The following is a 144,179-nucleotide window of genomic DNA, read 5'->3' as shown; positions in this document are numbered from 1 at the left end:
ATGGTGACAGCACACTTTAGACTAATGGCTGTTAGGCGATAATAATTTTTAATATGATTTTTATTTCACTTAATTTCATCTCCTCTATGCTAAGGTCCCATGTCAGAGGATTCAGTATGGGGGAGATATGTTGATGTGTTTTAGATTAGCTCACCTGCTGTCGAAGAGACGAACATGAGATACACTGACGTTGATTTTCCATTCAGCTTGTTACTCTCTTCACAATATATCAGATTATTCGGAATCTCATTTTGGGTCCATATTGTGGAATATTTCCTCTCAACTTGTCTATTAGTGTGATAGTGTATTTTTTCACAATGCACTGCAGTATTGGTCCCAGTTAATGTCAGTGTTGTCGACTGAAGGGTTGGGGATAGTTCACCAAAAAAAAAAGAAATGTGTACCTGTATGGCTTTCTTTATTCTGTAGAGCACAAAAGAAGATTTTGTGAATAATGTGCTGACTGGTCTTTTCCATGCAATTACAAAAAATGGATTTCAAGCTTCGTAAAAAGACAAAAATACACCATAAAAGTATCATACAAATAGTTCCATATGATGTAAAGGCTATATTACCTTATTATCCTATATCATGCACAATATGTAACATTTTTGGATTAAATTTGAATGTGTACTTAGATTATCCCAAATGTTTCCAAGAATGTATAAATCCAGAGAAATAAGCAATTTTAACTAGGACACGGACTGTGTCCGTGCGTCACCTATCTATGACATCATACCCGCGTTACCCTCAACTTCCTGTTTCATTTTGTAGAAACCATGGAAACACCAAAGACGCTTTAATATATTATGTGTTTTATTAGACATGTGAGCCACTGATGGATAAATTCATAGACAGAAAACGAATCATTGTCATACAGCTCAACACAGTTAGTCTTATTGTTTAAATCTCGTTTTCATGATTTACCGCAAGTACCATGTTTTACCATGCCTAATATCGATCTAGCTTAATGCAGTGTACAACAAGTGCTCATAGTGCTGAGCGAACGCACAGAGTAGCATTATAACATAACTTTCAACACACTCAAATGTATCTAATATGATAAAACAGAGCTGCGTTACCCCACATACGCATGACTGGAACAAGCGGAAGCGGCCGTCTGCGGCATAATAAAAACTCCACTGCACTCGAGCCGTGTGTCACGCTCGTCTCTCATTAGCAATCGCTCCAACGGCTTTCAGTCCCACTCTGCTTCATACGTCCGTTAATAAATCTTTAAAGGGGTGGTCTAATGCTATTTCATGCATTCTTACTTACTTACACTGTTATATAGTTGGATTCTCATGCTAAACATGGCCAAATTTTAAAAAAACGAGTTTGATGTATAAGTGTGACAAATACAATCCTTCAGAAGTTTTCGGAAAGTATGGCCCTGTATGACTTTATAAAGGGCGGAATTGCTTGTATGGGCACTTCCCCCGGATGAGCGCGTTGACCAGAGCCAGAGCCAGAGCAAGAGCACATGCATTAACAAGCTTTGTTCGGGTTATGGAAGCCGTTGTTTTGTTTTTAGACCACGAAATCAACAATGTCACTAAAGTGTGTTTTTGATTGTGAGAAAAAGATAGCCTTGCTCAGTTTCCCAAATAAACAAGTGTTAAGGGAACAGTGGATGCAGTTTGTTTTCCAGAGCAGCAACGGAGTTCTGCAAATGTGTTTGTTTGTTCCCTGTCATGAGTCGAAACCACAGGCGGTGAGTGAAACTGCATCAATTGTCTGTGTTTTGTTGGTAATCGGCGCGTAAGTGCATATAATGTAAACGACACAAACTTATAGTGAATCGAAAGTTATCCAGGGATAATGCGATGATGTATTGTGTGTGTGTGTGTGTGTTTTTGTGTCCGCGCGCGCTCATGACACTTTAGGATTATATGTTTGTTCAGAGAATTTGACTGCAAATTGTATTGTAAAGCCACAGCTGTGTTGGATCTGACAGGAGCTACATTGCAAATCGTAAGTAAACAATTTCATAATGCTTTGTCTGTAAATGACAGATTTTCATAGCAGTGGTTGTTTTCTGACAAGCCTTATTGGAGCAGCCCCTTACAAATGGATAATTTCAGGCAGATGGTCAGGATGAAGGTTGAAAATAATAGTTTTTCCACATAGGGCCTACAGATAATTATTATTATTATTTTGTATTTTTTTTGTGCCAAAAACGTTATTAACATTATAAGTGAACCTCAAGGAACGTATTAAAATAATAAAAATATGCAATGACCCCTTTAAAGTTTTTTGTATAAAATGCATGCGTAGCCCAAAAAGTATAGTATACATTTATGTTCCTGAAGGGTTTTGGAGTACGAGACCCATAAAGCCTCACCTCAGACCATTAGCGCACCAGGGAAGTCAACATTATCTGAGCATCCTCATCTGTTGTGCAGACATTCAGCTTCGTACGAGCTCTCATCTGTGAACAACCATCTCACAGCAACCTCTCCACAAAATATCCCTTAGTAATAGTACATGATCATTCCTTTTGTGCTCTGATGATCATTTCTCTTTTTTTTGGTACAGAAAATGAGAATTATCATGAAAACGTAATGTAGCTTTTTTTAATGGAGCTTTCTAGTTTCATTCCCCCTGCATCAGTAAATAGATGATGGATACGATTAATCAGATATTTCCCACTGCCAGGAATATATTGAACGCTGTTTTCAGTTCAAAGGGGATTCATTTTGATTACAATGAAATGCGATTTTGTAATAGTTTAAATGTAACCGTGGCTGTAATTATTCAGAGTTTGATGCAGTTCTGGTACCAAACTAATTTTACACTTGCCTTCAGAAATTTCCCCCTCTCCACTCTCACAGCCCGTATCTCCAGAAACAATCTATCGCCCAGCAGAAATTGCCTGAAACATAAAGAAACAAGTGGAACGGAAATTCATTTCGCACAACAGGATTATCGGCCCCTGTGCCTCTTATCTCCTCCTGCCTGTTTATAGGAAGAAAAAAGCAAAGAAAGATAATTTCACAATTAATGGCAAAAGATCCTGGACTCTCGCTCAGCAGCCATTAGACGAAACGTTTTGGAGAAATACTTCTCCATATTTCTTGACTTTAGGTTTCAATTGTCTTGACCCTGGCTGTATTAATGGATAGGCTAATAGCCAGCGAGAATACTTAATTTATGCCAGGGTGAATTAAGAAGAGGTAATGGATTTTGCTGCTTAAAAAGGGCTAGAGCGAGGCTTTTTCCATGGTGCTTATCAAGGAAATCAAATTATCATATTATCTCTCTGAGTGGCTCTTTTGAAGCCATTTTTCACATTATCTTTGGAGAATAGTTTTGACACTCCTAACACGAGACTGGCTTTATTGTGGCTTGCTAGAACATTCAGTAACAAAAGACGGTAATGATTTTCTAACTTTGAATGAGCGGATTGGCATTTACTATCACGCCGGGGACCATGAAGGCAAATAACCTGGATGACAAAGATCCTATTAGAAGTCTTAGATGAGAATCGTGTAATAAGAAGTCTAAAGTTTTGTGCAGAGAAATTAAATATTCTATTCAAAAGCTTCTTATGTATCCCTCAAATAATACAGAAAATGAAGCCAGTGGGACTCTTAACACAAGCACACACACACACACACACACACACAGAGAGAGAGAGAGAGAGAGAGAGAGAGAGAGAGAGAGAGAGAGAGAGAGAGAGAGAGAGAGAGAGAGAGAGACACTGCTGTACTTTCAACGGGACTTGTTTGCTCCAAAGTTTATTACACCATACATTTTCAGGTGAGTAGATGATAATGGCAAAAGGCAGCCGTTATTGCAAAGGATGTAGGGAGAAAAGATGGCAATAATATACAATAATCCATTCCAATTTAACAGCTTCCTTTCTCATATCCAGCAGTCTTTTTTTCTGGACCAGGTAGCTGCACAAGCTTGGCGGGTGACAGTGTAATGAGAAATATGATAATTTCCAAGTGCATTAATTTCATGTCCTGTGGGTTTTGCAAGATCACTTGTTATTCTCAACAAATTAAATCACCATTTTCCCTAGTATCATCCAGTGTACACCTATATACTCTGGCGTTAAATTAATTGTGTATATACCCCTGTACTACATGTTTCAGTATGTTCAGTGGGGTCCCAAAGTCTTAGACCAGATTAAAAAATTGGATTTTTTTTTTCTTTTAAGACCGTAAATGAACACGTTTTAGGATTTTGAAAAATGTTATGACATCAAATAAATACGAAATATTTCAAATGCTATATGATCAAAAGAATAGGCTACATTTATGATGTTACAAAATAGCTGTTTCAAATTAATATTCTGAAGGAAAAAAATGGTTTCCACAAATAATATTAAGCTGAACATCTGTTTTCAGTGTTCTTAATAATGGGAAAAGTTTCTTGAGCACCAAATGAGCATATTATTTTGTTTTCTGAAGGATCATGTGACACTGAGTATGATGCTGAATTTGCAGCTTTAAAATCACAGGAAGAAATCAACAATTTTATTTTAAATTGTGATACTATTGTGATACTTCTCAATATTACTATTTTTGATCCAATATATGCAACCTTGGTGCACTGTAAACCCTAATGCTCAAAATTATTAATGAGTTTGAGTAGGGTAGACTTAAATTAGACAAATTAGTTAAATCAAATGAACTTTTATGAGTATTTGGAAATGTTTTTTTCTTTTGAGTTCACAAAACGGACACATTTTAAGTTATCTGAATTGTTTCATTGTTTTTTTTACTTGTTTCTTTTAATTTAGACAAACTTAAATTGAACTGAAACTGGGCTGGAATATCTATTTCCCAGCATGTTTTGCCATGGCACTCGAAAGGGAGAGTGAATGCAAAAATAAAGTGTTGTGTAATGATTGTTCTGCTAGATTAATTTTAATTGGGAGATTTAGTAGTGTTTAATGGTATTTTATGATAATTTAGAAGAGTTTCTGTTATGTGGTGTTTTGAGTGATGAGTGGAGCATGAGCTAGGTTTGAGAACAGATATATGTTAAACATCCTTCCATACTCATTCAGCAATTGTTATGCTATGCTAATGCTATCAAAATATTGTCTTACCAATAGCAAGTTAGCATTTATTGAATCAACTACTTAAAGCTAGCCAAATTTCCACTGCTAAAAATATTTAAGTTGAGATTACACGATAATTTTAAGTTAAATGTATGAATTAGCTTTCTCAAATATTATAAGTTAAAAGTTAAGAGCAATTAAAATGTATAAGTACAAAATAAAAAATCTGCCAGTTCTTCTAATTTAAACTTTGTATTTCTTAACTTAAAAATTTTGATGTAACTGATTACCTAAAAAAAATTGTTTGAGTAAACTTATTCAGGTTTACAGTGTGAGCAAAAGAGACCATTAAAAAAAATCGACCCCAAACGTTTAAATGAAGTATACAGATGGTTGAAAGTTCTTCCACTGATGCACAAGATGCTCTTTGGATCCTCTCAAATTATAGCCTACCAGAGAACACAAACATCATCAGGTTTCACACACATTTGTGATACTCATGTACCTTGAGTGCAACCGTGATTTAAAGCAAAAATGGTCATAGTAAATACTACAACATTCATTAATTTTTCAATTCAGCGATTCACTCAAATTACGCCAACAATTTGTAAAGACAAATGTTGTATTAAACTATAAAGTGACTTTTGCACCTTGATGTATCATAACAGTATGTGTTTAGTAATAAGATTTTGCATTATTTGAAATATATTCCATATTGATAGAGTTGCTGTAAGCCATTCTTCCTATGCATTAGTCCACATTTGCAACCTTGTCTTTACATCATCCCTTGGTCTCCTCTTCTTGATGAAGACACATTCCCTCACTACGTTTTTTATTATTATTATTCCTAGCAGAGGAAACAGATTCGCCCGTCACCCGATGTTGCTACACACCCGGGGGATTGGCAATCGGTGTCAGGAGTGAACTTGAGGCCCCCCTTCTGTCAAACAGCAGTGTAAGGTTGGCAGTTATTTGGGCTTTGTTTGTAATCTTTCTCGGCGCTTTGTCGGGGGGGTGCGTGCTGATATTAGAGCGAGTGCACAAAAGCCCCTCGAGTGGTGTCACGCACAATTAATGTCCCCAGGTAGCGACTCCATTAGCCGTATGAACTCCGGCCGCGCCAGGGAATACTAATGGCTGAGGTGCCGGGGGGCATTAGAGGAGAAAGTGCCCCCCCTCACCCAATATGCCAGTCCCCCATCACCCACCCAATTCACTTCACCCTTCAACCTGACTAGGACATGTTCCTCCATCTCACTTTAGATCCCAGCCCCCGTCACCCAGTGCCACACACTGAAGCACTTTGCTTCACCACCCTTGTAGATCACTGCTAAGGGATATATAACGTTTGGACAGTTCAAAGAAGACATGTCTTTGGCCTTCGCCACATCTTCAAACAATCTTGATGTTGATGGCATAAGTTCTAGGATATGTTTGGGGGTTGGAGGCACTTTGAAGGTTTTTTTGCTGTTGTTGTGACAAATTCAACGCTAACTCACGACCAAATCGTACTTATTTTACGAGGTGGCTAAATCGTACGAATTTGTACGACCTCACTCGTACAAATTTGTACGATTTGTCTAAACCCCAGTGACGGGTAGGGGCGGGGTTAGAGAGAGGTAATTTGTACGAATTCATATGAATTGGGCAAATCGTCAAATACGGATGATTTAGCACAAATCGTACCAACTCGTACAAGTGAGGTCATACAAATTCGTACGAATTAACCACCTCGTAAAATATGTACGAATTGCCGTGAGATCCGGTTGGATGAATCCTAAATGGCAATCAATCAATCAATCAATCAATCAATCAATCAATCAATCAATCAATCAATCAATCAATCAATCAATCAATCAATCAATCAATCAATCAATCAATCAATCAATCAATCAATCAATCAATCAATCAATCAATCAATCAATCAATCAATCAATCACTGTAAACATACATTGTAATTTTAATAAATATTTAATATATATTACAGTATATAAAATATTTTGATATATAGTAAAATACATACTTATGTAAATATAAAATTTTTTTTTTTTTAATTCTCCATATTGTGTGTATTTTGAAATATATATATTTTTTTTCAAATGTTTTATATGAATGTATCTGAAAAAAAATATATATATATAGCCTATATATATATATATATATATATATTTTTTTTTTTGCTTTATGCAAGGCACTGTATAAATTTAGTCATATTGCATGTGTCAAAAATGTACAAAAGCAGCATCATTATGGGATCCTTGCCTGTAGCTTGATCTTAATGACATTGTAGTTTTCACCTCACACAAAAAGCCATGCGACGAATGATTCCACAATCCATTTATCCATCTGTTGATTTCTCCCTCTGTGAAAAGAGGGCCACCTTCAGCATGATCAATGTCAGTTTTCTTTCCACTACCTCTCTTCAAATCCCACATGGTCACATGACCTTGGACACTGATAATCGCCATGCCGACCTTGCCTGTGTTGCCATGTCCACCGGTTGAGCTGAACTAACAGGCTGCCTGCTGAACTTACCCCCGGGGCTAACACACACACACACACACACACACGCACACACTCTTACCCCACATTCTAACACAACCCCTGCTGCAGCATGACTGAATTGTTAGCCTGGAAGCTACCATGTCTTATAGCTCGGCTCAATAAAATACAACTGCCTATAGACTTACAGTACATGTTGATTTGTGGTCTTAATGTAAGGAAAAATGGAGGTGATGGAAGATAAAAAGCAATACATATATATGGAACATTCTCTAACAGTCAGAATTAAGTAAGGAATAATTGACTCCGGGCATTTGAATTATTCGAAAATAATGCACACACAAGATGGTAATGCAGTCATGAGGAGAAGCAGAGTTACAACTTGGGTGTGCATTATTTTCTAATAATTCAATGGCCCGGAGTCAATTATTCTGCTTATACTGTGGTTACCACACCTCAAGACATTGTTCAGATGTTTATTTCAAGACATTTTTGTGTGAAGAACTAATTTCTTAACCGTCTCATCCCAAACCTTCATTGCTAATTCCAAAACATCTATTTAGAGCTAGTAACGGAGGCTTAAATGGTTAGTTCAACCAAAGATAAAAATGATGTCATTAAATGCTCACCCTCATGTAAGTCTTTCATTCATCTTCTGAAGACAAATGAAGATATTTTAATAAAAGCTGTCCCTCCATCGAGAGCCTACGCAACTACCACTGTCAAGCCCCAGAAAGGTACACATCCTCAAGTTGTTCCAAACCTGTATGAATTTCTTTCCTCTGCTGAACACAAACGGATATATATTTTGAAGAATGTCGGTAACCAAACAGTTGACGGGCCCCATTGACTTTTTTTTTCTCTTCATACTATGGAAGTCTATGGAAGTGGGGTCCATCCAATCAAGTATGTCAAATTGTATTATTTATTATTTACCATTTCGGTAACACTTTACATTAAGGTTCCCTTTGTAAATGGTTTATAAAGGTGTTTGTTAATGACTAATAACTCATTTACAAATGCATTATAAATCATCGATAAGCAGTTATAACTGCATGAATAAAAAGAGTGACTTTAACGCAATGCCTGCCAAATAGTGAGCCATTTTTAACTCACATGTTATAAATGCTTAATAAATGTATTTATTCACACTTGTTTAACTCAATACCAGATTCCTGATTTATTTCATGATGCAGCAAAAATAGACTATCATAGTGCGACAGTGAAGGGTGTGTATTTGTGATTTTCTCATTAATGTCTCATGACTGCAACTTTTCTTAAAATGTTCCTTACCAGAGGTTACTGTCTTACCCATTATATCCCATAAAAAGCTAATGGTGCCTATCCACAGCAGTGTATAAAACTGATTTTTTGTTTTATCAAGATGAAAATAAAAAAACTTTATTTTGAAGAAGAAAAAAAAACACAAGAGCACAATGATAACTTGATGAGATGTTAATAATGAATATTTTAATTCCAATATTAGTTAATTGTGAACCTTAATGTAGGGTGGACACTTGCGAACCATTTATTAATGGATTACAAACATTTATAACCTGTGAAAGTGAACCTTAATGTAAAGTGGAAACCTGTGAACCTGTAAACCTGTTCACTTCAGGAATCAGGAATCTGGTTTTGAGTTAAATAAGTGTGAATAAATACATTTCGTCCCCTTGGAATTATAAGGTTCTATCTGCGTTCTGAGCAGTTTTGAGATATTGAGCTTCAAAGTTTTTGCATTACATATAGGAAAATTTATATGGGGAACAAGTTTCTTTCAAACATGAAAATAACAGGGACCCTAAATGTATTCTAAATATACAATATCAAAATCCTCTCAAAATTGTAAATGGGGATTTTTGGAATGGGTCAAATGCAGATAGAACCTTCTAATTCTAAAAAAACACTTTTCGCTTAGAATTATAAGGTTCTATCTGCCAAAACATTATTTGAACATTAAATATAAAAATAATGTTGTAACAATGTCTCAACATGTGTTGGAAAGTAAAATGTTATCCTTTCAATGACATTTATTTCATATTTTTAGTACTTCCATGTATTTAGGACATTTCAAATTAAGCAAGGCAGGTCTAAATATTTTGTCCAGTGCAGATGTTAATTTTTAGTACCAATATGGTGGGTAATTAAAAAAATGTATTAAAAAAATTAATTAACAGAAATTGTTCATCTTTCTTTTGTTTAGACAGAAAGCAGCTACTGTAATACATCTGAGCAGGACTTTATTCCACCTAAAGTGGGCCAGGTAAAATGGCTTTCTCTCTAGACATCAGTATGGCTGAAATAACATGCTAACATTTATTGTTGTAATTAAGACCCCATCAATTAAACTGTTGACTATTTGACCTTTTATGGCTTAATATTGTAAAAATTAAGACCTTTTAAGACTTTTAAAACGGCAAGAAAACAGACATGCTTCAGCAAATTAATTCATAAAGTTTAATAATAATTGAAAAATGATTCACTGACTATATGATGCCTGGAATTCGGGCTGCTGTCCTTGACAAGATCGTCAATAAAATTGTCGATCTTGAGGTTTCTTAAAAACTTTGCATTGTGTGCCATAATTCTCACAGATATTGTGTGTCTGCGATCTTTCCTGTCGAGTAAAAAGCCGGCGACACGACCTATAAAGTTGATCCTGATTGGTCCTCTTCTGTGCATTCGAAGTGCTGATTGGCTCACGCAGATAGAACCTTATAGAGCCAAGTCAGAGTTCGACTTTGTAGATAGAACCTTTTTGTTTTTCAATAAAAAGTCCCAAAATGTACACAACTTTAAAAAAAAACATCCCATAATGTAAATAAGTTGTCACAGAATAAGAATATGTGAATAACTCAATTGTGACAAAAACGTCAGATAGAACCTTATAATTCCAAGGGGACGATTTATTAAGTGTGAGTTAAAAATGGCTCACTATTTGGCAGGTATTGTGTTAAAGTCACCCTTTTTATTCATGCAGTTATAACTGCTTATTAACGATTTACAATGTATTTGTAAATGAGTTATTAGTCATTAACAAACACCTTTATAAATCCTTTACAAAGGAAACCTTAATGTAAAGTGTTACCATTATGGGCATGCAAATATTTAGTGTTCTTTCAAGTATGTCAAGTTTCTTTGTCAGAATCTAGAAACAAATAGCCACAAGTGTAACCTTGTTCTTTTTCATATTTCAGGAAATTAACATTTCATATTTTTGCCAAAGCATTTTTGGCTTTTCTGGCATGTGTCCTAATGTGACATTTCTTTTCTTTGTTGGTCAAAGCAGCTCGAGAGCACTCTCTGACTGTGAGTATGAATGGACCACACATGATAATACATGCTCATCGTATCATTATCATTCAGGTCTACTTTCCAGTAAATTATGCCATTCTGATAAGTAAACATAAAAGAAACCACCCCCCAATTTTTGTTAATTTCTAATGGATATTGAACCCTTTTTTATTTTTTATTAGAGGTTGACTGAATGAAATCACTCCCATTCTCATGAATAAAGCTGTTGACAATGGGAGTTTTCTAATTGGCGTCAGATTTATAGGTATAGTAGAATCTCTACTAGTTGACACATTTATGCTGTCACTTGGTCTATATCGTCATGCCACCGAGCCTTAGAGCCAGGACCTGCCGTATGGACTCAGTAAGCCATGAACGCTTAGTGAATAATGCTCTTCTCAGTCAGAATGCATGAGTGCAGACCTAAGGTAGCCTGTACTCAAACCCAGCCTTTATCACATTACCAATTACGCATTATAAATAGAGCAAGGCTCGCTTTGTTTCCAAGGCTTACTCCATCACGCCATGCAGTCATCACTCAATCTGAAGCCCACACGGCGTCAACCTGCCCTACTAGCACGCAGTCACTCAGTGTTTCCCCCCTCCTGAAAAGACGCATGCTTCATTATGCTTGGCAGTAATGGCACCAACATTTGACACTCTTTGTTTGGGCTTAAGAATCTTCGGCTGGCCAGAGAGAAAGCTGTTCACAAAAGCGATCAGAGCTGATTTCTGCCAAGTCATGCTGTAAATACCTGCTGTTTAGCTGTGTAGAGGAAAGGGCCTCGTTTTGGCAATACAGCAAGGCCTTCAGTAATTTGACATCATGATTTTGGCACTTGGAGGGTTGGCAAATCAACATAAAAAACAAACAAACAAACAAAAAAACAACGGATGATGGAATCACTTTCTCACAAATTGTATGTTTATTTTTTAGACCCCATGAAATTAAAATTACCGTTAAGTTAATGTGTGTTAGTTTGGAGGAAACTGTATGTGCCCTAAGCCGAATACTTTGTTCGAAAGGAAATGACAACTTCTACAGAGCCCCTAAAGGAATATTGTGAAGGGGAAAAAAAATAGATGGGAGGAAAAACATACTGTATATATAAATGCTTTTGCATTGTCTCGCAATTATCTAGTTGGGTAATTATATTGTATATAATTTGCAGGCATCAGGGAGCCTCTATGAATATGCAGGGTATTGAAATCGCTTTTGAATGCGAGCTTGCGATTTACTTTCACTTTCCAATTAGCGATCACATGTACTCCTTGTATAGGGATCGCCAGTACATTTTACAAGATCACATTTTTGTCAATGACGCTCAGAATCTGCTAGGCACCAAATCCTCCAACATTGTCCTATCTTCCCGCAGTTAAAAAGTGGGCAGGACAGGGGTGGGGTAATACAATGATATGTACAATAACATTACAATGTCCAAATCAATACATTAGTACATTGAGTTTAATTTATCGACACAGAAGTCATGTTTAATATGATAATTTCATCCTTACACCTTGTTAGTCCCGAGATTCTTTGCATCTGTGAATAAATACATAGATTCTAATGTAATGTTTGTGTGCCATTATGGTCTAGTGGTCGAACTTTTGTTAACCGTGTCAGCTCTGGTTCTAATCCGCCCTCGAATAGTTTTTTTTTCTTTTTTCAATTAAAACCAAAGATGGTTATCAGTGATTGTATATCAAGAGCAGGGACATGTTTGTGTGAATTTTTTGCTGTTGTTGTAATTTCATTGGAATGAATAGAGAGTCTCTGCAACAGAGTTAAGCGATAGATTGAAGTGCTCAGCTGGGTGAAGACCGCGCAGTGTGCATAAGCGCCAAGAGAACTGATAACAGCGGCAACGAGCACTCCACATGATTTCAAAAACAACACATTGCAGGGCCAGATCGCCTCTTATTTAACACAAACAAATTAATTGATAATCAAATGGAGATTTTTCTTTCTATTAGGTATCCGTGCCACGAGATGTTTCAAAAAGTTGTGGGGACAAGTCCCACCCGTCCTACCCGTCCCACCCGCAAATTACTCCTATATCTTCATGTGATAAGTGAAATCTGTAATATAACCCACTTTGGCAGCAAGCCTAACCATGCCCCTTTAGGGGCTCCGTAGAATGCGTTATTCATTTTCTGTGCCTTTCCGAATTCGGAATTGCTCCCAAACAATGACAAAATTCTGCTGATAAACACATTTCTTTTTTTGCACTACATACATTTTTTGACCAATCAAATGCTTTCCAGAATGAGAATGCCCCTCTCCTTAATACCACCTGACTCAAGAAGTGAATCATGCTGTGACACACTACCATTCAAAAGTTTGTGGTCTGTAATTTTTTTTTTGGTCTATTTGATATATATATATATATAAACTGTAAAAAGTAATTATTGTGGAATATTAATAGAATTAAAATAAAACTGCTTGATATTTTTTATATATTTGGAATATAATACATTCCTATGACGGCAAAGCTGAATTTTCATCTACCATCTTTTCAGTCTGCAGTGTCACATGATGCTAGAAATTATTTCTAAAATGCTGATTTGGTGCTCAAGAAACATTTATTGACTTATGAACAATGGCGAAAACAGCTGCACTGCTTAACATTTTTTGTTAAAAAAAGAACAGCATTCGAAATGTTTTGTAACATTAAAAATGACTTTACTGTCACTTTTGATCAATTTAATGCATCCTTGCTAAATAAAAGTTTTAATAGCTTAAAAAAACCCTGACCCATAACTTTTCAACATTAGTGTTAATACAGCCTATTGATCCTTTGAAATGACCCACCCAAAAGTATCGCTTCTTTGTGAAATATGTTAAAATGTAAAATGATGAAGTTAATGATGACAGAATTTAAAATTTTCAAGTTCATGGGTTTTTTTTTCAATAAGATTAATACACACAAATATTGATACCATAAAACCAGCCTGAATGTAAACAGATCAAACCAGGTATGTTCATTGATTTCACGTATGGGTCCGCGATTCAGTTCCACCTTTTGCTGTTTCCTCATCAGTGAAGCTCTGAGTCCTTCACATATTTTCACCTCATGTGAGAGGAGATTACACTGATATAACTGTGGAAGAGCTGGGGAGGTTGAAGAGCAGCAGTAGTTTTCAGGAGAGTTATAGCTGTTGGTGAAACTAGACGTGCTTAGAGCCCTCCGGGCTGCTGGGAATTAAAGACTGCTTTAAATGGAGGGTGGATTCATATCCCTAACTCACCCTCTGTAAATAAATCTTTGCGAATTTTGCGTATACACTTTGTTTCCGTTGTCTTTGTGCTCTGTCTAGTAGTATATCTTGTGGAAGGCATGTTGTCATGTTGCCCTTCTTTCTTAACTGTTTTTCAGGCTGAATTATTTCAAGGGCTGCTTTTGAATATATTTTTAATAATAAATTATCACAGCGAATCATGCTGATGCTACCAAATGCATTTAAAGCACTTTTTGGCCTATAGTGAAAGTTGGAGCAGAGGCTCCAACAACTAAAAAGGTTGGTTGTATTATACAGCTTGGATTATCACTATTTACCCACAATCTTTAGCAAATGTGGCAGCCGTTAAAAAGCCTGAATCGTGTGTCCCTGGTTCAATACAGGGCTGTCAGATGAAAAATAAGATACTACGTGGTATCTCAAAATCGCTCTCTCTCACCGTGTCCATCCACCAGACAATTTAAACATAACATTTAAGTGCATATCGGGGGAAATTATGCTTGAATCTCAAGCAAGATGCCCACTTTTTTTGGCCTGGGCTCAGTCGCTGCACAGATGGCACCTGGGCAAACAGTATTGTTTGTTGTATTTGATGAGTTGGACAGCTTCAATTTGATCCGGAGATGTGAACTTAATGGGTCCGGTTTGCCAAAAGAGAGGCTTCATTTAAAAACAACTACACTGGGAAATAACCCTGCTTGGAAAGGCCCTGTCAGATGCTTTCATTGGAGATGGCCAGAAGATATGGCATCTCTTTACACTATTGCGTTACACATCTGCTCTGGCTCTCTGCTGAGCGTATAGCATTTCACTCCTGAGATGTTTGATTTTATTACTGTCTTAAGAATGAGCCAAACAAGTGTTCCTATTGATTTGCACATTAAATATATTAGTAATAAAACAACATCCTGCAGCTAAGTGATAGTAAAATCAATAGTAATTGGTGGCAAAATATTATGAGTGCTTGATCTGCATTCTCATTGTCTCTCTATATAACTGACCACTAAAAACAGGAGGTGTTTGCACAATAAATGTGATAACTATTGATGTCGGATACATAAATGAAATTAATTGAGCGAGCTGCAAACTTTGGACTCTCAGTTCAACTTTGAAGAGTGTTAAAATGTTCAGGACACTTTAATAACCAAGATGAGGGGACAGAAGATATGCTGCAATATGGGACACCTGGGAGTATTACACATGGTTACATTGTGTAAACATTTTAATTCAAAATAAAATGTATAATAATAATAATAATAATCTGTGTCTGTGTCACATCATGTCTAATAGTTTCATTGTCATGTTATGTCCTGTTTAGTTATGTTTTCTTTTGTCACTGTTTCACGGGTTCTAGTTTGTTACTATGTTTTCTGATTTACACACCTGTTCCTTGTTTTGTTGATCCTTTCCCTGTTTATAATGGCTAAGCCCTCAGTTTTTTCAGCTTCTCTTTGTCTTTTTTTTTGTTATGACAACTTTGAGTTAATTTACGTTCAACCAACAAGCTACACTGAGTTAGAGGAACTGAATAATTTGTAACAAACACAATTTTTTTTTTAATGTAGTTGCTCCAACTACCAGAGTTGTAGCCCTGGAACAAATTAATATTATCGATTTCAGGGGGGTATTCTAGAAAGCAAGGTTAACTTACCGTCACATATACCTTGAACTCTCGGTTGATTAACCCAAACCTTGCTTACTCGAGGTAAGCTGGTTCCAAAAACGAGTCTGGGAGTAAGTTCAGCCAATTCAGAGTATGTTCCCGGTTAACACACACAGCATTCTCAACAGAGCGACGAATCAATGATTCACCATGGAAACAGACGCTAAGAAAAAGCGTGCCATTCTACTTCCTATTCTTCTTTTGTTTAATGGCGATTTACATAACCTACTCAATGCAGAACAACCACCTATTTGGTGGTTGTTCAATCCTCTTTTCGTTTAATAAGTAATCTTTAAAAAATGAAATTGTTTGATTGATGCTAATTAATTGAATGCAGATCCATGTGTGAGATGACAATGAAATAAATAATACATATATTTTAATTGAATTAACATTTTAACAGATTTTTTCTAATTATTTAGAATTAATAAATAATATTGTATATTATATAACAAAAACAAATTTGGTTATATTAATAACTATATTAATTATATAAAACACATCTGAATACCTCTGGAGCAGGTTATGTTCAGAGAGTGAGTTCCTATGGCTACTAACATACCCTGAAAGTTACCTCCGTTTTTGGAACCGAAAGTTGAGGTTATCCGCTAACTTACTCTTAAACATACCCGGGTATGTCACATAACCTGCTTTCTGGAATACACCCCAGTTCACATCAACAGCTATCATAGCACATGTTAACGAAACGTATTTAACATGTATATTTCATGAATACGTAAGATATTATTATTTGTCACTGGCATTAGCACAGCCATTGCTTATAGAGTCAATGTGTTTACCGTCATGCATCTCTTCAGCACAACCACAAAAACCTCAACACTACAGAAACTCTTTTAAATTTCAAACATAACACCATTAAACACTAACGGGTCTTTCCCTTCACTAATAACAAATTAACAAATAAATTAACACTTAATTTCAACATTTATTCACCTTATCCAGTCCTATGCAAAGCATGCTGGGAACTAGAAATCCACTGCCTAATTTCCAAAGTTATCAAGACAATTTAATTAAGTTAATACAAAAAAAAAAAAATCAGAAATGTGACTAAGTTACAGACAATATTAAGTTGATGTAATGATCAACATTATTTTGTCAACAGAACTCTAGAAAATAATGTTTGCAACTTAAAAGGTTTAATCAAAACAATACATCATGTATAGGTATGAAACCGCTTCACAGTGTTTTCAAATCAGTCAACCACACACAGTATCATTCTTTCTGTGTTACAAATATTCATATTATCACAGAAGAATTGTGATAATAGTTTACAGTTCGGATATAAAGACTGATGTTTACAGAAGCGATCAAAATTGCTAAATCGCAAATCAACTTTTGAAAGTACTTTTTGAAAGTATAACGATTGTATGTTTGTATCGATTACATTGTTACACCACTAGTGGCGACAAGTGACTGTTAAGGTCCTTTAACATTGGACGCGATTTTGACGCGCGAGTAATTCGCGCAATGGTTTTATTTTTTTTTCAGCTGTTTGTGTAATAAGTGCTTCCACACCGAACGCAAATGTGCTGTGGCGAAAAAACGATGTTTATTTTTTTCGTTTCGATGTCGATTTTTTTAACACTCGCAGCGACAGAAAAGGCTTAAACCAATCACATACAAGGAAACAAAGGTCCCGAAATGTCCAGTTGATGTCATTAGCTATTCAATCAACATTAACCTTTGCCAGGTATCGCATTTCTCATGAGATTACAGCTGTACAGGTGTACAAATGCAGATGTGTTTGCCCACTGTAGGCAACAGACAACGATAACATAACCTTTTGAGTTAAAACTGGTTGATTTTTTTCTAACCTAATTGTGTCCTTGACTATGGAAAGTGAATGTGTTTCCATCAGTACGACTGTGGCACTTAAATGTTTACATTGTGACTCAACTGGAAACGCAACTGGAAACAGCTGCTTTTAGCTCCTGTAGAAGATTAGCATGATACTCCCCTTCAGACTCTCTGTTCTTTAAGACTGGTTGCACCCAAAACCTTCTTCTCTGTCTTTTAAATAAAATGAAAAAGCTCATCTTCACTGGATGATGAAGTGTCCGTGTTTTCTCAGCTGTCGCCGCGAATGTTTTGGAATGTTGGAGCTCTGAAACGTCACAGACATCGCAAACTCGCGTCGCGGCTGATGTGAATGGTTTTGACGCAAACTATTAGAACACGAAATATTCGTTTTTCCGCTTCGCTTTTCCGTTACGCGTCCGGTGTGAAAGGGCCTTTAAAAAAAAAACAAGATTAAATCATTAATTCCATAGATCTGTTCACCCAGTAATGACACAAGGGAAGTAGCCTATTTATGAGTGAGTCATTGAATCATTCATTACAATTTTTTTTTTTTTATGTATTTATTTAGATTCATTAAACATTTTAAATAGACTTCAGCAATTAACATTAGAGTCTCTAGTAAATTACATGTTATTTTGTTTAGTTGTCTGTTCAGAATCGTGATCTGTGTTTGAATCAAAACAAATAAAAATAATTTGATTCTCAATTTATCCAGAATCGTGCAGCTCTACTGTGTGTTGTAACCAACTGATGACATAGATGTTCAATTTTACAGTAGTCCAATTTTATTGCCAATAAAACTGTTTTAATTCCAAACTGAATATAACATTACTAATAATTATAGTGGTAAAGAAGTAGAGTTTAATGATTATTGCCATTAAAAGTAGGCTAGTATTATTTCTTCACTCAACCTAACTAACTCTCCTTCAACTCTCCTTTGTGCGTTTGGCTGTTTTTCTTTGAATCTGAGGAAAGAATATGCTTATCCCTGTAGTTTACAGCTTGGATAATGAAAACGCATCGCATCCCAAACAGTTATGATCGGGCAGTTGAGGATAATTGCATGGTTAGCCTCTCCATCTGTTCTTTCCTACAGCTTTTTAGTGCTGGGAGGAGATCAGGGCCAGTCAAGCTTCACACACACTCAATATTTCTGAATACAATACATCAGGGTCCTGTTCACTCATAATCACGAATCACTAATCAGCATAACACATTACCTATAGCCCCAGCATATCACGCTGCAGATCATTTCAAAGGTTATTATTTAGTTTATGATTCCATAATGACCTCAGCTGTTCAGCACCATCAGCAATGCGGGATTCTGCATAAGCAAAGTGAATGGCTTATTGCATCACATGTTGCGCGCTGTATGCTAACAAGACATCTTAAGATATCCGAAATTCCATCTCTCCGGGTGCCCAGGGGGCAATGGAGGAGTGAGCACTCTGCCATCCTGGAGGCCAACAGTGCTTTATAACCCTTCTCACAGAGGACCAGTCGCTATACACCCTACTCATTAGGCATCAGGGCCCGATCCGCAAGCATTGCCAGGGAGAGGGGCCTCACCCGGGGCCCAGCCGCTGCCACACCTGCTGCCCCACTCACGGAGCTCATACAGAAATCACAGGCATGAACGATGAGCCACTCGCCTTCAAACTCCAGGGACAAAAGATCCACTCTCAGCCAGCGTGTCATTTAAATAATGCAGAGCTGGAAGGAAAAGGCACGAAGAAGCAAGTTTTGGAGCCAAAATGGATATACCTCAGGGTGAAAGCTTTGCAAACATATCTGTTGTTGTTCAGCCAGCATTGAATCAGCTCAGTGGGTTGGTTTTAATCATGATTTAATCACAAATTAGGGGATTGGAGTTGTGGCTTAACAGCTAGTGCACATGAGCCATGGTGCTTGTGATTCATGCACGTTTGCAAATTTTACTTCCATATGTGTTGGTCATTGACGTATAAAACACTGTTTTTTAAAATAATAAAATCTTAAAAGTAAACTCTTTCAATTTCTTTCATTCTTGTATTCATGTTGGTGTCACATGGTTCTGAAAACTTTCAAGAAAAGGTTTTGGTAACGCTTTAATTTGAAGGTCCACTTTAGACATTTTACTAACTATAAGTAACTTTGCAACTACATGTCTGCTTATTCTATTAATCTATTATTATTCTACTAATACTCTTATGAGAGTTATTTGGCATGTAGTTGCAATGTTACTTATAATTAGTAGATTGACTTGTAGATTGTATAAGTAGTAGATTACTGAAATAAAGTGTAACCGAGTTTTTGTTAGTTTTTTTTATGGTTATGAAGTAAAAGCAATGACATTTTTTCTTTACACCTTTAAAATGTGAGTGTAAAGTAATCATGATGTTCAATATACATATGAAAAGTTGAAATATCGTTAAAACTTTTTATAAATATTATGTTTTTCATAAATATAATATTTCTGCAAACCAACAATGATTTTACGGACAAAGTTTTCTCAAATATTAAAAAGCAGGGAAGCAATGTATTTATTTAATTAATTTATATTTATTATTATTTTTTGGGCACTAAATGATTTATGACACAAGGACAGTATGAATCACCCTGACGTTTTTGACAATATCAAAATGAATCTTAATGCTTCTTTCATAGAAAGATGTATTCAAGTCACTGTGTGTATGAATAGCTTTTTTTCTGTATTTTCTGATAAATTAATAAATGTATCCATTTATTAAGAAAGTAAATGGGGTAATTTTGATTAAACTTTAACCAAAGGCCATAGATCTGACCCCAAAAATGCACAGTGTTATTCCGACTGACATGGTTTTCAAACATCTCCTTCAACTAAACGGCTTTCATGGATATGAAGTTTCTCTGACAGGTTGACATCATCGTCCGGACTATACAAGCTTTCATGTTCAGCTTATCTGTATCATTCAAAGACAAGATCTGTCCACGTGTACTTCTCCAAACCGGCGAAGGACAGGGGAGCTCCCCCTCTCTGGACTGACAGCACAGGCTATGAGAAACAACATTTACTCAGCTCCTTCCAAGCCCCTTTCAGAAACAAACATCCCTCGTGCTATTTGCACCCATGCGCTGGTGTTGATCGAGACAGATACATCAGCGGCTAGAGCAGGCTAAATTTTGATGGATGTCATGGTGTAGCTGCCGGATCCGCCAATGAGACGGGATGGGTGACATTTACTTACAGAAGGCGATCTCCGCCAAGGCTTCAGTGTTATGTAAATAGCACACCTGTCTGCCCATGGACATGGCTGGCTTATGGAAAAATCTGCCTTTCATTTGAAATATCGGCATGCCGCTTTGTACCATCTGTGGTATTATTTGTTCAGCCGACTGAGAAGAAAAGGACTTCGCATATGAATATGTTGAGTGACAATTTTCCACGGATTTTCACGTTCGATATGAAATCCAGATATCGTCCTGTCACTGTTTATTTATTCACTCGATGTTTTATCATACATATCCGCTTAAGGGCAGGAAGCACTAAACACAGAGGACTAACCGCTAACCGTAGCCGTGATGGTTATACATAAAACTCATATTTATTTATTAGCATTTTGTGTCTTCTTGACATGCCCTCTGCCTGTGTAAAAGCTTGAGATGGGATACAAAATTGCTATTAGGCCTTGTGCAGTTGTGCAGATGGTTCATTTTCAGTGTATTGCTCTTATTTCTCTGCATACTTATTATACAAAATATTAACTATAAAAGATTATACAGTACTTTAGAGAAGGAGTTAACAGGGGTTACTTTCTTTCTTCTGCAGAACATAAAAAAATATTTTGTGAATGATATTTCACCTGTTGATACAGTGAAAGTCAGTGGGGTCCAAAACATTGGACCACATTGGCTTTCATTGCATTGCATAGACTATAGTATACTGTGAAATGTGAATAATTTTAACTAAATAAGAAAGATAATACAAAATGCAAGTTATTTTGTATTTAGTACTGTCCTGAATAAGATATTTTACATTAAAAAAATGTTTACATAGAGTCCACAAGACAAAAAAATAGCTGAATTTATTAAAATGACCCGTTCAAAAGTTTATGAACCATTGACTCTCAATACTGGATGATCCATGGCTGTTTTTTTGTTTTGTGATGGTTGTTCATGAGTTCCTTGTTTTTCCTGAGCAGTTAAACTGCCCAACGTTCTTCAGAAAAAATCCTCCAGGTCCTGCACATTCTTCAGTTTTTCAGCATCTTTTGCATATTTGAACCCTCTCCAGCAGTGACTGTATGATTTTGAGATCCATCTTTTCACACTGAGGACAATTGAGGGACTCAAACACAACCATTAAAAAAGGTTCAAACATTCACTGATGCTCCAGAAGGAAACACGATGCATTATGGGCTGGGGGATGAGAATCAATGGCTGCGTTCGAAACCGCATACTTCCCTACTATATAGTATGTAAAAAGCAGTAGGCGAGCGAAAAGTATGTACGAATCCACAGGATTTATAAAAGAGTAGGCGAGAACTACCGGGGTTTTGGACTATTTCTCGCGAGATTCAGACGTGCGTATACTACTGTTGCGCTCGAATATGCCTACTTACCTACTATATAGTAGGCGAAAACAGTACGTGAAAGGAGTAGTATGTTCGAAACCTCAGTAATCATAAAAGAGTATGCGAGAAATCCCCGGATGGCTTACTGATTCCGCCCAGATTGTGAAGTACCCATCGTCGGATACTTTTCTATCCCTGCCTTCCCATGAGGCCACAGGAAAGGAGACGTCAGGCGGAGAAAAGCGAATCAAATGTGAGTATTACTAACTAAAATCACGGTTCCTTAAAATCGCACGGTTCCTTAAAATCGCATTTGTTGAACTACTGTAGAGTAAACTGTTAAATTGTTGAAGGTGTAAAGACGACAGACAGTACAGTTGTGATTGGGCTGTTAAAACACGTTTTATTATGTATGAGCTCCAGTAACACACACACGTCTCCAAAGTGGATTTACATAAACGATATACTTAAAGATAAAGATGTTTGCTAAATGTTTATTTAACATCTGACAGGAACATTTTCGATAAGTATTGCAGATGACATCATAGCATGAAATAGACATCTGATCAGAGTGATGTGTGTGCTATAATGTAGTTATGTTGTCAACACTGTTCACTTTACATGAACGTCAGTAATGTTAATAAATCTACATAAAGTAACTAAACATAAGTTATGTTTTTTATTTGTCCATTAGTACTGTTGATGAATTGAGGAACATTAACACATCAGCAACTACCTCAACATTTAAATGTAGTATTGAGCACATAAACTTTTGTGCTTTTATCAAGGTGTTGTTTAAGATAGAGGTAACGTGAATGTTGTCTGATGTTACAGGGCCAGAAGAGCACGTGTGTGTTTATCTGGTGGAGACTGGAGAGAGGGTGATGAAGGAAGGCTGTCATCAAAGGCTTTGAGTATACTACAGAAATGAATAAAACATCAATTTAAATATTAAGTTGTATTTTATTTTAATTTCAAACAGAGTTATTTCAGCACTTTTCTGATTCTTGAAGTCTGTGCATTTGCTGCAGAGCTCCAGTGCATGAGTCTTGCTCAAGGACAAACTGGTGGTGACGGCTGCGGAGATCTAAGCAGAAACCTTCTGCTTATCAGTTCAGTGCTTTAGCCCACTACACCACAAAAGTCATAAAGCTACAATACAAATAGCATGTAATTGTAAAAATATTAAATCAAATATGGCAAGAAATGGGATGCTGACAACATGAATTGTAAAATGTTTTAAGTAGTCATGCTGATGGAGAGCAGGCAGACGGATGTTTGGAGCAGACACATCAGCAGTCAGATTGTCCCGCACATGTTCTCCCACTCTTGCTCCAAGGTTGTGGGGTACAGGAGGGACGGCTGGGACAGGTGAAGGTGTTCACGGTGGTCAACTGCTTCATCAACATAAAGCCACAGAATTGGCACAGCTGTGTTGAGATGGCAGCAGATGTGGGGCTCACCGCCTGTAAATGCGTGATGGTTTGTTAGAACAATACGTTTGAATAAAGCTTTGTTTCATGTGTTGGTGACTTATTCATTTGTGATGTTTACTTTTATTCACTCTTTTACTCATTAATTCATGTTTCCTATTGTTGTCAGTAAATAAAATATTTTATTAACTCATGCATTTATGCATTGCTTGACTGAAAATTGGTATTCACATCGGCTGCATTTGTCTAGTGTGTATTCATGCATCGCTATGTCATATGACAACAAGTTGCATTTTGCTTGTTTTACTAAAACAATATAATTTTCAGTAAAAAAGAAAACGTATATATAATTAAGTATTGGTCAGCATTTGTTATTATTATGGTAAGCGTTTTAGTGGGCTGGCAATGCAATTCATTCTGGGGTAATCTTAATTTTGAATAGTGATACTTACATTTTTCGAGTATAAAATCAACAGTTTTCTCCAAAGGTGAGATCTTCGAGCAGCTGAAAGACGTCTCTGTGCAAACATTGAGGGAAACCGCACAGGTCGGGCTGTGGAGTTACTGATGCTTCGAGCTGTCACTGCACCTGTCACTAATATCTTTTATTTTATAATTACATGGTTGTATCTTAAACAATCATAATGATAAAACAAATATCATGGGTTTGCATATATACAAAGAAAAAACAATAACAAAGTTAGATATCTTTGAATAATTCATCATAATGCAATAAAAATGTTTTTTTCATAAGCTTGAGGGATGAAACAGGAGTTAAATTTAACAAGAAAAAGGAAAATATAAAGGAGATTTAGGCCAATTTTGCTTGTGGATGAATTGTTTGGCATATAAAATAAAGAAATTACAAAATATTAAAGAGATCACGATTTTGGGTTTTGGTAAGGATAAAACTGGGTCAGATTAGTAGGGTTAATATCACAAAATAAATGGGCAGCTGTTTCTTCAACAAGAACACAAAATTAGCAAGTTTAGTCAATATTAAGATATTTAGAGATCGATTAATTAAACCTGTCACTCGTTTTTCAAGTCGTTGCGCTTGATATAACGTCGTAGGTCACATGATAACGTCAACATGGCGCATAAAGTGCGGATCGCATTCATACTTAACGAGATCAGGCAATATAGTACCTACTCTTTTAGAGCTCGTTAAGTAAGTACTTATTGAAAATGAGTACCTACTCAATGAGTATGCGGTTTCGAACGCAGCCAATGGTTCATAAACTTTTGAACGGGTCATTTTAATCAATTCAGCTATTTTTTTGTCTTGTGGACATATGTAAAATATCTTATTCAGGACAGCACTAAATAAAAAATAACACATTTTGTATGATCTCTTTAATTTTGTTAAAGATATATAAATTGGAAAGGCATGAGTGTGAAATAAATGATAGTAAATAAACAGTTTAAAGTTTTTTTTTTAAAGTCTTTAAGTTAGATTCAAACAACCTTAAAGTATAACTAGGTATATCATAGTCACTCAAACATTTTACATAAATAAAAAAAACAAAAAAACAATTACACTACCGTTTAAAAGTTTGGCAACAGTGAAATTTGTTTATGTTTTTGAAAAAAGTCTGTTATGCTCACAAAGGATGCATTTACAAAAATACAGTAAAACAGAATGTGAAATATTGTAACAATTTAAAATAACTGTTTTGTATTTTAATATTTTTTTTAAAAAAGCCATTACCAATCACATGCTCCTTCAAAAATAATTCAAATATGCTGATTTGGTGCTCAAGAAAGATATATTTTTTATTAATAATAATGTTGGAAACAGTTGTGCTGCTTAATATTTTTGTGGAAACCAGAAAATTCTTGAAAGTTTAAAGGAACATTTATAAATGTATTTACTGTTACTTTAAATACATTTATTGTATCCTAGCTAAATAAAAGTACTAATATCCTTAAAATAAACTTTTGTTAGTGTACAAATTTACATGTATATGATGGTAAATAAGTTCAAATGACAAATCAAGATTTGACATTTTTAATGTATGCATCTTAAATACATTTTTAAAAAGGTAGTAGATGACATGCTTAAAATGTGACACTCACTTTTATACAAGAATCAATTTTAAGGGTCCCTATTTCTATCTTTTATCCACCAAAAAGTTTGAAAGCCTCTGGCCTGAGGTTGTCATCCATTTCTTGCCTCTAGCTTTCACTAACCTCTAGCCAGACAGTCCAGTCACATTGGGCAGTCATTTCAAGTGCAATCCTCTGTTAGGCGTATTTTTTCTCTCTCTCTCTTTACTTTAGTCTCTTCTCCACCACTCCTATTTTTTTTCCTAAAGGAATGGTGAAAAATGAAAAAGGACAGGGTTGGAAAAAACGAGGTGATGGATGGTTGGGCCATCCATTTCTGAAAGCATGGTCTTCTCAGGCAAGCCAGGCAGTGAAATTTACATTATTAATCTTGTGTAATAATCTACGGCAGAGAGGGAGGAAGAGACAGCGGTGTGTGAGAGAGAGAGGCACAGGGAGAGAAGTGAGTGTGTGTTTATGTAAATGTGTTTGTTACTGTTGCCATCCATCCCATATAATATGGAATCATCCCACATTTAAATGTGCATAGAATTGTGTTTCATATGAAATTCACATGGGACAAAGTTTATCCTGTATGTAATAGCTAAACAGGTGAAGTGAAGTGAAGTGAAGTGAAGTGAAGTGAAGAGAAGTGAGCACTTTGAACATTTTCAAGTGTCATTATTAAATGATTAATACATATATTTTTTTTATATAAATATAATAAATAAAATAAAAAAAGTTCATCGAAAAATTAAAAATCTATCATGTAGGTAATATATGTATGTAGGCGATCATACACTCTAAAAAAATGGTGCTATATAGCACTAAAAGTGGTTCTTGGCTCGAAATCATAGGGAAACCATTCTTGGTGCTATAAAGCAAAATGTCTTTAAAGGTGCTCTACAGCATCTTTGTCAAATGGTGCTATGTAGAACCCATAAGAGGTGTCATATCGCATTTTATTTCTTCAACAAAAATGGTGCTAAACAGCACCAGCAGTGGTTCTTTGGATCATAAAGAACCTTTAAAGGGGCTTAACAGGTTCTTTGTATGGCAGTGGTGCTATATAGCAACTTAACCACCCCAAAGAACCACTGAAGAACCACTGAAGAACCACTGAAACACCAAGATTTGGTTAAAGTGGTTCCCTTATGATTATGAGCCAAAGAACCACATGTAGCACCATTTTTTAGAGTGTATGTTTTTTACGACCACTGACATGATCACAAAAAAAAAGATCTTTGTGTTTCACTGGGTTTGGGTTTGGAAAGACATGAGGGGGAGTAACACACACACACACACACACACACACATTCAGTACGTCATACGGTATTGGAACAACATGAAATGGCATTTGGTAGTGAACTATCCCTTTAAAAAAATAATTAAGTCTGATCAATCTTGAAATATTCTTGACATAAAAATATAAATGAATATGTCACTAAAAACTGACATTAAAATGAATGTATTTATATATGACAAATGCAATGACATTGTATGCCAAAATCAAAGTGATTGTATTTCTTTTAATTCTGTCAAGAAGTGTCTCTTTTTATACACAGTTCATAGCTGTAGAAATGTTTTTTTTCCTGTTTCCAATGTGGTTTATTGTCACCTGCCATCAATGTTTTACATAAATCTCAAGTGACATACAGATATAGTGTCCTTTTCTTCAGCTATAATTGGCAATCCAAATTGTTTGTTTCCAAATGTGTGTACATTCAGTTTGAGCATGTATGTTTTTGAGTGCAGCATACAGGTGAATGGTGCAGGTCAACATAAATATGACTCGTTAATTACCCTTAGGTAAATACGGCCCACTTATATCTCTCTAATTAGTTTTGTGTCATAATTTTTTTTTTTGGGGGTGGGGGGGGGGGGGGGGGGGGCGGCAGAAAACAGAATCCACCGTGCTCCAACAACAATGAAATATTCATATTGTTTTTTCCCCCTCTTGCTGCCACTCCTGTCCTTCCTTAGTATCTCTTTCTATTCCTCTCATCTTCCTGCACTGCTTCCCTCACTCTTTCTTATTCTGTGATATATTTAAATGTTAATAACCATTCATTCTTGACACCCTATCTGCTGAGCCCCGAGTTTAACAGGAAATCTATTTAATCTGAAGAATCTCATTACATGATCATGGCAGCAGCCGAAGGCATGAAGGTGCTTGAGAGAGAGAGAGAGAGAGAGAGAGAGAGAGAGAGAGAGAGAGAGAGAGAGAGAGAGAGAGAGAGAGGGGGGGATGGAAAAATGAGTGCAATTCTTTAATTTAATCCATAGCTGTGCATGGAGCAACAGAGAGATAGCAAGGAAGCCCCTTCTTCTCTAGCTCCATTTGACTAGATAATGATTAAATGTTTTCTATTGTGCCACAGCTGGTAGGTTTTATCATTCCGAGAGAGGGTGAGAGAATGAGTGAATTGATAAAAGAAAAAAGGAGAGAGAGAGAGAGAGAGAGAGAGAGAGAGAGAGAGAGAGAGAGAGAGAGAGAGAGAGAGAGAGAGAAATACACCCCCAATGCTTTTGACTGTCTTCCAAATATGAACTCCTTTTAAGGCCATTAAAAGATTATCACTGATTTAGCAAAATGTCGTCTGGAAACATTAGCAACAGCCTGTTCTTTGCGAACAAACCGCCGAATCCCACCCTCCCCTCCCGCCCCTATTATCTCATTCACCCAGCACTATTTAATTTCATTTCCATGAATATGCAATGAATTTAATTTTGAGCACTATTTTCATCTGCTCCTGTAATCACAAAAAATGCCAGTGTAATTGGTTTCTAATTACTTGCTTTAATTGTTGTAGTAATCATTTTAATTACCCAAATGCACAGACATTATATGCTAAAAAGGAAATGATCCGCATGCACCTCCTACCTTGTCCCTCTTTCTTCTCGAGTTTGATATCTCGATTTTGACGTGGGCCAAACGTGTATTGAAATACAGAGCGAACGAGAGCTTGTGTTTGTGGACGTCAGATAAAGCACAAGAGAATAGAGAAAGAGAGAAAACAAAACAACACCGGCGAGGTAAGCTGGCCCGCTGTACGCCGTAGCATCCCAGCAATCTGCCGAGCGGAAATTTGCATGCCCCGGAAAAGCTATTAAGTTAAAATATACAGTTATTGTACCTTTCTGGGCCTAGCGCCATACAATTGCTTATTGCATGTGCTTATAGCTGGGCCCTAGCAGATGGTAAATCATGAAATTTTATGAAATTATTACACTGGCGAGGTGTTTTGAAAAGGAACAGCTGTGAGAGAGATGGGACATTATAAACACTCACAGGTGTTCCGTCTCTAGCCTCCGCCAGCCCTGACATCAAAAAATTAAATTATAAACAAACCAGCAAATGTTGTAATCTCCTTTGCAGACACACTACTTACAGGGGGAAATTGCTTAAACTAAGCAAAGAATTAAATTTTCATTTGCATAAAATATTTACGGAGGCGAAGAAATTTCATCGTGGGGCTCTCCTCAGTGCTCGGCTGCCAAGTTTTGGGGGGAAAATTGCGGGCACGCTAGTCGCAGCAGGCTAATGCTAACATGGAGGGAGCTCCATTAGGGACAGCGCTAATGGGTACTTCACCCAAGCACATATGGGCGAAAACACCTAATAAGAGCTGGCTGGCCGCTGCCAGACTCTGCTGCGAGCTTGTGTTTCTCATTAAGATTTTATTCCTACCTTAGTATTTAATTAGCCACTTCTGCACAGGGACTGCAGGAGATGGCCTGGGAGTGCTAGCCTGCTAGCGTTTTGGAAATTCAGACCTAGACGCTCTTGTAGCACCCCTCTTTGGGTTCTGGCACACTTTGTGTGACCTGGCTGGACTTCTCGGTGAGAGGGCTTGACAACTGTGGCGAGAACTTTGGCATCTTTACAGACTGGTGTTATTGTGATAATACTCATGATGTAGGAATTGCCATGGTGATCCCATATGGCAATACTGTACAGAGTATGCAGCTCCATGGGCTGTTTGAAGCACAGTGAAAAGGTGTAAATTATGTCATATGATAGTGTAGGCCTATATATGAAGCTTTTTTTCCTTCTCCGTATCCTGAGCTCCCATTATTAATCGACTCATTATTGGCAATTATAGACAGGGGAATAGCTATGGTGGCCATGAGTGGCACCGGCCCCCACTGAAATCTGTTTGGCCACCCCAGTTTATCTTGCGGATTCTATTGACTATAAGTAACGTTGCACCCACATAACTCTCATTAGAGTGTTAGTAGAGTAGTAAAGGGGGGTGAAACACTCAGTTTCAGTCAATCTCATGTCAATCTTGAGTGCCTATAGAGTGGTACTGCATCCTTCATATCTCCGAAAAGTCTTTAGTTCTATTATATTTATAAAAGAAAGATAAGCTGTACCGAGTCTTTCCGGAAAAAAAACGAGCGGCTGGAGGCTTATAGTGTGGGCGGAGCTAGAGTGTCACGAGCGCGCAGCGATTGCGTTGAGAGCTGAGAAAGCTGTGACATCCTTAAACGTGGAAAAACGTTATCCTAAATAAACCATGGAGATCAATTGGATTTAGCCATACATATATGATCCAGAATCAGATCTAGAGGCTTAAATTGAACAGGAGAAGCAGCAACGACGACTACAGCAGGATGTCTCTATGGTATGTACTGTAAAACGTATAACTTACAATGGTACCTGCTTATAGTGGCTTGTCATGCGCGAGTTTTGCAACATTTGTGTGTCTACTCATGGTTTATGAGGACATAATTTGATTTATGGACTGTATGCGATTTCATGTTAGCAGTAACAAGCGGAACGGTTTCGCATGTCAGACTAGTACATGTTTACATAGAAAAACAATGGAATAGTCATGCATTTGAATGGAGTCAATAGCTAACAACACAAAGACATTTGGGGCCCTATTTTAACGATCTGAAACGCAAGTGTGAAAGCGCGAAGCGCAAGTAACTTTGTGGGCGGGTCTCGGCGCTGTTGCTATTTTCCCGGCGGGATAAATGGCTCTTGCGCCCGACGCAAATCTAAAATGGGTTGGTCTGAAGTAGCTTCATTATTCATAGGTGTGGTTTGGGCGTAACGTGAATAAACCAATCAGAGCGTCATCCAACATTCCCTGTAAAAGCAGGTGCGCAAGTTCCATTATGGATTGCTATCATTATGGCGTATTTACCAGGCGCACGCCAGGAGCGGTTCACAGCCGAGGAGACTGATGTTCTTGTAAGAGCAGTGAAAGACAGAGAAGTTGTGTTGTATGGGGATGGGAGAAACCCACCCAAAATAGCGTCGGTTAAACAGGCGTGGGAGGAAATAGCCACAATTGATTCATCAGCTGGCATCCCCAGGACGTCTCACCAGTGCCGCAAGCGCTACAATGACATCAGAAGACAGGGAAAGTCCAAGCTTGCCAGCATCAATCGGGCACGCCGTGTAACGGGAGGTGGATCTGCCTCTACTCAGGACCTGACGCCAGCAGAGGACATCGCTGCGTCCACCCTCACCGATTTTTTTTCCTGGTTCTTGACGGACAAACCAATTTGTTAGATGTCCTTATATACATATATGTCTTGCCAGAAGTTGCCACTATTGGGCAAACAGGTCTCCTTAATTATTAGACTACAATTAGCCTGAATAATTTGTAAGCTAGATTTATGCCTATTTTTTCACATCTTCGTGGCACACCACAATGATTTCCGTCATCTCATGTGTTAATATTTTTTAGTGTAACAATTTATGATTTGCAAAAATAACTGTTGCATCTGTGTAGATTACATGAGCAAAGTGTATGCGCGTTGTGCACGCTATACATTATGGTCAAGCATGCGCCCTTAAAATAGCATAATGAACAACGCGCAAAGCGCCACTGACTTTAGACTAGGTTTTTTCTGGTCAGTGGCGCAATTGTTTAATGGAACAGCAAAATAGCACCAGGGATTGTTTGCGCCGGAACATGCCTCCTTTTTTGCGCTGAACCGCCCAGGTAGCGCAAGTTCATTCACTAGTTTAGCGACGTGCTTCTGTGGAGGGAAAAGCACGCTTTGCGCGGGTGCAAAATAGGAATGACACATGCGTCGTTGTACAAAGTCAATTGCGCTGGGTGCAAGATAGGGCCCTTGAACCTTTACTCACCGCCTGCTTCCAACCTTAATCGCTGGAACCGCTCCATCTTTCAGCGTTAGACGAGCTACAAATCGGGAGTTGAACTGGGCCTTGTTTATAAAACGATCGTCGCCGAAATGCAGGGATCCCATTAACGCTGGGTTCTTTGGGAAGCTGTACAGGGTTGTCTTGGGTTTTCCGGACAACCAAAAACACACATCATGACATCCTATGACTGCTGTGCAGCCGGCTTTCCTAAAGCCGAGCACAGCGCTATAATGGCCGTGAATTTGCTCTCTCGCTCTAGTAGCGCGCGTGCCCTACCGGGAGAAGAGCCCGTACATTCCGCCCCATCTGACAACACATATATCCATACTCGAAAAAAAACTTTCCGAAACTATTACATTCAAATTTTTGGCACAGAAATACTCCATCAAACGTCCAACTTTTTTTTTTGAAACTTTGGCCATGTTTAGCATGGGAATCCAAGTCTTTAACAGTGTAAAAAGCTCACTATGCATGAAACAGCATTTCAATAGCCTTTATCACAGAATACTATAAAATTATATATGTTCTGCCTCATTCTGCGTCACATTGGATCACAGAAGGTTATTTCAAAAACTCGACTGACATTATAAAGTGAGTTTGGAGCTTAAATATGGTTTTAATAAAATAAATGGTCATGTTTTGATGCTGTGCTAAGCTAACATACTAGCTAGTTTACACCAACATAATAAACTAGAGGTTAGATCAAGCAATAGCATTTTAAAGTAACATTTGGAGCCTAACACTTTTTGTAGTGTACCATAGATTTACATATGCTAATTTTTGTCCCAGCATTTTTTAAAAGCATTATAAAATTATAGGGCTGGGAAAAGACATGCATGTTTGAGTCCGTAAATAAGAATGAATACTTAGGATACTGACATTGTCTCAACAGTATTGATGTTCTGGTACATATTCCCATACCGATCTCACGGCAATTCGTACATATTTTACGAGGTGGCTAATTCGTACAAATTCATACGATATTTGCTATTTAGTACACATTTTACGAGTTGCCCAGTTCGTATGAATTCATACAAATGACCTCCCCCTAACCCTGCCCCTAAACTTACCCATCACTGGGGTTTAGACAAATCATACTAAATTGAACGAGTGAGGTCGTACGAATTTGTAGGAATTTGTATGAACTAGCCAACTCATAAAATACATACAAATTGGTTGTGAGATAGCATTATTTGGACTTTTAAGTTGCATACTGCCCTGTTCTTTTCCTGTTTCCCGTGCCACATTTTGTAGTCCTTCATAGCTTTCCTGATTATTAGATCCCATTCAGTCAGTCACTCTCGACGCCACGTCGGAGTACCGACGAATAGGAATCTCGCTCACGAGAGCCAATCTACTTCGAGTGTAACTTAACGAGCCAATGCACATTGGCATGCAATGATTGCACCAGGTGCTCATGCCACGGCGTGCGGGTATAAATGAGACACAGGTGATTGCATCAAATCAACCTTTTGTTTCGGAGCCGGGTGGTAGATGGTAACGCCAGATATCACTCACTACTTCGCAGTCCTGACTGAAGATGGAAGCCGTCTTTCGGAAGCGATCTATTCAGTCGGTGTTGGTGTGACGGCACAGCAGCAGCTTCTTCGGCGACGCGGTCCAGAACTTCGCCCAGCAGTTCTCGGCCGCACAGAAGCAGACTGAGGCCATCAGTCACATCCTGCCACGGCGGTCAGCTGCTGTCTCCACCCTGCCGCCGGCAGCACCTCAGTCTGCTCGTCGCCGAGGGCGGCCGCCTGCGTCTGCCTCCGCTCCCGCATCGCAGCAGCAGCCTCCACCCAAGCGACGTCGTGGAGCCGGGCGCAAGCAGGCCGCCCCGCCCGTCCAGGCTCCTGCCAAGAGAGGTGGCAAAGGCAGGGGCAAGGGCAAGCGGCCCTGAGACGGGCGACCCGGAGATGGGGAGGACTGCTCTTCTGGAGATGGTGACCGCACCGCTCCATCCCCCAGAGGAGGGCCGGGAGGAGAATCTTGTGTTCCGTTTTGTTTCTGTTCCGCCGCTGGGCTCAGCCCCAAATTTTCAATAAAAGAGCAGTTTCCTCCATCTGGACCACACTCATCCTCCCCCATCGCCAGCGGGCAGCAGTGGACGACCTCCTCACGTTCCTCCTGCCCACCTGTGGAATCAGGTAAGTGTTGCACAGCACACTCTCACCTCGCTGTGGGCCGCCTCCACGAGACAGCCGCCCCAGCCCGGTACCTGCATTCCACCTCGCTGCCCCACGGTGGGTACGCCGGTGGTCCCTATGGTCCCGCTTGCACGGTCTCTGCGAGCCTGGCTAGAGCTCCCCAGTCCGTCTCGCTGGCTCATTCGGACCATCAGGCTCGGCTATGCGATTCAATTCGCTCGGCGCCCCCCCTGGTTCAAGGGCGTCCGCTTCACCTCGGTGAATGCTGCAGATGCCCATGTCCTGCGTGCGGAGATCGCTGTCCTACTGGCGAAGGACACGATAGAGCCGGTCCCTCCAGCCGATATGAAGACCGGCTTCTACAGACCGTACTTCATTGTTCCCAAGAAAACCGGTGGGTTACGGCCAATCTTGGACCTGTGAGTCCTGAATCGGAGCCTCCACAAGCTACCGTTCAAGATGCTCACGCAGAAACGCATTTTCGAATGCATCCGTCCCCAAGATTGGTTTGCAGCGATCGACCTGAAGGATGCGTACTTTCATGTCTCGATTCTTCCTCGACACAGGCCGTTTCTGCGCTTTGCGTTCGAGGGTCGAGCAAATCAGTACAGAGTCCTGCCCTTCGGGCTGTCCCTGTCCCCCCGTGTCTTCACGAAAGTCACGGAGGGGGCCCTTGTGCCCATGAGAGAACAGGGCGTTCGCATCCTCAACTATCTCGACGACTGGCTCATTCTAGCACAGTCCAAGGATCAGTTGTGCGACCACAGGGACCTGGTGATCAGACACCTCAGCCAGTTGGGTCTCCGGGTCAACTGGGAAAAGAGCAAACTCGCCCCCGTGCAGAGGATCTCTTTTCTCGGTATGGAGTTGGATTCGGTCGAACAGACAGCGCGCCTCACGGAGGAGCGTGTCCAGTCGATGCTGAGCTGCCTGAACACATTTCAAGGCAGGATGGCGGTTCCACTGAAACAGTTTCAGAGGCTTCTGGGGCATATGGCGGCCGCTGCGGCAGTAACACCACTCGGCCTGCTTCATATGAGACTGCTTCAGCATTGGCTACATGGCCGAGTCCCGAGATGGGCGTGGCAACGCGGCACTCACCGGGTGAGCATCACACCGGCCTGCCGCCAGTCCTTCAGTCCATGGTCAGACCCCTCGTTCCTTCGGGGCGGAGTGCCCCTGGAATAGGTGTCCAGGCACGCTGTGGTTTTCACGGATACCACTGCCATGGGCTGGGGAGCCACGTACAATGGGCATGAAGTGTCAGGGGTTTGGACGGGCCCGCACCTGTATTGGCATATCAATTGCCTCGATTTGCTAGCAGTGCATCTTGCTCTGAGCCGCCTCAAAGTGTGGTTACGGGGCAAAGATGTACTGGTCCGCACGGACAACACTGCGACCGTTGCGTATATCAATCGACAAGGTGGTCTGCGCTCCCGTCGCAGGTCGCAACTCGCCCGCCATCTCCTCCTCTGGAGTCAGAAGTGTCTGAGGTCGCTTCGGGCCATTCATGTCCCTGGTGTGCACAACCGTGTGGCCGACGAGCTTTCACGAGCTGTGCTCCCAGGCGAGTGGCGACTCCACCCCCAGGTGGTTCAGCTGATTTGGAGACAGTTCGGGGTGGCACAGGTCGACCTGTTTGCCTCCCCAGAAACGTCCCACTGCCAGTGGTTCTATTCACTGACCGAGGGTACACTCGGCACGGATGCCCTGGCGCACAGCTGGCCCCAGGGGCTGCGCAAATATGCGTTTCCCCCAGTGAGCCTCTGTGCAAGGTCAGGGAGGACGAGGAGCAGGTCCTGCTGGTGGCGCCGTACTGGCCCAACCGGACCTGGTTTCCAGAACTTATGCTCCTCGCGACAGCCCCTCCTTGGCCGATTCCTCTGAGGAAGGACCTTATGACTCAGAGACAGGGCACCCTTTGGCACCCGCGTCCAGACCTGTGGAAGCTTCATGTCTGGCCCCTGGACGGGACGCGGAGGTTCTAGGTGACTGACCCCAAGAGGTAGTTAACACCATCACTTCGGCACGAACGCCGTCTACAAGACAGGCTTACGCCTTGAAGTGGAACCTGTTCGTCGAGTGGTGTTCTTCTCGCCGAGAAGACCCCCGAAGATGTTCGATCGCGTCTGTGCTTTCCTTCCTGCAACAGGGGTTGGAGCGTAGGCTGTCGCCCTCCACCCTCAAAGTTAATGTTGCTGCAATATCCGCCTATCACGACCATGTAGAAGGTAAGACGGTTGGGAAGCACGACCTGGTCGTCAGGCTCCTTAGGGGGGCGAGAAGGTTAAATCCTCCTCGCCCTCCCGCCATACCCTCTTGGGATCTTGCTCTGGTGCTCCGAGCACTTCAGAATGCCCCATTTGAGCCTTTGCAGTCAGCAGAGCTAAAGATTCTGTCTATGAAGACTTTGCTGTTGGCTGCATTGGCCTCCATCAAGAGGGTAGGGGACCTGCAGGCATTTTCGGTTGACGAATCGTGCCTAGAGTTCGGGCCGGTTGAAACCCACGTGGTGTTGAGACCCCGGCCTGGCTATGTGCCCAAGGTTCCTACCACTCCCTTCAGGGACCAGGTGGTGAACCTGCAAGCGCTGCCCCCGGAGGAGGCAGATCCAGCCCTAGCTTTGCTCTGTCCCGTCCGCGCTCTGCGGGTTTACGCGGATAGAACTCAAAGCTTCAGAACCTCAGATCAGCTCTTTGTCTGTCACGGAGGCCAGCAGAAGGGAAAGGCTGTCTCCAAGCAGAGGATGGCCCACTGGATAGTGGATGCCATCACCTTGGCTTACCAAGCACAAGGTGTGCCCTGTCCGCTCAGGGTGCGAGCACACTCTACTAGAAGTGTTGCATCCTCCTGGGCGCTGGCACGTGGCGCCTCGCTGTCAGACATATGTAGAGCTGCGGGCTGGGCGACACCCAACACGTTCGCTAGATTCTATAGCCTACGTGTAGAGCCGGTTTCCTCCTGTGTTCTCACCTCAAACGGGTAGAAGCACTGAGAGGCCCCGGCTCTTGTCGGCTTGCTGCGCTACGGCGCTTATATTCTCCAGAAGCAAACTCTGTGAGTCCTCCACCGCCCTCGGTGCCGGACGTGGCGGAACGTCTGGCATCAGGCCCCTTGCTGCTGAATCCTTGAGAACCGGTATTGGGCTTGGGCCATATGAGTGACCCTGCGGGGATCCCATATTTTCTTCCACGGTCGCTCCTACGGGAAGCCCGTGTCTTTCCCTTGGGAGAGCCTTCCCTGCAGTGGGACTGAGCCCCCTTCTCCTTGCGGGCTACGGCTCAGCATTGTACTCCACATAACTCCTTCGGGGTACGATGTGGGCTCCGCAGCGTTCCCTTCTCTAGGGCACGCTTTCCCAGTGTTATCCAATAATCAGAAGCCATGGCGCTTTGGTAGGGATTCCTATTCGTCGGTACTCCGACGTGGCGTTGAGAGTGACCGACTGAATGGGAACGTCTCGGTTACGTATGTAACCCTCGTTCCCTGAAGGAGGGAACGGAGACGCCACGTCCCGTCGCCATGTCCTCTGTACCCTGCTGGGGTGCCTGTCTACCTACCCGGCTCCTCAGCAAAAGGCTGATTTGATGCAATCACCTGTGTCTCATTTATACCCGCACGGTGTGGCATGAGCACCTGGTGCAATCATTGCATGCCAATGTGCATTGGCTCGTTTAGTTACACTCGAAGTAGATTGGCTCTCACGAGTGAGATTCCTATTCGTCGGTACTCCGACGTGGCATCTCCGTTCCCTCCTTCAGGGAACGAGGGTTACATACGTAACCGAGACGTTCCCTGCTTGTGTCCAGGTATGTCTTTTAGTCTGTTATTACCCTGTGTGTATTTAAACCCCAGTGTTTCCTGTGTTCATTGTCAGTTCTTTTCCTTCAATGGCTGTAATGTTGGTGCTCAGTTCAGTTTCCCTCTTGTTTTCCAGTTTTTAGTTATTTGTATTTTTGTAATGTTTCATTTTAATAAACCACCTAGACTTGGATTCAGCTCACACTTGTGTGACTTTTGAGTCGTTACATGCTCACATAAAAAAAAATATTGATCCCAAATGTTTTAACTAGTCATATTCTAAAACTGTTTTTAAATGAATGTGCATATTAATAGAGGCAACAGTATTGGTATCAATAATATTGGCCTTAGTTCATGTTAATATTGGTAATATTAGTTAATGTAGATATTTATGGAAGTTCATGTTATTGATTGATTGACAGCCCTATAAAATAATCAACACCTGATAATTGAAGAAAACTGCATAAATCCTCAAAATGTGAATGGACATAACAGTGTGTTGATTGGGTTTTGCTCAAATATTTCCCTGAAAAATGAACATTCACATTGTGAGCTTATTAGGCATAAACTATGTTAAGATTGTGCATTAACACTCTGGAAAAGCACACATTTAGATAATCATCTTAGTTATTGCTGGTCACTCGTTTGGTTTTGAAAAGCTGAAGACATGTTAGAGAGCAGGGACAGAATGAACTGCGCTATTCTGATGATATTTCAATGTTGCCAAATGCCAAAAGACATTTGCTGATCTGAAAGTAATAGCTAATGCACTGCCATGGGCTAAGATTGACTTTGTGCTCAACCCTGTGTTGACCAGTTTCACACGATTCGTTCTCTCATTGATATGATCCAGAATCCACTTAGCAAAGGGTTGAAAATAACCCTGACATCAAACCAAGCTACAGATTTTCATCTTAACACATTCACGTCTCATCTAGCAAGTATTTGCAAGTACAGTAGAGGTGGTAAACACCGACTGTTATGTGTAGCCAAATGTCAAATATAATGTATGCATTCCGATAAGTTCGTTTTTTACATCCTGCTGTTTTCCAAATTATAATGTCTTTTCATGGCTAAGTATTTATCGTCTATGACAGGATATGCTGGTAAAGTATTCAAATGAGATGCTTGTTTTTCCATAGTTTTGTGAGTGGGCCAATGCGCACTATGCACAGAGGCTGCGCTGCAAGGGATTCTGGGAGAGTCATGCATATTCAAATCCACTGCTGGACACGGTCGCCCTAAATAGGCGAGAAGCGTGCAGTACTTAGGGCGTGATTTGTGTATGTGCGCGTGTGGGTTTGTGTATGAGCGTTTGCGAGTCTGTGTTTTGCTTGTAATATCTTGTACCCCTGGCACGCATTGTACTCTTCCCCTCGCAGGCACAATTTTCACATAAGCTCCGGGCTGCTTTCACCCCTGTCTTGCCATAAGCAAGACAGATGCAGTGAAAGTGAAGCAGTGCATGAAATCAAAGAGTCTCTGATTAAACACCATGGGCCTGGAGACAGTCTGGAGAGGCTGCCCTCCAACCAGCACTACCTGAGATGTTAAAAATAAGGGGCGTAGGAAGAGGGAGGACACAACCAATGAAGTAAGCAAAATTACCCTTTCAGTAACAGGACTACATTGATGATTTGTTGTACTTTATGGTGGCTGATTTTCACTTATACTGTATGGTATGTAAACAAAATAAAGAGTGTATTCATTTTAAGTAGTCTTATGTGAACTAATATGAATCTTTCCCTCACAGCAACCGTTGCAACTTTAGCAAATACGTGGTGGATACTTTCTATTAAAGTACAAAAAAATCTAATGTTATGCATTTATTTATATTATTTGCATTAGTGTCATCCATATTCTGAGCACTAATTTCACTGTTTTAGATATTTTCATAAATTAATTGGGCTTGCAATTCCATGTCTAATGTTTTTTTTATTTTTATTTTTTTTTTTTATATATATTCCATGGATTAGACTTTTTTCTTTTTTTTAAACAGTAGCTAGTTTGTTCTGTGATACACATTTATTATTATTATTATTATTTATCAAATTTAATTATTTTTGTTATTATTGTCATCATCATCATCATCTTTAACTAAAATATTATTATAAATTATTATTATTATTATTATTATTTGTAAAGAAAATGCTTTCTTTGCCCAACAGCCAACACATTAAGATTATTACTAATTAATGATTATTACATTACTATTTTTAAATGTGGTTCTGACATCATGTTGGTTCATTAGCAATTGTGATCATGTACACATTTTAAGCCAAACGTCCAAATCAATACCACATTAGAACTGTACGCTCCCCTCACTTGAACAGACGTGAGTGGTTTATTGGCAAACTAATCACAGAGGTCGTTAATACCAGCCAATTCTACATATCAGCAGCCAGCATGACCTGTATCTAAATGTAACCGATTTTTTTTTTCTTATAAATGTTCCAAAGCAATCGTACATACAAAAACAAAACAATTTGAGTGACTTTATTCTTTATGATGACAGAAACATAGCAATCATATTAGTAGTTAAAGGTGTTCTCTTTCTGATTGTTGGTCTCCATAGACCTCCTCATGTCTCATGTTGATGATATTGAGGTTGTGTTACTTGATCTTGAGCATTATCTAAAGGTCATATCAATGAGTCACTGACACTGCAGCTAGCTGCGTATTAGCAGCGCTAAACAAAGCTAAGCAGCTATGTCAATGTCTGTTTGCATGCTTTGTGTTGTTCATAGAGAGTTTAAGGTGAATTATTTCATATTAAAACATTTTACGCAAAACAATGGTGTAAAATTGCATAAAAATAATGATTCCAAGTTAGAGAATCAGTGATTTAGCATTTGTTTTGAAGAATCTAGCTTCTGTTGTTTTGAATGCATTCTGTATGGATTTCTTTAGCATTTTTGGCATCAAAGAATGTATTGTAGGCCTATGCAACTATTTGTACAGTACAGACTTCAATCACATAACCCATAAATGCCTCAGAAACTCAGAAAGAGATTTTGGGGTGTTTGAAACTACTAACATTAGGGTGACCAAACGTCCTGTTTTCAAGTTATGTCCTGGCCCTAATATAACAATTTTCTATCCATACAGAGGGGGCATACTTTAAATGTATTGAAATTGATAAGGAATCTTCGAGTATCATTTGAGTATCTCATTGCCGGGCCGAGTGTCCTGGTTTTCGGTAATCAAAATATGGTCACCCTAGCTAACATGCTACTACCACCTGACTGTCAGGATTCAGGAAGAAGCAGGCATTTAGGCAAAATGCTAATGCTAAAACATACCTAAATTGATTTGACCTCTATGTATAACTCATGATGGGCTGAGAGGATGTGATCTTCCTCCTTGCCAGAGACAAATGATGAATGCAATAAAGCATTACATATGGTTAATCCACATTGAAAGGGCTGTGCTGCTTGTTTATGGTGCTCTAAAGCTAAACTGTAGCTTCTTACCTCAACAATGTTTATAGGAGAATATCAGTATAACTTCTAATGACAAATTCAGCCTTTCCAATTAAGCCCTTCTGGTTGCATGCTATCTTAGTGAAGAAGTGGCGGTTATAGACCTACTATAAACTATAGGAGCAGCTATACTCAATGAAGGTATAAGTGATAAAATGTGCAGTGGGAGTAAATTACAGTTAATACACTACATGCAGCCAGAGATTTCCTAAATTACATGGCCCATGGTCTCGACAATGATGCATAAGACGGAATTGATTGTGGTAGAGAATCTTTTTTTTTTTTTTTGGTGTCTGAGTAATTAAAGTTGATTTTTGACCATGCAGGCTGTCTCATAAAGGTATTTTAAATGGACAGAAAGGCAAAAGTGTCTGATAGGGCTCTCAACAGGAGAGGACGCTGAATATAGTAATTAAATGTGCCGGCAAATAGCACCAAACTCATCAACGAGAGCGTTTTTAATGAAATAACACTCTAAATGAACACTGGGAGAAAATAAAAAGTGAGCAATGGCTTTTCGTTGTACTCTGAAATTTTAATTGCCTGTCTGGAGAATATTAGATAAAGCTTGATTAGAAATAAATTGGAAATCTCCGCTGAATGCATCTGCTGATGGGAGTATTATTAAAGCAGACTGCTGTAGAGGACCGGCCCAAAATAAATAAATAAATGAAAAGTGAATCTGGAACTGATTGATTGAACATCAGCCCGTTTTTCCTGGTAGAGATTAAAAAACTTTGATAGACAAGAAGGGACTTTTTTTCCTCTGTATTTTTAATGATGAATCTTGCCTTTGTTTAATTAGTAGTTTGTCTGTTTGTTTTGGTTATGGGTAACCAGTTTGGTAACTGTCAGACTTGGCCCTGCAAAGCAACAGGCGATAAAAGCGGTCTTTTAGCTGTATATCTGACAGAAATGCTAAACATAGAATGCTAGTGTGCTATTTTAAATTCAGTCCAAGTTTCTGGCTCAACCTGCAATGGTGATAAGCAACACTACATTTTATCGGTTGCATGGATACTATTTCTGAAAAGATAGGCCCCGGAGGAACTTTTTTATACTTCCTAGAACTATTGGCAGAAGTCCCCGGATTTTGGCATGTTCGCAACGCCGGAACTAGGAACGATTTTAGTTTTAGGAACGCCTTTAGGGGAACTAAATTAGCTCCTACTTCAGAATATAGGGTCTAACCCAGCACAATAGGAACTACCAGTGACGTAAGTGTATGCTGATTGGCCGAATATCAGCACCCACCATTTTTGAAAAAGCCATGTACACACACAGACTAAAGCTTATATACAGGTATTTACTCCAGAAACTAACTCCAAGAACATGGAAACCATTGATAGATGGACATCAACCAGACAGTAAATGCTGATAGTTTTTCTTATACTGTCTACTTTCTTTGTATAACAGTTCTATCTAATAACGTATTAGACAGGACTGTTAAACAGATCGTAAAATAATGAAGACAGAGAATGAGAGAGTTGTGTGCTAGTAGGGTTGCCACTAACAACTATTTTTATATATGGGTTAATATACATTTTATATCTATCGACTAATTTATCACAATAATTTTCAACAATTTTACTTAAAAACATTTCATTTAACTTGCAACGTTGGCATTCAGTAGTGTACTATAAAAAAAAAGTATAAATGTAAACAAGCCCTTGACAAAATGTAAAACTAAAAGAGTAAAAAGTAAAAAAGTACAAATTTGTAAACCAACATAACAAAAAAAAGAATATCAGCAAATACTTTTTATATAGAATAGTGTTGTCACAATACCAAAATTATGACTTTGATACCAAATACCTCAATACCGATACTGAATCGATACCATGGCAAAAAAACAGTAAAAGTAATTGAATAATATGACAAAACTTACTATTCATTGTTTTCATTGTTTAAAAAATCCTAAAAACTCACTTGGCCGGCATGTTCCTGTCCTGCTTCACACAGAATATTAGGTCCGGCCCTTTAAGAGCTGCACGGACCAAATTCATTGTAACACCAGATTTCTCATTCAACCCTGTATAGGTTCACTAAAGACATATTCGACTGCGTTTACCCGAATACTTGCCAGGACGTGCATTTTTACATATTTTTTACCATTCAAACCCAATAATCCGCGAAACTGGCGTCGTGATCTGTCTGAGTGAAAGCCGGCTGCGCGCACTTCATGTCAGAGTCCGGCAGCATGAGCACGTCCCGGCCGCGCCGCACTTCTCCACTTTTCTGTTGCGTCACAACAACAAGCGAGGCTTATGTCACTTCAGAATTCCTCCTGGCAGTGTGAATGCAACCAGGAAAAAGGCCCTAGGGGAATTTTTAGTTCTCAGGGAACCACCCTGATTGTTAGATCCAATAACTAAGGCCGCATCCACACGAAGCCAGAGCTTTCCCTTTTCATTTTTTTTTTCCCTCGTCTCAAGAAATAATTGCAAACACGAAACCATTGAAACCAACTCAAAACGATGTAGTATACATGCCAGACCAGTATGTGGCGCTGTAATTCTGCCACAGAAATACACTAAAAACGGAGAAGAAGAGTTGTGGCTAGAAGAGGTACAGCAGCGGTCGGAAGTGAGGCAAAAGCTCACAATAAAATAACAAAAAAATGTATTTGCTACTTACCAGATTGTGTTTTATTAACGCCGACACCTACCCCAAACCTAAACCTACCCTTACAATAATGCAAATACAGTAATTAAATGATGCAATATTGATATGCGCATGCCCAGTGGCCGTAGCTGTATACTTTCTAGTCTTTACCGTGCGGGATGTGGTGTGATGACATCACCGTTTGACGAAATATATGGATTGGCTCTACACACGAAAACGCAAGGGTGTCGGTTTCAGATTTATTCACTCTGGGACCCGGTTTCAAAAAATACCGGTTTCAAGCTCCCTGAAGAAGCATCACAGAAGCCATGAAAATACAAGGTATATGTTTTATTTTTTCTATTTTATGCCATTTTGAAGTAGAAGAAGTGGCTAAGTGTGCTAAAGCTAGCCGCAACATATCAGGTGCATTTGAAAAATAATTTCCTTCAAATGGACAACAACAACAAATGCTGCCATGTAGTAAAAATGCTTAATGTTTCATTTGAGAAGTCACTATTGTTTCAAAATAACGTACAATGTAACTGCACAGCGTATGCATAATTTGAGACTATGATCTTCAGCTGTGCAATGCGAGGTGACCAAGCCCGCCCACACACAGTTCTGATTGGCTGAGATTTTTGCTTTAAGTGTCGTAGGTTACGTTGTGCCTGGTTAGGATGCGATGTACAGGACAAGTCTGTATTTACATAACGCTAAATGGGTCTGTACGTCCATGATGAGGTCAAACTGACAAAGAGGTCAAGCAATTAAAAGACATAGACCTTAAAAAAGTATCTGTGAACAACGTGAAGAGCCTCGTTCTCTCTTCCTCCTCATTACATATGTCTTCCTCATGTATAAGTGCGACCTCTGACTTTCCCCCCTGATTTATTTTCCGTGTCTGTCGTCATCATTGGTTCCTAGCTGCTGTTAGCACCCAATTAAACTTAAAGGTCTGTGAGAAGAATCCGACTGAAAAATTATTTGAGCCCCCTAATTATATAATTTCCACCTCTGCCTCACATAAATTCCAGCTACGCTTTTAATGGCCTTTAGTACTTGTTCAGCAACTTATAAATTTCAGTGATCCTTGGAAAAAGGAGCGAGGAGATGTGCTTTGTAGACGAATCCCGCCGTTGCGGAGACTCTGTAATGCTTCCTGCTGACCTTTGGGCGGTAAAGCAGATTTATTAGGCAGTCAACAGCATTTTCCACTGCAAGAGGATGGCGGGCACGTACAGCCACTCTTGCCAAGATGTCATCACTGTATGTGAAATCATTTCAGTACTTTTTTCAAAGGAATGCATGTTCAGAATAGAATATATAATGTAAAAATAATTATAAATTAATTGTATGCATTATAAATCCATTGGTGCAATTGTCCAGATCTCATTAGAATTCAAAAGTGTATGAAATGATTGCATTTGTGCTTTGTAGTTTTGGATATAATACAATATGGACAAGAATAAACCCCTCACTTCTGTTCAAGTGAGGGGAGCGTGCAAGTTGACAACATCTAGAACATACAAGTGTTTTTAGATGCACAGCTTTATAAAAATCATTTATATTTTACTATTGTCACGGGGTGTGTGGCTTTAACAAAACGCACGACGGTGGAGAGATCACAACAGTCCCTTTTATTAAACAAAAGGATAATAAACTGAACTGAAACAGGTATGTGGAACGTATTAACAACCATAGGCAGGCAAAACATAGATAGAACACATTGAAAACTAAACCAAAACTTTACATACACATTACAACAATTAGCACTCAACCCCTATCTCTATCCTGAACCTTACCATTGCTCAAAAATGTTCAAATAATTAATAGGCAGATAAATACACAGTGATAATTTTAGGTACAATTTTATAGTTTTGAATTGAGTTGATGTGATGTGATGGCATTGAACATATTTAATTATTCTCATTATTCGGTGTCAATTTGTAAGACGGATTTGATAGATCAAAACAACACCCCCGCACCCAACAAACCCACAGACACAAACAAACTCACCTTTCTAAAAATGACTGGTCTGTTTATGCCTGTAATTGGCTTGGCTTGATGTTTTCAATACAAGGAGGAACAAAAGGCCGTTTTGGTGAAATAAGTAGCCCAGGATAACAGTAGCCATCAGGGTGACAGGCAGGGCAGGAGGTCAGCAGACTGCAGAGCATGTTCAGTGGGGCGCTGGGTAATAGAGGACACTGGGGACACTCCAGCCCAGTCGGCCATGAGAGAGAGAAAGAGAGTCTGTGTTTTAATAAGACAGACACACACTGAGGTATCATGTGATGAGAGAAAAAAAACAAGAAAGTTACTTTTTTACTAATACCAGCCATGTATTTAATATAGCTACTGTATAAGTACGGTTACATGATTGTGTCTAGACAGGAGTTAAGGGGTCAGTAATGTGACACTCTCTTTTTTTCCCCTCCAACAGATGTATTAAAAAAAATGCAATTCATACAATTAATTGAAAACACATTATTTTTTAGGCATATAGTAAAAAAAAAAAAATCTTATATCGTAATGATTTTTTTTTTTTTACATATAATATGGCCTAATATAATATAATATAGATTCCGCAAGGCCATCTGGGAGTCACTATCCAATTCCAAAATTATTCTTGATCTACTGTTTTTTTCTATTTAAGATAATTACAAATTGAAAAAATGTAATTAAAACAATTGTATGTTATGAATTTTAAGATTATCTGAACGTTTTCCATTCAATAACTGTGATTTTTCTTTCCCATCTTAACAGTTTGATTATTATGATGTCATCATAGACAGCAGGAGATCTAAGCTGCACGCACAGATCTCTTTTGAAATATAAGATATGGTTTGTCCAGTCCGTTTAATCCCTTAACACAGAACTGACTGCGTTTACAATAATTTCACATTAAACCACGGAGTCACACACAGCCGCATGCGCACTCTTCACAAACAATGTGTGCGTCAGCATTTGAAATTGAAAGCAGCCTTCTGCCAGTGAGTTTCATATTTTTAATATATAGGTCCACTGCATTCCAAAAGACATAAATGATGACTTCGTAGAGCATTTGCAACGAAAATACCGATGGACGAAATCGCCCACTGTAACATCAAACAGAGCTTGTCTCTCACAGCGCATATCCTGCAATGAAGCCCGCGAATGCCCCTTTAAAGGTCCTGTTCTTCGTGATCCCATTTTTCAAACTTTAGTTAGTGTGTAATGTTGCTGTTAGAGCATATATAATACCTGTAAAATTATAAAGCTCAAAGTTCAATGCCAAGCGAGATATTTTATTTAACTGAAGTTCCCTTTCAAAGCCTACAGCGAACGGCCGGTTTGGACTACATCCCTGTACATCCTGCTTTAATGACGTCAGTAGAACAGTTTGATGACTAACCTCCGCCCACAAGAATACTCAAAAAAGGGGGCGTGGTCTTGTTGCTCTCCCTTGTGGAGAAGAGGAAGTGTTGCGTTCGGTTGCGTTTGTCGCCATGTCGTCCAGACGCTGTTATTTTCATCCCGGAGTCAAATCACATTTGTTTGGCCTTCAGGGGCTGTAGTTTGAGCGCGTTCATCTCCCTGTTATGGTAAGAGGCGTGACCTTTCCGGGCAACGTGCGCTAAGCTGCTGTCGAATCACAACACGGGAACCGCTGGCACAATCAGAACTCGTTACGTGTTTCTGAAGGAGAGACTTCATAGAACAGGGAAATCTTTCAAGCCGTTTTGAGGACAGTGAAAACAGCGGTATACAGATAAGTAAATTGTAAGTAAATTGTGTGAAAAATACTGTGTTTTTTTACACTTAAAACATGAACACATGTTATATTGCACACTGTAAACACAATCAAAGCTTCAAAAAAACAGGAAAAACGGGACCTTTAAATTCGCTTCAACCCTTCCGAAAGATTATTTTATGGAAGGTTCGAGTAGTGTATGTGTGTGTGGAATTTGAAGCAAGCAGAATACAGGTGTTTCTAAAGCACACTCACCGTCATTGCGCATCTGGTTAAAAACTAAGCTCATTCTCAGAATCGATCCAGAATTGCTGGAGAGAGAATCGCGATGCGTCGACAGATCGATTTTTTTTTTTCTCCCACCCAATAATATAATATCATAGAAAAGATATTGTCCAACTAAATGAAGGCGGTGCAACCATTATACAGAAATGTGAACAAAGAAAGAAAGAAAGAAAGAAAGAAAGAAAGAAAGAAAGAAAGAAAGAAAGAAAGAAAGAAAGAAAGAAAGAAAGAAAGAAAGAAAGAAAGAAAGAAAGAAAGAAAGAAAGAAAGAAAGAAATATCATTAAAATAAAGATTTAGGCTATCCCATTAAAAAATCTTGGAACAAAATGCTTTTAACTCGACTACTTGACTAACTATAACTGCCCTATAACTATGACATCTAATTGGGTCAAAATATAATTTTATAAAGTTACAAAACAAGACAGCAAGAGAGAATCATCATCGCCTTCTCACATGCCTTTTTTTCACAAGTATAACTCACAGTCTGTATCTGGTTAATGTGATTCTCTTGTTGGTGTGAGAGTGAGATATAGTTATTGTGTGTCTCAATGTTTTTCCTTTTCCCTTTTCCTCCATTTTGATAACATTGATTAGACAAGGGGAAAAAGGAGAGATAGAGAAGGAGAGAGAGGTGAAGATGCCCGACATTCTATCACGGCAGACACATATTGACTGGCAGTCTGAAACTAGTCACTCACTCATCAGGGCTGGCTGGCCTGATTGAGTTGCCAGGAGCGCGTAAATGAGGCCTCCATCCACTGCGCTTTGAAATGAACTGCAATCTTTTTCGGGCCTTGTTGTTTGGGCAGCTGAGAGAAAGAAAACGACAGAGAGGGAAAGAAAGAGAGGGGGATGGAGATAGATTTAAAACCCTAGAGGATGGAGGAGAATAAGTTTATTGAAAGAAAAAAGAAGGGTGAGAGAAGAAAAAAGGTGCACAATAATGAGTTAAGCTGAAATGGTGGAGCTGTTGTGTTTTGGGTTGTTGATGTGCATGGATCTGACCGGAGTACTGGGACAAAGGCTACTAACAGGACAAATGTACAAGGAATTATTCTGGATGAGTCTGAAATATTTGCTTATCTCTGGGTACCTATCTCTTCCATTGTCTCATAAAATCTGTGTTTTTCCTTGCCTGTCTCTTAGTACTGTCCGATAAATGATGTGTCAAAAATATATTATAAAATTGACATACTATTACTTCAAAAGAATAAATGAACTGAGACTACAGGATGGCTATCAGCTCCATCTATTCATTTGTCGCAACAGTCAGACATTAGAAAATCTCATGATTAAATAATATTTTGCATATCACACATATATTAAATGCAAGTGCCATTTTGTTGAATTAACCTCTTCCTTTAGTAAAGACATAGTAATCATAGTAATTTTTAAGATAAATTATCTTAAGATTAATACATTTGGTCACACTTTGGTTTGGGAACACATATTCACTATTAACTATGAGTCTACAACTTTTGCCTCAATAAACTCCTAATTTACTGATTATTAATAGTTAGTAAGGTAGTTGTTACACCTGTGCTATTATGAACATTCATTAATTACATTTATTATCTACTTCGACATGGATATAACATAACTTGGACACCTATTGTTTTCATAATGCTAGATCACTATTACATCAAACAGTGTATGCAGCCCTTAGAAAGAAAGAAACAGATATATTTTATGTGTATTTCTCAACCTCAATTCTCTTTTCCTCTTTCATGGCCGTTAGGAGTCACCATAATCTGCTTTCTCACAGGTCCTGGACTGAGCCCTCACATTTTACCTTTCACAACCTCACTAACACTTACCCAGACCTCAGTTAGTGCTGCTAAAAGGGGTGGACAAAGGTTAGTGTTCACAGTGTTTCCTGAAAGCGTATATGTCTCCCACTCTTCCTCTGTATTTTCAATTTAGTGCACTTTATTAGTTGGACAAAAAAATAGACATTTGCTTTGCCACAAGGTTTGCCAATACAAAAGTTTGGGGTTGGTAATAGGGCTGTATCAAAATAGAGTAAAACAACACTGTTATTACAATTTAAAATAACTGTTTTGTTATAAATATAATTTATTCCTGTGATGGCAAAGCTGAATTTTCAGCATCATTACTCCAGTCTTCAGTGTCACGTTTTCTTTCAGAATTCATTCTAAAATCTCAAGAAACAGTTCTTCTTATTATGAATGATGAAAACAATTATGCTACTTTTTATGATATATTTTTCATGAATAGAAAGTTCAAAAGAACATTTATTTTAAAAAGATTTTGTGTACAAATTAAAACGTCTTAAATGCGTCTTCAAATTGTTAATTTTGTTTATTAAAGTCCCCCTAGTCAATAGTTTTATCCCTTAAAACGTCTCGGTTACGTATGTAACCCTCGTTCCCTGAGGAGGGAACGGAGACGTACGTTAGTGACTAACGAATGGGGGTTTCGCTTAGAAGCCAATCATCTTCGAGAATTCAACAGCGCCCAATGGCAGTGCCAATGCCATGGGCATGCGGAATTTGCATGCGTAACTCCGCCCCACCTCGTGGGTATATAAGGAAGTACGCTGGCAACATCGCATTATGTTACTGCTGCAGGAGCCAAGACTGAACTCCACGTTCCAGGCAGCACAGCTGATGTGGCAAAGGAAACGTACGTCTCCGTTCCCTCCTCAGGGAACGAGGGTTACATACGTAACTGAGACGTTCCCTTTCGTTCAGTCACTACGACGTACGTTAGTGACTAACGAATGGGGGTTCCAATACAACAACGCCACTCAGCTGTCATCCAGTGCCCTGCGTAAGTGTGAGTACCCTGTCGTAAGACTAGTACGGACGAAGGACTCCCACTTATCACAGGATTACCAAGGTACACTGGGAAGCATATCCCAGTGAGGGAATGCCAAGATGCCTACCCGTAGGGAGGGCTTAAGAACACACATATGACCCGCTAAGGGCTGCATATGGAAGATCTCTAGGGTACCAGCCGAAGGTGGATTTTTAACCCTAGGGGCGGCAGGGACTTGCCAAGGGAAAGACACCTGCTCGCTGAGGAGGCTTACGGTGGAAATACTCGTGTGGGGGTCGCCGGAGGGGAACCATGCACACGGAGCACCTGGCCGGACATGAGGGTCTGGGCTCGAAAGGGCAGACTGAACTGATGTCGGCGTGAGCAGTGCTGGAGGAGCTCAGGGCTCTCGGGGAGCTCACCTGAGGGAAAATATCGCACGTATCCAGTCTTTGGAGTGGAATGGCGAGCAAGCGAAGACACCTGAGCCTGGCCCATTACCGGCCACCCGTAGGGGCGAGTACATAGTCGGACACTGGCTCCACTCGGAGATTGTAGAATCTGGCGAATGTGTTGGGTGTCCCCCGGCCTGCAGCTCTGCAGATGTCTGTTAGCGAGGCGCCATGCGCTAGAGCCCAAGAGGAGGCCACACTCCGGGTGGAGTGTGCCCTCACACCAAGGGGACATGGTCGACCTTGCTGCTGGTAAGCCAAAACAATGGTGTCCACTATCCAGTGAGACAACCTCTGCTTTGAGAGAGCACTTCCCTTCCGCTCTCCACCATAACAGACAAAGAGCTGGTCTGAGGTCCTGAAACATCGCGTACTGTCTACATAGGCGCGGAGAGCGCGTACTGGACAGAGCAATGCCAAGGCTGGGTCTGCCTCCTCCAAAGGCAGCGCTTGCAGGTTCACCACCTGATCTCGGAACGGAGTGGTGGGAATCTTGGGCACATATCCGGGCCGGGGTCTCAGGATCACGTGAGAGTTAGCCGGCCCGAACTCAAGGCACGCTTCGTCAACCGAAAATGCTTGCAGGTCCCCGACCCTCTTAAGCGAGGCCAATGCGGTCAGCAGAGCCGTCTTCATAGACAAGAACTTAATCTCAGCCGACTGCAAAGGCTCAAAGGGAGGCCTCTGCAGAGCACTTAAGACTACTGAGAGGTCCCAAGAGGGAACGAGAGGAGAGCGAGGAGGATTCAGACTCCTCGCCCCCCTCAGGAACCTGATGATCAGGTCGTGCTGACTTACCTTTTTGTCTCCCAGGAGATCGTGGTAGGCAGATATTGCGGCCACATACACTTTAAGGGTGGAATGAGACAGCCTTCGCTCCACCCCCTCCTGGAGAAACGATAGCACGGACCCGATCGGGCATTTCCAGGGGTCTTCTTGGCGAGAAGAACACCATGTGACGAAGAGGTTCCACTTCAACGCATAGAGACGTCGCGTAGACTCAGCTCTAGCGGAAGTGATGGTAGCGACCACCGCAGGTGGAAGACTACTCAAACCTGCCGCGTCCCGTCCAGAAGCCACACGTGGAGCTTCCAGAACGCTGGACGCGGGTGCCAAAAGGTGCCCCGTCTCTGAGTGAGGAGGTCCGGTCTCAGAGGAATAGGCCAGGGAGGGGCTGTCGCAAGGAGTATAAGTTCTGGGAACCAGGTCTGGCCGTGCGAATACGGGGCGACCAACATGACCTGCTCCTTGTCCTCCCTGATCTTGCACAGTACCCGTGCAAGAAGGCTCACTGGGGGAAACACATACTTGCGTAGCCCTGGCGGCCAGCTGTGCGCCAGTGCATCCGTGCCAAGGGTGCCCTTGGTCAGGGAATAATACAGGGAGCAATGGGAAGAGTCCTGGGAGGCAAACAGATCTACCTGTGCGTCGCCGAACCGTTCCCATATCAGCTGGACCGTCTGGGGGTGGAGTCTCCACTCTCCGGGGAGAGGCTGAATCCGTGAGAGCTCGTCGGCTGCACAGTTCAGGTCTCCGGGGATGTGGACAGCACGAAGGGACCTCAGGTGCTTCTGACTCCACAAAACGAGATGGCGGGCGAGTTGAGACATACGGCGGGAGCGTAGACCGCCCTGGTGGTTGATGTACGCTACTACGGCCGTGTTGTCTGTCCTGACTAGTACATGTTGACCCCTCAGCAACGCTCGGAAGCGGTGCAGGGCGAACCGTACTGCCAGTAACTCGAGGCAATTGACATGCAGAAGGCGCTGCTTGTCCATTGCACATGGCACCCCAGCCCGTGGATGATGCATCTGTTGATACAACAACATGCCTGGAAACTCGTTCTAAGGACACTCCGGTCCGTAGAAAACTGAGGTTCGACCATGGGGTGAGAGTCTGTAAGCAGCCCCGAGTCACTTGTACCCGGAGCGTGCCAGACCGCCATGCCCATCTCGGGACTCGATCGCGTAGCCAGTGCTGAAGCAGTCTCATATGAAGCAATCCGAGCGGCGTCACCGCGGCTGCAGATGCCATATGCCCCAGGAGCCTCTGAAATAGTTTCAGTGGAACCGCACTCTTGCCCTCAATTTGACGAAGGGAAGTCAGCAGAGACTGCGCGCGCTCGCTCGAAAGCTGCGTGCACATGGCGACCGAGTCGATATCCATACCGAGAAAAGAGATCCTCTGCGCGGGGCAAAGTTTGCTCTTCTCCCAGTTGACCCGAAGGCCCAGACGGGCTAGGTGATGGAGCACCAAATCTCTGTGTCCGCAAACCTGCTCTCGAGAGTGACCCAGTATGAGCCAGTCGTCGAGGTAGTTCAGGATGCGAACCCCGTGCTGCCGAAGGGGCGCAAGGGCTGCCTCGGCAATCTTCGTAAAGACGCGAGGGGACAGAGATAGCCCGAATGGTAGAACTGCGTACTGATATGCCCGCCCCTCGAAAGCAAACCGTAGGAACGGTCTGTGTCGAGGTAGAATGGAGACATGGAAGTAGGTGTCCTTCAGGTCGATCACTGCAAACCAATCGTCTGGACGAACGCATTCGAAAAGGCGTTTCGCTGTCAACATCTTGAACGGAAACCGGTGAAGGTAACGGTTCAAGACGCGCAGGTCCAGGATCGGTCGTAACCCACCGGTCTTTTTGGGTACAATGAAGTACGGGCTGTAAAACCCGGAATTCATCTCGGCTGGAGGGACAGGTTCGATCGCACCCTTCGCCAGTAGGGTGGCAATCTCCACTCGCATGACGGGGGCATTGGCCCCGATCATGGTGGAACGGACTCCCCGGAAGCAGGGAGGAACCTGCGCGAACTGAATCGCGTAGCCGCGCCTGATGGTCCGCTCGACCCAGCGGGACAGCCCTGGAAGCTGAAGCCAGACTCCCAGAAACTGTGCCAACGGGGTCATACGGAGTACAGACGTACCCGGTGTGGGTTTGCAGCGATGCAGCGTCACCGGCCCGGACATGGGAGGCTGAGGGGCATCCCGGTGCGGGGGCACGGTTGACTGCTGCGTCCTGACAGAGGAGACCAGGGAAGGACGCACGTTCCACTGGGGTCTGCTCTGCCAGGAGGCTGGCGACAGAGTGGGATGCGAGTGGCGGGACCCGTGGGTGGCGCACACCGTCATCACCGGACTCTGTGGGCTCAGGGATGGGAGAGTTAATTCTTTCTTTGACCAAAATAGGGTGCTGCTGACCCGGGGGCCAGCAGCTGAACAAAGGATTCTCCCCCGGCCCTCCACCGGGGGAAGGAGTGGTCCTGCTACCATCTCCTCAAAAGAATTTCCCATCCCTGAGCCGTCCGTCTCAGGAGCGCCGCTTGGCCTGGCGTTTAGCGGGGCGGCCTGAGGGGACTTGGACGCCTTCCTACGGCTTCCTCCGCGACCCGGCCCGGGTGAAGGCTGCTGCTTGGACCGGGTGGGAGGGGCGGGAGCCTTAGGAGGGCGTCCTCGGCGTGAAGCAGACTGAGGCGACTGTGCCGGCGGCTGGGTGGAGGCAGCAGCTGGCCGCCGGGGCAGTACGTGTTTTATAGCCTCAGTCTGCTTCTGGGCGATTGAGAACTGTTGGGCAAAGTCCTCAACCGCCCCGCCGAAGAGGCCGGCCTGGGATATGGGGGCATCGAGGAACCGGGTCCGCTCGGTGTCCCGCATATCGGCCAGGGTCAGCCACAGGTGACGCTCCTGGACCACATTTGTGGACATCACTTGACCCAGGGAGCGTGCGGTCACCTTCGTCGCCCGGAGAGCGAGGTCGGTGGCGGCACGCAGCTCATTTAAGAGCCCCGGATCAACTCCACCCTCGTGCATGTCCTTGAGGATCCTGGCCTGGTAGACCTGAAGGATCGCCATGGCATGCAACGAAACGGCAGCCTGCCCCACGGCTCTGTGCGATTTCGCCACCAAGGTTGATGTGAATCGACAGGCTTTGGAGGGGTGCTTAGGATCACCGCGCCAGGTTGAAGCGCTCTGAGGACACAGTTGCATCGCAACAGAACGTTCAACAGCTGCCGCCCCATCGAGGACGGAGAAGGCGGAGGAAGTCGCCGAACGGTCACGGGAAGACAACGGGGACTTCCAGGACCGCGCGAGTTCCTCATGAAGCTCGGGAAAGAAAGGTATTGGGGGCGGGGACTGACGGTTGTCAGCGCGCGCTCCCAAAAACCAATCATCGAGTCTAGAGCGTTCGGGACAGGGCGGAGGGTTCCACTCTATCCCTAAGCTGGCGGCTGCCCGAGACAACATGGCTGTCAGCTCTGGGTCCGACTCGGGCAATGCTGGCGCGCCCGAAGGCGGCAGCACAGCCGAGTCATCATCCTCAGAGGACTCGAGCCCACCTTGTGATGCGGTGACCGACATTGCATCTTCCTCCGGAGCGCCAAACGAGATGCGCGAGGGGGCAGGAGCCGGCCCCGCGATCTGCGTCAAGACGGGGGTGTGGCCCGAGGCATGAGCGTCGGGGCTTTGTTCCACACCGTAACCGTCAGGTCACCCTGACCACCAGCCGAAGTACTGGGCCTCTGGGACTCAGTAGATCGGGGTGTGGTAGAGGGGACTCTCACTTCATTACGAAGGTCATGGAGTCTTGACCGCAACACCGCGATGGTCATGTTCCCGCAGTGGGAACATGACTCATCCACAAACGCTGTCTGAGCATGCTGAAAGCCCAAACATATCAGACAGTGTTTGTGCCCATCAGAGGGAGATAACAACCGGCCACACCCAGAAGTACACGGACGAGACATCCTGAAAAGGACGCGTCACGTGTAAGCTCTTTTAGGAGAGGAAGCTTCGCAGAGAACGCCGAAGCGCCCAGGGACCACACACCAGCTGTCTAGCGGACCACTGCGCAGATCAGCAGGCAGGCAGTATGATGATCACTGGAACGCGCCGCAACACCAACGCCTCTGGAAAGCTGCTCGTCTCGAAAAGCTGTCGAAGACTCAGATCAGGCTTGAAGGAGTGAAGAGATCCTCTTTGCTCCAAAGCAGAAACATAATGCGATGTTGCCAGCGTACTTCCTTATATACCCACGAGGTGGGGCGGAGTTACGCATGCAAATTCCGCATGCCCATGGCATTGGCACTGCCATTGGGCGCTGTTCAATTCTCGAAGATGATTGGCTTCTAAGCGAAACCCCCATTCGTTAGTCACTAACGTACGTCGTAGTGACTGAACGAAAGGGAACTCATCTTTGATCAGCAAAATATTTAAACGTTTTTTCATGAGAAAAAAAAAATTATCCATGCCTTAAAATAGCTTGAATGTAACTACACCCTTGCTTCATTGCGGATTCATGAAAATGCAAATTAGCCCCGCCTCCACTCACTCCCACCAGCTCAGAGATTCAGGGTGCTTTCACACTTGGTTCGATTGTCTGGTCCGAACCCGAGTTCAATTGCAATCGCAATGTACTGCAAATGCTCTAAAGAACACTGAAGGTGATATTAGATTTAATTAGCTCTCTTCTTGCAGTACATCACGCTCGAAAGTGAGTGAAACACACACAAACACAATTTTTTTATCAAATCATACGTGATTAATAGTGGTTCACTTCCACAATTTAGTATGATTGCGTTCATATCAGCAGTGAACCGTACCGGAGTTCACATGAACCGTACCCCAGACCACCCTTTTTAAGCGGACTCGGGTACGGTTTGTGGGTGCACACCCGAGTTCGGAAGACCGTACTAAAAGGGCTAGTGTGAAAGCACCCTCACTCTCTCAATTTTACTCAAGTTACTGTAATACATTGCACAAAGGTATCGCTCTTTACAACATCGGACATATAACGTAATTAATATGATTAGCCTTTTGTTTGACTATCTTAACAGGTAATAATGTGTTGCTAATGTTACACAAACCATGTTCCCGTTCGCCATCTCAGTCTTCCTTTGAACATCATATACGTCATTGGAGAAAGGCATATTTGAGAAAGTTAAGAAGGTTTATGTAAGCAGAACTGGCAGATTTAAAGTTTTGTACTCATACATTTTAATTGCTGTTAACTTAAAAAAAATTGAGTAAGTCAATTCATAGATTTAACTTAAAATTATCATGTAATCTCAATTAAAATATTTTAGTGGAAATTTAACTAGCTAATTCAAAAAATGCTAATTGGTAACACAATGCTTTGATAACATTTGCATAGCATGCTGAAATAGTACGGCAATATAGAACATTTAACATATGCCTTTTCTCATATATATTAACATATATCTGTTCTCATATATCATTTAACAAATCCCCCCCACCCCCCAACACACACAGTTAGGGCCCTATCATACACCCGGTGCAATACGACGCCAGACGTGACGCAAGTGTTTTTTTGCTAGTTATCATTTAGTCATATAGTTATCATTTTCACGTCCAGTGCCACGTTGTATAGCAAATGCACTCGCACACATCTGTTCGCCCATGGGCATGCTGGTCTGAATATGAGGTGTGTTCAGGTGCATTGTTGGCGCATGCAATTTTGAGGCAACTGAAATCGACTGCGCCATTGACCAACAAAAAGTATTTTTTGTGTTATTTAAAATGCGCGTTAGTAATATGTAAATATAGGCGGGTGCACAGCGCTTACACTCTGCTTATTACACACAGGGATGCGCAGAAGCACACAAACATGCCAAATATTAAAAATAAAACGATTCTTCTCTTGAGAAACACTCAGTCTTTCCTCTCGCAAATTCCGCCATGTAAATAGCGAATCCGCCATGGTGCAAGCGCAATTGGCTTTTAAAGGGAATGGGAGATGAGACTCTGATTGGTTTATTGCAGGTAATGCCTAAAACACACCAATGATTCATTAAAGGGTTACTTCAGCGATTTAGCATTAAGCTATCAGTAGAAACCCAGTAGTATATACGAATTATCATGCTTCGCCCCCTCATATCCCCCTGAGATGAAAGATTTATGTACAACCCCAAATCAGAAAAAGTTGGGACAGTATGGAAAACGCAAATAAAAAAAAGATAAGTGATTTCTAAATTTACTTTTACTTGTATTTCATTGCAGACAATATGAACACAAAATATTTCATGTTTTGTCTGGTCAACTTCATGTCATTTGTAAATATGCATCCTTTCCTGTTATTCAGACCTGCAACACATTTCAAAAAAAGTTTGGACAGGAGCAATTTAAGGCTAGTAATGAGGTAAAATGGTTAAATAATGATGTGATTTGAAACAGGTGATTTCAACAGTTGATTGTTATTATGATTTGGTACAAAAGCAGCATCCAAGAAAGGTCTAATCCTTTAGGAGCAAAGATGGGCCGAGGATCGCCAGTTTGCCAACGAATACGTGAGAAAATTATTGAAATGTTTAAAAACAATGTTCCTCAAAGAAAGATAGGAAGAGATTTGGATATTTCACATTCAACAGTGCATAACATAATTAAAAGATTCAAGGAATCTGGAGGAATTTCAGTGCGTAAAGGACAAGGGCGCAAGCCTAAGCTGAACAACCGTGATCTCCGATCCCTCAGGTGGCACTGCATCAAGAATCGTCATTCATCTATAAGCGATATCACCACATGGGCTCAGGACTACTTTGGCAAACCTTTGTCAAGTACCACAATACGTAGTTACATCCACAAATGCCAGTTAAAACTGTACTGTGCCAAAAGGAAGCCCTATGTTTACAGTGTCCAGAAGCGACGTCGACTTCTCTGGGCTCGGAGGCATCTGGGATGGACCATCACACAGTGGAAACGTGTACTGTGGTCAGATGAATCAGTATTTGAGGTATTTTTTGGGAGGAATTGACGCCGTGTGCTCTGGTCCAAAGAAGAAAAGGATCATCCAGACTGTTACCAGCAACAAGTCCAAAAGCCAGGGTCTGTCATGGTATGGGGTTGTGTCTGTGCCCTTGGCAAAGGTAACTTGCACTTCTGTGAAGGCACCATTAATGCTGAAAAGTACATAGAGATTTTGGAGCATAATATGCTGCCTTCAGGAAGACATCTTTTCCAGGGACGTCCATGCATATTTCAACAAGACAATGCAAAACCACATTCTGCACACATTACAAAGTCCTGGCTGCGGAGGAAGAGGGTATGGGTACTTGACTGGCCTGCCTGCAGTCCCGACCTGTCTCCAATAGAGAATGTGTGGCGCATTTTGAAGTGCAAAATGAGACAACGAAGACCCCGTACTGTTGCCCTGCACCTTAAGACTTGTTTGCAGGAAGAATGGGACAAAATTACACCTGAAACACTTCATCACTTGGTGTCTTCAGTCCCTAAACGTATTTTAAGTGTTGTGAAAAGGAATGGCAACATTACAAAGTGGTAAATGCTTTACTGTCCTAACTTTTTTTTTAAATGTGTTGCAGGTCTGAATGACAGGAAAGGATGCATATTTACAAATGACATGAAGTTGACCAGACAAAACATGAAATATTTTTGGTTCATATTGTCTGCAATGAAATACAAGTCAAAGTAAATTCAGAAATCACTTCTTTTTTTTTTTTTGCGTTTTCCATACTGTCCCAACTTTTTCTGATTTGGGGTTGTATTTTATATCTGAAAAAAGCCTCCGATGATGCAAATATCGTAATTTTGCGTCATCTGAGGCTTTTTTAGCCAGAGGCTAGAGACTACAGCTAATAGAAGGAGCTAGCTCTGCATGTTTTCAACCCACCCTTAGGGGTGGGATCTCACTCACAGAATGTAAGACACAGAAGGCCGCACGGACATTCATAATGGACTGGTGCGGAATAAAGCGAGTGTTCTCAACGAATTCCTATGAACGTTAAGCTTCCATAGGCATGAACTGAAAACGCGCCAGACTGGACACGCATCGTGAATGACTGTGAGGCTGTGAATGAATGACAATGTGCCGGTCGGCCGGGTTCATGAAAACACAACAACAAAACAGTACAATGACAATTTCACTTAAATAGGCGCATTTCGCTTTAAAACCAAATCGTCCGCGATCATCTGGTCTGTCAGCTCCTCCTCCTTTGATTAATTAAATCTGACTCCTGCTGCGTTTGTACTGCGACTCGGCTCGTGCTGTATTGAGCAGACACGTTCAGTTTTTAATTGCTGTGTCTGTTCTCTAACTGAACTAAATTATTCTATTACTATAAAAATCAAAACGACGGTGGGGTGGTGCCGCGGTGGGCAAGAGATGTAACCGGTAGGCGTGGCTTGGGAGTGGCCTCGTAGGGCAGCGAAGCAAGTGCATTCTGGGAGTTGTTGTCTTTCATCCATTTAAGCCAAAAATACATTTTCTGGCTTTTCTCAGTCTAAAAGGCACCTACTTCTACAATAATTTCACATTTCTTCTATATAAATGACCCAATTTAAATACACATTCATCTTTCCAGCAGTGAAGTACCCCTTTAAGAGAGCAGATCCGACCCTTTTGGACCAAGCGCCTGGCGCCCCGACCATTTTTTCTGTCATTAAACTAGCAAAAGGGGATTCGGACATACTCTAAGTGCACCTGTGCCATGTGCTTCAGACCGTGCGCTCAGACCGTTAAAATAGGGCCCTTAATTTTAGCATTTACTCTCCCTTTTGAGTGCCATGGATTCCAGATTTCTTAAAATGTTTCCGTTTCGTGAAAAAAAAAAAAAGAAAGTTCTAAATACTCAGAAATGTTCATTTGATTTAACTAATTTGTTTAATTTGAGTTTGCCCTACCCAAACCAATTAATTATTTTGAGCGTTAGGGCTTACAGTGCAGAACAGTGCAGTGCAGAAAATACACCAGGATAACCTGGCATCTCTTGAGACTACCCTGCTTTGCAGCATAGTAACGATGATGTGTTAAAGCCTGTCCGTACGTTAACATCATTGGTTACAAGGTAGTTTGTGACGTAAGAAACACCATTGGTTTCAAACCAAGTTTTTGAGACTGTGTATGTTTCACTGGACTTTTAAGGAGAAAAACCATTTGCACATGGTTTGTCTTAAAATATATTAAAAACACATGAACAACATTAAAAACCAGATTTTCACCACAGGAAGTCTTTAACCCATTAAATGTGTGTATCTGTTTAATTAAGTGGTAAAAAGTTCCCCATGTATCAGTGTATTTCGTGCATTCTCTCAGAAAGTCCAGGTCCGTCTCGATTTACCGGTACCTTGATCGCAGTGTGGACACAATCTCTCTTCCTGTGGCTGCCATGTTTTCCTGTGTCTGCCCATTTCTATATTGAGGTTGTGTCCACTGAGACTCTCTCTCTGTCTCACTATCTCAGCTCATGCTTACTGGGGATGCACAGACTGTGTGCAGTTAATTATAGTTAATGAAAGCTTGTTGGTGTATGAGATAGAAGAGCGGAGAAGAAGAAGAGTTCACGCTGAGGGTATATGTCAACTGTCTTGAACCGGAGGGTATCGCACAATTTGTTTAAACCCGGAGAAACTCTCTCTGCATGATAATTTTCCTTTGGGGTCCGTTTCCTATTTTTTTTGTCATCTTAAAAATATTGTTAATTGACTTAAGAGCTCATCAGTGTGCTTTGTCTTCATTAGGTTAATGAAAGGGCTCCTGTGTTTATCTTTTTAACAGATAATCTAATCGCTTACTTCCTGTCTCTAAAGATCATTTGGACACGAGTCGCTCACAGCGAAATGTTTTTTAATTTGCAGGGCGTGCGGTGAAGTATGCAAGGTGTGTGTTAAGACACTTTGCATGTGTATGTTGTAGCAATCTGTGACTGATAGCAACACCTCCTGTGTTCTCTGTAGGCACGCAGGGGGTAAAGGATTAGGATAAACACATTGACTCCAGGGCATTGGAGTGTGTTTTCCAAACGGGCGGTCTATAGGGCAAACTAACTGTGCTGTAATGTGAACAGTAGGGTGTTGATGGTGGGGCCGCGAAAGGAGTGAGGTGAAGCTCGGAGGGGGCCGTAAACCCTGAAAGGAGGGGGAAAACATGGATTTGTCGGGCCATGTTTTAAAAAGCCAGTGACTGCACTATAAATCAGCTGCGCTTGTGAAATGTCCGTGACATTGGCCTTCACCCCTGGGCCCTATAGAAATCAGAGCAGCAGTAAAACTAAAGTACCTACACACTGTCCGTCGAAACCCCACTGCAAACGCACACACATACATTGTTTCAACACTGAATGGACCTAAACATCACACATAACACAGTAACTTATTTTCAAAGGGATAACAAACTCAAAAAAATTTACATTCTGTCATTATTTATTCATCCTCATGTCATTCCAAACCTGACTGATATGACTTTTTCTTGTTTGTTTATCTTCATATAGAACGTTTTCTGTAACACTTCAAAGAAAGCACTGAAAAACACAACCCAATCTCACGGCAATTCGTACATATTTTACGAGGTGGCTAATTCGTACGAATTTGTACGATCTCACTCGTACGAATGTGTACGATTTTTGCAAAATTGTACGTATTTGACGAGTTGCCAAGAGTCGACAAATTCGTATGAATTCGTACGAATTACCTACCTCAAACCCCACCCTTAAACCTACTCGTCACTGGGGTTTAGACAAAACGTACAAATTTGTACGAATTAGCCACCTCGTAAAATACGTACAAATTGGTTGTGAGATAGCGTTGGGAAAACACCACACAAGAGCTGATAATCTTTGACTCCAGTAAGCTGCTGCAACTGAATCACTGAATCATTGACTAGTCAGTGCAAACTGAATGATGTGCAAACTGTGCAAACTGAATGAAGTTTGAATCATTCAGTCCAAATTTGTGAGATGATCAGATGATTAATTGAAAAGAACTGACTCAGAAATCACCAGAATATATATATATATATATATATATATATATATATATATATATATAAAATATATATATAATATATATAAATATTTTAGTTTTTATAGCAGTGAAGCTTCTTCACACTCTCATTTGGTGTTCCACTAATAAAAAAATAAAATAAAAATAATAATAAAATAAAGTAGTTTAGAATGAGTGCAATTGAGTAAATAATGTCAACATTTTTATTTCTGAATGAACTATCTCTTTAAGACTAACTACAGTGCACTCTTGATCAACAGCCCAGATGAGCTCAGCCTTTGACTTGGGAAACTAACTGTCACACATCCTCATGTTTCTGTTTTGATGTGTGCACATTTGTGACGGCTTGTACCGGTGTATTTGAGCTGTTGGACATTTGCAACTTCAGCTTCCATTAACAACTGAATTAACATGTGAGAGACAAAGCAAATCTGACATTGCGGACTTGATTAAGAAGTTAGGGGAAAATTGGCACATGCCCAGAACATTCTGACTCTTGTCACTTGACTCCCAGGCATTCGGATGGGATGGGTTATAGAAATTAGACAACATCCACCCACCCACCTACCCAACCATCCGTCTGCCTGCCCGCCCGCCCTTACTGAAAATGACCCCATCATGTTTCAGTATGGAGTTGAGAAAATGCTACCTGCGCTCCCCTGACAACATTTGGCAGCGAGAGCCAAACACTTTTAGCTGATGTCCCTATAGAGGCCTGTAACATGTGAAATTTTACGGAGCAGCCTGTAAAAGTGTGACTTGGCTTTATAGTAAATCAACTTCCATTTCCACTCTACCCTCTCTCTCCATCTCTCCTTCAGATACACATGCCAGACTAATTCTTTCCTCATAGGAGTACTTCTGAGGTCAGTTAAGCTTGGCCACTGTTTGATTCCCCTCCTTTCTATTTCCTCCCTCAGATGCTGTCCATCCACCCCAAATCTGTCCTCCAAGTAGCCCGAGACAAATGGACACATCCAATAAATCACTTGACTGAAACTTTTCTTTTTGTCCAGATCTCAACTCCAAACTAAACACAAACACACGCACACATACACACACTCTCTCTCCTTTCACCCCATGCTTCTTTCCTGTTGAAGTCACTTAAATAGAAGGATCGCAGTGGGAGACATAATGTGCAGGAGTAATAAGGTGATCCCGGGTGGGGTCACGGCTCAAGCGCTCTCCGTGCTCGGCTGCTCGGGCTCTGGGCTCTATGCGAGTTAATGGCCTGTGGTCAGTGAGCCAGAGGGCCCATAAAGACCCCTGCACTTCGAGCTCGCACCCCTCTGCCGTCGTAGACACCGCTGATCCCATCCAGATAACTACACTAACTGCACACAGTCTCCGCTGTGGATTTCTCACAGTGAGCACCAGTAAATCAAGCAGCACTTATCAGCTCATTTCACATGCCCTTCAAGTTTGATCACGATCTGCACACCTGTGCGTCAAAAGGCATGCACGCACATTAGCGCATTATGACACTCAGTGTATTATTAACTCTGCTGAATGCAGGCAGTGTAATGCTTTAAACATTCTAAGACATTAAAATAAGTAAGAAATAATGAAACTAAAAAAGCCTTTCGGAAATTATCTTTAGTCTAGGGCTCTTCTGATACAGTCATATACTGTGTATATCAATATGGTTTTCTCACAATATTGCATACATTCTTCAGTACCTTGAGCAAATTTGAGCCTGCCTATTTATTTATTTATTTATTTATTACCATTTCTCCTTATTTTTATATTACTTTCTACTATTTTCTTCTTTTTCTTCTTCTTCTTAAATTATTAAAAAACGTATTACTAATAATGGGATAATACTGACATTACTACTACTATATAATAATATAATATAATTATTATTATTAGTTGTTGTAGTAGTAGCAGTAGTTGTAGTATATCATCCCATAATTAATAACAGTTAATAGTAAATAAGAAGAAGGTGATGAAGGATTATTTTTTATTATTAATAATATTTATTTGCAGAAAGCTAGCTAATTATGGAGAATTTATCTCAATGTAGTGTATTTGGAGAGTGGAAGAGGGAGGAGTGTCCTTTAATGGCTGTGTGTGAGGGGGGGTAATGAGGCCATGCAGGGGAGGTGTGAGAGTGGCACGGCGGTGAAACAGTGGGGTGTAGCTAACACTTCAGCATTTACAGTGATTACATGTGAACCCCTGTCACACAACATGAGTGCCCTTGGGGTACCGAATTAAACTCCACTGTTTTTGCTTCACATTTCTTGCCATTTCCTAGCCGTCCCTTGCATTAAATGTGCTTTCGTTTTCTTTATTACTTCTCGTCTTTTGGTCAACACTGGCATATTTAGTTTGCTTCATTTGGTTTTCCTGTCAGCCGTCATCAGCGGTGCATTAACAACTTAACTCAAATTAGCATGCTGTGCTCACAAACATGCCAGGGAGTCCATTATTCATACACAGAGTTAATTTAAAAAAAAAAGAAACACTGAAGCACAAAACAGACAAACAGGGTGTATATACTGTATATATGAAGTTTTAAAAGTAAAATTTAAAAAGTAGCTATATATAACATAATGTATAAGGTGAATTTAACATAAATTATTCTATGAAGTATTCACATTTTTTGTAAATAATATACATTTATATTTATTAAAATTATTTAGCAGTTTTGTCCTTGTTTCTAACCAGCCGTGCAGGAGAATTTGTCACTTGCAGCTTCAGCCTAATTTTATCTGGACAAAAACATGATGCATCTTGACTTTGTCCCTCATATTATCACTTTTGGTGGCTTAATGCGACGGAATATTCCACACATGAAGTTCTGGAGGAAAAACCCTCTGGGCATCCTAGATAAACCTCAGATGATACAATTTCCACTGTGGTAAAAGTTAATAAAGTTACCGGCCAACTGGCCAGTTTTATTTACTCGCCAAAGTCAATTGTTACTCACATTCAGCACTTGGCGAGTATTAATTTTGGATCCTGCTGAAGAAAAAACAAAGTACCCAAGATCTCAGCAATCGCTCTTTCCCGGTTTATTTATTTTGTTTGTTTTCACCAAGAAACAAAAATCTACCTCCAACCCGAAAGCCTCCCGACTAAACGCACACACAAACACTTAAAAACCCTGACAAAGGCATCAGGTACAACATGTAGTGCCTTGGGTATCACGACACTACTAAAATAAACCATAGCAACAGCGGCTTAGAGAGTAGACAGGTGAATTTAGCCCCATAAAACCTTTACTAATAGAGTTTGCTCTCATTTACAGGCCCAAAACAATTCAATTGTCAGCAGGGCTCGACAAATTCCACAGTCAGAGCTGAATGAGGAGCAACAGTAATGCTTCTAATGCAGACTGGTCCAGTTCACTCCCTCCTGAGGGCCACTTCTATAATAACAGACCTGATATTGCATTCAGGCTCTAGTGACACAAGCCATTTAGATTACTCATACAGAACTCCTCTCTGGGTCTCTGCTTTAAATGAAAGAGGATATGAATGGAGAGTTGAGGTGCTACAGTCAACCGTTTGAATAAATCTTATGGACAGTCAAAACAAGGGACGATGAGGGCTGTGAAAAATACATATACTGTGTATGTATGTTTAGTGGATTCATTTCAAGCTTTCATGCCCTTGGCACTGGACGTTTCGGTGAAAACGCCATTAAACCGGGCTGGATTTGCTGGTAATTGTATCATTGCTATTGTATCAGTATAACCAAACTAAATTACTAAGGCCTCTAAATTCGAAAAGGCAGAATGCCTTAAATATATATTTTTGTATAAGCATGCCAGAGTGCTCTCTCTGAGGTGTCTGAATGAATATATGTTTGAATATATACCTCTATATGTCTTGATTTATGGCTGATTCTCATGTATTGAGTTACCCACAGCCAGCCATTACATTTTAGCAAGCTGTCTCACAATATACCCAGGTTCCTAAATGAGCCAATGGAGAGTACATTTGCAAGATTACCAGCCAAGAATATTTCTTAATGGCCATGAAACAGTATTTTGCAATTTGTTTAATTAAGTGTCACATGATCCTTCAGAAATCAATCTAATGTATATGCTGATTAAGTGAGCAAGAAAGATGTCTTCTTTTTAGGATTCTTTGATGAATGGGAAGTAAAAACAAAACATAATGTATTTGAAATAAAAAAATATATATTGTGTAACCATGTCAACCAAGCCTTTACTGTCACTTCTGATCAATTTGATGTATACTTGCTAAATAAAAGTATGACGCTCCGTCCCAATTCGTCTACTTATACTATGACCTTAAAGTATGTACTCTTTTTGAGAAGAAAAATTACATACTTTTGAGTATGTAGCAAAAGAGTATGCAAGCTTTGGGACATACTATTTTGTCATCTTTAACGTAGCTTAGTTACGTGTTGCCCGTCACCGATTAAACTGTCTTGTCAATCATCGTCACAGTTAAAATCCTCCACATTCAATTTAATTTCCTACCGTATCGGAGAGAAATGTAGCAGCACGTTGATCTGCCATTCGTGGGTCTTTAATGCAGAGACTCTCCTCATGTGTTTGCAGTTTAAACATAATGATGCATTTAAAAGTTAATGGCCAAACGTATCATTACAAAAGTTCACTGCAGATGAAATATAATGTGGATAACATTGAATAAATATATTTTCGTCAGGTTAAACACTGATAATTGATCACTAAAGCCCCTTAATCTAAACCTCTCTACTTAACCGTCGGACTCGCACATCCGTCATGTTTGTAGTTTTTTAACACTTTTTATCCGTGTTTGTTGTTCTAATCGAATCCTCGTCCAACTCGGAATGGGTTGTGGGTAATATCAGCCGTTGAGTGTGCGTCGATCCGCACTTCGAATTCTGACTGGAAATAGTAGACTAGGGAGGTCACAAGTACCGGTACTTCGGTACCAAGTCGGTACTGAAATTATAAAAATGTGACGATACCAGCATTTCTGTAGTACTGGTTGGACCGACTATAGTATATTTGTAACCCACAGTTGCGTTCAGTCGCTTCTGTGTCAATCTAAGCGCAGGGCTCCAGACTGTAGCCCAATATATACTAGTGTTTGTGAATATTAAACTGCAACATACTATTTAAATATCATTCCTGCATGTTCTGCCTCTCTGTGTGAATGACGTGCGGTTCGGCGATGCGCGGGCGGGATCGCACACACACGCGTGACACTCGCTCGCTGTCTTTGTAGTCTCTGCCGTGTGTCACTATATGAGGACACGAACGCATAAGCCGTCACTTCATGAGAATTTACCGTTTCATTTGAGAAAACTGTCATATAATGAACACAGACACTCAAAGGTGTTCATGGCAACCCGTCAAAATAAAAGTTTGGTTTAAAAAATGTTTTATTGGCAATATATTAGGCCACTGTTGTAGCCCACAGTAGATTTAGCTACGTCTCTATCTAATAATAATACGTCTCTACTAATAATAATAATTATGCCTAGATGGTTGATTATTTTTCACTTTATCTTTTTTTATAAACAATGTTTACTTTTAAACAGCATACAGCCTTTAAATGTTTATGTATTATTTACTTATGATTCTTATCATAAATAATAAACTCAATACATTGAAATAATAAAAAATAAAAAAACATTTAGCTGTGGTACCGAAATTGGTACCGAGTACCGTAAAATTTTGATGGTATTGGTACCGACTACTGGAATTTTGGGACCGTGACATCCCTATAGTAGACCATCCGGGTATCTTTGGAATACTCTTTTCGACATACTACGATTTGGGACATACTAATTCTATTTTCGAATACTATTTAGGACGGATAGTATGCGAATTGGGACGCAGCATGACTTTCCTTTAAAGGTGCAGTGTGTAGTATTTATGAGGATCTATTGACAGAAATGCAATATAAAATACATAGCTATGTTTTCAGTGGTGTATAAAGACCTTACATAATGTACCGTTATGTTTTTATTACCTTAGAATGAGCCATTACTATATACATACACCGCAAGTCCCCTTACAGTGAAGTCGCCATTTGGCGCTGCCATGTTTCTACAGTAGCCCTAAACGGACAAACTGTTCTACAGAGCTCAAGCTACTATCTGCTGTCTCCGACGACGACACTTTTGTCCTGTGTCGGCCACCGTAGCTTCTCTATGTGCTTCAAAAGGGAGGGGTGAGCGGTGGGTGATTGCAATTCACAACCTCACTGCTATAGATGCCGCTAAAATTTAAAAACTTTTTAAAATTTAAAAACGTACTAATCCCTATTTTTTTAACGGTAGTTAAGAGTAAAACAAGGGTAGAATGACAGGTTAAACAATATTTTACTCATAATAATTTACTCATATTACTTGGTGAGTTAGGGCTAGTGTGCACCTTGAATATGCCCAATTTTAATCCTTGTGTTTCCAGGCCTAAAATGAAGCATCAGAAATCTTAGTTTCTAAATTATTTAAAACTATTGTGTCCGGTCAGCTTATACTGTATGTACTACCAAGCATTTTGTATGCTTTCATAGTCTTCATAATTCATTTTTTTGGGGATCAGCAGCAAACTATCACTTTGATTGATCTTGCCTTTCATCATGGGGACCGTAATTGTTGATCTTCATTGAACATGATCAGCGTACATCGACATGTCATCTCTGGATTAAGTGATGCTGTCAGCTTGTGGCAAAAAGAAAACAATACATCCATGCAGACATGATTCCATCGACCTGCACATTTCTCTGTCTTGCTGTCTTTCACTCACTTGTTCAAGCTCCTTACACATGTGGTCCTTATACATCACTGTAAATCTGCAATTGATATAAATCTGCAATTGATAAAATGGTGAGTAAAATTTTAACTTCTTACCTATATTTTTTTTTAACCTGTCATTCTATGACTTGTTCCACTCTCCATATTCAGCAGTTTTCATTATGGTAAACCTGTCAAAAAAGCTAATGTACTCAAGTGTAACAGGTCGGCTCAAAAAATGCAGAGAGAAAATGTGCATACATCCGTGGACTGATCAGGAACATGAAACACACGGGCAAACAAGACACACCTGGAATCAATGACAGGGTAATCAACAGAAAAACTACAACTAGAAACACATGAAACAGGAACTGAATAGACTGGAACTGAATAGACTTCAAAATAAAAATAGAATGTCCAAAACCACATAAAACGGACCAAAATCATTACAAAAAGAGTAAAAACAAATATGTTTTGTATTCTGTTTTATGTGGTTTTGGACAGTCTTTATTTATTTTTTTTAAATCTATTTAGTTCCTGTTTCTTGTATATGTGTACATACATATATATATATATATATATATATATATATATATATATATATATATTTAAATATACATTAGGGTTGTAACGGTTCTCTGTAAAAAAATGTACTGCACTGTTCGGCACGCACTTGCACCGCGGTTAATCTTAAATCTAAGTGACAACGCATCTATAATATGGTTCCCTTTCGTTCAGTCACTACGACGTACGTTAGTGACTAACGAATGGGGGTTTCGCTTAGAAGCCAATCATCTCCGAGAATTCAACAGCGCCCAATGGCAGTGCCAATGCCATGGGCATGCGGAATTTGCATGCGTAACTCCGCCCCACCTCGTGGGTATATAAGGAAGTACGCTGGCAACATCGCATTATGTTTCTGCTTTGGAGCCAAGAGTATCTCTTCACTCCTTCAAGCCTGCTGACTGAGTCTTTGTCAGCCTTCGAGACGAACAAGCTTTCCAGAGGCGTTGGATCTACGGCGCGTTCCAGCGATCTCATGCTACCTGCCTGCTGATCTGTGCAGTGATCTGCAACAGCTGTGTGTGTATTTCCCTGGGCGCTTCGGCACTTCTACAGAGCTTTCCTCTCACAAAAAGAGCTTGCGCGTGGCACGTCTTTTTCAAGACGGTTCGCTCGTGCACTTCCGGGTGCGATCGATCTCCGTTGCTATGGGCACATTCACTGCTCGATGTGTTTGGGCTTCAGCACGTTCGGGCAGTGTTTGTGGATGTGTCATGTTCCCACTGCGGGAACGTGACCATCGCGATGTCGCGGTCGAGACTCAGTGATCTCCGTGAGGAGAGAGAGTCCCCTCTGCCACACCCCAATCTACCGTCTCCGAGAGAGGTGGTACTTTGGCTGGTGGCCAGGGTGACCTGAGGGCGGTGCCGTGGTATTAAGAACCCCGACGATCATTCCTCGGGCCACGCCCCCTCTCGCACATTGCTTAAACCCGCGAGTGTTGGACTGAAACAGCGGCCCGTCTCTGACGCCTCGTTCATTTCGTTCACGCTCCAGATAGCAGTGAGATGTCGATCGCCGCATCCCAAGGTGGGCTGGAGTCCTTTGGGGATGACGATGGTCCTGCAGAGCTACGGGCAGGCCGCCGCCCCTTTGCACATGCACAAGGGTGGAGCCGACCCAGGGCTCTTCAATGAGCTGCGTGCCGCAACTGATCCCGCCCCCGGGCGGTGAAGGTGGCCACAAGCTCCCTGGGTCGGGCGATGTCCACAGCTGTGGTCCGGGAGAACACCTGGCCTTACCTGGTGATGTGGAGGACGTTGAGCGGGGCCGCCTCCTCAACTCACCCATATCCCAGGCTGGCCTCTTCGGTGGCGCGGCTGAGAACTGCGCCCAACGGTTCTTGGCCGCCCCAGAGCAGACTGAGGCTGTAACACGTACTGCCCCGGCGGCCAGCTGCTGCACCCAGCCGCCGGCTCAGTCGCCTCGGTCTGCTCGCCGCCGAGGGCGCCCTCCCTCCTCCCGCCCGGCCCCAGCAGCAGCCTTCACCTGGGCCGCGCCGTGGAGGTGGTTGAGGATGACGCCCAGTCCGCTCCCCAGCCTGGTTAAACGCCAGGCTGGAGGTGGACAACTCAGAGATGGGTTCCAGTTCTTCCCAGGGGATGGTAGCAGGGCCTCTCCTTCCCCCGGTGGAGGGCCGGGGGAACAATCATTCCGCTGCTGGCCCCCGGGCTAGCAGCGCTTGGGAAGAACTCATGTCCCTGTCTCTGAGGACCCAGAGACCGGTGATGACAGTGCGCGCCACCCACGGGTCCCGCCACTCGCATCCCTCTCTGTCGCCAGCCTCCTGGCAGAGCAGACCCCAGTGGAACGCGCGTCCTTCCCTGGTCTCCTCTGTCAGGACGCAGCCGTTAACCGCACCCCCACACCGGGACGCCCAACAGCCTCCCTTGTCCGGGTCGGTAACGCTGCATCGCTGCCCCACTCCGGGTACGTCTGTAGTCCGAATGACCCCGCTGGTGCAGTTCCTGGGAGCCTGGCTTCAGATTCCAGGGCTGTCCCGCTGGGTCGCGAAGACAATCAGGCGCGGCTACGCGATTCAGTTCGCGCAGGCTCCTCCCTGCTTCCGGGGAGTCCGCTTACTATGGTCGGGGCTAATGCCCCTGTCATGCGAGCGGAGGTTGCCACCCTACTGGCGAAGGGTGCGATCGAGACCAGCCGAGATGAAGTCCGGGTTCTACTGCCCCTACTTCATTGTACCCAAAAAGACCGGTGGGCTACGACCGATCCTGGACCTGCGCGTCTTTAACCGTTACCTTCACCGGTTTCCGTTCAAGATGTTGACAGCGAAACGCCTTTTCGAATGCGTTCGTCCAGACGATTGGTTTGCAGCGATCGACCTGAAGGACGCCTACTTCCATGTCTCCATTCTACCTCGACACAGACCGTTCCTACGGTTTGCTTTCGAGGGGCGGGCATATCAGTACGCAGTTCTACCATTCGGTCTATCTCTGTCCCCTCGCGTCTTTACGAAGATTGCCGAGGCAGCCCTTGCGCCCCTTCGGCAGCACGGGGTTCGCATCCTGAACTACCTCGACGACTGGCTCATACTGGGTCACTCTCGAGAGCAGGTTTGCGGACACAGATATTTGGTGCTCCATCACCTAGCCCGTCTGGGCCTTCGGGTCAACTGGGAGAAGAGCAAACTTTGCCCCGCGCAGAGGATCTCTTTTCTCGGTATGGATATCGACTCGGTTGCCATGTGCGCGCAGCTTTCGAGCGAGCGCGCGCAGTCTCTGCTGACTTCCCTTCGTCAAATCGAGGGCAAGAGTGCGGTTCCACTGAAACTATTTCAGAGGCTCCTGGGGCATATGGCATCTGCAGCCGCGGTGACGCCGCTCGGATTGCTTCATATGAGACCGCTTCAGCACTGGCTACGCGATCGAGTCCCGAGATGGGCATGGCGGTCTGGCACGCTCCGGGTACAAGTGACTCGGGCCTGCTTACAGACTCTCACCCGTGGTCGAACCTCAGCTTTCTATGGACCGGAGTGTCCTTAGAACGAGTTTCCAGGCATGTTGTTGTATCAACAGATGCATCATCCACGGGCTGGGGTGCCATGTGCAATGGACAAGCAGCCACGGGCTCCTGGATAGGACCCCAGCGCCTTCTGCATGTCAATTGCCTCGAGTTACTGGCAGTATGGTTCGCCCTGCACCGCTTCCGAGCGTTGCTGAGGGGTCAACATGTACTAGTCAGGACAGACAACACGGCCGTAGTAGCGTACATCAACCACCAGGGCGGTCTACGCTCCCACCGTATGTCTCAACTCACCCGCCATCTCGTTTTGTGGAGTCAGAAGCGCCTGAGGTCCCTTCGTGCTGTCCACATCCCGGGAGACCTGAACCGTGCAGCCGACGAGCTCTCACGGATTCAGCCTCTCCCCGGAGAGTGGAGACTCCACCCCCAGACGGTCCAGCTGATATGGGAACGGTTCGGCGACGCACAGGAAGATCTGTTTGCCTCCCAGGACTCTTCCCATTGCTCCCTGTATTATTCCCTGACCAAGGGCACCCTTGGCACGGATGCACTGGCGCACAGCTGGCCGTCAGGGCTACGCAAGTATGCGTTTCCCCCAGTGAGCCTCCTTGCACGGGTACTGTGCAAGATCAGGGAGGACAAGGAGCAGGTCATGTTGGTCGCCCCATATTGGCACGGCCAGACCTGGTTCCCAGAACTTCTACTCCTTGCGACAGCCCCTCCCTGGCCTATTCCTCTGAGACCGGACCTCCTCACTCAGAGACGGGGCACCTTTTGGCACCCGCGTCCAGCATTCTGGAAGCTCCACGTGTGGCTTCTGGACGGGACGCGGCAGGTTTGAGTAGTCTTCCACCTGCGGTGGTCGCTACCATCACTTCCGCTAGAGCTGAGTCTACGCGACGTCTCTATGCGTTGAAGTGGAACCTCTTCGTCACATGGTGTTCTTCCCGCCAAGAAGACCCCTGGAAATGCCCGATCGGGTCCGTGCTATCGTTTCTCCAGGAGGGGGTGGAGCGAAGGCTGTCTCCTTCCACCCTTAAAGTGTATGTGGCCGCAATATCTGCCTACCACGATCTCCTGGGAGACAAAAAGGTAAGTCAGCACGACCTGATCATCAGGTTCCTGAGGGGGGCGAGGAGACTGAATCCTCCTCGCTCTCCTCTCGTTCCCTCTTGGGACCTCTCAGTAGTCTTAAGTGCTCTGCAGAGGCCTCCCTTTGAGCCTTTGCAGTCGGCTGAGATTAAGTTATTGTCTATGAAGACGGCTCTGCTGACCGCATTGGCCTCGCTTAAGAGGGTCGGGGACCTGCAAGCATTCTCGGTTGACGAAGCGTGCCTTGAGTTCGGGCCGGCTAACTCTCACGTGATCCTGAGACCCCGGCCCGGATATGTGCACAAGGTTCCCACCACTCCGTTCCGAGATCAGGTGGTGAACCTGCAAGCGTTGCCTTTGGAGGAGGCAGACCCAGCCTTGGTATTGCTCTGTCCAGTACGCGCTCTCCGCGCCTATGTAGACAGTACGCGATGTTTCAGGACCTCAGACCAGCTCTTTGTCTGTTATGGTGGAGAGCGGAAGGGAAGTGCTCTCTCAAAGCAGAGGTTGTCTCACTGGATAGTGGACACCATTGTTTTGGCTTACCAACAGCAAGGTCGACCATGTCCCCTTGGTGTGAGGGCACACTCCACCCGGAGTGTGGCCTCCTCTTGGGCTCTAGCGCATGGCGCCTCGCTAACAGACATCTGCAGAGCTGCAGGCTGGGCGACACCCAACACATTCACCAGATTCTACAATCTCCGAGTGGAGCCAGTGTCCAACTATGTACTCGCCCCTACGGGTGGCCGGTAATGGGCCAGGCTCAGGTGTCTTCGCTTGCTCGCCATTCCACTCCAAGGACTGGATACGTGCGATATTTTCCCTCAGGTGAGCTCCCAGAGAGCCCTGAGCTCCTCCAGCACTGCTCACGCCGACATCAGTTCAGTCTGCCCTTTCGAGCCCAGACCCTCATGTCCGGCCAGGTGCTCCGTGTGCATGGTTCCCCTCCGGCGACCCCCACACGCGTATTTCCACCGTAAGCCTCCTCAGCGAGCAGGTGTCTTTCCCTTGGCAAGTCCCTGCCGCCCCTAGGGTTAAAAATCCACCTTCGGCTGGTACCCTAGAGATCTTCCATATGCAGCCCTTAGCGGGTCATATGTGTGTTCTTAAGCCCTCCCTACGGGTAGGCATCTTGGCATTCCCTCACTGGGATATGCTTCCCAGTGTACCTTGGTAATCCTGTGATAAGTGGGAGTCCTTCGTCCGTACTAGTCTTACGACAGGGTACTCACACTTACGCAGGGCACTGGATGACAGCTGAGTGGCGTTGTTGTATTGGAACCCCCATTCGTTAGTCACTAACGTACGTCGTAGTGACTGAACGAAAGGGAATGTCTCGGTTACGTATGTAACCCTCGTTCCCTGAGGAGGGAACAGAGACGTACGTTTCCTTTGCCACATCAGCTGTGCTGCCTGGAACGCGGAGTTCAGTCTTGGCTCCTGCAGCAGTAACATAATGCGATGTTGCCAGCGTACTTCCTTATATACCCACGAGGTGGGGCGGAGTTACGCATGCAAATTCCGCATGCCCATGGCATTGGCACTGCCATTGGGCACTGTTGAATTCTCGGAGATGATTGGCTTCTAAGCGAAACCCCCATTCGTTAGTCACTAACGTACGTCTCCGTTCCCTCCTACATACGTAACCGAGACGTTTGTTTACAATAACAATGCATAAAACAGACATACAGAGTTCGGCTAATGTATGTTTGTGACAATGGATACTAGGGATGCAACAATACAGTTAGTCCACGGTTCAATACATACCTCGGTTTTTAACCACAGTTTTCGGTTCGGTTCAGTTCTGATGGCTTGTCACATCAGTTTTTTGCTATTCTATTCTTAAGCGACAGGAACAGCAAGAGGTTAAGGAGAAAATAGACTATTTTTTATTTGCAATACTCTTTCTTTCTTTTACTCAAAATAATTGAAAAACCTTACTTACACTTAAAACTTTACTTAAAAAAACCCTTGTACACATTCCTAGTGTATTGTATAATATATATATATATATATATATATATATATATATATATATATATATATATATATATATATATATATATATATATATATATATATATATATATATATATATATATATATATATATATATATATATGATTTACACTGTCAGCTCAGAGCTGTACAGCAGCATTTAAGTATGAAATTGAATGAATAAATGTAAAAATAAAACACTACATAGACTTCACTATAAAATATACACTGATTCTTATTAAAGCTACTGTATTAAAGTTTTTCAGTCAAGAGCAGTGAGTGATTTTCTCTGTCTTTTGTTGTTGCATTAACATTAAATGGATAGTTCACTCAAATGAGAAATGAATACAGGTTGGGAACAATATTAGAGTGAGTAAATAATGACATAATTTTAGAGGTGAACTGTCCCTTTAAGGACAGCCCGTTCACTAGGCTGCTGCTGTCAATGTAAGACCTGCATACATCACAGACACGCGCCGATTTTACTTTCACTTTAGACATAACCGACTGTGTTTATATTAACCATGTGTGTATTTGACAGTATTAGCGCAGTAAGACGACTACTTAGTCCAGTAATCACATGTTTGACATGCGTTTAGTGCGCGCGCTCGGAGAAGTGCATGTTAAACAGTGCATATGCACGCGAATGAGCCGGCAAGGCTTTAAAACGCATGCAAATAATGAACTTTCGTGATTGTGAATAATTACAGTGTTCCGTGAGTATAACTCTACCCCTAACATGTGATGTGAATGTATGTCGCGTTGTTCAGTAGCTATATTGGGATGGAGGCAAATTATAGAATTTGTAGAAAAATACTTAATTAAATGCAAAACCGAAAAACCACAATTCACAGGCGCGTCTTGAACCGTGAAGGCCGTACCGAACGGTTCAATATTATATTGAGAATTGTGGCATCCCCAATGGATACGCATTTTGGATTCCCAATACGTTACAACAGCGATGATAAATAAATAAAAAAACAGTCACTTTGTTCAATAGGAGTGCCATATGCTTTTATATAACCATTCATTTATGCCATACCGCGAACGCAGGTGGGACCCAAACACTGTGTTTAAACTAAACTCATTTAAGCCTCGCCAATTTAAACAAGAAGAAGACGCGAAAGAGCAGGCAACGCGCAAATATTGAGTTCTCTTTCAAGGCTTGTGCTTGAAAGGACAAATTCACATAAAAATAATGTCAACGTGTCCTTATTGGTGAGTATCCTAGCAAACATAGTAGGTTATGTCTTAAAGGAATGTAAACAGTCAAGAAAGAAAATGCATGTGTTCATGTGTCCGTTCCTTACCTCTTAAAGTGACAGCAGCGTAATATTCCTGCTGTCTGTGTTTTGAATGTTAATCAAACAACAAAAGACAAGGAAATCACTCACTGTTCTTGACTGAATAGATTTTGTAACTTTAATAATGATTCATACAGTGAAGATTATATGCACGGTTATTTTACATTTGATTCATTTATTCAGTTTCTGTAGGCTGAAAACTACTGTTAGATATCCAAATTACCTGGAAAACACAGTTTATTGTATCATTGTCTTTACTCTATTGTATTTATTTGTGCTCTTCCTTGTAGTTTAATTATTTGTTCTTCTTGATTTTTATTTAACAGCAGTCCTTTTTTCCCTGAACATAGCACACACCGAACTGTACTGAAACTGTGACCCTAAAATCAATGTGAAGCGTTACATCCCTAATATACATACATGAACACACACACACACACACACACACACACACACACACACTTGGATGTACCAACAAATGTTTTATCCAGTTGTTTACAATTAATTTTACTACAAAAGGTCTTAATTGGATAATTGATTGCCATAGATACTAAAAAAGCTTTTAATCTAACTCAGTAGTGTTTAAAACTTTGAGCTTTTTCATATATGAGCATGTTGCTCCCATTTTCTTTTTATCTGTTTTAGCCACATCCTCCGTTCCACACAAAAGCACCTCCATCTTCAACAGAATGGCTATAATCACTTTCTTAACACCCCCGCCTCCCCTGCCCGTCCAGTGAGAGATATCCTTGAGCCTCACCTCCATCTCTTTGCCAGGTCAGGCAGTGATAGTACTGATAGTGAGCTATAGTTTAGGTCCAGATCTGCTATCTTGGCCTTGAATGATGGAGGAAAGCGAATGGGGAGGTGTTTATTGTCACCCAGATGGTCCACAATGCGGCCGGTTTGCGCAAGGCCCCTCTGTGGTTTCCTCCTCCCCCCACCAATATAATTCATGGGGTGGCACCATTGTGTGGGTGACTGATAAGGCCTTCACTTTGGACCGTTCTGGTCACTTGTCTCAAGGAGACTCCAAAGAAACTTCACTCAGTACAAATGGTGGTGGAAAAGTGCTTTGCTCTCTCTCTCTCTCTCTCTCTCTCTCTCTCTCTCTCTCTCTCTCTCTCTCTCTCTATCGCACGTTTCTGAAAGTGGAAAGCTTATCCTTAAACCTTCACAGAGAAAACTACAGTATTGGCAAATATTCAAGTGGAGCTTTGTCCTCCTGAGTCATTTTACTGTACAACTTGGAATTCAGGTGCTGTTCAAGTAAAAAAGCTGATACTGCTTACAATCAAAAAACTATTAATTTGTCTAAAAAAGTGTGGAAATTTGTATTTTATTTTATTTTATTTTGCTCCTTTGCTATTTTACATTTACTCCTTCCTCTAAATATCAATATTTGGTGTGTACAGTATCTTGCTACAGACAGAATATCAAAGTGACTTGGAGCTGAAGACTTTGGCCTGTAATCAATCCCTAAAAAACATAGAACAACCTAGCAACATCCTAGCAACCACAGAGCAGTGTGCTAAAACCACTCAAAACACATTAGCAATGTCATGGAAACACCCTGGATATTACTTTATAAAAATTTTTGCAAACCCTGAAAATTACTATGTTTTTATTTTATTTTTTTGTACTTTAGAGACAGAAACACATTTATGAAGTCTACCACAAAAATATTTATGAAACAATTTAAGAAGAGCGCCTGAGCAAAGATTATAGATCCTGCTATGGATCTGCATGGATGGACACATTCATGGCTTCTTATTGGTGTTACAATCACATGAAGAATAGTAAACAAATAAATCCCAAAAGTTGTTTTTGTCTGTTTCTGTTCTTAATATGGAGTTGTTTTCCTCTGCTTTGCACCATCGATCCACCCTTGACAGATTTTGATTCAGTGCTCATATTTTTCCATCTAAGTAAATGTCCAACAAAACACTTGACGAATGGACTCACTAGTTTATCGAGTAAATAATGAAAAGATCATTTGGTAGACTGGATGTCGCGAGCGGGACCAGTCAATGGGGAACTACAGAATGAACTACGTCCTTCTGAAAGCCAACAGGAATTGTTTTCCTTTTCACTTTCACTTTCAAATAGCATTTCATCCAAGAAAGCCCATACGTGTCAGCCAATCGATGTCACAAAGCATAATCAGAATGTCAAATATCTTAAGTGCTCTGATATTTTCACAAAAACTTTTCCGGACAGAGCAGTACATTAATTAGCATCAAACTGAAGTTAAGAAGACACTGTCTGGCACATTTAAAAAATGTCTAAGAGTAGTTTTTTTAATCAAATGTTGACTGTCATTGAATATGAACAGAACAGTGTGTGACCACTCCCATGTGTCAGGAAAATATCGATCTGACACATAGGAAATGTGTGCGTGTTCAGGTTTCCTACATCTGTTCTTTGTCAGGAAATCTGTGATAGGCCTCACGGTCTCCAGAGGCCCTTTGGTTCAACATGGAAAAAGCATTACTGCATTGCAAGTGGTTCAGTAATCCACTCCAGTAATTACAAGAAGTACAGAAGCTTGTAAGTGTGTGTGCATGTTATGACCTAATGTGCTCTGAGGTGACTTTTGGTCACAAAGGTTTGTAAAAAATTAAAAAGATAGTTTACCCCAAAAATGAAAATTCTGCCACAAAAGAAGAAATTTAGAAACAAAATGTATTTTCGTTGTCTATACAATAAAACTCAATGGGGTTCAGTGTTATTTTGGACCCCATTGACTTTTGTAAAGATCTCCCATTGGCCCAACAACGGAATCAGGGTGAAGTTATAATGCATGTAGGTCTCGGTTTAAATGCAGAGCTAGAGTCAAATTGGAACGAAATTATAACTAATTAAGGGAACTTTGCAGAAGCACATATAAAAGACGCATTATTTATTCGCCCACGGAGTCGTTGGGCCAATGGGAGTTCCTTACAAAGTGGTGACCCCGACGTGATCTCTTCTCTAGTGTTCATTCTTATCAATAATTGTGGTCTTACATTTTCATTGAATGGTCAAAAGCACTTTAACCTTTAAATTTTTTCTCAAAATATCTAATTTTTATTCATTCAGTCATTCAAGTAGTGACATGAGTGTGAGTAAATGATGAAATAATTATTATTTTTAGGTGTACTATCCCTTTAAGGCCTCAATAAATACATCAGCTGTGCTTCTGTCTGCTATTTGTGAATATAAAAAATGGCACTGAGATTATTTATTATTCTGATTTGTTTTTTGGTCGTTTGGACGATATAACGATGTGTTCACAATGCGCTGGTCTACTATAAAAATGAGCCGGGCACTCAACATAACTAGCCGAGAGCAAGAACTCTTTTCTGTGAGACTGGCCTTAGACTGTGGATGACTGGACTGCTGCCTATCGAAGCAGTATCTTTATTCGGTCGGAAAATGAATCCTCAAGGAACATGGCCAAAGCTCTTTATTGTGTATGCAGTGTGTGGCCAGGTTCAAATTGGCAATCAATTATCCAATTAAGACTGACAGAAATGCACATCAGGAATTCCAGCCCATCCGTCCAGGCTCGCGATTGGAACACGATTAGAGGGACTTAATTAAACCCTAGGTGCAGGGTGTTTAAACATCGTTTGTGGGGCGTCAAAGGGGTTTGGAAATATATAAACCGCATACTTTAGATTCTCCACACATTCTTCTGTTGGGTCTGTGGAGGACACTTCTCAGATAAAAGGTGACGTGTGGAAACAAAGGTGATCGGAGAGAGAAGAACAAATTTTAGTCTTACAATGCCAGAGAGAGGTGCAGACGTCAGGAAATGTTTTTAAAATATGTAAAACATTTTACTTACATTTATGGATTTGATAGTCCTGGGGATTGAACCCACAACCTAGGTGTCACTATCAACATGCTTATCCAGTTAAGCTTCATAAAATGGTAAATTATATCATAAAAGGGACCCCTGGAGATCCTCCTGACTTTGTCAAGGTTAAAAAGTCTCTTAAGTTTTTTTTTTGCCAAAAATTCACCAAATTTATATCCCTGACTCACCAAAAACGTAATATTTCTGAATGAATGAGTATAGTGTGTACACTCATAAAATATTCAAGGTATAAGAAAAAAAAATGTTGTTAATATTTCCTTGATGGTTACACCACATGACACTTTTAGGATAAAAAAAAATGCTTCCTAAACCATCATGAATACATATATGAGTTAGTTTTTTTAAAACATGTATTTTAAACGCTTTTATCTGTCATTGACCCCTGTAAAAATAAATAATTAAATAAATGAGTGAATAAACAAAGGAATGTATGGAATAAATGGAGTGGCCTGTTATAGTCAATAAATAAATATGCATAATTAACAGTAATGCAATAAAAGGGCACAAAAGTTGTTTGCATAAATTGCTTTCAAAGCAGGATTAGAAGTGAAGGGTGTATTATGTTTCATATTGTTGAATAAATTGTGAGTGTAAATCAGATTTTGCCCCCGTCCCAGCAGGAAAACAATGAATAAACATCACGACTTGAACGAGAAAACTTCAATATCACGGGCAGCGCTACTGATGCTGAAGCAACACAATTTGCTGAGAACACTTCCCGCACAGCTCAGAGAAGACTTGAATAATTCAAGATCATCATCCATTATACCACACCCCACATACGCCTGCCGTTGGAAATGTTGAATATAATGTGTTGTGAAGCTTCAAGATTCTGTCGAATATATTCCTCCTGGCCGGCTTCTTGCCTTCCTTAGCTGCCCCGTTCGGTGCCTGCATTGATTTCGGAGTGGAATCTTCTGCCTTATTCCTTACATGTCAGTGGATGTGGAATGAGAGCCACTGCATTTTAATTTCGGGGGGTTTGTGAATTAATCATTTCCCTGGATAGCTCAAGCTCAGCCTGGCCCTTTCAGGAGAACACCTTATCACAGCAAATAGGATTCAAAGGGAGAGGGGCAGCATAATCCACAGCTAATTGGATGAAATGGCTCTCTCCCCCTCTCTCTCACTGGCTGGCTGTCTGGCTCCTGTTCGCTCGGCTCCACAGGGACCAGGGAGCCACTGAAGAGGTTATTACAGCATGTCTTGAGGGAGCATTAATACCTTACCCCTTGTTCAGACATGCAAATAATCTAATTCAAGGTCTAGCTAATTAACAACCCCACTCCAATCTGGATAAAGAGGTGCAATAACAAGCCCAGGACTTCTTTAGGGAGGCAAAATCACACCTGGTCCAGAACACCACAATTACATATGCCAATAAAATTCTGGTTTAAAAGAAAACCTTTGGTTAATATGCTGTAGGAGTCATATAATTATGTTTTATTGAAGTTTATAGGAATCCTTATTCATCTCCAATATTGTAAAACCAACACTGTATGCCCAAAAGCGACTCCGCAATGATGGGTGTGGCCACCTGCACACCATCAGGGTTATTACCGTTTGCATTTTTCATTTATTTTAATACAATTTCTTCTTATTATTATCATTTAAAATGTAATTTAATTTAAGATTTTTATATTAAAATTATTTTTAATTAGGTTTATTCTAATCATTGTTCTTTTAATTTTTATTTTAGTTTTTTTCTTAAAGATATAAAAATGTTTAATGCTGTTTCATGCTTTTTGCTGGTGGTTTGTCAGGTTTCATGTTCAAATTACAATTTGTGGTAATTTTTTATAAATTTTTTATTTTGAAATACAAAATTTTAATTTGTTTAATAAGTATTAATAATTAGTTTTCATTAATGATAAGAACTCAGTACTCACCACTGCAGCATGTCACCATGTGAACTCATCTGCTGTTTGATGTGTTCTGTATCTTTATGACACCCAACATGCTTTTGAAATATATTTTTCTCCTCCAGTGATCAGGCTGCTCAGTGAGGGCCTTCATTAGTATTTGTTTTGTCCTGATGGGAGGCAGCAGGCTGAAATGGAACATGCTTTAAGGCGTCTTGACTCTTTACTTCCAGGCCCCAAATGCTAATCTGGCCTTAGCAAGGTTACGCAGTCATGGTTGCCAAATAGCAGCAAAATACTAATCTTTCTGGCCTCAGGGTTAGTTTGGCCTAAGAATGAATACTGCCTCTAGCTCTTGTTTCTCTCCATTGCTGCTTTGCCAGTTCACGCATATCCTGCGTATGAAATTGTGATTTACTACACCATTTTACTGTACATGTGCCAATACCCAATAGCCTCGAATATTCTTAGTTTCTGGTGTGTGTGAGAGTTTCCAGTCCCCATGTCCTCCCAGAAAATACACATTAGGCTGAATGTATTAAAGTTTTGTTTGTGGATCACACTCGATAAGCATCAACGTGGCTATTGACCTTTGTAGATCTGCAGAACGACCATTGCATTTTATCGTTTAAGGCAGCATGCGCAGAAAGAATACACTTTAACTTGCTTTTTTTTGCTACATTAAATTATCCATGCAAGTAACCAAATGTATTCTTCATCTGTAGTTAATGTTTGACATTTAGAAGTAGAAATAAACTTTTAAAAAATGTTGAGTGGTTGTTTGATGCATGCCTCAAGTGTTGGGCGTTGCAGGATCAAAGTAAAATCGATTTTGTTTATTCCCTTAAATAATTAATTTCAGACAAGTTTAGGACCGTTTCATCCAAAACCATGCTGAGATGATTTCATGGGGAGACCATAAACACCACATTACATAACAAACCAGCATTTAGTTTGATTTATTAATAACCTGACTAGGAACTATAATCGAGCAAGTGATAAAGTTGTCTTCACAAAGCCCACACCCTATATTTTAGTCATGCATGGGTAATTTCGTGCTGACATATTCAAAGCGTGATTTGAAAGCATGTGCTTTTGTGCGGTATGCATAACTTGTGTGCACATGGCTAGAAAATGATTTCAGAATGCAAATTACAGAAAGAGAGCTCTGCTAAATTGTTTGGTCGGCATCCATGAGAATGTTACAAGCGTAAATTGCACATTTGGCACCAACATGGAAAACATTATAGTGTACATCTAAAGTATAGCGCTCGCAGCTATTTACTAAAATCAAACATCCTGAGAAGGCTTCAATGCGTTCAGCATGTCCAGCAAAGGAGGACCGAACAGCCCATCTGAGGATTCAGGCCTGACTCATGTAGATCTTACTTTGTATAAGTTTTATCTTCCTTTGCATCTCCCATTTCAGCCATTCTGCATCAACAAACTCATTATACACAAAAGGTGAAGAGCATGCATGCAAAAAGTCTTTAATGACGGTCCAACATAAAATATGGTATACTGAGTCTTGGAGTCCAATCACTCTTTTTAATAGCTTCATAGCAGTCTGAAAATAAAGTATTCATGAAGATTGAGGAAGATGATCCGATGAACTTCAATTTAATTGGCGCAAATTAAAACAATCCATCTTTCTGTGGCTGTCCATCTCTCTGCCAGCTCCTCTTCACTGCTCATCTTGCACCTTGATTACAATTATCTTTTAATGGCAAAACTTGTCAGACGGTTTTCTCCCTCTTTGCTGATTTACACCTGCTCGGCACAATATAGATTTACTGATATAACTCATGTTTAAGTGTTCCTTTCTGACTGTACTTGTCTCTCAGGCCCTCAGTGTTCTCACACCATGACCAATGAATTTCCATGACTTTTCAGATTTTTTTTCTCTCCAGTTGTTAGTGATTGGATAAGGATTTTTAAGAATGATTTGGTACAATGAACAATACTTACTTCACATTTTCACAGATTTTAGGTTAGTACATTTTTAATATTTCTAATAAAAGTAAAGGGTTAGTTCACCTAAAAATGAAAATTACCCCATGATTTACTCACCCTCAAGCCATCCTAGGTGTATATGACTTTCTTCTTACAGACGAACACAATCAGAGTTATATTAAAAAAATATCCTGGCTCTTTCAAGCTTTATAATGATAGTGAATTAGGTAACGACTGAGACAAATCAGACGCATAATTACTTTTTACATTTAACAAATACGCTTTAAATGCTTTATGCTTAGTAACGAACCTTCCCCCAAAAGAGCAAATAGAGCAGGACAGGTCTCAGTTACCAGGGCTACCATCAGATAAGACTTTGTTTATGCCTTGAAATCATGTGAAAAACAAGGGCAATTGGGAGATATGGCCCATATCCCTTAAACTGACTTTCCTGCATTAATTTATAGACAAACTGATCGTGCATCCCAGGACATTTTGTATATGATTAGAACTGTCTTGCGTAGTGTCTCTCATATGGATTTTGTCTTTATGCATGTTCTACGAAAGTTACTTTAACCAGCAGTTAAAGTAACCTCACCTATACCTTTGTTTGGTGTCTAAGAAGTTGTAATTTAAAGATCTGAATGATTGTGTACATGATATGTTGATACCTATCAAAAATATTAGTGCAAAATATTAGTATTATCTTGAAGCTTCTTCTTTAGCACCCAATCAAATTACATATCCAAATGCCCTTCTAGAAGACAAAGGATCGTAAAACTTTCCCTCTGAAAGCCTAAGTATGATTAGCTCACTGACCCCAAGAGGGAGAGGCTATCCTCAGAGGTTTAAAAGGCCTTGTTTCTTTCTACTGCTGCTCCTGCCTGGCCTCCGCAGGCCTCAACCACAGCATGTTATGTCTTCACTTTCCACCTAGGAGACTCTTCCAAAAGAGTCGGCCTGAAATTTCCTCATTCCAACTCGGAAGGAAATTGCATCTTCGCCGTCACTGCACTAAGAAACCATCAGCCCTCTTCCTGCCTCACCTGGTTGCCATGCGTGTGTGGGACGGAAACACCCCAAACCATGTGCAACTTCCTCGACCACGACAGAGTCTAAATAACCATGCAGGTTCATCATATCTTCTTCAGTCAACACAGAAGAAATCTGTTGCAACTTCAACACCATTGGACCGAACTATCAAGACTTTCTCCTGAGCGTACATCGGATGCTCTTTAACTGCTCAGGCAAAATGCAAGTAACGTACGATATACAAAATCGCTGTTTAGTTAGTCAAAGCTGTGAACCCCTTTGTTCAAACAAAAGATCTTGCAGTCATAACTGATGGTTTCACGGGTTCAGAGAGTTAAAGTACTTCATACGACTCCAGGGGGTTAATAAAAGCCTTCTGAAGCGAAGCGATATGTTTATTATAGTAAAATATCCATATTTAAAACTAAATATAAACTAAAATAACTAGCGGCCGTATGCATTGATTTACGGTGAAAAAGTAACCCCTGACCTGACGCATGGCATAATGATGAAGCAAAACACTGGTCACGAATTAGAAGTCTAAAACAAATGTATGATAAAAAGAAATGTCGGAGGGGCTTGAATTTGTTGCCCAGCCCTATATGGTTGAGCCGTGAGAGGCGTCAAAGCTTACACAACTCCTACATCCGACGTCATACATCGCGTCAGAGGTTACTCTTTTGGCATAAAGCAACTTGCAACTTGATCATTGTCTGCCGGAAGCTAGTTATATTGAAGTGTATAGTGTTTTAAATATGGATATTTTTCTTACAAAAATCCAACACTTTGCTTGAGTAGGCCTTTTTTAACCCCCCTGGAGTCTTATTGGTAGGTCTTTCTGGTATTGATTACTTTTCTGATGGATGGATGTGCTTTTTTGGACTTCAAAATCAGGTCCTCCATTCACTACCATTATAAAGCTTGGAAGAGTCTGGATATTTTTAAATATAACTTTGATTGTGTTCATCTGAAAGAAGAATGTCATATACACCTAGGATGGCTTGAGGGTGAGTAAATCATGGGGTAATTTTCATTTTTGCAAGAACTATCCCTTTAAGAGCCTGTATAAATATATATTCAAGTATAAATATATTCAATAGCATTAATAAATTATGAATAAACAATAATATATTTATAAATTAATTTGAACTTTGATTAATAAATGCTTGTAAAAATTGTACTAAAAAAGCTATTTCTAGCTTATGAAATGTTTTAGAACATGAATTCAATAGCACATGACTTTTCCCAAAACAAAACTAAACTAAAGTTCCCTCATATATTTGGGTTTTCCATGACCGTCGGGACCCTGATTGATGCATGTACGGTCAGGAAGAAGTCCTAGTGGACTAAGTCCACAGCAACAGATGAGCAAATAAAGTGCATGTGCAGTGGTGTTTTCTGCAGTGTCCGATAATCTACCCAGGCAATTAGGAAGAAAGATGGCATTTTGACTTTTAATTTGGGGACAATGTGGTGTGGCTTTTCTCTGCTGATGACTCTTTCATGCTCTCTTGGCACCAGACTGAAGTGCTGAGATTGGACTTACCATGAGCTAGAGTCTTTATTTTACCATATAGCACCTTTTCATCCTGTCTACTTCCTTCTTTGCGCTGCGCTGTCACTTTTCCAGACCAAAGTGCTTATTCTAAGTGATGCGAGATATGGAGATGGAGAACAAATGTGTCTCTGGGAGCAGTGAAAGATCAATAAGACATTGCGACTCACCTAAAAGGTAGTGGTATGAGGAGAGGACAAAGGAACAAAAGAGTGATACTGATAGCATAAGCGGATTTGGGCAGAAATAAGTAGTAAACAAACCTTAACATAACATACATCACACTAGGAGATATCTCCTGGCACACTTCATAACTGCTGTTTGTTTTGAATGAGATGATATTATTGGGCCGTGGAATGATAACCTCTCCTCGCAGTTCTCATCAAAACGTGTGTCTGGGAAATTGATGCTTGCTTTACGATTAGAGCAAGTGTATTGTTCGCGAAGAGGCATCAGTGGCAGGCCGTATTGCCTCAGCTCAGCAAGCAACTATAAAAGGCATCAAAGCAAACGGGAATGCAGCGCGTGAGACCATGTGCATCGCTCAATGAGCCATGCATGGCCAATTATTGTTGCCCGCCGATGAGGAAACACTGGACAAACTAGCGAGAGTGAGCCATTCCAGCATTGCATCCCACAATTGAGATGAATACATTTTTTTCCCTGGCTTTCCCATTTTTACATCCGTTCTAATCGGCATGAAAAGGCTTGGAGGAAAAGGGTGCAATTACCTTCAAGGGTCTTCAAGCAATCTTTGAGTTTCTCACATCAACTCTTTCTAAAACAGCCTGTGTAAGTCCCATATTTTGTGCAAGTTAAAATAGATTTTTTTTCTGATATATTTAATGGAAATACAGACTAGCTATCGCTAATAAACTAGCTAAACGTTAATAGTGTTTCATTTGAAGACTTTACTATTTGAAGACATTATGCATAAAAAAAAAACGGTTTGAACAATTATCATAATTAATCTATAAAATAGCCAACCAGATCATGTTTAAGATGGTACTGAAGGTGAAAAGTAAACTTGTCCTTAAACCAGGACGGACGTGAACAACAGGCATGTGCCCCCTGGTGGATTTTCATGAAAAAAAGTATATATATATATATATATATATATATATATATATATATATATATATATATATATATATATATATATATATATATATATATATATATATATATATATATAAATGTAAATAAATAGAAATGCATTTTTTTTCACCTGTCAAAGAGAAAAAGTGTGTAAAAATTGTACCTTTAGGGGTACAACAGCTTGTCACTGTGACAGTAGGACATTTTTGTACCCTTTTTACTACAAAAAAAATTCTTAAGGTACGTATGTTCACTCTAAGGTACTACCTTTTAATATGCAGAGTAAAAAGGTACAACGATGTCCTTTTAAGGGTACTGCCCCAGCGTACCCTTAAAGGTACAACTTTGTCACCCTTTTTCTCTGTGCATAACAGTTCAGTTTTGGAAAAAGTAAATAAATAAAAGGTAATTTTGCATTTCTCTGTTTTAAGGATTTTTTTGTTAAACTTTATTTTTTGACTTTGACTCAACATTATTTCTCCTTATTGTGACTTTTTCACTCTTCAGGTCACTCTTCAACTTCATGTCTCACAAATACTGCTTTGTCTCATAATTGTGACAATTTCTCTCATTAAGACTTTATAGCTCACAATTTGACCTTTTCTTGTAAATTTCAAAATTTTTAATTTACTTGAAATTGTGACTTTTTCCTGGCAATTGCAAATACATCTCACATTTTGTATTACTGTTCACAATTTCAACATTATATCTCTAAATATTCTTAAAAAAAACAACAACAAAAAACGCTGGATGTAAACACCAAGATGCGCATCAATTCTAAAAAAGCGCTCAATTGAGGCAGATCAATTCTTTATCTGATAAGGAATGCATAAACTGATGGAAACACATTTATTGAATAAATCCCTTGATAAACAACAAAAAAACAGAAAGATTGGGTAAAATGACATCCCAGAACTGTCTGATTGCATTCCCAAACATCAGGCATCCGAACGCACGATAACATGACAATGTTTATTGCGTTTATAATGTATAGTTCTCTTGAACACTTGGGATGGAAACGCTGCTTTTTCGCAAATATGCGATATGTGCTTAAATTCGCAGCTTTGAGTGGAAACATAGCTACTGATTTATTATTTTAAACTTTGAGGCTAAAATGTGCTTCCATATGTTTAATTACCACATACAAGTTTTCCAAACATTTCCGAAACCCCGAGCTGTAGACGTGGAGCTCTCGACAGACTCTCCCCTTTGTGTGGTAGGATTAAGGAATGGAGGTGCAGGAATTGGTCTCACCCTTGCTCTGTTGTATGAGTGATTATGACCCCCTCGCGCTGACCCTCAGCCCCACGTTGGGCGCCATGATGATCTTTTTTTAAAGGCTGCACGGGGAGCGATGGGGAAATGGCTCTAGCGTTTTCCACTTCTGCCCCAAATAAACTATGATGTTCTCCATCCATCAGTAGGCTGGGTGGCACACTGACCTGTCATAAATTCACCCTGCAGGAAAAGGTGACAGGGCCCGAGCCAATCTTCATGAAAGAATTAAAAAATGGTACAGGACCCATCCCCGCCCCCTCTCTTCAGCCCTCTCCAACCTGTGCTCACCCTTTACCCCCTTATAAAAAAAGCCCTCTCCGAATCTATTCCCTCTTTCATCCTTCCCCAAGTGTCTCAGTGTCTCCCATCTCTTTTCTCCCTCAACCCCCCATTTTTCTCTTTCACCCAATACCTTTTCCCTCTCTCTCTCTCTCTCTCTCTCTCTCTCTCTCTCTCTCTCTCTCTCTCTCTCTCTCTCTCTCTCTGTCTCTGTCTCTGTCTCTGTCTTTTTCTCTCTCTCCCTCTTTCTCTCCATGGGTAAGCAGGTAATCATGAGCTGTCACAGAAAGGTGACCCATTAATGTGATGGATACGGTGTGAAAAACAAATGGTGTGAAACGTGTGGATTGCTGTCCTTACTGCACCTTGGCCTTTTGTTCTGTCATATCAATATCCACACAGGGCCTCATTACACTGCCGCACTACACAATGAGCGCCGCGCCAGGGTCAGGCTCCCAACGCCACGCTCCCGCTCGCTGCCTGCCACAGGCACCCGCGCTGTGGGCCTCCTCCTCTCCTTTCCTCTTCCTCCTCCTCCTCCTCCTCCTCCTCCCCTCAGAACCCACAGGTAAACAAGCAGCTCAAATCGCCAGTATTTTCAGCCTCGTGTTGTTTTGTTCATCGACTATTGTCGAGCAGTTTTGGAAAGGAGGAAGCACCAGCGTTGCCAGCGTGCGCCGTCTGGAGACAATGGCAGTGGTGTTGGTGATAAGCAGATGCAAATGCTGGCTTTTGTTGATGGTCTCTGCTCTATTGTTTCTGGTTTTGTTGTCCAACTGAATTTCATTAACGGTGAAAACAGAGGATGTGCAGAGATACGCAGCTGGCATTGTGTGAGAATGCTTTGGGTAGAAGAAAGAAAAGGAGAGAAAGCTTAAATGACTGTTTTGTGACTAGTTTACTGAAGTCTAGGACAGAAAGCTACATTTTTAATGATCCAACATTAAAGAAGGTGATTGGATATATACTGTCTTACATACTGCCTTACTAACTTCTTTTGTTCGAACAATACTCTGTTTAATCATATAAATACACTAACAATGGGTCTCATTCGCTGTACTGTGCGGACACATACATTTGAGGCAAACTTTTTTCTGACATTTTTATTTATTTTTAATTTAATGTAAAATTTACTCTAGGTAAATTAAGGTAAACACATTTACTCAAAAATCATTCCTCTTGGCCTTTGAAACATGGAATATTTTAATATGTCAAATATACATGTCTATATACGGTATAGGCTACAAGGACTTATTGTAAGGACATTTAGTTTGAAATTTAGTTACATTTCTAATAATTATTAAAGTACTGAAAATAATGATGGGGATAATAATAGTTATAATAATAATAATTATTAATAATATTATTACCATTATCCATACAATAATAACTATTAGAAATGGAACTAAATTAATTATAATAATAATACTTTTGCAGAACACCCTTTTATATATTGGACATGTGCTAATTACGAAGTGCGACTATTATAATAATTCATATATATATATATACATTCTGCTGTCTCCTTCAATAAAATCTTAAATGCTTCACACCAAAATTATTTGAGGATATATTATCAAAGCTTTTAAAGAAACATCACTAACAATATGAGAGAAACAGACAGATACTCAGAGAGAGAGAGAGAGAGAGAGAGAGAGAGAGAGAGAGAGAGAGAGAGAATGAGAGAGCGACAGAGAACACTAAGCTAACGGCTAACCTCTCCAGCAGCTATTACACCTCCACAGTGGCATGTGGTCAAACGTTTATTAAAGGCAGAGGCTAATTTTCCAGCCAGGACCTGTGATCCACAAAGTACCTGCTAATCACCAATTAAGGAATATTATAGATTGCCCAGCATTGATTTTGAGGGCTTGATCCAGCCCCTGGGACAGAGAAGAGGAGTGAGGGATATACTAGTGTCTGACAGGGCTGAGTGGAGAGGTCTCGCAGCCGCTGATGGGCCATCAGACGGTACATGGGAACACTGACAGCCCACAATTCACCTCAGAGCATTACCTGACTGGAGCTTCCCAACAGAACGGTAGCCTGTAAGTGTGGATTAAACAATAACGCATGTTATTGATGTCTCATAGTGCTTATTTTGGATGAACACACTCTCGGACTGACTCTGTCTTTCCCCAGAGGTTGTAGAGGTGGTCCAGTGGACATTTGAGCTGAGTGAATGGGGACTCTATTAAGGCCAGTGGTTACAGGCCACAGACTAATCTAGTATGACAGACCAGAGGTGTCCTGTTATTTCTTCTGCTTGTGATGAATGGACAGCCAAGGTCCCACACGCTGTCACGTCAGGCCATACCTGAAACAGATTGAGAGAGAGAGAGCAGAGCGGCCAGATTGATGGGCCTGAAGCCTCACTGTTCCCCTCATTTGAGAACAAACACGCACACACACACATGCACAAATACACACGGTTTCAAAAGAGAGTCATCACTCATTTGCTTGACTCCTCTTTACCAAATAAAAGAAGCCTGTCTGTTGGTCAGCTGAGGAAAAAACTTGCAAACATATGACATCTATGTTTAACAGAGGTCAGTTCACTTGGCAGCCATCTTGGTATGTAATAGACACGTGTACATCTATCTACTTTAATGGTTAAATCTTTTCTTTAAATATTATTTGATATTTACATTTTTAGTTGATTTTTAAAAAATCCAGCCAATTATTTGTTTTCTAAAAGAAAAATAAGTAAACATTTTGCCACCCCACTCTAAAAAAAAGGTTCTGTATTGCACCAAAAATGGTTATTCGTCGTAATCATACAGGAACCACTTTTGGTGCTATATAGCACCATATCTTAACATGTTATGTATGTGGTAGCGGTGCTATATAGCACCTTAGTCAAAGAACCGGTGAAGAACCTCTGAAGAACCAAAACCGGTGCTATATAGCACTTAAAAAGGTTCCCCTATGATTACGAGCCAAGAACCACTTTTGGTGCCATATAGAACCTTTTTTTTTTTTTTAGAGTGTACTGGACTGGAGTTTGATGCATTAGATGGCTGCTGCCACAATATTACTGTAAAATACTTAAATATCAGGTTGTTTTTCACTAAATCCAAAGCACTTCAGCGAGCTGCATGAACTTATGACACTATTTGTTGTTGTTGTTTTTTTTCAAATATCTCATTGACTAAGTTCTCGTATCTTTTTTGAGAAAACTCTTCTGACATTGAAAAGATTATACGGCTATCTTTGTTAACACTGTTATGCAGTAGGGGGGCACTATTACGCATCTCCTGAACGAGTACAGTATCTCCAGATCAAAACAAAATAATAAATTAACACAGGAAAACAAGAAGCAGAAACAAGCAATCTCATAGTAAGTAGATGCAGATGAAATATAATGCGATCATCAACAATAAACAGCATATAATTCCAAACGGCCTAATGTTACAGTGTGAAAAGTCGACCCAGGGAGTGTATAGAACTGTGCAACACCAACATTGCAAGATCCAAGATCTTCTGATTCGGTCGGAACCCAGCTAATGTAATGTTACCACAACTTTCATTAATGTTTTATAAAGATTATATAACTGTTAAGTTCTTCAAATATAATTTGTAGAAAGTTCTTATGAAATTAATTTGAAATTTATTCTTGTGATTTTGAGAGAAATGTTCTCAGAAGAATGTTCTTGGAATGTTTTTGTTAGGGACCAAGGCAGTGAGGCAAGAGGACACAGGAAGTGGTTTTTCAGAAGTGGGGTTTTATTACCCAAAAATATGAAAAAGTTACATACGGACCAAAATTAATAACTAGGCCTTAACAAAAAAGGTCAACAAAAGTAACTGAATATGAACTCAAATAAATGAACTCATAACACAAGGTTAACTAAAGAAAAAACTGACCTCTCCACAAAAACAGAAGGGAGCTTATATAATGGCTTGACAAAACCAAATAACATTGAAGGGGTAAACAAACTAACATTTGAGAACTCAAGTACTAACTAAGGACAAAATCCCCCCTGGCACATGGTGAGACATGGTATGGCCTAATGAGCTGGCTCCCGGATATAGGTCTCCTCAGCCCTTAGCCACTCCTTTCCCCCAACCAGGAAGGGACCGCCCCCAACAGTCCAGGCAACTCAACACAAAGAAACATGTGATTAGTGCACTCCCTGTACGTCAATGTAAAATGTAATACCAAATAAACAAAATCAAAAGACTGTATTGTGTTCGTTATTTAGATATCCTAGTTTAGATGACTGTAAATAATCAGTACAATAAACTAAAGAGGTGAAATAATAAAATGGTAATCAAATGTTTAGAACTGAGGTGAGGTTACCCTGTGTGGCCATAGCCATCACACACTCCCCCCCTTCAGAACTCTCGCTGGTAAAGCGAGACAGGTAGTCAGCTGTCTGGTTCTCTTTGCCTGGGATGTGTTGGATGCTGAAGCGGAATGGTTGCAGGGCCAGGTACCACCGGGTGATTCTTCCATTGGTGTCCTTCATCCTCTCCATCCACTGCAGTGCTTTATGGTCGGTCTCCAGTGTGAATTCTCTCCTTAGGAGGTAGTAGCGGAAGAAGTCCAGGGCCCACTTAATAGCTTGTCCCTCTTTCTCCACGGTCGAATAACGGACCTCCCTGGGGAACAGCTTTCTGCTGATATAAGCAACAGGATGGCGGTTCTCAGGGGGCCCCTGAAGAAGCACAACGCCCATACCCCTGTCGGAAGCATCAGTCTGCACAAAGAAAGGGTCGTTAAAGTTTGGACCATACAAAACTGGTTGCTCACTCATTGATTGCCGCAGATCATGGAAAGCTGCCACGGCCTCCTCTGTCCACTGGATCTGATTGGGACTCCGGGACCCGGTCAAGTCTGAGAGCAGAGCCGCCCTGGTGGAAAACTGCGGAATGAAGCGATGATAGAAGCCTGCCATGCCCAAAAAGGATCTGAGTTGCTTCCTTGTTTGGGGTAAAGGACATGACTCAATGGCTTGGATCTTACTAACCTGTGGCCGTATCATCCCATTCCCAATGATGTGGCCCAGGTACTCAGTCTCAGATGCAGCAAAGGCACACTTTGCGGGATTTACGGTCAGCCCAGCAGCGTGCAGACAGCCCAAGACGGTGCTCAGATGTTCCAGAAGTTGCTCCCAGCTGTCACTATACAGAACTATATCATCAAGATAGGCTGCCGCAAATGCAGAGGAATCACGAAGTACCTGGTCCATCAGCCTCTGGAAATTAGCTGGCGCTCCATGAAGGCCAAAGGGGAGCACCGTGAAATGGAATAGGCCCCATGGAGTCCGGAAAGCAGTCAGCTCTCTGGATCGCTCGGTCAGTGGTACCTGCCAGTACCCTTTGCTAAGATCTAATGTGGTCAGGAATTTTGCCTTTCCCAGCCGTTCAAGAAGGTCGTCAATCCTTGGTGTTGGATAGGAGTCAAACTGAGAAACGGAGTTCAAGTACCTGAAATCAATACAGAATCTTATGCTACCATCCTGTTTCGGTACAAGGACTACCGGGTTGCACCATTCACTCTTTGAAGCCTCTATGATACCATGGGACAGCATGAGATCCACCTCCTCCTTCAGTGCGGTCAACAGGCGCTCAGGGATCCTGTAACTGAGTAGTCTCACAGAAGCACCTTCTTTAAGGACAATATCATGTTCAACAAGGTCAGTCCTCCCAGGGTTCTCCTGGAACACTTCAAGATTACAGATGGCTCTCACCTCCTCCTGTCTGTCTTCAGAGAGATGACTGAGATCGAAATCCACTGGAACACCTTCAGATGGTAAGTATTGCTCATCCACTTCCTCCTCTTCCAGAATGTTTCTGACAAGCATCACCTCGGTTTTCTTTTCAGGTCGTTGCACCCATTCCTTCAGCAGATTCACATGCAGTACTTTATTGGAATGGGACTGACCTGGGGTCCATATCCGACAGGTGGTAGGCCCAAGTTTCTTCTGGATCTCAAATGGTCCTTGCCACTTTGCCAAAAGCTTGTTGTCATTACTAGGGAGAAGCACTAGCACCTTCTGTCCAGGGCTGAAGGATCTCTGACGGGCTGACTGATCGTACCAGGACTTCTGCTGTTTCTGGGCCTCTGCCATGTGTGACTGGGCAAGCTCGCTCATTTTCTCCAATCGTTCTCTCATCTGCACAACATAGGATACCACATTAACAGAATCCCCTCTCCCTTGGTCTCCCTTCCAACTCTCTCTCAACAGAGAAAGAGGGCCTCTGAGATCATGCCCATAAAGAAGTTCAAAGGGGGAAAACCCAGCGGAGGCTTGGGGTACTTCCCTGTATGCAAATAAAAGATATGGCAGCCAGAGATCCCAGTCTGTACCACTGCTGTTCACAAACTTTCGCAGCATCTGCTTCAGCGTCTTGTTGAAACGTTCTGTCAGCCCATCCGTTTGGGGATGGTAAGGTGTGGTTCTCAGGCTCCTGATACCAAGTAATTGATAGACCTGCTTCAACAGAGTTGACATAAAATTAGTTCCTTGATCAGTTAGTATTTCACGAGGGAAACCCACTCTTGAAAAAAAACTGTACTAGACAAAAAGCAACAGATTTAACTTTTATGGACTTCACTGGGAACACCTCTGGGTACTTGGTTGCATAGTCTGTTATAACCAGCATGTAACGGTTCCCAGCTTTACTCTTCTCAACAGGACCAACAATGTCCATCCCAAGGCGTTCAAATGGAGTAGCAATAATGGGGAGTGGTAGGAGTGAAGCTCTGGAGGGAAGGCTAGCAGATGTCATTTGACACTGAGGACAACTTTTGCAGAATTCAGCAACATCTCTACGCAGTCCGGGCCAGTGAAAATGGTGTTTAATGCGGTCTGTGGTTTTGTGCTTACCTAGGTGGCCAGCCCAGGGAACAGAATGCCCAAACACTAGTATAGCCTCTCTGGCTGCTTGGGGGACCACTAACTGCAACACGGATTCCTGTTGACGGTAGAGAATGCCATTTTGCAAGATGTACTCCTCTTTGCTCACGCCCAGCTCATCTCCTGGCTCCTTCTCCTTAATTTTCTGAAAAAGAGATGCTAAAGATGGATCACTTTTCTGCATGTTTATGATACTGGCTGGCATTTGAAATCCTAAAGGCAACTCTGGCTGGGTGTTATTTTGTGACTTCACAACTGTGTGAAGGAATTTCTCCTGTCTTCTCTGCCTACGAGTTTTACGTGGCTTCCTGGGTGTTGCCTCATCACTGTAGAATGGCAAGGTACTGAGGATCTCCAGGTGCTCGTTAGACTTCTTAGCCTGCCCCCTGGTGACAGCAGCATAGCATTTTCTGGTTTTGTCTGATTCGAACAAATCAAAAAGTACTGGGAGGTCTCGTCCTAGCACAACAGGATAAGGCAATTTATCAGCTACCACAATGTTCAAGAGATAGGTTTGATTATCAACTTTGATATACATGTCAGCGGTTGAATAACTCCTCATCACCATGCACACAACATATAGGGATGGTATCTCTGGTGCTGATAATATTGGTTGGTACAAACTTCCTGTGTACAAGTGTCTGATCACTCCCGGTATCAATTAAAGCTTTGAGCGCAGTTCCATTAACTTCAACATCAGCCATCTTTACAGCCTGGTTATTCTTGAAAACAGCATCCACATGAGGGCGTGGTACGACACACATCCGAGTCAACTTTGCTGTATTTTTAGGACACATGGGCTTTGTATGGCCTTCTATTCCACAGAGATAGCAATTGGTTTTCTACCTGAGGGTTGTGATGGTCTACTAAACAACTGGTTCTCCCCAGTGGAAACCTTACCCCCCCCTGGCCTCTGGCTTTGGTTGGTACTGTTGGGTGGATTGATAATGCTGAGGGGGTTTACGGCTGTCTCTCTGGGTCTACCATGAGTTGTAGCTCCAGGGCTGTCCTTTTCTCCGCGCCGCCACAAACACATCCGCAAGTTTAGCAGCCTCCATAGCAGAACCTGGGTCATGCTCTCTGATCCAAATCTGCAGCTCAGGAGACACCATTCTCAAGTATTGCTCCAGCATGATCATTTCACCAATTTCTTGTGTTGTTTTACCTTTTGGCTGGATCCACTTTCCATACAGCTCCTTGATTCTTGCATACAATTCCTTTGGGCTCTCGTCAGGGCTCACCTCTAGGGAACGGAATCTTTGCCTGTAGGTCTCAGGGTTAATGTCATACTTGGAGAGAATTGCACCTTTAATCCTATCATAATCAATAGAGTCATCAATGTCCATATGCACATAAGCACTTCTAGCTTTACCAGTTAGCAATGGCATTAAATGAAAAACCCAGTCTGGCTTCTGCCATCTACAGGCTAAGGCAATACGCTCAAATGCAATGAGAAAGTGTTCAATATCGTCATCATCAGTAAATTTCTCCAGTCTGGGCACATGGTGTGGATGGACCGGACCTGCTGCTGTCGTAGTTGAATCAGTCACAGCAGAGGGATCCCTTCGGGTTTGAGAATGAGGTCTGTTGGATGGAAAGGCCTCCAGATCTTGATCAGAATCTGTTGGTGGAGGCTCTAACAGTGGAGATATTCGGGCTTGTACTTCCAACTGCAGCATCTGAAATTGATGTTGAAGTGTTTTAAACTGCTATTCTTGTCTTGTAGTTGCTTCCTTCTGCTTCTCATCTCGGGCCTCCTGCTGTCCCATGTGTGCTCGGAGAATGGCTGCCAGGTCAGACAGGGTTGGCTCCTTTCCTTCATCTTCAGTGTTTTCCACTCCAAAAGCTCCATTTTCTCCTTCTTCACTTACAGGTTGCTTGTCCGATGCAGTTTGGCTTGCAGCTCCTCCTTGTTGTCTGCCTTTTCCACCACGATTCATTTCTTGTTTAAAAAAAATAAAAAATAAAAAATTGTATATATTCGTGTCCGTCACTGGATGGTCCCACCGCTGTCACCAATTGTTAGGGACCAAGGCAGTGAGGCAAGAGGACACAGGAAGCGTTTTTTCAAAAGTGGGGTTTTATTACCCAAAAATATGAAAAAGTTACATACGGACCAAAATTAATAACTAGGCCTTAACAAAAAAGATCAACAAACACTGCATGAAAACACTGAAATCCGGCACTATCCGGGCATGGTATACTCCTGTGTAATTTGATGTTTACCGGATGTATGTGGGAAAAAGCGGATCAGAGTAACACGGAACAGTATATTTCCAGAAAAACCCGGAAACCTCACGTATGCGGACGTATACAGGAATCCGTGAAATTTCACGGACATATACAGCTGAAACACTGCTGGGTGTGCTAGGACTGAAGACTGTTAGGTGTGAAGAAGACCTTTCATATGTTAATGACTGACACTAGTGCTGGCTGTTCTCAGAAGGAGGGGTGGCAGGGGAGCACTTCAGGATTGAGAATTATCTCTGGTCTACTGTAGGCTACAGCAAACAAGCTTTTTACACAGAAAAAATAAATTCTTAAGGCCCTGAAACACTAAACTGAACTAGCAATGACTAAAGCCGACTGTGGGGTTGGTTCACGTTGCCTGGGTCTGGGCCAAACCATCAGAATGGTGTGTCAGGGCCTTAAAACCACTGCATGAAAAGAGTCTCTTAATCAAATATTTTTTATAAAAACAGTACAAAATAAAAACCCTGTCTGAACATATACGTTCACAAAAAAATCTGAATATGTAATGAAATAAACAAAGAAATGTAATGGAATTAACAAAGGATAATTAACCAAACATTTTAGACTATCCCCAAACAATTTTTGCAAAGTTTTACAAATTGTAGGCAATAATAGAATTAAATAAAAAGGAGATGAAATGTGGAAAATGAAAAAGTTTGTTTTAAAAACACCAAAAACTGATATGCTCAAAATAAAAATATGGAATTAAAAAGAGCAGGGATTCACTTGCTCAAGAAACACAGAAACACAAGCAGATCTTTCAGCTCTGCAACTGTTCACAAAAAGTGTCACTCTAAGATTCTTAACTTTAACACGCTGCAAAAGAGGGGCGTTTTGAGGTTTGAAATCCACCACTCACAATAGATGTAGGTGCAACCAATAAGGTTACCAATAAAAATAAGGTTACCAATAAAAATAAGGCAACCAATAAAAATAATCCTAATTTTACAGAAAAAAAACTTTTCTTTTTTTACAGTATTTTCTTGTAATTTTGAATTATGTTTAAAACGATGTAAAATTACAAACAATATATAAATAAACAACTTGACTGTTATTTTAAGGATTATATCATTAATGACAAACTACAGTAATTCTCATTTTTTTATACAGGAACATCACTGTATTATTTTTCTGTTTTCATAAATAACAAATTCATGCAAAATTACAAACAATATCTGTAAATTAACAACTGTAATACAATATTTAGCTCATTATATTAAAGGTTTATGTTTATGTCCATACTAACAATTTAACATTATTCTTTGTCATTTGAAAGTAAATCTTATTAGTTTTATATTTACACTGTAAAAATAAAAACCTAAAAAAACAGCAGCTACAGCTGCAAAACAAAAACCGTAAAATTAAAGTCAAATATCTTAAGTCAAATAAAGTTAAAAAACTTCACAGAAATTTACATTAAACGTTTTAGAGAAAACACTATTAGGTTACAGATTTTTCCTTATTTAAATTAAGATATTTTACTTTAATTTTCTGTTTTACAGTGAAGGTGTAGTTTTACATTCAAACTGGTTTTACATTCAATTCTGGATACAAATATAACAAAATATATAGCAAACTAAATATCAAACAATAATTGTTTTTAAACATAGACTGTAAAAAAATATGGACGACGCGACTCCATTGACTTCCGCTGACCAAAGTTGAAGCTTTCATAGGCCCGCTCACGGCGCTGACATCTTGGGACCGAGTCTGCGCAGTAGTGATCTCGGGACCGGAGTTGCGCAGTAGAGAACAGGAAGTAGAGGCGCGATTACCAAAAGCCCGCCCACACTCTCACAGATGCAGAATAATTAATTATGTTGGTGTGAAATAAACAGTTATGGAAGTGTAGAAATGAAAGCTAAAGCTCCAATCTCCTCACAAAAATCCAGAAAAAAGTCCGTTAGTGCCTCAGTGACAACTTCACTCAGAGAAGCCGTCAATCTCAGCTGTCAATCATGACGTCACACCCCCGTTTTTATAGCATCAAATAACTCACTAAAACTAAACTTATTTAAAAAACGAACACTTGAAATGAAATTATTGTAATAAAAACTGCCTAAAATGACAGAAACCATCTTTAGGAAACAATTATTTGAAGTGTAATTAAATAGTTTAGTGTGTCTCGCGCCCATTGAAATACATGGAGAGGCGGGGTTTAGGAGCTATACTGGGACCGGCCACCGGGGGGCGATCGAGGCGCGAAAGCTTCAATTTCTGACTGGAGCACTACAGGCTTGTTTTTAAACAGTACAAATCTGCACTGCTCTCCAGGTTGAAACTTCCAGGCCTCTGCCCACACCACAAAACACCATTTGACCAATTAATTAAATATAACAGCAAATAAAAATAAATATACACATTTTCTAACTGTTGTTTAAAACAAGTTTTTTTCTTTATTTGCAAGGCTATTTGCTGTCTTTCCGTGTTCTTTTGAGCGTGATTGGTCAATCTGAACGTCATCCAGAAATCTGGCCAATGACAGTGCGCTCCTTCAGTTTGAATTATACACCCGTTGCCGTTGCCGTTGGAGTTGCTCGTGGCTCGCGGGGACGCGACGCGATCGCGGCTTCTAATCTTCACGTCGGTCTATTAATGGCATTGCATGGACCATTTAAACCTGTTAAAATCTTATTTTGGACGAATTTTGATGGTGGGATGTCGACTGAGAACGAAAAAACATGAATACGAACAGACTAAGTTTCCAATGGCGGACAGCAGACGGCAGAAGGTAACGTTAATCCCTTTATATTTTTTCTACTGCTCATCAAGATATAACGTTAGTGCATTAAAGTCATATGCTAATCGTGATTAACTTGCATATTCTGTTTCTGTGTTTTGTTGTGTTGTAATATTGTTAAGATAGGGCTGGGTGTTATGGCGATCTGATGATACTGACTATTGTTAGTGATTTTGCTGTAAACGTTAACATTACCGTTTTATATTGCGGAATGGGAATATAGCGTATATAACGCAGCACTGACTGTACTAAAACATTTTGACAAGGAAACATGCATGAATGTAGAATAATGAACGGGACATGCATGTGTTAAAATAAGCCTCTCTCAGACAGCATGCAATCCCGAAATCAATTATCTTTCTGTAAAATGCACACAGTTATCTCAGAAACCTTGTCATGTGAGGTATTCACTTGATTTAAACAGTCAGTTATGTCTTAAGTAAGTTAAACAGTTCAAGTTAACGTGGGGAATCCCGGATGCGTGTCATTCTGTGCACCCGTTCTTAAAGGGGCTGCAGCTTTGTCATAATTTTAATAAAACAAAAGAATAGAGAAGACCTTCTGCTTCCTTAAGAATCAAGTGATATTAATTAATTGAATATCATACAGTGAAGACTTTTAAAGCAGTATTATTCTGTAGCATTTTAATAAAATATCCATCAAAATATATATATTGTGTTATTGTAAAATAAAATTTCTCATGTATGTATAATTATATGGTCATAATGCCCATCCCTACTGTTAGCTAGTTTTAAGATCAAGCTTGTCATAAAATGTAACAGAGCTTTGGAATTAATAATCTGAGATCATGTACTCATTCAGCAGAGAGGACAGGAAACACACCATCCTTGGACTCTGAAGAATTATAGGCAAACCAGGATTTTGGATCTACTGTGAAGTTTTTGTATGGACCTGGTGAGTATGTTTTGCAAGTCCTTGTCCGTAAGTTGATAATTAATATTAATGTTTTATCAAACAAATTAATATTCATTTGTGTGTGTGCATGTTTCTTCCCCCCTCATGATCCAGAAGTTTTGGATCCATGATCCTGAAGAACTTTTACAGATGTTGACCCTGAATGTGTAAAAGGTACTCTTAAAAATTATTTTAATATTCTCTGTTTTTTTCTGTGATGTAGACGCATGCATTTTCTGTGAAGTTGCTTTGAAACAATATCAGGGTTTTTCCTACATTGACATTTTTTTGCCGGCCGCCAAAACAAATTTTTGTCCCCCCCAAAGCCTTATTTGATCAGTTATTGTGATTTGTGAGTGACGTTAATCAAAATCAAAAGGTCGGAAGACCGAATCCATGTTGCACGTGGCGCTATCAGACGTCTTCCTTTAATTACCGCTGGGTGTGAAATGCGCTCAAAAAACATTGACTGATTCTCTGACCAGCTGATATATAGCATACTTTCAATAAACAGGAAACAAATCCCATCCGGTTATGAAGTGTTTTCTGTGTGTTGACAAATCTTTTGCGATGTTCTAACAGACGGGATTCACACACAACGCGTCTGCTAATGTCCGATTCGCCCCCTAATGACTCCTTTGAACCGAATCATTTTAACGACTGGTTAGAACAACTGATCTGTCCAACACTGAACTAACGAATTAGTTTAATCATTTACTCAGAACAACACCTGAAATGAGAACACAAGTGTGCTTACCCACTTTAGCAAGAGTGGATAGTAAGAATTATTTTTAATTATCAACAGTCTTTCAGCTTATTTATGTTCATAATGTGTAGTAAAATAAATAGCCTAAAATCATTTAGTTTAGACTGGAGTGAGGTGAACCCAGAACAAAGTTGTTGTTAGCTAGCTGATTGTATATGGCAGAAAAATTAGGCTATTTGTTCATTTTTTTAATATTGATATGATTACCAAAACAAACAATTATCAGTAAATAGTGTAAAAATGAGGAAAAAAAACAAACATCAAGGTATCAAAATAAGATCAGCAAAAGTTACAAACTTTCTTTGAATTTATTTCAAATTTATTGTCAGTGTTGCGCTTGCAGATCAAGTGGGTAGGGTATTTTTTTTTTACCGTGTGTGTGTGTGTGTGTGTGTGTGTGTGTGTGTGTGTGTGTGTGTGTGTGTATGGATGACCATGTCTGTCAGCCACCACCGAAGACCATTTTTGACCCAGGAAAAACCCTGAATATGTATTGTGAAAAGCGCTATACAAATACATTTTAATTGAATTGTTTTACTTACTTTTATTGGCATTAACTATATATTATTAATGTATTATTTGGCAGGTCGCAAGATGTATTTTATTTTGTGAGACTTTGCTGAGGAAGTATTCTTTGGCTCAGTCTGAAAAGGCCCAGAAAAGAAACACTATGAAGAACATCACACAGAACCGTCAGAGAAAGAGACGGGTAAGTTAAGAAACCAGTTAAGCTTTTTCCCTCCAGAATGTTACTATACTCCTCTCTGAGTTTTAGTGGTTAATTTACTGTCATGTTTTGCAGTTGCTGGAGACCAGGTCCAGGGTTGCACAAACCAACACAGAACCTGTGGAAGACCGCAACTATAGACCTGATGAAGATGATGATGATGCTGTTGTTGATGGAAGGCCAGTGTGGATGGTTTGGCTAGCTCAAACAACATTGTGTTAGAGTTGGTCACAATTATTTTATAATTATAATTTTAATATTCAATTGTTCCATTTTATATTTTCTTTATTCCTATGTTTATATACTTATACTTTTATTGGTTCCCATATATAGAACATTTACATATATTTTATATACACTTTTTAATTTATAGATTTCTTTGTCTCGTTTTATATTGTATACTTTGTATGTTTGTTCCTTTTTAGATGTCCATGTTGCTTTTGATCTCCACGTTTTGTATTGTTGTTCCTCTTACGTCGCCTTCCTTTAGAAACATTTTGTTCACTTATCTTTTCCCACATTCATTTTAATGTATGTTTATAATGCTCTTTGTTCTTTTTATTTGGTTATATTGTTTACTTGGAATATGTATGTGTATTTTATATACAATTTTTTTTGTCTTATAAATTTATTGTTCTCATTTTATATTGTTTAATTTGTATATTTATTCTTTTCCTTTTTATGTTCACTGTGTATTTTATTCCTTTACATCTGTCTTTTTTTCCCTTTTTGTTTCTTTACCAATTCAATTTAACGTATATTTATGTTCTTTGGACTGTTTATATTTTTACATTTGTTCCTTTACATTTTCATCCCTTTTAAATACATTTAGTTCACTTGTTTTTGTTTCACCATTGTTTTAATGTTCGTTTATAATGCTGTTAAGAATGTTGTTGTTTTTTTAATACCTTTTTAATAAATATTTCAGACTTTCGCAAATTGTTTTGTGTGTATTTTTCTTTTAGGAGGGAGAGGGGATTATTTTTTATATATATATATATTAATGAGCAAAATCTGCATAGCTGGCCTATAACCAATCAAGTCCCTATGCTACAAAACCTAGCCCACCCTTAGCCTTAGAAGTAATCAATAAAGTCACTTGACTGGGTTTTCAATGCGTCCTGTCCTCCAATAGCAGTCTGGGTTTTGGGAGTGGTTTTAAAAAAAACAACCAATCCAGTTTGAGATGAAGGACCAATAGGGGGTGGAAGGCAAAGCTGTTTAGAGGTGTGAAAATGTCTCCTGGGAAAAACTTGATGGGATTATTTGCCATGGCAACAAATGGCTGTAGCATGGGAGTATACGGCCACAACATACATCCGATTTGGTACCATTTCGGATGAATACGGACATATACGGATCCATGGAATTTGACCTATCCGGCCAGTATACTCCTGGATTCTTCCGAATTTCAGCAGTGTATACAGGAGTATCCTGGTCCGGATACACCTTTTTTCATGCAGTGAAAAGTAACTGAATATGAACTCAAATAAATGAACTCATAACACAAGGTTAACTAAACAAAAACTGACCTCTCCACAAAAACAGAAGGGAGCTTATATAATGGCTTGACAAAACCAAATAACATTGAAGGGGTAAACAAACTAACACTTGAGAACTCAAGTACTAACTAAGGACAAAATCCCCCCTGACACATGGTGAGACATGGTACGGCCTAATGAGCTGGCTCCCGGATATAGGTCTCCTCAGCCCTTAGCCACTCCTTTCGCCCAACCAGGAAGGGACCGCCCCCAACAGTCCAGGTAACTCAACACAAAGAAACATGTGATTAGTGTACTCCCTGTACATCAATGTAAAATGTAATACCAAATAAACAAAATCAAAAGACTGTATTGTGTTCGTTATTTAGATATCCTAGTTTAGATGACTGTAAATAATAATCAGTACAATAAACTAAAGAGGTGAAATAATAAAATGGTAATCAAATGTTTAGAACTGAGGTGATGTTACCCTGTGTGGCCGTAGCCATCACAGTTTTTATGATGTTTTTTTGTTTTGTTTAGATTTTTACCTGATGACTGTTCTCATAACGTTCTGAGAGAAAGCGCTCTGAGAACCAATTTTTTTTAACATCCTTGTGATGTTCTTTTTCTTTTTATTTGCTGAATGTTAACGTTCTTGGAATAAACATTCAGAGAATGTTATATTGTGAGCAAAAATAAGGGGTGAATGTATTTTCACCAAATGCACATTCCAATCAAAGAACAACGTTCCAACAAAGACTTTATAGACAGTGCACTCTGATTACTTATGAATGGGAGAAAGTGCAACACCCAATATGGCCAATATGGTGAATAAACCCTGGCTTTTAAATGAAAGAGCCAATCGTTGATTAGTTAAGTCATCGCATCACTGCAGCTGCTGTTAGAAGCTTCGGTTGCTATAGAAACAGTCAGTGTTCTGAAACTCGCACTCAGGACTGCGTATGCACAGTAACTTTGTCCAAGCAAAAAAATGCTGGTTTTTGTCAAGATTCGAGAGTCTAGAAACAAAATATATGAGACAGTTGTCAGATTTCATTGGTGATTTCAAATATGAAATTTAATCGTAAGCTTGGGGAACAATTTTTGAGAATTTAAGGTTTCCCCATTCAAAGAGATAGGAGCTGCACTTGCATGCCTGAGAGGTGTTTCAAAGATGGCCGCAGAGTGAAATTACTTGTCTTAAAAGGACTTTGGTTATGGGCAGGGTTAGGTTTACATTTACATTAGATGTACATTTTTGCACAGGATTGTTGTTCCAGGATCAACAAAATATGTCTTAACTGGCAAAATCACAGTGACCAAAAATAAGGTTAGGAGAATGTTGTACTAACATTATCATAACCTTTTAAATAACGTTCTTATCACGACAAGAAAACTGGACATTTTACTGTTTTAGAAACATTGCAAATCACTGTTACCACAGTCTTTTAGAACATAAATGTGTTAGCTGGGAATCTATTGTTGATCTCCATGTTGCTGAGTCCAGAGAGATGACCGAGAAGAGATGAAAAGGCACCTCTGAGGCTGGTGCTGTGCTAATGGGAGTGATGAAGATGGTGACACCTCCACCTGTCACCATGGTGACCCTTCAGGTGCACATGTGAGTCTGTATATACAGTATGTGCGTGTCCCTCATGCCCTATGTCCCCGCTGACCACATCCTCTGTAATATACCTGTGAGTGTGTACGTGTGAAGGACATTGTGGCCAGCGAAGCTATCACAGACACAATCTCAGCCTGACACGCGCACACACACACACACACACACACACACACAGAGACTCTAATAACTTTGAGAGCGGTCAGCACCCTGTGCTTTAATAACACCCGCTGTCAGCTCACCGAGCGCTCCGCAAAATTGTCTCGTTGGAATTCTTTATGGTGTAGAGGCCAAGCAACTCGGGATGGGAATGGAGCACGGCCGCGTTCAGACTATTCGCAGCTCTGAGATGGCTTTCCAAGAGCATGCTTTTATCTCTGGGGGGTCAAAAACACACAGGCGGAAAAAAAAGAAAAGACATTTACTTGCTCTGCCATGCAGCAATAAGCTTTTAAAATCAGAGCTTGTCCGTCGCTGCCGGTGGATGGGGTTATTGTAGAAAAGTCGACTCGAAATGAGCGCACCTTCAACTGTGATGGAGCTTCTGGGTTGACAGGGCCCCTCACACATGATGTGAATGCAGTCGAAGAAGATCTAGTGCGATGCATGCAAATCGGTGTGGAGAACATCAGGAACAGGAAATTACATGGAAGGTGACACAAGACTAATGTGGATCCATCAAGTCATATCTTCAGGCCAGTGGACTGTCTGAAATGGGGAATAAGAGTGTAAGACTGAAGAAATGGTCACAAAGTGCATTACCGACTGGTAGCATGGTTAATGGGCTTTCTATCATTTTTTCTATAAAATACTTTGGTGAATACAAACAATACGAAGTTTTGTGAATTGTGTTTTTGTACTGAACGAAAGCACATAGGATTATATGGCCGAATGGCTGCTATGCTCATGTTAAACAGTTAAACAGCACTCTTCCTCATGTGATATTTTTATTGATGCAAGCCTATCAAAGAAGAATTTGTCCATTAATATAGTCCAAGAGTTAACATAGATCTTGGGAAAATTCAGTTTTTTTTCTAAAATGTCATGAAATTCATTTCTACCACACCTCAGATCAAGTATTGTGTTTAAATATCCTCTTTAGTGGAAATCACTTTATGTATTTATTTTTTAATAAAATTGCTCACTTTGTTTTGCTAATGTAAATTCCGTAAGTGCCATTATATGTAAAACATATACTACCATTCAAAGGTTTGGGGTCAGTCAGTAAGATTTGTTTCATATTTTTGAAAATGTCTCTTAAGGTCATCATATGTTAAAATAGTTTATCCCTGTGATGACAAAGCTGAATTCTCAGCATCATTACTCCAGTCTTCAGTGAAACGTGATCCTTTAGAAATCATTCTAATATGCTGATTTAGTGCTCAAGATATATGTATTATTATTATCAATGTTGAAATCGTTTCTTAATGTGTTTGTTGAAACCGTGATACATTTTCAGGATTTTTGCATTTCATTTAATTTCATTTTTTATTTATTTAAAAGAGGACAATGTACATTAATCAACATTACAATAATGTAAATGTACCCGAGTTAGCTCAAAAGTGCTAATTTTCATCGGCAGTCCTCCAGCTAGGTGTAAAAAAAAAGGCAATCTTAAAAATAATCACAATTAATTTTACACAAATAATAATTTTTGATTACTAGAAAGCTCAAAAGACCAGCATTTACAGTATTCACAACACCAGTCTATGTGGGCTAAACTGTGGTTCCCTTTCAGTCGGTCACTACGACGTACGTCGGTAATAACCGACGAATTGGGATCACTTCAGAGAGCCCCTATCAGCTTCGAGAACTTAAGAACAGGCCAATGAACAATTGGCGTGCGAGATTTGCATCTCGCGCTCCGCCCCGCGCCGCGGGTATAAACGGGAAGCGAGAGCACCGCACTGACGTCATTCACTTCGGAGCCGAACCGGCGTTTGAAGTTGCAGAGACTGCTTTCCTGTCTTTTCAGCGAAAGAGAATTCATCAGAACAGAGAAGAGGATCGTGTGCTGGTGTGACGGCGCTTTCCAGCGGGACCGCGAACTCAAGCTGCTAGAAGGAACAAACTGCTGTTATCACAGCAATCTGTTGGTATCGGTGGGCGTTCCATTCTTTGAGTGCAAACACAGGCTGCACTATCCCCTGTGTGTTGCCGCGGTTTCCCTGGGTGCTTCAGCACTCTCTTAAAAGAGCGTTCCTCACAAAAAGAGCAACACGGGTGTGACACTGCGTCTTTTTCAAGACGTCATTCCACTCGTGCGTTTCTGGATGCGGTTGTTTCCTGTCCTGACGGCCACGATCCCTCTCGCATAAACATGTTGAGACTGTGTTCGTGGGTGATCCGTGTTCTCTCAGGGGAACGGGACCACGTCGACGCGCTGGTCATCTCGCCTTCCGCGTGAGGGTTTGAGTGTTCAGCGCGCCGTGTGCCGTCTAGCTGCCGAGTGACAGCGCGGGTTGCCACGGCAGCTCAGCGCGCGTCACTCGGCGGCTACGCATGTTGAGACAGTGTTTGTGGGTGGTCTATGCTCTCTAATGAGAGCATGGCCACGTCGGCGCGCTGCTCATCTTGCCTTTTTCATAAGGGCTTGAGTGTTCAGCGCGCCGTGTGCCGTCTCACGGCCACGCCCACTGTCTCACATGTCTGCCGGTAGCTTACAGATGGGATTGCTGGTCCTAAAAAATAAATAAATAAATAATAATAAAAAAAAAAAAAAAGGACCTAGCGTTTCGTTTGGGGCTCTAGCAGAGGACAGATGTCAATCGCTGCATCGGAGAGAGGGCTGTTATGTGTTGAAAATGAAGATGATGCTGAGATTCCCACTATAATAGTGGGCGCTCGTGCTGAATCCGATTCATGCTCGACAGCCATGCTTTCCCGGGTGGCTGAGGCATAGTGCAACGCATAATTCGCCTTGCCTGCCTCTTGCCTTTCCCGGATGTGCGTTGGAAGGCTTTTGCATTATGGAACTATTGGTGGCAAAATATGGAACACCAATAGGGCCATAATCTGTATAAAGTTTTCCTCTCTCTCACTACCCTCATCGGTGGGGTGGCAGTGCCACTGGCAGGCCACCTCCGCCCTGCTTAGGGCATGAGGGTAGTTCTCAGCCGAGGTTGAGCTGCGCACAGCGCTGGCCCTTGGCTAGACGATGTCCAGAAACACCATTGACCCGGATTTGGTTCGGGACTGTTCTTCCCCCGGAGGAGGGCCGGGTAAAAACCATTAGTAATTCTGTTCCGCCACTGGGGTTAAAAACAGCCAGTGGTACCCAAATATATATCTAAAAAAAAAAAAAAAAAGAGAAGAACAGTTCCAATATCTCTGGGTCTCAGGAGTTCAGGAATGGCAGCGTGTGACGCTACAAGCCTCGCCGCCCTCATTCCCCTCCCCACAAGAGGGCGAGAATGGCAGTGTGTGACGCTACAAGCCTCGCCGCTCTCATTCCCCTCTTCTCAGCGGTGTGTGGACGACAGTGCGCGACGCTATGCCTCGCCGCTCTTGTTCCCCGCTGAGGAAGGAGGTGAGGCAGACCGTGTGCAACGCCACAAAGCCTTGCCACGCTCAGCCCCTCCTTCATTTGGAGAGCGCGCTGGGCGGTGTACAACGCTCCCATGCCTTGTCAGCCTCTGGTGCCTCTCCAAATCGCCAGCAGGGGGTGCCGGCTGTGGGAACGCACTCAAGCGGCCTTCCCACACTCGCGCACCCCCTCAGCGGATGCAGGTCGTGTGTCAGACCCAGACCCCTACACGGACCACTCCCATGTCGTCCTGGGGTCCCTGCATTCCGCCTCGCTGCCCTGCTGCGGGTACGTCTGTGGTACCGATGACCCCGCTTGTTCGGTCTCTGGGGGCCTGGCTAGCGCTCCCCAGCCCGTCTCGCTGGGTCATCTGTACCATCAGACTCGGTTTGCGATTCAGTTCGCCCGGCGTCCGCCCTAGTTCGGGGGCGTTCACTTCACGTCTATTGCGTGGGTGGATGCCCCCGTGCTTCGGGCGGAGATCGCTGTCCTACTGGCGAAGGACGCGATAAAGCCGGTCCCTCCAGCCGATATGAAGTCTGGGTTCTACAGCCCGTACTTCATTGTACCCAAGAAAGGTGGCGGGTTACGACCGATCCTGGACCTGCGTTACCTGAACCGCTCCCTCCACAGGATGCCGTTCCGAATGTTAACCCAGAAACGCATCTTCAGATGCATCCGTCCCCAGGATTGGTTTGCAGCGATCGACCTGAAGGACGTGTACTTTCATGTCTCGATTCTCCCTCGACACAGACCGTTTCTACGCTTTGCTTTCGACGGACGGGCATACCAGTACAAAGTCCTGCCCTTCGGGCTGTCCCTGTCGCCCCGTGTCTTCACGAAAGTCGCGGAGGCGGCCATTGCTCCCATGAGAGAGCGTGGTGTTCGCATCCTCAACTATCTCGACGACTGGCTGATTCTTGCCCAGTCACGGGAGCAGTTGTGCGAACACAGGGACATGGTGCTCCGGCACCTCAGCCAGTTGGGTCTTCGGGTCAACTGGGAGAAGAGCAAACTCTGTCCCGTACAGAGGATCTCTTTTCTCGGGATGGAGATCGACTCGGTCGCCATGACTGCGCGCCTCAAAGAGGAGTGCGTCCAGTCGGTGCTGAGCTGCTTGAGTACGCTCAAACGCAGTACAGCGGTTCCACTGAAACATTTTCAGAGGCTCCTGGGGCATATGGCAGCAGCAGCCGCAGTAACGCCGCTAGGGCTGCTCCATATGAGACCGCTTCAGCACTGGCTACACGACCGAGTCCCGAGATGGGCGTGGCACAGCGGGTCCCTCCGTGTCCAAGTGACGCCGAGATGCCGCCAAACCCTCACCCCCGTGGTCGGACCCTTCATTTCTACGGGCTGGAGTGCCTCTAGAACAAGTGTCCAGGCATCATGTTGTCTCCACGGATGCCTCACCCACGGGTTGGGGGGCCACGTACAACGGGCTTGCAGTATCGGGTCTGTGGACGGGGCCCCAACTGCAATGGCATATCAATTGCCTAGAGTTGCTGGCAGTTCGTCTTGCTCTCAGCCGCCTCAAAGGGTCGCTCAAAGACAAGCACGTTCTGGTCCGGACGGACAGCACGACGGCCGTTGCGTACATCAACAAACAAGGTGGTCTACGCTCCCGCCGTTTGTCCCAACTCGCCCGCCATCTCCTCCTGTGGAGTCAGAAGCATCTGAGGTCCCTTCGTGCTATCCACATTCCGGGCCTGCTCAATCGTGCGGCCGACGAGCTGTCACGGTTGCCAGTGCTTCCCGGAGAGTGGCGACTCCACCCCCAGGTGGTCCAGCTGATTTGGAGTCGCTTTGGGGCCGCACAGGTCGATCTGTTTGCCGCCCACGACACGACCCACTGCCAGTTGTTTTATTCCCTGTCCGAGGGGACCCTCGGCACGGATGCACTGGCACACAGCTGGCCCCGGGCTCTGCGCAAATATGCGTTTCCCCCAGTGAGCCTTCTTGCACAGACACTGTGCAAGGTCAGGGAGGACGAGGAGCATCTCCTCTTGGTAGCTCTGTACTGGCCCAACAGGACGTGGTTCCCGGAACTAGTGCTCCTCGCGACAGCACCTCCTTGGCCCATTCCTCTGAGGTAGGACCTTCTGTCTCAGAGACGGGGCACCCTATGGCACCCGCGTCCAGACCTCTGGAAACTCCATGTCTGGTCCCTGGACGGGACGCGGAGGTTCTAGGTGACCTACCGCAAGCGGTAGTCGACACCATCGCTTCCGCCAGAGCCCCCTCTACGAGACGGCTTTATGCGTTGAAGTGGAACCTGTTCGTCGACTGGTGCTCTTCTCGCCGAGAAGACCCCCGGAAGTGTTCGATCGGATCTGTGCTATCTTTTCTTCAAGACGGGTTGGAGCGAAGGCTGTCTCCCTCCACCCTCAGGTATATGTTGCCGCCATCGCCGCAAGCCATGACCTCATTGATGGTGAGTCCTTAGGCAAGCATGATCTGATCGTCAGGTTCCTAAGGGGAGCGAGGAGACTAAATCCTCCTCGCCCTTCTTCTATACCCTCTTGGGACTTGTCTCTGGTGCTGACCGCACTGCAGAGGGCGCCCTTCGAGCCTTTACAGTCAGTAGAGCTTAAGATCTTGTCTCTAAAGACAATACTCCTGATTGCATTGGCCTCAGTTAAGAGGGTAGGGGACCTGCAGGCATTTTCGGTCGACGAATCGTGCCTGGAATTCGGGCCGGGTGATTCTCAGGTGACCCTGAGACCCTGGCCTGGATATGTGCCCAAGGTTCCCACTACTCCCTTCCGGGACCAAGTGGTGAGCCTGCAAGCGCTGCCTTCGGAGGAGGCAGACCCAGCCCTAGCTTTGCTCTGTCCCGTCCGTGCTCTCCGGACTTACGTGGACAGAACGCAAAGCTTCAGGACCTCAGAGCAGCTCTTCGTCTGTTACGGAGGACAGCAGAAGGGAAAGGCTGTCTCCAAGCAGAGGATGGCCCACTGGATAGTGGATGCCATCGTCTTGGCGTATGAATCCCAAGACGTGCCCTGTCCGCTCGGGGTTAGAGCTCACTCCACCTGGGGTGTAGCTTCTTCCTGGGCGCTGGCTCGTGGCGCCTTGCTGACAGACATTTGTAGAGCTGCGGGCTGGGCGACACCCAACACGTTCGCTAGGTTTTATAGCCTGCGTGTAGAGCCGGTGGCTTCTCGTGTGCTCGCTTCCCATAGTCAGCTTCACTGAAGTGCCCGTTCTAGTGTCGGCTTGCTGCGCCATTCCCTTCCCCTGGAACGGTTACGTGCGCTTATTTTCTCCAGTCGAGTTCCCCAGGATAGGCGAACCCTGTTGAGTCCTCCGCACCCCTCGGCAGTCGGATGTTGCGGAGCGTCCGACGCCAGGTCTGGCACTCGTATGCATTGGTGGAACTTGTGTCAGGCTGGGTTCCGTATGTCGTGACCCCTACGGCGGTCCCATACGTGTATGTCCACGGTACAGCTCCCTACGGCGAGCTCGTGTCTTTCCCTTGGCAGAGTTCTCTGCCGTCTCAGTACGGTGTCGTCCCCCGCCTGCATTAGGCCGGGGCCTCCCCTGGGACTCCGTATGTTGTGCTGCCCACGGCCAGCCCATACGTGTTCTCCACATGGTAACTCCCTCCGGGCATGATGTGGCTCCCGCAGCGTCCTTCGGGCACGCTTTCCCAGCGTTATCCAATCAAGTCTGCTGAATGGGTCTTGCGGAACAGCAGTATGACTCTTCTAGCGTGAATCTTCCCGCCCGCTTCAGAACGGGGTCTGAGGGGCTCTCGCTGGGCGCTGGAAGTGGTAGTAACTGTGGCGTTTTCCATAGGGATCCCAATTCGTCGGTTATTACCGACGTACGTCGTAGTGACCGACTGAAAGGGAACGTCTCGGTTACGTATGGTAACCCTCGTTCCCTGAAGGAGGGAACGGAGACGTACGTCCCGTCGCCACAGTTCCTTCCATCACTGCTTGGCCGAGTCACTGGTTCGGCTCCTCAGTGAAAAACGTCAGTGCGGTGCTCTCGCTTCCCGTTTATACCCGCGGCGCGGGGCGGAGCGCGAGATGCAAATCTCGCACGCCAATTGTTCATTGGCCTGTTCTTAAGTTCTCGAAGCTGATAGGGGCTCTCTGAAGTGATCCCAATTCGTCGGTTATTACCGACGTACGTCTCCGTTCCCTCCTTCAGGGAACGAGGGTTACCATACGTAACCGAGACGATTGTTTATCATTGCTTACTTACAAAATGCATTTCATTGACTACTTATTTCAAATTAAATAAATATTTTTCTCACTTAGACACATCCACCACCACTATGTACCTACAGGCCAATTTGCAAGTTTTTCACTTACGCTTTTCAAAACTGTTAAACTTAAGTTCAAAAACTAACATGATACAAAACTGAATAAGACAGCAATTTGCTACATTTCTGCAATAATACCACATTGAAAGATATTCTGAATCTAAAAATGAAAATACTATCAAAACAATTAGATGTAGCTGAACACCTACACAGGGGTTAGTGTTTCAATTTCATTACCATCTAGACAAAAGGGGAAAACACACTGTAGAAATAATTTGCACTGTAATAAGGATAATGTAACATGAACGGCAGTGAATTACAAAACAGTTGAGAGTGTCATTCTTGTTTTGTAAAGATATTTTACAACAACAACAACAACAACAAAAACAACAACAAAAAGGCAAAAATTGTGTAAAAATCAATGTGTAATGCTACCTGCTGTTAATGATTTTAACAATTTGGTCATTGTTTTATGAGTGACAAAGTGTATTTGATGGACCTATGCTAAGGTTATGGAAGAATGACTTGATTTGAGACATGACATGTTTTGGTAGTTTTAATGCATTTTGAATGTGAAATGAACTGCTGTACAAAACTGAAAGTTGGTAAGGAGAACTGTGTGAAGAGTTTTGAAAAAAAAGTGACCATATTGAGAAATGTGTCCTAGCGATTGTAAAAAATAAATAAAATTATATTATGTATCTAATATGTTTTGATTGCACAGCAACTAAGAAGCCTTGGCATTTTTCAGGGGCTCCAAATAAAATTTCAGAACATCTTAAGTGCTACTACCTACTTCCTCTCTCTGAGCACATATGCACATGTCTATTTAATGCAAATCTGGGGTGGATAAAGGCAGCATGTTTATACCCTCACACACAGTATGAAAAAAATCAGTACTTAAGCCTACAGCATTAGGACTAAATAAGCTTGTGTTAGCTTGGAGCTGTGTGGATGTGGGTGGGTAGTTTGGGTCAGGCCTAGTGCTTTTGCTTGGCTTGTGTGTGTTTGAGCATGTCTGTTTGTGTAATAATGGGTTTGGGGCTCTGTTTGGAGATGCTGGGATTATTAGACTCTCATCCTGTACCACAGCAACACTCCTGGTCATCAGTGCTCGGCCCCCGCGATCGCTGATTAACATAATCAGTCGTGCATTAGTTATTCATGCGCAACGCGGAGGCGCTCAGGGGGTCGCAAGCTCGCTCTGTCTAATAACCTGTGTTAAATATTAAAGAAGAACATGCAGGGGAGAAAGCATTAACATGGCTATTCGCTCCGGCCCAACTAGGCACTAGCTGCAGGCCTGGAGATGTGTGGCTGAGAGGAAATCAAAATTGCCCGTGGCAGTTCTATAAAGTCGTAGCTTTGTGAACTTGCTCTTTGGCTATGTGTTTAGAAGGGCATGGGGCGCATGCTAGGCATGCTAATGCAAATAGCCTTGTGTGAGAAAAATTTCGCAGGTAATATTAGGACTTGGAGATACCCTGTTACGTCACTAAGGTGAATTAGCATGTGTATGTGTGTTTGGGTCATTTCTACAGTTTGGTGGATTGTTTCATGGATGTCTCCACAAAATCATACTGCATTATAAATATTATTAAACTTTCATGTCACATAGATATATGTTAGATGCGATTAATTTTGATTAATCGATTTGACAGCACTAGTATATACATTTACTTATTTTCTTACTCTAATGTAAAATGCATTGTATTATGATACATATTTTTAAATGTGAAAATAACATTAAATTACTTTATGTCTCTCAAACTCCAGTCCACCCTGTTACATGTGTGCTACTTGTCCTTTAAAATCATAAGCATGTCTCTTAAATCACATGACTTGCTGGAAGTAACATAATATATATATATATATATATATATATATATATATATATATATATATATATATATATATATATATATATATATATATATATATATATATATATATATATATATATATATAATTACAATACTTCCTAAATATTAATTTTCTGATAACATGTTTTTCTTTCCTAGCTGGTAATGGGCTTCATTAGCTTAAAAAGTCCATCATGTTACACATCACATTGCAAAAATGTGGACACATTTCCTAGACTGCATGTAAAATATTTGGTCAGGATTGGTCAGGAAAGTTTAATAATTTATAAAAAAAAAAAAAAAAGTTATGTCCTGTCCTATGTGTTCTGTGCTAGATTAACTGAGACTTGTTACAGCACTTGCATACTGTTGCCCTTGACTGTTCTAGTTGCTTCTATTGGTCTTATTTGTAAGTCGCTTTGGATAAAAGTGTCTGCTAAATGACTAAATGTAAATGTAAATGGATTGGTATAAGGCTAAAAAAATGAATTATTGTTATTATTATTATTATAATTTCACTAACCTTTGGTGTGTTTCCCAAAAACTATGTTAGCCAACTATGGTCGCAAGTTCCATCGTTACCAACATAATTGAACAATTTGGTGTTTCCTGAAACCAAAGTTCCAACGAACATTCGCAAACAGCTCCTCCACCTGCACATGACATCATTAACAATAGTCCTTGTAGAAATAACGTGGTTCAAGGGACAGAGCTGCGGCTGGTTTCAGGGAACAGTCGTGACTAGCTAGATAGTTTCTACAACGACGCATCCTATGGTGGTTAAGCAGTTATGTCATTGTACAGGAAACGCCCTCCTGCTCAGTCCAAAATCCATCAAACTGTAGGAATTGGCCAGGGAATAGAGATATTTGACAGCCATTTTGACAGTTGCCCACAAACATAAATTCAGAAATCCTAGTTGCTGGATACTACAGATTGGCAAGCGGACACTTACGGCTATATATAGACTTAAACTATAGACTTTACTCATCCTGGCCTGCTTTGAAGTGCTGGCCACACAGTGAGTGCTGATGTGTGAGAGGGTTTATTTTCCTTTGCCTCTGCTCCAACGGGCAGGGTGAGGCAAGACACACGCTGTCTGAGAATAAAGACCCTGCTGGGCGTTTAGGAGCTCACTGGCCCTGTCCTTCTGCCCCCAATTCTTGATTAAGGCCAACAAGCAAGCAGGCTTAGCAGAGCGTTAAAGCTGAAACCAACCATAGAGGGGGTGAAGAGGGACTTTAGGGGGAGAATCTCTTTCTCTCGAACAGAGAACAGTAAGAAAAAAAGGTGTTGGAGTAAATAAGAAAGAAAAGGAGAGAACGTCTGGAGAATTGAGGCCTGAGAGGAGTGCAAGGGGAGTCTGCGGTCAAACCCTGAGGAGGTCATTAGGAGACCAGTGACCTCACTGGTGTAGCCCTCCGATAGGCCACCCACTGGCATGATGTCATACTTCACATGTCAGCCCTCATCAAATATCCACATGACCGCTGGGAACTCCAGGAAGTCATGTGGAATTCGGCACACCTGATTATCTCACTGTAGCCTCCAGCCTCACAGATACAATCTGCAGCGTTCCCACCACTTGGGGAAAACAAAATGGGCCCATTAGAAGTTAATTCAATCAACTTGTCATGTAACCTCTTCAGTGTCAAGGCTGCATTTCACGGCTTTTGAGGGGATGTAGAATGATTTCAGCATCTATATGCATCTGAGTTATTAGAATTATGCTAAGCAGCTAATAACTGGCACATTGACACATTTAAACAAGTTTAGATTATTACCAGAATTCCTATTTTTGAGAATGAGACAATTAGGATTAATCACATCCAGAGTGTGTTTCGAGGATATCACCTCAAGACAATGGCGAGTGTGGTGGCTGGGTGAGCAAGGGAAAAAGTGAAAGGAAGAAGAAAGTCCTCATTAACAACAGTGGCTTCGCAAATTGAACGGATGCACAATTCATCACATCCTTTCTCCCCAGCCGGTAGAAGCAGGAAGGCCAGGCGAGCCAACTAATGACCTGGAAATAGTTCCTCTAGGCTTCCTGTAATGATGCGGCTGCTTGGGATTTCTTTTTTAATTTGGTCCTTAAGAAAATAACAATCCTCGGTGGCAAGTGCTCATTATGAGCCGGTTGTCGTGGGTGACCATTAGGAAGTGAAAATAACCTTGCTCGTTTACGGCCAGCAAAAACACTTAAGTTGGAAGGGCCCGAGGCCAGGCATGTGTGTAAAGGATGAAATGTCCGAAAATAACTGTGCTTTTTCAATGCTAAGACCTGCCAGTGTGATTTGAGTGGAAGGAATGAATGTGTGTATTGAGCCCAGTGCTAACTTTAAATGATTCCAGTGAGCATTATGAAGAAATGTTACTCTGAGACACTTGGCATGAAAAATATATAAACAATAAAATTCAATTTTTATGTTTAATACATTTTAAATGCATGATTGTTTTTCAGCCAAAAAAATGAATTCCGCCATAATTTACTCCCCATGTTGTTTCAAATGTGTGGAATACAGAAGAATATGTATTAAGAAAAATATATATGGACCATTTGTATGATATATCATACACCATATATATATATATATTACAGATGAGGCATAACATTATGATGAAGTGAATAACACTGATTATATCTGTTAGTGGGTGTGATATATTAGGCAGCAAGTGAACATTTTGTCCTCAAAGTTGATGTGTTAGAAGCAGAAAAATGGGCAAGTGTAAGGATTTGAGCGAGTTTGACAAGGGCCAAATTGTGATAGCTAGATGACTGGGTTAGAGCATCTTCAAAACTGCAGCTCTTGTGGGGTGTTCCCGGTCTGAAGTGGTCAGTATCAAAAATGGTCCAAGGAAGGAACAGTGGTGAACCGGGTCATGGTTCATGGGCGGCCAAGGCTCATTGATGCACATGGGGAGCGAAGGCTGGCCCATGGGGTCCGATCAAACAGACGAGCCACTGCAGCTCAAATTACTCAAGAAGTTAATGCTGGTTCTGATAGAAAGGTGTCATAATACACAGTGCATCGCAGTTTGTTACGTATGGGGCTGCATAGCCGCAAACCAGTCAGGGTGCCTATGCTGACCCCGGTCCATCGCCGAAAGCGTCAACAGTGGGCATGTGAGCATAAGAACTGGACCACGGAGCAATGGAAGAAGGTGGCCTGGTCTGATGAATCATGTTTTCCTTTATATCATGTGGCTGGCCGGGTGTGTGTGTCACTTATCTTGGGACATGCACCAGGATGCACTTTGAGAAGAAGGCAACCTGGCGGAGGCAGTGTGATGCTTTGGACAATGTTCTGCTGGGAAACCTTGGGTCCTGCTATCCATATGGATGTTACTTGGACACGTACCACCGACCAAAGCATTGTTGCAGACCATGTACACCCTTTCATGGAAACGGTCCCTGGTGGCTGTGGCTTCTCAGCAGGATAATGTGCCCTGCCACAAAGCAAAAAGGGTTCAGGAATGGTTTGAGGAGCACAACGAGTTTGAGGTGTTGACTTGACCTCCAAATTTCACAGATCTCAATCCAATCGAGCATCTGTGGGATGTGCTGAACAAACAAGTCTGATCCATGGATTCCCCACCATCTTGGTGCCAGATACCACAGCACACCTTCAGGGGTCTAGTGGAGTCCATACCTCGAGGGGTCAGGGCTGTTTTGGCAGCAAAAGGGGGACCAACACAATATTAGGATTTTTTTTATTTTTTTTTAATTAGTCATAATGTTATGCCTGATCGGTGTGTGTATATATATATATATATATATATATATATATATATATATCACACACACACACACACACACACACACACACACACACACACACACACACACACACACACACACACACACACACACATATTTCACAAATGATCCATATGACTTGTGTGCTATATTCCCAGTTCTTACAGTCATACAGTTATTTACATTATTGGTTACATTATTTACTGCACAATGATTCCAATCTCATCATTGTTCTGTATTTTCTTTAAATAGTGCCAAGTAATATAACATTTTCTTCTTTTGTATTGCATTGAAGAAACAAATGTATCAAAATATAATATAATATAATATAATATAATATAATATAATATAATATAATATAATATAATATAATATAATATAATATAATATAATATAATATAATATAATATAATATAATATAATATAATATACACTCACCTAAAGGATTATTAGGAACACCATACTAATTCTGTGTTTGACCCCCTTTCGCCTTCAGAACTGCCTTAATTCTACGTGGCATTGATTCAACAAGGTGCTGAAAGCACTCTTTAGAAATGTTGGCCCATATTGATAGGATAGCATCTTGCAGTTGATGGAGATTTGTGGGAAGCACATCCAGGGCATGAAGCTCCCGTTCCACCACATCCCAAAGATGCTCTATTGGGTTGAGATCTGGTGACTGTGGGGGCCATTTTAGTACAGTGAACTCATTGTCATGTTCAAGAAACCAATTTGAAATGATTCGAGCTTTGTGACATGGTGCATTATCCTGCTGGAAGTAGCCATCAGAGGATGGGTACATGGTGGTCATAAAGGGATGGACATGGTCAGAAACAATGCTCAGGTAGGCTGTGACATTTTTAACGATGCCCAATATGCACTAAGGGGGCCTAAAGTGTGCCAAGAAAACATCCCCCACACCATTACACCACCACCACCAGCCTGCACAGTGGTAACAAGGCATGATGGATCCATGTTCTCATTCTGTTTACGCCAAATTCTGACTCTACCATCTGAATGTCTCAACAGAAATCGAGACTCATCAGACCAGGCAACATTTTTCCAGTCTTCAACTGTCCAATTTTGGTGAGCTCGTGCAAATTGTAGTCTCTTTTTCCTATTTGTAGTGGAGATGTGTGGTACCCGGTGGGGTCTTCTGCTGTTGTAGCCCATCCGCCTCAAGGTTGTGCGTGTTGTGGTTTCACAAATGCTTTGCTGAATACGTCGGTTGTAACGAGTGGTTATTTCAGTCAAAGTTGCTCTTCTATCAGCTTGAATCAGTCGGCCCATTCTCCTCAGACCTCTAGCATCAACAAGTCATTTTGGCCCACAGGACTGCCGCATACTGGATGTTTTTCCCTTTTCACACCATTCTTTGTAAACCCTAGAAATGGTTGTGCGTGAAAATCCCAGTAACTGAGCAGATTGTGAAATACTCAGACCGGCCCGTCTGGCACCAACAACCATGCCACGCTCAAAATTGCTTAAATCACCTTTCTTTCCCATTCTGACATTCAGTTTGGAGTTCAGGAGATTGTCTTGACCAGGACCACACCCCTAAATGCATTGAAGCAACTGCCATGTGATTGGTTGATTAGATAATTGCATTAATGAGAAATTTAACAGGTGTTCCTAATAATCCTTTAGGTGAGTGCAATATAATATAATATAATAAACACTTTATTTTACAGTCATGTTCCCCATGTAAATACACGTACTTAGAAATGACACTTACTGGGGAATAGCTAGGTAGGCTACTAACCATGAAACCTTTCATGACACAATACTTCCTTAGGTAAGTACATTGTAAGTACAAATACTGTAAAATAAAATGCAACCTATAATAATATAATATAATATAATATAATATAATATAATATAATATAATATAATATAATATAATATAATATAATATAATATAATATAATATAATATAATATAATATAATATAATATAATATAAACAATTCAGACATTGTGGCAGCTGGTCTACATTAAAAAGATGTAAGGAACATTTAAGATTAACATTAATTTCCTATCATGAATAATCACTATAGTACTCTCTATAGTATTAAAGAATATAGTAATAATTCACAAGCAATATCCTAAATTCCCATGTGGTTGTATGAAAAGCCCAGTGATAAGGTGAGTAGTATATTGTGGTCCTCTCATGCTTGCGGGAGGGGGCAGCTAGGGGCTGTTTAAAATGAAGGGCTGGTCACACTTGGTGTGTACAGGAGCACTGAGGCATGGTGAGCACAGAGACGCTTTTCTCCAGCCACTGTTCATACCCATGGGCATGCTAATCAAATCTCAGCCCATCACACACACTCACAACACTTACAGGCCAGGAGGACAGCCCGCACATGAAAACATGCATGCAATTCAATTCCAAACAAAACGGCACACACACACACACACACAATTTGAACCTCTATTCCCTTTCCTCACCGTAGTGACATTTGAGTATTTCCATTGGTTCTGTTCATGCAAAATTATCAACAAATGTACAGAGAGCTGCTTTTGAATTTCTTAGGCTTAATCACGGTGAAATGTTTGGGTAATCTATGTGATTTACTGTTTGCTTGCTTAAGTATGCTTTTAGTCAAAATCCTTTCCTGTAAGATTGAGGGATAGTGTATTTACACTGTAGGTGTTGTGTTCCTCATGTTCTGTCTTTATGTTTGGGGTCCTGATGTGTTATGCGCAAAAGTAACAGTATTAGCGTAACCACATAATTTAATATCAAACTCCTTCGTGATTGTCTGACCTAATCAAAACCCATTTGGCAGATGTTGCGCCAGTGTGTTTTGTTGTATGACAAAAGCATTTCAGAATTTCCAAAAGCCTGTCTGATATCATTTAGTAATGTCAATATGACCCATTCAAATTTTATACCCATTTTGGAAAAACAAAGTAGAAATAATTCAATTTGACGATATTACAATCTTAGCATGTGAAAATGCATTGCCTATATTCATGTTTTATATCCAGGGTCTCTAACATGTGAAGCGTCTTTATAGGCTATAGGCATAATCACTTTTCATAAGATTAGGAAAAGTCTAGATAATTTTTAGTCGTTTTTGCGATATTAAAAGAGCCTCAGGTCTCTCAGACCCTACCATAAAGGTGAATCAGACAGTAATGGGAAATAAATAAGACTCTATGATTAAATAGCTCGCCGGTGTAAAGGTTATAAACTGACATCAACCATAACCAAAGGACCAAAACATGAAATTGCATATATTATAAAATCTATCACATTTAAGTCTTGTCCCCACTGAGTTGAGTGTTGGCTTATAATTAATCTTTGAATTTTTCTTTTTCCATTTCCTGTTTATCTTTTCACATTCCAGTCTGGCTTTTCAAGCACTTTAAGAGACAGCAGGCGGTTCCTGCCATACATTAAATGAAAAACCTTAATGCAGTGCCGTTACTTATACACGCAGTAAACATAATAAAATCAAAACGAACAGACACTAAATTGTGAGAGCTCTCTATTTGAGCCATTGATCTGACCCTGTCCCCTCTTATCATAAAGCATGTCCATAGTGTCTCCGTCAACAGCTTCCTCCTAATGTGATATCTCTCTGATTACTGTATCCACTCCCCGGCCCTCCCTCCAAGCCTTTAATGCACACAGCACTTTCAAAAAGCATTTGTTTCTCTCAAGATCAAAATAACACCGGCCCATCCGTGGGGAAAGAGGCATTATGGTTCCTTTTTTAAAGGGGCTCTCCGGGGACCGACATTGATTCATTAATGAATGGAAGTGCGCAGACAAAATGGATCTCTTCCCCGTCTCGGATATGTTTGCACGCTTCCCCTTTAACATGGTCCCTGGTAGCATTGCGTTGCATGTGATTACACAGCGGGAAGAGCGAGATGTTTGCATCTTCATAAAATATTCATCGCCAGGGTTAGAAGGGTTGCCTGCGTGGATCAACCCACACGGAGAGAAGGATTAAGCCAAAGATACTGTGAAGGATATCTGTTCGGTTCAATCACGTGACCTCTGAAGAATCACTGCTGGAACTGATAAAATGCATTTATCTGCTTATATTTGACGTGGCTGATATCTGTGTGGTTTATTCACAATTAATATGAGCGCACATAACACAGCTGTCAGTGGATTATGGAGAATTATCACGCATCAAAGCGTTCGAGTCTAACGTGTGTAAACCTATTTACAGCACTATATAAAAGCTGAAATCATAAACTCTCGATTAAACCACATCGCGTCCTTCCATCCATATTTACTCATTATAGCACATCATTTGGTGAAAATACAGACGTCATCATTAATTAATTTAAATAGTTGCCTTTTAACATGTCTTTATTGAGTTGTTAATTATGATGAATATTTAAATGTGAAACGTAATTAAATTAATTGCAACTTTCTAGCGGATGACCATAATTAAAAGGAATCAGACTGGAATCGTTTGACAAAGAGAAACAGATGAACTCGGTAGGCTATATACCGTTTTAGAAGAATCTGGGGTTGTTTATCCAATTCAATATTCTTAATATAACACATGAACACCTCTTTATATGATGGAGAAATGATATTAGTTTTGTTTTTATTCACACTTAAAAAAACAACACAGTGGCATCTGTCCTTGTTATATAACTTGAGTTTATTTTAAAACCGACTCCTTCGGCTCTTGTTTTATTCCCACAAATGTAGCTGTACTGTGGGTGGAATTAATTGTGTGTGGGTGTGTTAAAAACCTCTCTATGAAAATGACCTTTGTTCCATATTTTGTCTTGTGCTATATTTGTTTTGAAGAAGTGCCAGTAGATGTCACTGTTCCAATAACAGCAAAATGTGTTGTCTTGTACTGTACGTGAACCTTTTGTGTTGCAAGACTAATCTAAATTGATATTGTGGGGTAAATATTTAACTTCTTGGGCTTTTGAGGTAAATAATCTTTAAATTTTGCTTTATAAATCATGAGACTGACTTGGTGGAACACATAAAGATGTCTCATCTCGCCAGTTACCTCATGAAGGCCTCTCTGGACAATTTCACATTATCATGACAATCTCTAAATGAAGCACTTGACAGCTAGCCCTACTATCACTGCATATTCCTACCTTTGACAGTGAAGAGAGGGAGATATGATGGAGGGACAGAGCGAGAGGGAGAGAAAGAAAGCAAGGCAGAGAAGCTTGTCAGAGGAATAATACTACTGCCTTGGTATCTTCTAAATTGACTGGGTGACAAACATGTCTGTCAGAGCTGTGCCAATATAGTTTAGGGCCTCTCGTGATGGGGCACACACCCAATGACAGAAACAGGTCATTTCCACCGGCTGGCCACATAAATCCACAGTCTGGCCCCTGTCCTAATGCTGAGACTGCAGAACACACACTCGCACTGAACACACGTGTACGTACACGCAGACATAGTGAGGAAAGGACAACTGTAAAGCATCACTCAAAATACTCTCAGTTGGACTGAGAAGGGTCAATGACATTACACTTTTTGTAGCTTGGATCTATTCATTTGTTCAAAAATGCAATTCATACATACTGTAGATTAAAAAAAAAATGTAACTATTTTTTTTTTTTCTAACTTATTTGTCATTGACACATTGGTTGAAAAATGTCAAGCAGTGTGACTCACTGAAAAAACTTGTATTAATACAAATGTATTATTATTTGTTTTAAATAATGATTAGGATGTGTATGATCACATGTATTCAATGTGTTTAAATTAGATATTTGGGGTGTCATGCATAAGGCACATACTTTTTTTGAACCAGTAAACAGTGTATATATATATATATATATATATATATATATATATATATATATATATATATATATATATATATATATATATATATATATATATATATATATATATATATATATATATATATATATATATATATATATATATATATATATATATATATATATATAATACACTGTTATTCTTTGTTTACTGTTGTGGAAAAGAGGCATAATCCATAAAGACTTGCTAAATTTAAATTGGAAGGCTATAAAAACGCTATTGTTTTCCCATGTCAAGGTGACCAAGCAAACCTGAATCAGAATATTTAAACTAGACTCCTTTATTCAACTCAAATAATGCATGATTGAAAAAAATGAGTAAAGATAGGCCCTCTAAAACACACATACACACACACACACACACACACATGCCCTACTGCCTTTCTCTGAAATGCTAATACCTCTCCAGGTCTTATCCCCTCCTACAGTAACATGCATTGACAGTCTGCATAGCTCCTTTTCTCCGGAAGGCTGAAAAAAAGCCCAGTGCAGCGCCTGTTTAGAAAGGAAACGTATTAATGTTTCAGTATGTACGAGCCGTGATCAAATATGCGCTTAAAAGATGCCTGAGCCAGGGGCTGGTGTGGAATGTTAAAACACCATACATCTTCAAGGTTATCTAGGGGGACGGAGACCCTTTTCCCGTATCCGCTTTTGCCTTATTCCTTTGAACGCATGCATTAAGTCGGCGGCGAGGTTTTGCGCTTGAAGGTGACTTTTAAAAGGCGAAGCCAAGTTGCTGTCTGCGCCTGCTGTCTCACGCACTTTTTTAATGGCGCGGAGACGGCGCGAGCGAGTCGTTTATGGGGTCGGGTTGCTGTTATGGGGTTTAAGGGTGGGTCAGCTTCAGGCGGTGGCACATACAGTAACTGTGAGGCTTTCACCCACAATAGCTGTCATCAGAGCGGGGGTCATTTTCTCAGCTTGTGCCGCGATATTAAAATTAGGTCATCATCTTTGCGGCACGGGCCACTTTCCCTCCGCCATAGATCACCACAGGCCCACTCCCGGCTCCTCATTACACCATATTTGGTCAATAAGCCATTAACATGCCGCAGAGGATGTTAATAAGCATTCCGCACGAGATGAGAGCGAAAAATGTGCTTGTGTCAGTGTGTATATGGGGGTGTATGTGTGTGGAAAGAGGGTGGGCTGAACATTACTCCCTGTAAAAGAGAAGTCGTGCTGTATTTTACAAGAAAGCGTCCTCTTTGCGTGGCCGAAGCATCTCTGACTTATCAGACCTGACGCCACGCAGTGCATTCGAGGTCAAAGCAGTCACATCCTGTGACCGTCAATGGATACAGTTGACCTTTAACCCTCGTCCCAATCAAATCCTCAGATTTTTGGGCATCGCTATCGAGAGTGTCTTTGTAGCATTTTAATTGTGTCTCGGAGAAACAAAGTTCTGCATAAACAAACAGTGCCGCGGGCTAGTGAAGACTGCCTACACAACCCCGGGCTCTTCTCATTTAACTTCTCTTGCACAGTTTAACCACATTGCACTTCAAATGGATGAAAAATGCTCTTGAGTTTATGCTTACAGGATGTCTCAGCAGTCCGGTGTTTGTGTAAAGGGGGGAAACCAGAACTTTTTATATCATGTATATGCAATTTTCAAATCATATTGAGGCCTTTAGGAGTTAATGTATTATATTATTGACTAAAATAGCCAATTTGTGAGGAGATGGTGAAAAAATAGTCAAATAACCAACCGATTCTCACTCCCAAGGTGTCAAAAACTGAGGCATGGTCAAGCGCCTTTAGTGTCACTATTAAGATGCAAAAGGTACTGTACCCTTAAGCGTCACTATATTGACAAACTAGGAACTCCATTGCTTTCAATGAGAAGCCCTTGGTATCAATACACAGACACATAGTGCATGGAAATGTATCGTCATGAAATTATATATTGAGGTATCGTTTTGTCATTACGGCATACATTACTATATGTTGGTATATGATTTTCAACTTAAACAGCCACAATAATGTTATTTACATTACACTATCCACTAGTCCAAGTCTTCCGAGGCCAAATGATTGCTTTGTATAAGGAACAGACTCAAAATCACATTCACCATAACGGTCAAATCACAAATAACAGCTTGGATTGTGAAATAGCATTAGCTAAAGATTGAATTGTCTTTTCCATTAGATAGTCCTGCTTTAACAGGATCGTTTTCAGCAATAAAAACGGCTCTTCAGAAGACTTGGAATGCAACACAAGTCGTTTGTAATACTTTTATACAATTATGTGGTCAGTTTTTGGAATAAATTACTTTTATCTGCCTGTTATGCATTTTATAAGGTTGAGAAGTGGCTAGGTTTAGGGTAGGGCTAGGGTTAGGTGCTCAAAAATATCTATGGAAGTATATATATATATATATATATATATATATATATATATATATATATATATATATATATATATATATATATATATATATATATATATATATATATATATATATATATATATATATATATAAATTGTGATGGCTAGACGACTGGGTCAGAGCATCTCCAAAACTGCAGCTCTTGTGGAGTGTTCCCGGTCTGCAGTGGTCTGTATCTATCAAAAGTGGTCCAAGAAAGGAACAGTGGTGAACCGGCGACAGGGTCATGGCATGACTCATTGATGCACGTGGGGAGCGAAGGCTGGCCCGTGTGGTCCGATCAAACAGACGAGCTACTGTATCTCAAATTGCTCAAGAAGCTAAGCTGCTTCTTATAGAAAGGTGTGCTTTGTGCAATGTTCTGCTGGGAAACCTTGGGTCCTGCCATCCATGTGGATTTTACTTTGACACGTACCACCTACCTAAGCATTGTTGCAGACCATGTGCACCCTTTCATGGAAACGGTATTCCCTGGTGGCTGTGGCCTCTTTCAGCAGGATAATGCCCCCTGCCACAAAGCAAAAATGGTTCAGGAATGGTTTGAGAACCACAACAAAGAATTTGACATCTTGGGAGTGAGAAAGAAAGAACTGTGCCGGCCTGGCTTCAAGATGGTAACAGAGACCCTGCAGTGTGTTTAAAAGGCATAGATATAGTTTTTTTTAGAAGTAGCTGGTTCTTGTGGATACAAATATGTCTCTAGTGATATTTCAGAAAATATTAATGATATTAAGATTTGTATGTTTATTTTGAAGACCAGTAATCATGATAAATATTTGGATTATAGAATGTTTCAGGTTTAAAGTAAGTTTAGCGACAGCATCTTTAGCCAAATATGATAATTTGACTTTGTTTGTAAAAACAAACAACAGTCTTTACAACAGTCTCTACAGTCTTTAAGTCTATGTGAAATGACATTTTCAGATATTTTAAAAGAAGAAATGTATAGGTTGTATTTTTGTTATAGGGCACTTATAGGGTTAGTTCACCCAAAAAATGTAATCCTGTTATCATTTACTCACCCTCAAGTTGTTCTAAGCCTGTATGATTTTTCTTCTTCTGCTGAACAGAAAATAAGATATTTTGAAGAATGTTGGTAATCAAACAGTTGATGGGCCCCATTGACTTTTTATATGGTTTTATATGGTCATTACAGAATAACTGAATTTAATATAACTTTAAACAAGGATTTTAAGCGATGTTATCACATTTATACAATTATAACACGTATAGCTTTTAGGTTTTGTGGTTAAACTTTCAAAACAGTGTGTATTTTAGTGTACACTTCCATTGTAAATAAGTTACTGTAAACACGATTACTGAAGAATGAGTTGACATTATTAATCATTACCTTTGTGTTATGATATGGTTTTTCATTTTTAGTGGCTTTGTACAGTGTTAGCATTCTCAAGATGTTTACTGTGTTTCAAAATGAATCGATTACACATCAGATGTCACAACAACCTGCATACATACTGAGAGCCGCTGCATGAATCATTTCAGAGGCAGAGATGGTTGTAACAAAAGTCATTGTCACGACCCATGTTCTCGTTTACTGTAACACACTTACACACGTGTAGCATAACATTTACGACCGACTCCATCCAGCGCGGGTGGATTACAGCAAAATCAACCCAAACCTGGTTTCCAGACTCCCCTCATCTGATGACTCGCTCCCAGAACACAACACAACAACAAAAAAGCACATTATGAACACTGGCCCGTTATTTTATTATATTTTCTTCTCTTTGATTTAATTTTTCCTTGCTTTTTTTCTTGAGTGCCTTCTTCCTGCTTGTGAAAATGGGGTTTATATTGATGAGCTGGGCCCCGATATTGATTTCCCATCACACCCGGTGTGGACATTTTCTGGTCTATTATACTACACTTGCAGCATATTCCCACAGCAGTTGTAAACTGGATATATGGACAACCTGACCTTGGCAATATGGAGATAATGAAATATCCTTAATGACCCTCTCGCAAAGATTTTACAGGCAGCACTATAGACTGCCTGCCCATGTACAATAATAGCAGAGGCAAAAGAGGCTTTCTTTTCTAAAAGTCCTACAAAATTCACAAGCTATAAGTACACTCATAATACTTGTTCCTCTATTAGTGCCTCCCGAGTGTCAAAGTTACCTATTTAAGTTGGGTGAACAGGCCTGAATAAATAGTCAAAGGTTTGTAATAATTAAGATTTTAAAAAAATGTTTTTGAAGGATCTGATTAAACATATTGTTAAATATTATTACAATTTAAAATAACTGTTATATATATTTATTTAATTTATTCCTGTGATGACAAAGCTGCATTTTCAGTGTCACATGATCCTTCAGAAATCATTCTAATATGCTGATTTGGTGCTCAGTAATGATCAGTTATTATTGGTGCTCAATTATTAAAAATGTTTTTTATTATTATTATTATTATCAACATTGAAAACAGTATTTTCTGCTTAATATTTTTGTGGAAACCATAATACACTGTTTTTCAGGATTTTTTTGATTAAAGGTCCTGTTCTTCGTGCTGTTAGAGCATAAATAATACCTGTACAATGATAAAGCTCAAAGTTCAATGCCAAGCGAGATATTTTATTTAACAGAAGTTCCCTTTCAAAGCCTACAGCGAACGGTCGGTTTGGACTACATCCCTGTACATCCTGCTTTAATGACGTCAGTAGAACAGTTTGATGACTAACCACAAGAATATGCAAAAAAGGGGGTGTGGTCTTCTTGCTCTCCCACATGGAGAAGAGGAAGTGTTGTGTTCGTAGAGTGTGTTTGTCGCCATGTCGTCGAGATGCTGTTATTTTCATCCCGGAGTCAAATCACCTTTGTTTGGCCTTCAGGGATGCTGTACATTGAGCGCATGCATCTCCCCGTTATGGTAAGAGGCGTGACTTTTCCGGGCAACGTGCGCTAGGCTGCTGTCGAATCACAACACGGGAACCGCTGGCACAATCAGAACTCGTTACGTATTTCTGAAGGAGGGAATTCATAGAATAAGGAAATCATCGAGGCGTTTTTAGGACAGTGAAAACAGCGGTATACAGATAAGTAAATTGTGTGAAAAATACTGTATTTTTTTACACGCGAAACATGAACACATGTTATATTGCACACTGTAAACACAATCAAAGCTTTAAAAAAAAACAGGAAAAACGGGACCTTTAATAGAAAGTTCAATAAACAGCATTTAATTGAGTAAAAAAACTCCAACTTCTGACCAGTAGTATGTGTATATTTAGTATAAGGGTATAATTGTGGCAATAGCCAACAAAACATTGTATGGGTCAAAATGAGCGATTTTTCTTTCATGCCAAAAATCATTAGTATATTATTAAAGATCATGTTCCATGAAGATATTTTGTAAAATCCCTACCGTAATATGTGTTGGACTTCATTTTGACAACTTAAAAGGCGATTTTCTCAATATTTCGATTTTTTTGCACCCTCAGATTCCAGATTTTCATATAGTTGCATCTTTGCCAAATATTGTCCTATCATAACAAACCATACATGGAAAGCTTATTTATTCAGCTTTCAGATGATGTATACTAAAAATATTTTTTTTGTACATTTTTAATAAAAATCTCTTTAATTTTTTTTTACCCATACTGGTTTTGTGGTCCAGGGTCACATATGGGATCCCAAAGTTTAATATATATATATATATATATATATATATATATATATATATATATATATATATATATATATATATATATATATATATATATATATATATATATATATATATATATATATATATATATATATATATATATATATAAAACTGATTGATTGATTGATTGATTGATAGATAGATAGATAGATAGATAGATACATATTACAATTTCGAATTTGTTTAAATGTGTTTAAATGTATTTCAAATAATCTATTGAATTCCAAAAATGCACAATAGAAGCATTTTGACAAGCTGTCTTGAGACGCTTGAACCCCATTGTTTGAGATATTTAGGAAAGCTAGGGGGCGAAAACACATTTGTATAAACTAATAACATGACCACATTTTCAAAATTATACCTCATCTCTTAACAAGTATCGGTCGGAAAAAAAACAGGATGGATAATGATAAGGTATCTGCAATCCTGAATCTCTGAATCTCTGAATGAGCAGCATGTTGAACGTGTCTGTGTCTTGCTGTGAGTTGAAACCTCGGCATCGGGTGTATAGATCATTACTTGTCTGACTGTCTGACAGGCCCCTTCACTGCTCTGTGCCTATGGAAGATAATCATCGGTAGAGCCGGGTAACAATGAACTCGTTCCTGCACTCCAGTATTTCCAGGAGAGCACTTCAAACGCACCTCTTCTCCCAACACAAAAGAAGCCATCTCCTTTGATGTCACTGTCAAAGACTGAGTTTTGTTTCCGTCGCCTTCAGAAACTCCACCCCTTCTCTCTCTCTCTCATTCTTCGTCTCAACTAAAAAAAGAGGAGAAGTAAGAAGTGCGTGCGTGAATCGTGAGAAAAAGATTTTCACATGAAAAGTGCACCTGCGTTGTTGGCGAGGCCCGGTATACTCCGCTGAGAGGCAATCAAACAAATACTTCACTTTTAATGTGATCGTCTGGGGACTACGCAAGCGTCTTTGTCATGAACGACGTACAGTTCAGCAAGAGATTTTTATTTCTGAGCCAATTAAACCTTCTGCTAATTACTCTCAGTGTGTTTTGGGTGGGGGAGGGGGGTTTTCTTAGATTATTGTGGTGGATTTTGAAGGTAATGACAGGAAAAGCCAATTAATAGTGACAACTGACTGAGAAGAGTCAGGATGCATGTAGGCCTATCCCCTCAGAAGATCCAATGATGTTACCATCACAAATAGCAGACAGCAGAAAAAAAGTCAAGGAAAGAATTACTACATTATTGTATAAAGTGCTGCAGTGATGATGTTTTTTTGTAGGCAAACCCGGAAGTTAGCACACTGGATCCCTCAACAAAAACCCAATAGGATTTTTTCATATAGGCTTTTGAATTATCTAAAAATAAATAAGCTCTGTGATCAACAAAAGTTATTATACTTACACGTTTTGTCCATCTAGATAATTTTCTCAAATTAACAACTTTTATGAATTTAATAAATACAATCGCCAGAATTAAAGGCTATAAATGAACTACACCACAGTCTCTCAACTTCAACGTCAACACCACCAAGCTATGGAAGCTTGATTCTGCCACGGAATAAAACAATGCAAAAGATAATTGCGACATTATATCTCACAATTCAGACTTTTTTTCTTGCAATTGCGAGATATAAATTTGCAATTGCACTTTATTTTACAGTACGTGTACTTACAGTGTACTTACAGAAGAAAATACTAAGTAATAGGTAAAAGGTAACTACAGTGTAAGCCCCTGTATAGGTTTTTGGAGTAGGTTTGGGTTTATTACCTATTTATTACCCAGTTAGTGTAATTACTGTAATAAGTACATAGTATGTTCAAGCGAAACAGGACTGCTTCCATTCGCAATTGTGAGTTGTAAAGTCAGAATTGCGGGATATCATTTTTCAATTGATAAAAAGTCATAATTTGTTGTTGCGGTTTTATTTTACAGTATGTTTACTTTTATTATCGCAATTGCGAGTTTATATCACGCAATTCATGCAATTGACCGTTCGCAAAGACCCGCCCCCTTTAGTTACTGTTGCTATGTCCGACAAGCCGCGCTCTCACACCACACACTCATCATGTTCTCACGAGTCATGCAGTAAAAAACACATCGCACTGATCGCAGAGCAAAGAGGATACTGACAACGCACTGACAGACAGGACAGAGCAGGTTACTTTTAATATGAAACAAAGTCTCAACTCTAACATTTTGTCATTTTTTGAAGAAATGTAAACAATAAATACCGTTTTGTGTCTCTTTGGTGACAGGTTGCTGTAGTGCCTAAGTTAAAGCTGCTCGTGAAACGATCATCTCTTCCTTCTAGTTCCTTTATAGTATCAAATAAACATGAATTAACTTCAGAAGGAATGTTGTTTCAACCGCGGAAAGACATCAGTACACACCGTTTTACAAGTTCAAGTCCACCAAAGTTAATCTACGAAATCTCTTTACTGCTTTGTTGGACAAAAAATGGCGGATTAAGCTAATAGCGGATTATAATTGGTCAGATCGCCTGTCAATCAAACTCCTGGGGAAGGGTGAATTGTGAGAAAAAAAATCTGAATTGTGAGATAAAAAGTTGCAATTACCTTTTTTAAATATTTTCTTCAGTGGCGGAAACATTATCCATATTAATCCATATCAAGCTTCCGACCACTCTCCCGGTCTTTATTAAAAAAAATAAATAAATCCCTGAAAGGTAGAATTTGTATTGTTTGCAAGAGCGTGATTCTAAAAACAGCAATACTGTAAAAGCGGACTAGTGCGTAGATGAGTTTACATTTGGTACCTTCTGTTCGGTTTTTGATGATGTTTAAAGGGATTGTTCACCCACAAATGAAAATTTGCCCATGATTTACTCACCCTCAAGTCATCCGAGGTGTATATGACATTCTTCTTTCAGACGAATAAAATTTGAGTTATATTAAAAATGTTCTGGCTAATCCAAGCATTATAATAGCAGTAATAGTTCCTCTGTTTTAGAAGTACATAAAAAATGCATCTGTTCGTCAAATAACGTCCTCCACGCGGCTCCGGAGTGTTAATAAAGGCCTTCTGAAGCGAATTGATGCGTTTGTGTAAGAAAAATATCCATATTTAAACATTTATTTCATTTTTTTCTATGGCTCTGCATCAGCCGTCCCCGCACCATCACTTCCGGCGAATAAGGTCAAAATACATGCAAAATACCGGCGCGATCATAGATATATACATAGATTCCTCATTAGTGCCTGCGCTGATCGGTCGAATGAGGCATCTACGTATATACTGTATATCTTTGATCGCGGCAGTATTTTGACCTTGGAAGTTATGGCACTGGGAATACTAGATGACATTCGTCTGATGAGAGGGAAAAAAAAAACATAAATACTGTTCGGTTTCTTGCAGAAACCGATCCTTTCATGTCTTAAGACATCAATGTGTCGCCACGAGCCGCATGGTTTAATAAGGATTCGTATGTCTATGTGTTTTTACTCTCATTGCTCTCATACTCTAAAAGATCCCCATTGACATGCAACGGTTGGAGTTAAAAATCTTAATTTGTGTTCTACTGAAGAAACAAAGACACCTACATCTTGGATGCCCTGGTGGTAAGCAGATAAACATAAAACATTTTTTTTGGGGGTGAACTATCCCTTTAATGTCACTGACAACCTAGTCCCATTTAGACACTTGTTAGCAACCACCTTTTTCTTCTTTTCCTTTCGACTGTTCCCTTCAGGGGTCGCCACAGCGAATCATCTGCCTCCATCTAGCCCTATCCCCTGCATCCTCTTCTCTCAGACCGACTACCTTCATGTCCTCCTTCACTACATCCATAAACCTCCTATATCTACCAGCTCTCTGCCTTTACCTGTAATCGTACCAACATTCAAAGTGCCTATTTTCAGTCCTAAACTCCTGCCTTTCCTCTTCTCTCTCTGCCTACGGACACGCCTTCCTCCTCTAACTCACCTTCCTCCTCTCCTTCTTCGACCAACAGTAGCCCAATTTACACCAGTGCCCTGTAGGTCAACAGCACCGATAGCAACCACCTTTTTCAAGACACGTAAAAGCTTTAAAAAAATCACAAGTGTGTCATAGAATGTCATGAATGTCAAAACATTCATGAAATATATTTAAAAAAAAATTCTTAAGATCTTAAGATGTTCCATCCCATTGACTTTGGAACGATGGAATCATTTCTTCTGTTGCTACTAACATTTCCGAGTTGAACCAACAAACATAGCAGGTGAGTTGTTCAAATAGGCCTATACTAAAAAAAGGTTGCACTTTATTCTACCGTATGTGAGTTTACAGTGTACTTGAAAATACTGGGTAATATAAGGTAAATACAGGAGTTAAGGTTAGGTTTGGGACTAGGTTCAAGGTTAGTTATTACCTATTATTGTAATTACTGTCATAAGTACAAAGTATGTACATGGGGAAAAGGACTGTAAAATAAAGTGCTACCGGAAAAAATGTTGATGGGATTAATCACATTTGCCCCCTTCCCAGCATGCTCTAAAGCATCAATGCTTAGTATGATCTGTTGCATACTGATGGTATGGTCACATACAGTAACTTGGATGCATTTGTTTCTTGATTTAAACGGATCAGTTTGATTATCAGAGATAGATGATATTTAGTTTGACATATATTTTATTTTCTTATATTAGTGGTTATTGGATTGGGAATATTGATAAATGGTGCCATTTGGTTTATGCTTAATAGATATATATATAAAGAAATATAAAAATAATTTGCAACCATTGCAAAGCGGTGACACTTTATTTGACAGTGTCCTTGTTACACATAATTACTATGTAATTACTATGGTAATAACAGTACATTTTCATATTGGTTTTGGGACAAGTAAGGAAAAGAAAATCAATACTGAGTTGAAGCCGATAGCCTTGTGGGCACATGGGACACGTAGCATGGTTGTGCTTTGTGTAACTCAAGTTTGAGTCCCAGTTTGTGGTCATTTCCTGATCCCATCCCACTTTGTTCTGTCAGTTCCATGTACTTTCCCAATAAAAGGCAAGAAACACCTAAATATATCTTGAATAAAAAGAAAATAATGTTGTAAAAATCACAAATGCTGTAAAAATCACAATATTGATCAATCTCTAATTGTTGTTCTTGACATCTTTTGTGTAGATCTGTGCTTTGATGTATTTCATTCATTAAGTATTCATTAATCACTTTGTTCTACACGACATACACTTCTCATAGAAATATATATGATATAAAGCACATATTAATAAACAACTTAAACGTGTATAAATAAAAAAAAACAATTAACATACCATAATGCTCTTTTTAAGTACATGAATTCCTGTAAAACAGCCATACAAATTACTGACTTTGTTCACTTTCACCCAGTTTCACAGACAAGGCTTAAGCTAGCCCCAGTCTAAAATGCATGTTTGAGCTGTTTTAACTGAAAGCAACTTGTACTGGCATATCTTAAAATATTTTTTTTTACGTAGATAAGCTACCAAAAAAGACTAGGAGAAAAGATGAGACATGGAGAGAGAGGAAGAGGTAGTAGATTAATTGATTCTTTCAGCTATGGTTTAGGATGAAAGAAGAGGTTTTGAGAGCAAATAACATTCAGATTGCATGGGTGCCCTGTTCTTGCCGGAGTAGATATCACAGTGAGCACAATGAAGGCTCTCAGGCTTAGCATCCGGCTCAAACAAGCAAAAGACTGTGCTCAGCCCAGCAGGCTGCAGTGCCTCAGCTAAACTGGGTATTATCTAAGATAACCCAGAGCAGTGATGTGTGAAAAATAGCTCAAATTAAACATTATTTGTGTGTGTGTGTGTGTGTGTGTGTGTGTGTGTGTGTGTGTGTGTGTGTGTGTGTGTGTGTGTGTGTGTGTGTGTGTGTGTGTGTGTGTGTGTGTGTGTGTGTGTGTGTGTGTGTGTGTGTGTGTGTGTGTGTGTGTGTGTGTGTGTGTGTGGAAGCATAGTTTAGCTTTTTTGTTAGTCCAATGGAAATTCCTTTTTTCTTTTCCATTTGATGCTCACGGAACACAATTTATCTGGCATCTTTATATACAGTATAATGCCAATATTACATTGTTGTATATTTATACTACAATATTAAACATTTAATCATTACTTAAAAAAAAAATGCTTAAAAAACAATAATTGCAATAATACACTAGCAAGAATATGTCCTGCAAATTTTAAAACTTTTTTATGTAATCTCTCAATCAGTGTTTCAACTGAGGAAAGACATCAATAAAACAGCTTTAAAACAATGTCATATAACATCACATTTACCTCAGAAACATCATTCTATGCCCTAAAACTCATTAGTCAGCAAGAAAAATGTACTTACATTTTGCTAAATATATGCCCTATTGAAAATTCATTGTATTTTTACTTAACTTGTTCTTCAATTTTTAATATGAATAAATCAGTTTTATATCAGTTCAATGTTTATTTTTTATTTTTTTAAAGAGTAACGTTATGTGTAATTTATTTATATTGTAATGATGGGGTTCCTTATAGTTTAAAACATTAGTTGAGATATTTTTACTTTGAGGAAATTTGCTATGTAGCTATTGTACCTGATAGGCTCCAAGTTTATCAATATCGAATAAAATTGTGAAATGTCAATGCCCAGCCCTAGTGTCAATAAAAAAATTTGTTTATTTTTTTTTATGATTGATTGATTGATTTATTGATTGATTGATTGATTTTACTTGAAGCAAATATTGTCTTTTCTCTTTATTTTCTTGTCAGAGTGCACCAGAAAGCTATGTTAAAATCACAAATATTTTCTAATGAGAGAAATTGTCCCCAGACAACCTAAGTATTTAATTCAGAAAAATACCGCAAAACACAGGTATCTCAAATAAATAAAAAAATACCCCTTTTCACCACTGAATATATATATAGAGGTTTCTAGTATATATATATATATATATATATATATATATATATATATATATATATATATATATATATATATATATATATATATATATATATATATATATATATATATATATATATATATACTGTATATATCCATATATATATATTCCATATATATATAATATTCCATCTCGCAGCTGCTAAATTTCAACAACCACACCATTCCAGCGTGCATTGCGGTCATTAAGGAACATGGACTTCCGCGCCGACCACGATACATCCATAGAGGCCATCTCGTCGTGGGCTTGTTTACCATCAGCCTGAACACTCTGCTTCAGCCATCCCATCGATCTGGACCACTGTCGCACATCTACCGTGTCATCAGAACAGTTTTGCTCTCTGTAATACGGAAAACACCGCAAGATCTCTGCAATTTAAGCTGGACTGCATGGGAAACACCGCGAGATCTTGTAGCACAGAGCATGACAGAAACTGTGGAGTTGTTTTTTAGTGTATTATGCGATTCATCACCCCATCAACCCTCAAAATGGAACTTTTTAATGCACAATCCCTCACAAATAAATCATCTTTCATCCAAGACCACATCATGGATAAGGGATTAGACCTTATGTGCTTAACGGAAACATGGCATCAGCCTGCCGTTTACTCAGCACTAAATGAAGCCTGTCCCCCTGGTTACAGCTACCTGGAGAAAGCCTGTAACACTGGCCGTGGTGGTGGCTTAGCTGTAATTCATAGACAATCATTGGAGCTGTCTTTTCTCCCTTTGCCCACAGTGTCATCATTTGAATACCTTGCTTTTAATGTAAACCCCCTTTTTCTTTGACAATACTCCTTATTTATCGGCCTCCCAAAACAAATTCTATTTTTATCACTGAGATGCATGACTTTCTTACAACTCTCTGCTCTACTTCTGCCAACATTTTAATATTAGGAGATTTTAATATTCATGTTGATACCCCCTCCTGCCACCTGACAGATGAGTTTCTGCAATTATTGGACTGCCTCAATCTCCAAAAGCATGTGGATGTCCCCACTCATTCTAGGGGGCACACTCTGGACTTGTTCATATCCTTGCAAGAGAGGTGCAATAAGTTCATGACCTTTTTTGGGAACAAAGTAGACAACATCCACTTTCACCTTTCTAGCACCTCTGCTCTGCCTGTCCCGACTGTCGATCCACAGCCTGGGACTTTCCAACATCTCTGCTGCTTCTCCATCATCACACAGCACGAGGTTGAGGACATCATCAGAAAGATGAAACCATCCACATGTGCACTGGATCCTTTTCCCACAGCCATGGTAAAATCTAACCTCCTTCATCACTCAAAACTGCTATCATCAGACCACTTCTTTAAAAACCCACTTTAGACCCAGATATTACTGACAACTACAGACCCATCTCCAACCTTACATTCCTCTTTAAGGTGCTGGAAAAAGTTGTTGCTGCACAGCTTCAGGTCCATTTAAAACAAAACAATCTGTATGAGAAATTTCAGTCTGGTTTCCGCACAGGACACAGCACAGAAACAGCTTTGGTCAGGGTCACAAACGACCTTTTGATGGCGGCAGATGTTGGTTCCCTATCCCTTCTCATCCTCCTGGACTTATCTGCAGCTTTCGATACGGTTGATCATAACATCCTCCTTCACCGCTTACATTCCACCATCGGGCTCTCTGACTCTGTCCACAACTGGTTCTCATCGTATCTCACTGGGAGAACTGAATATGTTGCGTTGGGAGAAGCTACATCCCTGTCTCACAGCGTCACCTGCGGTGTCCCTCAAGGCTCAGTGCTCGGCCCCATCCTGTTCATCCTCTACATGCTCCCCCTTGGCCGTGTCATCAGCCGGCATGGGATTTCTTTTCACTGCTATGCTGATGACACTCAACTTTACCTTAGGACAAATTCTCCCCCCTCTGCTGACCTCACTCCATCCACTTTGATCACTTGCCTTGATGAGATAAAGGTGTGGATGAAGCAAAACTTTCTGCAGCTAAACAGCTCCAAGACTGAAGCAATCCTAGTCGGCACTCCACTTCAGGTCCGGAAATCCGTTATCACCAGCATTGCTTTCTCTGATCAGGACATTCCACTTTCTACATCAGTCACCAACCTGGGGGTCAGAATGGAATCCCAACTTACATTTGAAGCTCACATCAAACATCTGTGTAAGACCTCCTTTTTCCACCTCAGATCCCTGGCAAAAATCTCCAGAAGCTGCAGTGTATTAAGAACAGCGCTGCTAGGATCCTGATGAGGGTGCGCAAATACGACCATATCACCCCCATTCTCAAATCACTCCACTGGCTTCCTGTCTCGTTCAGGATTGAGTATTAGATCTCCCTCCTCACTCATCAGTGCATCCATGGTGACGCACTCACCTATCTAAAGGAACTCCTCTCCACACAAACATCCACACGTAACCTCCGGTCTGTTTCAACATGTCTTCTTAAAACTCCCACGACCAAACTCTGTACTATGGGAGATCAGGCTTTCTGCTCAGCAGCCCCTCGTCTGTGGAATGCTCTCCCTGACCACTTGCGGATCCCACAGACTGTTGATGTTTTTAAATGTGGTCTCAAAACCCACCTTTTTAGCAGAGCTTGTGTAAAGTGTAAAGTGCGTTACAAATAAAATGTATTATATATATATATATATATATATATATATATATATATATATATATATATATATATATATATATATATATATATATACTGTATATATATATACACTGTTAACCTCTTAACTGTCACCCCCCTTTTTGAGAATACACATGAAAATGCACTATCCAAACTTAAAGGGCTGTAATTCAAGAATGCTTTGGAATATAGACCAAAGTTTGGTCTCGTTTTAAAGACGACGTTCTGCAGATTATTGCTGAAGTGAAAGCAATTCAAAATATGAAAGTATGAAATAGTTATGGAAGTTTAAATTTACTGTAAATGAAAAATACTGTACTAAATATTTTTTATTTCATATAAAATATATATTTTACAAAAAAGCATTTACTCTAAAATTACTATAAAATCAAAGCCATATGTCTAACCAATTTGTGTTCCAAATTTGAAGTTGATATCACAAAAATTGAAGTCCCCATGAGATTTTGTTTAGGGTGCTGTACCAAAAATAGCCACCGGGTGTCATTCAAATTCCATTTATTGTTGTTTTGATGCATTTTCCTGTAAATTTCTGTCCAAATATTACTTCCATCACAAAACAGTCACCAAATATGGACCCTTGAGACTCAGACCTTTCCGACAATATGCGTTGTGTCAAGATTGGAAAAGATTTTGAATATAAAGTAGTTAAAATAATTGTTGTAATATGAAACATGACAGCGCCCACTAGGGGAGGAGCCCACTAGAATAATTTAGAGTAACGTTTCCATGGCAACACAATGTCCGATTTCAAAACGGTTTTCACAGGATGAATTTTGAGTTTGTAAGCTTTCAAATGATACCTAATTTGTGATAATTACTTAAATATATGATATGAAAAAAAGGCGATCAAAAAAAGAGCACCAGGCGTCCCACCTGTGGGACGGTGACAGTTAAAGTGTTAAAAATTTGTTGTAATTTTACAGGAAATTCCTGGCAACTAGTTGCCGTAAATTTACAGCAAGTAAGATACAGTATTTTTCCTGTTTTTTTAATACAATAAAGTACTGTATTTATACAGCAATACTACTGTGATTAATACAGTAAAATGCTGTAATTTATTATAATTTCCTGTAAATTTACTGCAACTCAGTTGCCAGGAATTTCCTGTAATTTTACAGGACAGAATTACAATGAAATATTCCTGTTATTTGTAAATATACAAATACAATAAAATACTGTAATTTTCTGTCTTCCACAATTAACAACAAAACAATGGCCTCTTTTCTTTGTTTTATTAACACACTATGCAACAACACATTACACACTTATAAAAGTATCCACTTTTTTTTCATACAAAAATTACAGTCTCACGGGAGAATCCAGCTCATTTCCAGATGTTCAGAGAGCCCATCATCAGGGGGGAGGTGGGGGGTTTACTATAAAGGCTCACACCACTACTAGCCCATCAACTCAAAAGTCCAGGAGTTCTTAAGAGGGTGCAGACAGTTGTGTTGAGCCTGTGTCTCTTTTCTGCTTTGCTGCCCGCCTGGGAGAGAAAAAAAAAAAAAGTTTCACGTTTTCATATCTGTTGATGAATACAGTGTAAAAAAATAAAAAGTTACCTAATTCCTACTTGCTCATAGAAGAAAACTACCTTGATGTATTTAACATTAACAATTTATATATTACAACAACTTCACATTAGAATATTTTATGTGAATTTAAACAGTTTCCAGTCAGGATTTCTTTTTCAAA

Source organism: Gobio gobio, assembly GCF_949357685.1.
Source record: "Gobio gobio genome assembly, chromosome: 10".
In the NCBI taxonomy this organism is placed as follows: domain Eukaryota; kingdom Metazoa; phylum Chordata; class Actinopteri; order Cypriniformes; family Gobionidae; genus Gobio; species Gobio gobio.
The sequence above is the reverse complement of the archived record's forward strand: the minus strand, read 5'-3'. Positions refer to the sequence as shown.